The following is a 144179-nucleotide window of genomic DNA, read 5'->3' as shown; positions in this document are numbered from 1 at the left end:
CATGCTCAGCAATGTTAGAAAGACATGCTCGGACAATCTGATACAAGAAATGGACTGAAAAGTCATGTGTGTATAAACAGGCAGTATAAAGAGAGATTTATTACTTCTTATAAATTCACAGTGAAATTAAAAAGCTTAATTATTTCAGCAGGAATTTTGAGAGGCATCTTTTCCCACTGAACATATGAAAAAGTTTCAAAGCATTTTGCAGCAATAAAATATCTGTGACCCAATTTGCATAATGCAGAATAAAAAACGAGAGTTGTTATTGCAGCAAAAAGCACCAAAGTGGTAGGAATCCTTCTTCCATCTTCCATCTATAAATGGACCACTGTGTGTGCGGTAGACCTTCAAAAACGGGTCCTTTAAAAGTCTTCAGTGAGTGAGGATATGAAGAAGGGAATTCCGTAGGACCCAAAACACCGCTGAAAAGAATGTATAAAGGTACATGATAGATCAAAGGCCCAAGGAAGAGGTGCACCAAGAGTCACTAATGGAAAGATAATGGCTTTTAGGAGACTGTGAGGAAAACAAAAGAGGCAGAATGAATTTTAAGGACAAAAACATGCTTGAGAAAAATATGATGCAAACTCGTTATCTGAAAGCAGTGAAGTGTAATATTTCTAAGATGCTTCTTTCATTGTATTTTGTGTGCTGCTAATGGAGAAAGGTGGAAGGACATATTCTCAAGGGTTTAATGGCTTAGTTTTAAAAGGTCTTGACTGTGTCTGCAAACTGAACAAACAGCTCATTCACAGTGCATTAAAAAAAAACATCTTTTGAAGAAGACCAAGATCACATCTGATATATGCAGTAAATATTCTCGCTTCTTGAATTATTTGAGGTAGATTATATTAAACTGATATAAAATTTTAAAAGAATCTGTTCCAAAGAATGTATAGAACATTGACATATGGTAATACACTAATTAGAGAAAAAAATAGGCGACACCCACTTCTGTAAGTTTTGAAGCTTAAATCGTGCAAAAAATTAACTAGATTGAACTGACAGTGAAAACTCTTGGACTTTATGTCTTTATCATTCTTTCAGCCTGATTCCCTAGTGCCCAGACAATTTTATGCATATAAAGCAGCCACGTTTGTAGGAATATTCACTTTTAGAAAAGTTCCATTTAGCAGAGAAAATGTAAGGTGCTCAGAATAAATATAAATATCTGCAAGTATTTTCTCAGAGAACTTTTTGACTAACCCATGGTCTTAATCAGCTGAAAATGGGTTTTGAAAATATAACTTCATGTAGATACCTTGCAAATTAACATTTTAATGCCAAAAATTAATTAATTATGCAGTAACACAGTGATTCTCAAAGGGGAACGTAATTCTTGGCTGGGGAAGTGGGAGCATATCATTTTCTTTGTGGACTTTTCAAAATGCAGCCCTACTCACGCCCTCAGCCTCGTGATGGAATTCTGTTATAGCTCTCCAAAGTGGCATTCCCCACTGTAGGGGGTTGAATGGTGGCCCCCTAAAGCCTATGCCCATGTTCTAATTCCCACAACTGGTAGAGCTTACCTTATTTGGTAAAAGGATCTTTCCAGATGTACTTAAGGACCTTAAGATGAAGATACCATCCTACATGAGCTGAGTGAGCCTTAAATCCAATAACAAGTGTTCTTATAAGAGATGCAAATGGGATTTTGAAGAGACAGAGGAGGAGACAGTGCAGGTACACGGAGGAGAAGGTCATGTGAAGATAGACACAGAGTTTGTAGTACATCCTCTACAAGCCAAAGAACCCAGAAATACTGATGGTCACCAGAAACGGAGAAGCAAAGAATGGATTCTCCTCTAGAGCTCTGGAGCTCTGGAGCAAGCACAGCCCTCCTGGAATCAAACTTCTGTCCCCCAGAACTGTGAGAGAGTAAGTCTCTGTTGTTTGAAGTCACCAAGTCTGTAGGACTTGGTTACGGCAAGCTTCCAACACCCCCCTTCCCTTCTTATGAGAACTTGGGGCCTTGGTAAGTCACTGTTATTGGAGAGACTGGATTATTTCTCTCAAGTGCATTTGGAGCATGGAGCAAGAATAAACCCAACAGGAGTGTAACTCTCTATTCAACCCAATCTTTGTCAAAGGTGAGATTCTACCACCAACCCAAGTGAAAGTCAAAGAATAAAGCCTCAGATTTGGCTGGCAATATACATGATAGCTGCTTGTGGGAGTTATCTTATATTTAGTGTCATTCAAAACCTGTGCAAAGCTGGGTTGAGGAAGCAATATGAATGAGATAGTTGGAGAGCAAGCTGTCCCACTTTTCCTCTGCATGAAGGTAGCCAATGTAAAGACCTATTTGGACAAAGAAGTTGGTGTAGGTAAGCGAAGTAGAATTGTGCTGCATTAGAGTGCTCAGTAGTAGGCACTGGGCGAATGGAGAGTACCTGCCAGTCAAATAGGGCAAATGGCACTCCCCAGCCAGTCATGGCTATGGTGGAACTCAAACCCAGTGTCGCTAGAGTGACTCCCTTCACAGAAGTACCTGAAATTCCGGACTTTTATGTTAAACTTACCTAATTTTTATGTTAGCAATTAATTTAAAAATAGGCATGGATGAGAACCAATATGGTAGAGAAACCGAACCATAGCTCTGGGTTGGAGTTGCCCATAAGTTGCAAGTGTGTGAGCTCTGCTTAGGTACCCTAAACTCGATTAAACTATACAGCCAGACATATAGCGTATAAAGGTGTTGGCTGGGGTGGTATTATATTTGCTTCCTGCCTAATGACCCAGAAAATTGCCTTTTCCAATTCATTGTTTTGTTTAATGCAATGAGACAAATGGAGCGATATTATTAAAAACAGAATGAAACTCATCCCTGTGTTTATTTTAAAGATATTATGTGATACAATGTGCTCTATAAGACCAACAAGAGAAATGTCTTTTATGTCTTATTATCAGAAATCACTGTGCTTTCATGGGGCAAAGAGTTTGCTTTCATAACCACATTGACTCTGTTTGCCTTTTGTAATTAGATGACAGAAAGCTCAGAACTAAGTGTGTACTAACACTTCTGGAATGATTCTTCTTTACTTGCTTTCCATTTATTTCAGCATAATTCACATTCTTACTCATTTTTATTCAATTTATCTATCTATATGTACTGCACTCTTGATAAGACGAATTGCACCCATTTCAGAACAGAGGGAAAGAGAAATTGTGATGTATATTTTCAAATAGATTTTAACTATTTACACTCTGCTTCCTTCTAAGGAGCAAGCTGTTTTTGCTTGTTTGTTTGTTTTGTGTTTTTGATATGTTAAGTGAGGTAAAGGGTGGGGGAATTTTTATAAGTTCTAAGTTCTGGACTTATAGAAGGTAGAATCAAACTCAAAATTGTTAGATAAGGAAGAGTAAGGAGAGAGAGAGACGATAGCTGATACTCAAGGACTCAAATTCTAAAAGCCAAAATTCTAAAATCCACCTGGAAAACAAATTCTGAGAAAGATATCCAAAAATCAACACCTGAAGATGAATTTACTTTGGATGCATTAAACCGATAAAATGATAAAACCAGAATAGAACTTTAAAGTCATTGCTTTTATTCAGCTCAGAAAGTTAAAGAAAAGACTAGAATCCATAAAAAAGAAAAAAATATGAATCAAAAAATGTACGGGGTCAGACCGTTCAGCCATGAGGGTGCTGTGAGACACTCTGGGGTTCCATTCCCCACATAATCTTTGAGCAACTATCAAAAACTCTCAAAGTCATTGTCCTCAGAGTTCCAAGAAAGAGTTCAAGGATGGCAGGAACTGGGAGAGCCCTGAATCAAGAAACACACAACTCAAAATGGCAGGAAGATCTCACGGTGCCCTTGCTACTCCCTGCCCCACTCCATCCTGGCTTGGTGTGGAGGCAGCAGAGCTCTCCTCATGGGTTCCTCATCCCATTCCAGAGAGAAAAGTGTAACCCCTGTGCACGTGCTGGTGTGTGCGTGCATGTCTGGGCCAAAACCACCTGGAAAAAAAAAAAGAACAAACTTGGACGACTCATACTTACTAATTTTAAAACTTATTGCACACCTAAAATGATCAAAACAGCATGGTACTAGCACAAGGACAGACACATGGGCCAATGGAATTGAATTGAGAGTCCAGAAATGAACCCTCACATCAATGGCCAAGTTCTTTTTGACAAGGATACCAAATCCACATGGGAAAGAATAGTCTCTTCAATGAATTGTGCTGGGAGAACTGGATATCCATATGTTGAAGAATGAAAATAGACCCTTACCTCATGTTATATTCAAAATGTAACTGAAAATGGATCCAAGACCTAAATATAATAACCAAACATATAAACCCCCTAGAAGAAAACAGAGACGAATATCTTCAGGATCGTGTGTTAGGCAATGGATTCTTAGACATTACATAAAAAGTCAGAGCAACAAAAGAAAAAAAAAACCCAAATAAATGGGACCGCCTCAAAGTTAAAACCATTAGTGCATCAAGTGACTTTATTAAGAAAGTAAAAAGACAACCTACAAAATGGGAGAAAATATGTGTTTCCACCACAGATCTGATAAGGGTTTAAAATCCAGAATATGTAAAGAACTCCTACAATGCAACAACAAAAAGACAAACACAATTTAAAAATGGGCATAGGATTTGAATAGACATTTCTCCAAAAAAGATATAAAAATAGCCAATAAACACATGAAAAGATGTTCAACATCATTAGCCATTATGGAAATGCAAATCAAAACCACAATGAGATACCATTTAATACACACTGAATGACTACTATTTACAAAAATGGAAATTAAGTGTTGGAGGGGATGATGAGAAATAGACACCCTCATACATTGTTAGTGAGAATGTAAAATAGTGCAGCTGCAGTGGAAAACAGTTTGGTGTTCCTCAGAAAGTTAAGTATAGAACAAAACACCAAACTCGTTCTATGAGACAAAACATCATACTTTTTGTCAACAACAATAAATGCCAGAAGGTAATTCAAAGTATCCCAATGGCTGTAACAAAATAAAAGTAAATCTAGAATTTACTGTTATGTAGTAAATCTAGATTTTTCTATGAAACATCTAAATCATTATTCAAGAGTAAGGGAAAACTAGCATTTTCAGAGATACAAAGTCTACCCCCTGCCCCCTCACTGAAAGAAACATTCAATTATGTGGTCAGAAAGAAAAAATGGGGGGACAGAGGGAAAAAATAAGATAAAAAGTGTGATAAGAATAAAAATTCATTATAATAAGGAAGTTGACAATATTGGTGGCGGGGATACTCGGGAGTGTTTAAAAAAAGTAGAAGTTTTACATTATTTGTCAGGAGGAGAGAATTACCAAATAATTTAGATCATAATTTGGGTATGCTAAGGGTAATCACTGGATTACTGAAAGCTTCCAAGTAAGTGGGGGTGAAGTGTGGATGAAGGGAATTTTAAACGTTTTTTTTTTTTAATAATCTAAAGGAGTACAGAAAAGAAGAAAAATGAAAAAAAAAAACAATAAATCTTATGTGCATACAATAGAATCATAAAACAATACGGTAGAAATAAATCTGACTATACCAATGATTACAATTTGATAAAGGTATGTAAAAGCTACTCCAGACTTGATCTAACATACGTATGTAAGTATAGTATACATTCTAAAAGTACAGAATGGGTTTCCGTCAAGCCCATATAAAATGGTTTTCAACTGTATACCTTGCAAAAAAAAAAGGGTCAACAAAATTTTAAACATGCAATATTATAAAAGCCCTGTGTCTGACCACAACACTTTTAATTAGAAATAAGCAAAGAAAATTATATACTAATGATTTTTTTAAAGCATGATCCAGAGTAACTCAAAGGTTAAAGAATAAATACAAAGAGAAAGATTAAAATATCTAAACCTGAAAGACAATGTGAGTTATTACACCCAAACTCATGGCATGGACTTCAAGAAGCATTTTGATGTAAATGTATGGGCTTATTGCCTATAATTAAATTTGAATGAATGAAAGTAAGTGAATTAATTGTGCAACTCAGGAAACTCAGGAAGAAAAATAATATAAAGCATAAAAAAAAAATCAAAGGGATAAGCACCCTTTACCCTTCTCCTCCAAAAACTATTCCAGCATGCTTGAGTAAGAGAAAAACAGAAAAGGCATCTTCAATGAATTCTGGACGAAGACACCCCGACTTTGTCATCATGCTGAAAATGGCCAGTGAAGACTGTTTGGCATGTCTGAGTCACATACATACACAAATATACATACAAACATGCATAAATATTAACAAACAAACAAATATGTATTTGTCGAAATTGGTTACCTCTCCAATAGTCCTTTCAACCACCCTTCTAACTTGCTGATGGAGCTGCCTCCCACCTTATCAAAGCTGAGAAATGCCAAATGATCTTCTTTCACAAGCTCCCTTGCAGTTAGATCATGGCCATGTTAGCCAATACTGCCCAAGAGGATCTGAAGGACATCTCTGCAGGACTTCTAAGTAGCCTTTTCTTCTCTGATATGAAGATAAAGAGAGGTATTTGGGAAAAAGGTATTTGGGAGAAACTACCATATCTATTGCTTTTAGATACAGTTATATGAGCACATGATGTTTGAAGCTTGACAGCCATTTTGCTGTCCACGACTATACAAGTTTCTAGGCAAACACGCTAAAAACAGCAGAGTCAGAGAAATTTTGAAAGTTCTAGGACCCTGATGGCATTTTTTGAGGCAAAGAACTCAGCATCCCTGTAACTATCTACCTCCTTATAATATATAGCAACAAATGTCCATATTATTTTATCCATTTTAATGAGTTTTTTTTTCACTTACAGCCAAAGTCACCCTCACTTACACAGTTGTTACCTTTTTATATTATATTTATTTTCTTTCGCTCCTCAGTCAACATAAAATCCAAGATTGATTTTCAACCCACACGTGGGGCATGGTGAGACTGCACCTAAACAATGTTTCTCTCAGAATAAAGCACACCCTAAGTAATATTTCTTTCTGTGAGACAGAAAACTAAATTTATGCTGAGTTGATTTATTTGACTCCAATTCCTGATTTTGGAATCTTCTGTATATCTGATTACTTGATTACTTGATCATGTTTTTTCGTGATGCTGAGTGTGATGCCTATGGAAACAAACCACTCTTTGGGTAGATTAAAAAAGATGTCTCATATTTTCCAGCAGTGTGACCCATGCTTTTCTTTGGATCATCTAATTGAATTTCCACAGCAACCCCACATAGTTGGAAAAATCTCCATGTTAATAATGAGAAACTGGGAATTTAAAGAAGTTAATTAGGAGATCTCAACAGAGCATTATATGAGAACTTGCCAACATAGATCCACCTCCAACACAATCGGCAGCAATAACATCTTCTGCCCGCATTGCTTGGTTTCTGGAAAACAAAAGACACCCTTAACTACCCAGAAAATTCAGCAGAAGTCATGGGGCTGGCTGTAATGTAATGCAAAAGCAGCATTAGTTCAATATGGCATTCTTGTGCTCATAAAAAACAATGATTGAAAAATTGTTTACTTAGAGTGTCATGTTGATCCTATTGCCAGATGGTCTAATCCACATATGAGTTGTGTTTCTTTTTTCTTTTCTACTTACACTTGACTTTTTCCTTGAAAAACTATTAAAAAGTCCCAAATATCTTTTCTCATTAAGTAAAGTGTTGCACATGGCAATCAGAATAGGGCAGAGGGTATCTTTCTTAGAAAACTGAGACTGACACCAATGTGGATGGTGAGTGACAGGCCACTCTGGGAGGACACTCCTTTGAAGCAAATTTCCAGCAATCAGAGCAGACAAATGTGAAAGACCAGCCACATGTGGAAGAAAACGCCAACATTGTGTAATTACAGTCCTCTAAGCCCACTGATCTGTATATAATAAAAATATTCTCTTACCTGCATCTTGACAAAACTGTTTTTGCAGAATTATCTGTCCATGTCTAGCTGTTCTTTTTGCTAAAGAAATGCTACTCTTAATGAGTTGAACTATGCCCATTTGAAGTCACTGATTTCCATCTCTTTCTGATTCATTATTTTCAACAGCCATGCAACCTTGCTTGACCTCACAAAACTGTGGGTTTCCTGCTTTGTTCTTTATTTCATTTCATCATTCTTTCTTCTATGTACTTGTAGTTCAAAGTTGATGAATCAGTCCTATGTGAAAAATCATTGATTTGACCGTTCTTTGAAGAGCTAGAGGAAGCTGGAGATAATTTGCCTAATGGATAGCCTGCATTTGAACCGAACTAAAACTTTGGTTGGTTTTGAATGGCCTTTACCCGTGGGTAGGAAAATTTGAGCTCAACCCACCTATCTGCCCAAGTGCAGGCTTTCACATATAGAGGATAACATGGATAAATAACTTCTCAATTTCTGCTAATTGAACAATATGTCATGACCACAAATCCAGCAATTGCAGCATTATACATTTTGTTATAGTTTGCCATCATATATTGACAGACTAATCTGTTCAGAAATATTTTTCCTTTCTGGAAATGGGTCAAGAAAGAGCAGTACAAGGCAAATATCTCACTATTCATGATGCATGTTGGGGAGTTAGGATGAGATTTTTTTGAATATCATAGTGGAGATACATTTATCAAGAATAATTTCAATTCACTCCAATCATTATGAATTTATTTTATTTTTGTTAATTATATGAACTGTAAAGCTCATGCTATGGGCTATTATTCACCAAGGCTTGCCATTTGCACTTGGAAGATTTGAAAATATACTTTTATATAAAGTTGACTCAATTTGAAGAAAACATTTTCAGCTAAGAAAGATCCCTCAGACATAGACACATCTGAAAGCTGTACCAAATCTGGAAAACAAAGTGAAAAGTTTGAAAAATGGAAGCCACAAAGGAAAATATTTGTTCTGTGGACTAAGAATGAGTTTGGGAAAGTTTGCCTAGTGACAGAAAAGGGAAGTAGAGGCAAAAGGGACATTATTCTGAGATCATGATTGCAGGCTGCAAATCCAGAGAAGATGAAGCAAAATGAAAGGCAGAATTAATAGGAGGGTCCAAGGCCCTGCAGGAATACACAGGTAGGCAGATTTGGATTGGTCATTTCTTGGGAGGGACATCCCATCATATCAAAGGAAAGAATGCTGGGCCCTTTCCCAAATAGAACTGGTATTGACAATGTACCCATTCATCTTACACCTCAGAATTGTGCATAGCTCCTGATTCATGAGAAATCTAATGTCTTGCCCAGTTCTTATCAATCAGCTGATAAAAAGCAATGAACTTGGAAAAAATCGAAAGGCCGCTTATGGGAAAGTTAAATCCATCCATATTATCATATGCCTTCATGACAATAAAACCAGACTATCTTAGTATGCAATGATAATCATAATTTTAAAATACCTTATATTTGTCTAGTAATTAAGGGTTTACAAATAAGTTTCATATTTCTTTGGGCACAGACTCACTGTCATGATATTATACAGTAAGCAGGCTTGATCAGAGACAAGCCAGGAAACAACAATCTTGATTTTTAAAAATTCCTGCATTCCCACTCAGGTGATCGCAAGGATCTGAGCTGCTCAAACATTTAGTTTTTGTTAGAAACTCATGTGCTTTCCAACTGACCTTTTATGTATGCCCACCCTTTCCTCTGGTGTCACCTCTGGTGTGTCCCACCACATTTGGCTGCAGTTTCTTCAACTCCTGTTGCTTGTTCTGCTATTCTCCTATGTACCCCTGTTGTTTCTTTTTTGTCCTTCTTTCTTCCTCATGATAACCCTATTCTGTAACAACCAAGCTACAATCGTAGACAAACCGAATATCCCTAGCAAGTAAAATGCTATAATCAAATATATATATATATATAGACAGAGAGAGAAAGAGAGCGAGAGAGAGCTATATGATTTTTTTGAGTTTTTAAAGGATTCTCCTGTGCTATTTTATATTATATTATCCCAACATCCCAGAAAGATAGATATTCTCATTTTGCTGGTCAAGATGGTGAAACCAAAAGATCTGAGTCAATTTGCTCATGGGGGCACAATTAACCATTAAGGAAGAACTGTGTAGGACTTGAAGTCTGCTGAATCTTGTTAGTGTTTGATCTGATATTAAATGGTCAAATATGTATAAAGTACCCTAACAATTACCACTACTTCATGCTATGTAGATAATACTTTATTGCATAGTGAAACAGAAAATACACAAATGCCAACATATGAATACACGTATGCACACCTTTATTAGGACTAATTCATACAAAGAAAAAAGGGAGGAGCCTTGACAGGAAAACAAAGAAAGAAAAACTGATCTTCTTGATTTTGTATACAATGATGATTGTCATAGCTGCCAAATCACAAGAATCTAAGCAAAAGGTAAAACAAGGGAAGGATTGAGTCAATCATTTTATGACTCTTAGTATGTCCATTGCATCTGTTTTTTCTTGAGGTTAACAGGGTAGATTGAGAAACACCAGTTGGTATTAGTAGAATGAGTATATGTATTTTATATGTATTCATATATGTGTGTGTAATTCATAATTCATCAATATTAATTTTTATTTATTCATTCAATAATATTAATTGAGCATCTATTATATGTAAGTCATTGTGCTTGACAATGTAGGGGATCCACTCTCCAGCCTCAAAGAACTCTCCAGACAGTAGAGAAGATAAAATATGCTTGCAGACAGATACAATGCAATGCAGGATGAAATAATCACTGAAACAGAAGTACAGAATGCTTTGAGGCTTCAGGGGAAGAGTGATTTTTTTTTCTTTTACCAGGAAGAATTACTGACATTATGGATGGCTGGAAATTTACATTCTTTTTCAAATTTCTTATTTGCAGATGAGATCATTATGAATTTAGCATAAATTTTACATGATGAAAAGACTGAGGTTTGAAAACTTGGAGAGTTTTGCACCATCCAAGGTAAATTGAGTCTGAGAATAGCCATTTCCTTGATGAGGAACCTGGTGGCACATCTTACAGTAAACCATGCTCTCTTCTTACAGTGAAATGCCATTACGATTCCTGTGAAATGGATGTTCTCGAGAGGTAATTGCAAATTTCCTTCCCAAGCTGAAATTTAGGAATAACCAAGCAGGCCTTGAAATCAAAAGCACCAGTTGGCTCTGGGTCCCTAAGCAAATTTTTTCCAGAAGTAAATAATTGTTACAGGCTGAAATGACATTCATCCGAGGCAAAATGGTCCTTCTGTGGCCCAGTGGGGTGCTAATGGTCAGATGGTATAGCCTTAACTTGCTGAGATGTAGAGCACTGCACTGACTCTTGCCCATTCTATTTGAAACACTTAGCTTTTCAACAGGGAGTGCTCAGAAGGAGATGAAAATTGCTCTGGCATCAAAATGAAAACAAAGAGAAAAAATGGAAACAAAATTGGTGAGCATCATTTTCTAAAGCTGAGGCTTATTTCTTCATCATTGCTAAATTCTCGGAAATTCATTTTTGAAAATTTCCATAGTAAGATACTGGGCTCCTTCCTGCACAATGGTGAGTTTAATGACCATTGATCAACAGCAATAATGAATAACGAAAGTGTTTCAAAATGCAGATAGAATAAAAAAATAACAAAAAATAAAAAAAGACCCACCCAGAGCAAAATAGCACCACTGGTTCAAAAGTGACTCCTCTGTATCCATCAAAACAAGGGTCATGAAAATGTGTTGCACTGTTATGGAGTCCTAGCCCCAAGTGGCATGGCTAATGAAATACAGTCTCTCTAGGAAGTAGAACATCTGTGAGTTACAATGTCTCAGCCTAAAAGCCAAAGATCCTCCATAGAAAGGATCAGTTGCCTCCTGGAAGTAGAACAAACAAATGAGGATGGTCACCCTCAAGGAAAGAAGTGATCTTCTCTTTTTATTACTGTTCAACTGTGGCTGTGTTTCACCATTGTTGATACTGATAGCCAATGAATCACCAAGAAGAGTGTGTAGCTCACCATGTATGTTGCTTCCTTTTTTTCCCAACTTTTCTTTAAGTGGGACCCCACAAGGGCAAAATTACTCCCTAGTGCAACAGCTTTATCAGTGTAGGAAAATTGATATCTGCAAGTCTGTCAGATAGTGAGTAAGCGTAATAACAGCAAATATTCATTACGCACTGTTAGAGTGATTCCTACGCTGAGGAACTTCGGATGGAAGAAACGATGATTTATTGACAACTGATCACATGCCAGATACAATGCTAGGCATTTTTATAGATGACTTATTATTCGGTATTATTTATTCTTTCAAAAAACTCTATAAGGTGGTGATTAGCCCTATTTTGTAAGGAGGAAAATAAGATTTAGAGAAGCTATGTGTTGGGGACGATTAAGGTAGCATGTATAAAATCCACCCTCAGCGATGCCGGAGATATGCAACATGGCAGCTGGGGCTGATGCAATAGCGGCTTAAGTTGCCCTCAGCCTTCTACGGAAGTGATAGCCGTTCGCGCCTAAGATTCGCGCCTAGAGGGCTAGCTTTACAATCTGCCTTCTACCCCGGCAACAGTAGCCACCAATCCTGTGCTAGCCTTACATCTGCCATCCGCCCTAGTAACAGCAGCAGCCAATCCTAGACCGCCACCCGCCCTTGCTAGCCACTCCCCCTCTCTCCTAGAGTATATATGCTCTGCCCCCTCAATAAAGATTTGCAGCTTGATCAGAATCTTTATCTTGCTGTCATTCCTCGTGTCTCTTGTCCCATACCATTCCTCCCTCACAGGACTCGGAGCCTCAGTTGAACGTCCCGTCGGCCGGGACAGCTATGTGCTTGTCTATGGACACATAGTTGATAAATGATGGCCCTTAGATCTGTTACAATCTTAAAGCCTTTCTGCTATCTGGGAAGTGGTTGACTGGTGCAGACTTGGCTTAAGTTCTTTTGTTGCCAGCACTCATGTTTGCTGCCCATTACCCCAGCCTGGTTGTCTGTCTAGATAGTCTGTTGATTCTGTGAGCTACATCGAATCCTTCTAAAAAATTCGCATTCTGCTTTAGTTATCTAGAGTCAGTATCTATTGTTTGCACTCAAGAACTCTGCCTGGTTAAGGGTACAAAATGCTAGAGAGTCATTAAAGAAGAAGGACTAAGGTGATTGCCTTGGGGGTGGTAGAAAGGGCCAGCAGTTTCATGAAGGAGGGCTAGGTTTGAACTGGTAAGAAGGATGGACTAATGGTATAAGGGACAGCAGTCTCAGACAAGGAAAATAGCCCAGGCCTAGGTACAGAAGCAGGAAACACATGACGAGCTGTGAAACACTGATACAGTTTCCGAATCATTATAATTACATCTACTGATTTCCTGTTGTCTTTTTAATCGAACTTCAGTGTTAAGTCTCTGTTCAGATGAGCAGCAGTGTTGCTCAGTCTAATTTCTCTATCTCCATTTTCCATGGAGTTGAATTTGTTGTAAGCCATCTTTCGTCTGTTACCTCATCTCAGAAGTGATTGAGGTGGTCATGTGTGCAGCTAAATGAACTTGGTGAGATTTTTCTATGCACGTATTTTGTTGCTGTACTTAAAGACCTCTAAAAATGGGGAATTTTGAAGCAAAGATAAGTTTAAAATTCTGTTCAAAGATGTTGGAGGGACCTAGCCAAAAGCTAGTACGATACTGAATAAGGAAATTAAGGAAATATCTTTGAAAAGGAGAGAGAAGAAAAAGATAAGAGTGAAAGAAAGAAAAGCAGTATCATGCTGCTTTTATTTAGAGAAAGAAATGGTCAAAATAAATACATTAGACTTTCAAGTCATGCACCTTGATATATTAAGCAGTTCTTTCCAGCTTTCTAGGAAAGATAAGTTTGTTCAGGAAGCAAAATGCATTTCTGAAGAACATGTGCACAGAGCAACTGATGGTCCATCAGGACATAATGATGTGAAAAATGCATTCTTTATCACATCTTTTTTATCAAAAAATAAATTAAAAGAAAAATATTCACTTAGCCTGATAAAATAGTCTACCAAATAGCATCTGCACATATTTCCTTTTGCATCATGCCAAAGACAGGAAAGAGGGAGAAGGAAACATTTTAAATAGGATCAGAAATATATTTGGGGCATAATCAAAGACCCAATATTTGAATATAATAGGTTCTGCAGTAACATTTCTTTCCACTGAATTACGATTTCAGGTTTTCAGCCTGAAGCTTCAAATCTTCCTGGGGTGAGCTTGCAAAATGGAATCTGGGGCAAACGTATGGAAATCACAGCCTTCACTCAGCACAGCCTGCATAGCTCATCTTGCAACAGTGATTTCTGACTTCAGCTAACCCAAAGAGACCACCATATGGAGTGAATGTGTGATTCGAGGGCTGCTTCCTTTTCTTAGAGTCATACTGAAAAGCTGTCACCAAGGTGAGAAGCAGCAGTGGACGGGGGAGACCCGCAGGGCATTTTGTTAAGAATAGCAAAGTCCCACGACGATCCAAAGATTTGCATAGTTAGGAATCAAGCTGAGGAAGCAATATTAATCAAAATAATATCAGAAAGTCAGAAAGCACAAGAGAGGCACTTCCAGATTCCTACAAATAGTCAAACACCAAGATACTGATCAAAATTGTATGCTCCTTATGTGCACAATTCAGTGTTGTATCTTTATTCATTTAATCATGCAGCCTTATTTGGATGCTTCTTTTATCCTTAGTACTGTACTTCCCAGGTGAAACAAAGAGAGGGTAAGACATGTCTGCATTCCTTGCCCTTAGTGTTTACCCTGAAGAGAAAAAAAAGGGCATACATTAGAAGAACTATAATGCAAGGAATATTTAATGTATGGGTTTTAAATTAAGTCCACTCTGTTCCCTACTGCTTTTTAGATATGTTTAGAGGTCAGAAACACAGCAAAAGATAATTCATGTTTCAACTTTTCAATTTGTGCATTAAATGCCTATTTAATACCATGTGAGATTATCACGACTTGACCAGAATTTCTCAAACTTACTATGCTTAAGTGTCGCTTGGGATCTTTGTTAAAAATGCATATCCAGAAGCTCTAGATGCACACTTGACTCAGGAATCTCCCAGTTGAACAAGGACTCCAGGTGGTTCCAATGTAGGCCAACCTCCATCATACTTCGGAAGACTCCAGAAACTAAGGATTTGTCTCCAATTCGTTTAACACCCATGCCTCACACCAAGCTTTCCATACTACATAAGTTTAATTAATATGTGTATAAGTGATGGGAACAGCTATCATTTCTTATGTGCCAGGGTTAGTGCTCAGAATGTGAAAGCTGATAAACTATTAGACTAGGTAAGTTTTAATATATAATGCCTGGCACCTAGGAGACACTCTGTAAAAAGATACATTCAACATATATTTGTTGATTACTGTTTCAGTTTGCTAGAACTGCTGGAATGCAAAATACCAGAAATTGATTGGCTTTCACAATGGAGGGTTATTAGTTCACAAATTTACAGTTCTAAGGCCAGGAAAATGTCCCAGTTAAGACATCAATAGGACGACACCTTCTGTGAGGAAAGGCTGATGGCATCTGGGGTTCCTCTGTCACATGGGAAGGCACGTGGTCAGAGTCTTTCAGGCCTCTCCCAGGTTTATCTTCTGGTTTCTGTTGCTTTCTCCAAAATGTCTCTGGACTTCTGTCTTAGCTTCTCTCTCTCAGCTCCTGTGCATCGTTGCTTGCTTCTCCCATGGTGTTTCTCTCTAAGCCTATGGGCGTCTTCTCTTAGGTTCTCTCCTGATTCTGGTTTCAATGGCTGTCTCCAAAATGTCTCTGGGCATTTCTGTCTAAGCATCTCTGGGTTCTCACCTAGCTTCTCCAGGGCAAACTCTGGGCTTCATCTCTTAGCTTAGCATCTCCAAACATCTTTCTGCCTGCATCTCCAAGTGTCTGGGTCTATATTGGCTCTGAGCTCTCTTTCTCCCTGCACTCCCTTAAGGACTCCAGTAAACTAATTAAGACCCACCTTGAATGAATGGGGTCACATGTCCACAGAAACAACCTAATCAAAAAACCCCACCCACAATAGGTCTGCCCCCACAAGAGTAGATTAAAAGAACAGAGCCTTTCATGGGAGTTCATAACAGATTCAAACCAGCACAATTACTTGCTAGGTACCAGGCATCATGCCAAAAAAAAATGAAACTAAAGTTTGAAAGTGGTGTGACAGAAGGGAGCATCATATGCTATTGGAACACATAGGAGAGAGATGCCTATCAAGTGCCCACTCCAAGACTCCTCCGAGAGACCTCCCCTTTCCCATAGCCAGAACTTCTACTAGGCCCTTCCCTTTGCCAACGTCTTCAGCTTCACCGTCAAGTTAGTTGGTTCCTGAGCAGACATCTGCTTCACCGTCAAGTTAGTTGGTTCCTGAGCAGACATCTGATCCAAAGGAAATCCATTCACAGACTTCCAGAAACCTGTGGTTTTAAATGAAAAAATGGGGTAGGAGCCTCAATTCCTCTGGTAGAACTTTGGAATTGAACACTCAGTGAATGAACCTGGAAGCTATGGCCTAGAGTTAAGTTATGACAATATACAAGAGATGTGGAAGCAGTGAGACAGAAGAAGGGACTGGCCAGAGTGCAGGAAAGCATGAGTCAAGGTGCACTAAGAACAGACGGGCAGACCATATGGGTTCTGGGGGCTGGAAGCAGAGAGGCAGAGAGAAGCCTGCTCACAGCCTCCTAGACGGCCAGGAGGTACAGCAGTTCTTCATTTCCCCTCCTGAGATCCCCTGAGACTGTCTCCTTTAAACCCTTCCCTTCATCATGTTTTTTTTCATTTAAGTTTGTTTGATTAGGCTATTATTTCTTACAGAGAAAGGATCTCTACCATACAAAAAAATGGGTGACAGTAAATAGGAGAATCAGAGAACACCTCATAGAAGATGTCATATTTACTTGAATTTTATGCAATGGGAGAGCATTGGGCAAAATAAAGAATGAAAACGACATTCCAAGATGGATGGACGCCATACAGCCAGTGCGTAAGTTTCGAGTATAAGATGGGTGGAGGGTTGGAGTCATGTTGCAATATATGCCCATAAGCCAAGGACTTAGACTTTTTCATTTAGGCCCTAGAAAGCCATTTGAGATTACTAATCAGGGCAGTCTCACAGCCAATTTTGCATTTTGAATGAATCATTCTGAATGAATCATACTGAATGGCCTGTACAAATGGATCAAAGAGCAACAACTTAGAGCAAAACGGTCAGTAGTGGGGCCCCCGCAATAACCTAAGCCTGGAATGAAGATTTGTTCTAGGCTGCTGGCATGGGGGGTTTTGAAAGGACACATGGAAGACAATGCATTTAGAAGGTAGAATTGGCAGAGCTCAGATAACCCATGGTAGTATTTTGAGAATTTCTCAAAGACACTCCCAAGTTTAGTCCTCTGATTGCCAGTTTCACACATGCCAGTTGACATGTGTATCATTATCTTACCATGGCTCTCCTGAAAGGGGAACAAAATGCAGAATCGATGTCATAAACACAACTCTCTGGGCCACAGAGGCTAAGAAGGTGGAACAGATTTACAGCAATCTTGACAATCGACGATGCCCAGCTTTCTTCCTGCTCATTACCTCTAGTAAGGCCCCCTTGGGTTGGCCCAGAAAACATAAGTAGGATAACTAGGCCCCTGACTAAAATCCCTCTGTGGCTGTTCCTAGACAGCCAAACAGCTCTTGCTTTGACATTTTTGTTCACTGGGATTCAACTCGGGCCATAGATAATCTGCTCGCTTGCTTCAGGAGCCCCACAGCCTAGTTCTCCACTGCAAATCAACAGGTATCTCTCTTTACAGGACTTGTCAGTGCTACAGCTTGCCTGGTGTGCTGGCAGAGATGCTGTGAGGGTTCATTAGATGATGGATGTAAAGTATTGAGGTCCTACCTTGTATATCATGACTAATCATTTCATTTCCTTCTTGTCTCTGGCCTGATAACATCTGCCTTGCCCTTTCTATCCCAAATATTCCGGCCGCAGTCTCACCCAGTCCCCAGCCTGATGCATTACAGATCCCACCATCCGGACCCCTCTCGCTTCCCATAGGGCACTTACCGCCAAATTCTCAACGCATGTCAGTGAGGTTCTACCAGCCAAACAAAAGGACCTGAGGGATCTGACGCTAGGTAGCCTGCCTGTCCACCTTTTCAGAGATCCAGTCTGTCACATTTTAATAACTCAACACTCTCTTGCCTTTATTCTCTTCAACAAGCATTTATGGAGACCTGCTTTGTGTCAGCCACTACATTAGGAACTGAAAATAAAAAGAATAAATAAAACAGCTCTATACATCCAGAAGTTTATCATCTAATTGACGACATGTAAATGAAACCAACTAAGTAGGAAAAAGTAAAATTTAAATAATTGCTAAATAGAATGAAAAAATCATAAGAGACACTAGAGAGTGGAGTAAATAATTCTAATTAGCAAATTGCGAGAAGACTCTTTTTTTTTTAAACCAGTTATGCTGGGGTATGATTTACACATAGTAAAAACATTTTAAGTAAACAGTTCAGTAAGTTTTTTTGTCTTTTTTATTAGGGAAATTGCAGATTTACAGAAAAATCATACAGAAAATAGAATTCCTATATGCCCTCCCTCCCACACACAGTTTTCCCTACTAATAGCATTTGGCATTAGGGTGGTACCTTAGTTACAATTGATGAAACGATATTATCATGATTACACTATCACTTACAGTCTGTAGCTTATATTAGGGTTCAGTGTTTGTGTTGTATTGTCCTACAATTTTTTAAGTTTTTATTCTAGTATCAGATATACAAACTAAAAGTTCCTGTTCACATTCAAATATATAATCCAGTGATATTAATCACATTCACAATATTCTGTTGCCATCACCACCATCTGCTATCAAAACTTTTCCATGGTCCAAAAAAGAAACTCTATACCAATTAAGCATTAACTCAACCAATAACTCATTTTTTGTGCATGTATCCCATGAGATAAAGGTTGAAGGTTATTTATTTTCATATGAATGCCCAATTTTTCCAGCCCCATTTCTTGAATAGTCCATCCATTCTTCATTCCCTTTACCCTTTTGTTGAAAATAATTAGCCATTTATGAGTGGATCTATTTTTGTACTCTCCTTTTTGTTTCATTGCAATCTATAACTATTCTTACTCCAATACTGTCTTGATTATGGTAGCTTTACAGTAAATACTGAATTTAAATAGTTTAAGTCTTCCATCTTTAATTTTTAGTAGCAATATTTTGTAGTTTTCAGGATACAGATTTGCATAGTGTGTTGGTTCATTTAGCCCTAAATAACTCATTTTTTATTCTATTGTAAATATTTTTTTTCATTTCAACTTCTAATTATTCATTGCTAGTGCACAGAAATAATTTTTTCTATATTGTTCTTCTATCCTGTGACATTGCTAAACTCACTTTTTTGTTCTAGTAGCTTTTTGGTAGGTTCCTTAGAATGTTCTATATAGATAATCATGTTGTCTGTGAGTAAAGGCAGTTTTAATTTGTCCTTTCTAATCTATACAAATGACTTCAAAAGATACGTCTTAACATTTCTCTAGTTTCCAAAGCAGAATGCTGTTCAATCATCCTTTACAAACTTTTTCAGTGCTTAGAAAATCCTGACTGTGCAGAAGCATGAACATATTCATGGAGAACTGTTCCCCACAGTAGGGCACATAACACAGTGTTGAATCAAAGTGATGAGAAAATGCATGCCTTGTTCCTGTTTTTAAAAAGAAAGTATTCAGTCTTAAATATACTTAAGTCATTAAGAGCGATGTTAGCTATAGGTATTTTGGCCAATGCCCTTTATCAAATTGAGGATGTTTCCTTCTATTATTAGTTCCCTACTATTACTAGTACTTTTTGTTGCTCAACCTTTGAAGAATAGCTTCAGGAGGAGACCAGTCTAACCAAACCATGACATCTTAGAAGGTGGGAAAACCTGTTGGCTAAAGGAGAGGTAAATACCTTGAATTAATTGGGTAAGTCAAACTGGGGAAAAGAGAGATCCATCTTTGCGAGCACCTCTTCCGGTAGATGTCAAGCATGTTTTTTAAGTTCTAACCCTCAAGGGACTTGCATTTTGCTGGAAACCAAAGGACATATGCACAAATAAATAAATAATTTCAAATATAAGCAATTTTATAAAATAAAAGAAACCAGGAAAATATAAAAGAAACTATCTGGCCTGGATATCAATGGGCAGGAGTGAAAATTCCCACTCTAGATAGGATGTCTCAGTGGAAAGTAGCTAGCCATGAAAAGATGGAGGGTGGTGGTGGTGGGTGAGGTACATAAAGCACTGAAGGAAAAGGGGACAACATTTGTCAAGTTTGCAATACCTGAAAAATAGAAAGTCCAATGTGAATGGAGCATAGTAAACAAGAGAAAAAGTGGCAGGAGATGAACTCAGAATTAGGCAGGCTCCACATCAAAGTCTAGCCTTGTAGCCCAGATTTCATTTAAGAGCAAATGACATAAAAAGAATATTTTTTTATATTTGATGGAGAAGCTTATAACTCTTTTAGAAAACATCATTGCTTCCCAAAAAATAACTATTTATGTATATGGGCATTTATTTTCATGAGTTCAATATTTAACCATGATTGCAAACATTAATATAATGTTAATTAATATAATATTTACTATGTTCCAGCACTTTATATACTATGCAAGCACTTTACATATGTGTCTGTATGTATAACATATACAATCCAAATGCAGGAGCATTTTTCCTATATATAATAACATCTGTGATCATGTATAATATATATAAATATATGTATAAAATATAAATTATCTCTTTATATATTTTTTCACTGTGTAGAGTCATATATTTTCTGCAAAACTTGAGTTTGGACTATTGTCATACAAAACATTTATTGTTAGGTTCAACTGTAAAGATAAAGGAGATGAACTCAGGCATGTTTTGCTTATATGCCCCTTCAGTTCTCAGACAACGAAACTGCTCATGAGGACGGTCTCTGGTCCTTGGATAGTATGAGGCTCCTTAACAAGGAAATAAAAGCCGCTAACAGTCGGCCTGATGGTGATGCTTAACTGGGTTCCAATGAGATCTATAAAACAAATTTTAAAAGAATGTAAAACAACTGGGGTATCTCTAGATTGCAGAGAGAAAAAAACTGTATATGCCTTTATAGTTCTTCGCATTTGCAGTGTCTCTGTGCACATTTGATTACGCAGTGCAGGCAAGTTAAAAATGTATATTCTGAGGAAGAACTTGCTCTTGCCAAAGAATAAATAAGAACAAATCTGTGATTCCACAAAACCCTGTGGGTCTGATATTCTCCAGTGGATTCAGAGAGTTCTCAAGTGGGCCTCAAAGCTTCAAAACTTTGTCCCTCCAGGAGCACTGGGGTGGGCAAATCATCATGGCTGACTTTTATTGTTACCTCACATTCTGAAGCTATTTGAGTGCACTTCAGATGAAGCTGAGCTACAGACAGTCTACCTGTAAATATTATGAACATGTCCTGGAAAAGCAGTCAAGTTCACTCATTAACGTTCATTCATAGTACTCATATTTACTGACAGTCTATTTGTACCACATACATTTATATGCATTAAAAATATACTGTATTAGCAGAATAGTAGTTATCCTTCTTTTCCTGTAACATAGAAAACAGGGAAACACAATCAAAGAAGTAATTATAATAAAAAACACACAACCTTATAGGAGGTGAAGTAGTAAGTGCTGTGATCATACATACCCATTGTACTTAACCCTGTCTAGGGGAAGTCAGAAAGAGATTTCATGGTAACTGATATTTGAATTGAGCCCTGAAAGAACAGTAAAATATTAGCAAGGTAAGAGTAAAGGAAAAAGGCTCCAGATAAGTACAAATGCAATATAATGGAAGTCAAGGGTATAGGTTTTGGAAAAATACAAATATCTAGAGCTTTGAATTTGGAATTTGGGGAGGATAGGAGGAAAGATGAAGATGGAATGAGGGAAGTCACTTGGGTTTAGTTTTAATATGGCAAAACTTATCAAGTTTAAACAATAGTAGAATGGAGGCATAGAGAGGGCAAGGTTGAAGATACAAAATAAAGAGGTATAATGAGGAAAATATAGTGACAAAGAGGCAGGACAGAGGGGATCCAGAGGCAGGCAGAGACATTGGCTTTATGTATGTGGAAGAATGCCTTGCCATATACAGTAGAGGATGAAGCAAAGTTTAGTTTGAATGCCTTTAAGTTGTAGAATTTTTGTAAGAATTTGAGGGGGTTCACATGTGCTTACTTTTCTTTGTGATAAATGATATGAGGTCATCTGGTGACAGATGGGGAGAGGGCAGGTAAAGTGGAGAGGGTTAAACATGTGAGGAGAAAGGAGAATACTTCAAATAGCCCAGCTGGAAAATTGGAAACAGATTTGACAATGGATATGAATGGAGTGTGTTGAGCAGAGCTGCTTGTGCCGTGAGGGTTGGGGTACATAAATGTATACAGGGCCCCTCTACGTGGCTGTGAAACGATCTTCAGCAGCTCACAATGCCCTGGTGCAGACATGGAGAAGAAAGCCAGTTAGAGTGCTCCTGTTTTATATCTTCCTGGGCATGTGGAACAGGACAAAGATGAAATATTGATTATATTGATAAGAGAGCTATTGAGAGATAAGTCAGGGAACTAAGCTATAGAAAGATTGAATATAGGATGAAACTGGTTCATAGAGAGAAATAGTCTATGGACTGGAATTTCATATAAAAATTGAAGAACTATTAAATTAAGGAGACTCCTTTAGAACTCATTGCATCAGTAGTTCTTTAATGACTTTCAACATAATGTATTTGTATCTTTATCTGGAATTTCTTGTTATTTTTAGCAGGAGCATTAATATACCACAAGCAACTCCATCCTACCCCAGAGAACTCAGATCTTTCTGTTTTGTTACTTACGGCAAATGTGAAACCCTTTAACAAATGACAACGCACTCCCTTTTCTTCAACACAATCTAAACCATTTAATCTCCCTGAATATTCACTGTAATAACTAGCAAGACTTATTTCAAAATATTGGGGTTAAAATAGGTTACATCTTAGTATTTCAATAAATTGCTCAAGCTCCAAACAGCCGATTTTAGTGGGACATCTATTTCTTCTCTTTTTTCTCATTCTAATCTTTCAAATTATAATATTGATTGAATCCATGGAGAAAGATGTTGTGCTAGTTTGGATATATTGTGTCCCCCAAAAAGAGCCATGATCTTTTAACCTAATCTCATTGGGTAGAAACTTTTGATTGTTTCCATGGAGATGTGACTCAACCAAATGTAGGTAAGAACTTTAGTTATATTATTTCCATGGAGGTGTTACCTCACCCATTCATTATGGGTCTTAATTAAATTACTGGAGTCCTGCAAGAGCTCACAGACAGCAGGAGCTCAGTACTGCAGCTGAGAGAGACTTTTGGAGAGATGCTTGGGAGCTGACTGCTTGGGAGATGCTAGCCCAGAGTTTGCTCTGGAGTGCAAGTCCAGAGACACAAGTCCACAGTCATTTCAGAAAAAGCCATTTTGAAACCAGACCCCAGAAGCAAAGGATCAGTAGATGCCAGCCATGTGCCTTCCCAGCCAGCAGAGGTTTTCCAGACGCCATGGGCCATTCTTCAGTGAAGGTATACATGTGTTAATGCCTTAATTTGGACATTTTCATGCCCTTTGGACTGTAAATTTGTAACCAAATAGACCCCCTTTATGAAAACCAATCCGTTTCTGGTATTTTGCATAATGGCAGCATTTGCAAACCGGAACAGATATGCTCTTAAGTGTCAGGTGAGGGAAACCTGGAGAATGTGATCCATCTCTAGCTAACCACAGGTTGCATCTGCTCCTGCCTTGTCACTGCAGTATGCTATGGTTACAGGCTAGCTCTGCATATCCTGATGTATTGCTGATCACTCTTGCAGTGGTGCCTAAAGGTCAAGCTTGCTATAAAGACCACACAAATTTTTCAAGGGAAGATGGTCTCACTGCAGTGTAACCCCAGGTCAATTGATCTCCCTGTTGTATTTCCCAAAGTTAATTATTTTAATTTATATTTAATTGTTTAACTCTCACATAGTATAGCAAAATAGAAAAAAATTACTTAAGACTTCTGGCTCCAGCTACATAATATTCCAGAACCAGGCTGCCTCCCAAGACACTCCTGCAACAAATATTGAGAGTAGTTCACATGCCCAGGTTCCTTCCTTAACTAAGAGTACATTTCTCCTGTGAGCTAATGGTTGGTTCTCAACATCTGGAGCAAGAAGTCTTGGGAAGTGTTCCAGTTTGCTGAAGTTGTTGTCATGCAAAACACCAGAAATGGATTGGCCTTTATAATGGGGGTTTATTTGGTTACAAAGTTACAGTCTTAAGGCCATAAAGTGTCCAAGGTAAGGCATCAACAATCGGGCACCTTCACTGGAGAAAAACCATTGGCATCTGGAAAACCTCTGTTAGCTGAGAAGGCACATGACTGGTAACTGTTTGCTCTCAGGTTGCATTTCAAAATGGTATTCTCCAAAGTGTTGCTCTTGGGGTGTTTTGTCCTCTCTTAGCTGCAGCTGCTCTTCAAAATGTTACTCTCAGTTGCTCTCCTTCTGGGCCTGTGTGGCTCTTTTCAAAGTACTCCAGTGATCCAATAAAGACCCATTTGAGGGGCAACCCTTCCATGGAAATAATCCAACGAAAGGTCTCACCCACAGTTGATTGAGTCACATCTCCATGAAAACATTGAACCAAATGGTTCCAACCTAATCAACACTAATTCATCTGTCCCCACAAGATTTTTGCATCAAAGATAATGGCATTTTGAGGAACATAATAGATCCAAAGTGGCACAGAAAGCAACATCATTCTGTAACATCAAGATAAATATTTTTTTTTAAAACTTAACAACATTTGGATTTGTTTAGGAATTAAAAGAGATAACATAGGGAAATATACAGCATATAACAGATATTCAATAAACTTTAGTGCCTCCTCAATTTGTTTTTGTTTGTTTCTTTTTTCTTGTTGTTCCAATAGTCCCGGCCATTAAAATAGGTATTTTGCATTTTTTTTTTACTACCTGTAACAGACATCATGAGGTCCTCCTGTATACATGTGTATAGGATGCACGATAATACATTAGACACTGAATTTAAGAAGATGTATACAACGTGGTGTTTGCACTAAAGGGTCTTGCAATCTAGTTGTGGAAGTTCTTGTTTACAAGCAGATTACAATACAAGATAGAATCTAACAGCTACAGCCAAGAGGGACACTTTGAATAATGCACAGGAGCTGAGAGAGGAGCTGCAACTTACAGAGACATTTTGGAGACAGCCTTTGAAAGCAGACTTTTGCTCCAAGAAGCTAAAAGAGGACAAACACACCCCAAGAGCAACTAAGAGTGACATTTTTGAGAAGCTGCAGCCTAGAGAGGAACATCCTGGAAGAAAGCTCTTTTGAAACCAGAACTCCAGAGCAGATGCCATCCGTGTGCCTTCCCAACTAACAGGTTTTCCGAATGCCATTGGCCATCCTCCAGTGAAGATACCCAATTGTTGATGCATTACCTTGGACGCTTTATGGCCTTAAGACTGTGTAACCAAATAAAACCCCTTTTATAAAAGCCAAAAAAAAAAAAAAAAAAAGATAGAACCTAACATGTTTTCTGTTCAAAAATGGTCTATAAATCAAGTTGCTTCAAGTTTTTGGCCAACCTACTCATGGGTAGTAATTCCTATGACAATTATTCCTATTATTTGTAATTACTGTTACAAATTCAGACTTTGCAATAAATAATGCTTTCTTCTGTACTGGCTCCTAAGAAGACAACAATGAAATCTGTAGTCCATTTCTAGCAATTGAATAAGAAGTGTATGTAAGAATATATATTTTTTCTTAACTAACTCTGATCATATTTTCAACTTTTTACCTCTCCCTTAATCAAATTCTTTATATATTACTTCTTAACATGTAATACATTTGAAACCATGTTTAGTCATGTTATTTCTTTATGTGTTTTGAAAATAATTGAGAGAATTTCATAAATACAGTTCTCTGTATGAATTGGCAAAACAGTAATCTTTCTCTATATCCATTTTTTGAACAAATGTGATTAGATGAAAAGATTTCTAAAAACTCATCCACCAATCCAGCTTGACATTCTGTGCCATTCAATAAAATGTATTAGAACTGCTACTAATGTGAACTGAGGTAAAACCAGGATGCAACCAAATGTATTTGCTCCAAAAAACTATTCAGAATAGATTCTATTATTCTGACATTACCTGGCTTGCAAGATAAAGTATGTTAAGGAAGTGATGGAAAATGGTGGAGTCAAAATCGTTCAAAGAAGTTTGCATTAGAAACATAGATGTCAAAACAGGTTAATGCATTAAAAAAAAAAAACAAAACAGCTAAGATATACTCAAGGTAAACAATTAATAAATAGAAGTGCCATTGTTTCAGTCACAATTTTTAAGAAGGGATTTATAAAGTCAATAAACAAGATTATTTAGTTTCTTGCAAGAGTATTTAAAATATTTTGGAGAATTATCCCTTTAAATATTAACTTTAAAGACCAGATATTTGCATCACTATACTTAACTTTCTCTAAATAGTAGAAATAGTTTATTTAAAAATGATCTAACATAATACAAATTAGTGCAGAATAAGATGAAAAGAGTTGTGGTAAAAACCAACCACTTTCCCCTCTCTTCCAGAAGGGTTGGGCCAAAGCAACAAATAAATCCCGCATATCTAAGTGGCTTAACAAAATCACGGTTCACATTTTACTCATGCAACACTGCAATGCAGGTATTTGGCAAGTTGCCTTCCATGTGATGGTTTAAGTTCCCAGATTCCTTTTGCACTGTGGTTCTGCTAACCCAAGACCTCAGAGGCGGGGAAAGAGACCGTGAAGGCAAACCTACTTTGTAGGTAACTAGGGAGAGAAGACACAGACAAAGTGTGAAAGGAAAGGGAGGAGACATGAAAGGATTATTAAAATTCAGAATAAAGGAGAAATCAAGCAGGTAAATTAGAAATCAGGATGATAAGATAAAACACTTATAGTAAATCTAAGATGCCATGTATGGGATCTGCGCATGTTTTGTGCACCATTAAGAAAGAAAAGTGCTACCAAAAGTAAGGGGACTTTTTAAGAACATCAGTTGTAAGAAACATGGCATTTCAGAGCTTTTAAAATGTGAAAAAAGTATAGTACTTATTTTTGAATAGATGAAATATGGTAAAAGAGATCTGGAGAAGTTCTGCCTTCCTTGTTTGGTCATCTGACAGAGTAAGGGATTCAGTAAATTATATAGTCCTAAGAGTCTCTAATTATTGCAGAGACTGAGACTGAAACTTAATCTGCTGTGACCCCGATTATATCTTCCTTTAAAGTTTTTGTTGTTGTTATTATTTATGTTTTTATTTGGTCAGCTTGTTGGTTTGGTCTATAAATGTATAGTAAATTTTTCTATTTTGTGCCAACAACTTCTAATCTAAAAGCTTTCTATAAGCATTTTCTAATCCCTAAATAGAGGAATTTTAAATCCACCCAGTTATTTTCTCTCCCTTGGGTAAAAGCAAGGAATACAATAGCTTTATATAGCAAATCTATGCCCTTTCTTTTAAATAAAGCCTATAATTAAGCACTCTTTTAGAATTTACCATGATAAATAAATGTAAATTTCTTAATCATTTTTATATAAGTGCTTAATTCTTGGCTTTTTAGTATGGGGAACATTAGGCTTGACTTTTCAATTCAGTTTAATTTTTAGTTAGTGCATGATTAGAGAAAGAGGAAAACGGAAATCTTATTGTCGGGAGAAGTTTAGGGGACTGCAATATAGAACATTGTTGCTGTTATTACTGCTGCTATTAAAATCTAAATGAATGAGCTATCAATCAATAAACACATTTTTCTGAATATATACATGATGAATAGGAACTCATTATAACTGTACAGGCTACAGGGGTCAAAATCATTACAATCCTGTGTCCTCAGGAGATAGATAGAAATTTCTTGATGATATAACAAATGCTTAGAAATTCAGCATTCTATTTTGTTGCCAAAGTATGTTGTTATTACTCAGATTAATCAGATCTTAGCACATTATAACAATATTAGTCATTATCCGAGTACATTATCATAATAAACATAGTGCTATATAAATCTTTTAGGATGCAATTTCAGTGTCAGAAAATTTCAGGATTGGAAGGCATTTAAAAACATCTGATAAAGTACAATCCTCCACCCAGTGCTTCAATCACTCTCGCCTTGTTTGGGCTCTGAGTTTATTTAGCCACTGCTTGATTACTTTCAGAAAATAGGAACTCCCTATTTCTAAAAGCAGCTTGTTCTATTGCTGAATAATTTTAATCATTAGGAAAATCATTCTATCTTCCTCCTTATGTTTCCCATCCATTGGAATCATACATACCTCCTAACACTATAATAAATATGAAGTAAGACTATACTTCTACAGGGCTTTGAAGAGCCCTGGGGACAAAATAAATGATTAATAAATGTCATCTTTTATAATTTCAATTTTCCTTCTATCCAACTTTCATCTAGGTAAATTCTATTTGCCTTTAGGATTTTGCTTCATAGGTACGTCCTTCCAGAAGTCCTTTCAGACTCCTGATACTGGAATGGTTATGTTCCCATTCCTTGGGATTGTTATAGCATGCTTTACCTCCTACCATCAACTCATATGTTTTCATTTTATCCCACTTTCTACTCTAAGTTTCCTGAGGACAAGGACTTTATCCTATTTCCTGCAGTTTTTCCAGGTCCTAGTCCATTATTTGACACTTGGTGGATGGTAAATATACTTTTAAAGAAAATGAATGAATGAATGAATGAATAAAAGAGTGATTAACTTTTATAGATAAATGATGTGGTGGTTTGAAGCTATATATATCCCAGAAAACCATCTTATTAAATCTAATCCCTTCCTTTGGGTGTGAATCCATTGCAAGCAGGATCTTTTGGTGAGGTTACTTCAGTTAAGGTGTTGACCCACCTCAAACAGGATGGGTCTCCATTCTAATATATGACAATGAAATTCAGATATATAGGGAGAACTCCATGGAAGTAAGAAGCTGAAATCAAGGAAACCTGGAAGAGAAGGGAGAGACCTGTAGGTGCCACCATGTGCCTTGCCATGTGACAGAGGAGCCAAGGATCGCCAGCAGCCGGTCTTTGGGAAGAAAGCATCTCCTTGATGATGCCTTGATTTGGACATTTTCCTGGTCTTAAAACCGTGAGCGAATAATTCCCATTTGTTTAACCTGATCCACTTCCTGGTATTTGCTTTGAGCAGCCTAGGAAACTAAAATATCAGATAAAGCAGTGACCATTATACATATACAGAGAGGGCAACTTAATAATAACTATATGACATAAACTATAACTTATTAGTGTTAGGACCTTAATTAAGGTCTCGTATGTCAGTATATCAGCAGATAAATGTGAGATCATTTTTAAGTAAGTTAGGCAAAATTCAAGATTATAGAAACATCCAGTGGTTGGGAGGAATGTAGTAAGCAAAGTCAGGTTCCTCAGTCCCTTGGTATCGCTATGATCTAAAATGGCCCTTTATATACCTCCCTAGAGAATTTGATTTTTCTGGAACAATCGGTTCTTTTGCCATCCCCAAATGAATATTTACAATTTCATTTTACAGATCTTTTTTCCAGATCCAGTGTTTTCCTGGGTTTGTGCATATCGTTTAATAATTTCCCCTTCAGAAAAACACAATGGATCTAGGGATACACTAAGAAGGTTTTTGACTTTTATAACAAACAAAGGTCTTTTGCATTTGTCTGTGATGATCTTGACAAGACAAGGACTTGATAAAACAAGAGAATTTGTTTTATATTCATCTAGAATAAGACAGTTTGTAAGCTCATATTAAACTCCCACACTATCTATAACATTTCCATGCTCTATATTTAAGTGTTTGATATCATCTGAAATAAACTGAATGTTTTTCAATCTCCATAGCTGCTTCTCCTGTCAGAATCTCACACATATTTTTCTTTCTTGTAGAGATTCCAGTGAGCAATACTTTTATTTTTATTTTTTAATTTTTTACTTTGGCTATTATTTATATTTTTATTATTCCGGGATATTCATTTTTAAAAAAGATATGAACAAACTAGCTTAAGTAAAGGGTGAAGTGAAGGTAACTGTCACATGGAATCAGAAGAATCCCATGGAATGAATTTCTCTGTGAACTCTTAAGATTACAAGATCTTTTATGGATGTTCTGCAATATCTTTGTTTTCTCTCTCTGTAGCTTAGCTTCTCCTCAGGGCTCTTTGTTCTTGCTTTCCATAATAATTGCTTATATATGTCTTGGAGTTGCCATGGCACTGACTCTGACTCCTAACTCTGCTTCATATGAAAACTCCAGTGCTCAGAACCATCTGATTCTGTCTTTTTTGTCACTTGGTTTATATCGACAGAGAAAATCTGTGTTGGATTTATACTGTGCTCTCTCCAGAATGGTGGGGTCACATGGTCCAGACAAGAACAAACCTATGCCCAGGTCTTCTTAGTAGTCACACCCCACACATACTCTGCTGTCCTGATATATCTTTGGGTTTTATGAAAAGCTACCAGGCAAGAACACTCTATTATTAAATTCCTTAATAAGCACCCCACTGAAAACTGTGGGTCCTTGAATGATCAGTTCTGCTATCCAGTTAAAATGTTTTAATGTTATTTAAATGATTTTTTAATGATATTTAAAAAAATTATAGGGAGTTGAATAGTCTCTAAGAGATGATTTTTATATGTGTGAAGCATTAGCTCTCTAATTCGTCCTTTTTGATGCATGGCCCGATTTGATATTAGATTCCCATGTTACCTTTTTCATATATAAAACAAATATTGGACAATATTATATTTGAAGTTATATATTTACATTTGACGTTCATTAAAATACAAAGTAACACACATTTATCTGGTTGTCTGAATCTCATCTAAAACTCACACATATCCATTCTGAGAAAAACATTATGTGCCCTAATGTAGTTCTTCATTTTTTAAAACTAGCATTCATTTCATGTGATGAACACACTGATCATAAATACTTGTATATGGAGACTAAATTATTGCCATTATTTTATTTAATTGCATTTTCCTCTTTCAGGTGTCAATTCAAAAGGAAGCTATATACTTTAAGACTACAATAAACTACTGACACATGGGGGAGAGTAATGTGTATTCTTTTCCCTGCTAAATGACACATATACTGATTGGTAATCTATCAATTTTTATTAGAGTTGGTATCTATATTATTAAATAAAGTAGCTTGGGTTTATTAGAATATTCGTGGTACTGTTTCCACTCTTGTTTTACAGAAAGTTGACTCTAGAGTCTCCTAAATGTGTCTATTCATCCACTTCTGACCCACACAATGCCTGCCACTCCCTATTCTTGTCCCTCCTCTTTGGAAAACTTTCTAAGCTTTCCAATTATTTCTACAGAGCCATTTCTCAAGTTCATGATAGCTTTTTCAGCAGTCCTTTATTTTCTGGTTGAAACCCAGGAATTTATTTTCTTCTAATATTTTAAATTAAAACTATATTCCCTCCACCCCCGAGGAATGGTTTGACAACTACAGGACAAGAGAGACCTACATGTCTCTGGCATATACCCACCCAGAGCACACATTGCTAATTGCAAAGGGCACTGTTTCTAGAAGGACCCAGATAGAGGTTCAAAGTCCTTCTCAGTACTGTGCTTTTGCCATCAGCTGGCTAGAATCAGCAATGGAGATGAAACTGATTTTACAATTCTTGTTTTAGTTTTTTTTAAATTTCTTTTTCTACCAAGCCTTTGTTCAGAATAGGATTCATCTCCATAACTCACCCCTCTCTTACCCTTGAAGACAGGCTCATAGGCAGCTAACTCCAGATGCTGTAGCACAGAGACATTGGACGAAAAACTGAAAACAACTCTAGAAGAAACTGCTTCTGGGTAATGCAGTATGTGTTCCCTGGAGATATTCTTTTCCATACCTAAAAACAGAGCAGTCTATAAAAATCTTTCTCATGGAAAATTCCACCATGGGAAGGCTTTTGCAGAAATAGTTCCATCCATTCCATGGATTTTGCAAAGAAACAAACAATAGGAGCAAAAAGCCAGAACATGACACATACAATCTCAGAGCTCTGAGAGTTATTATAAAACACTTCTATATTTTACACTTTGAATGCTGAGTAACTACAAAGACCGACAACACTTTATTAATATAAGGAAGCATTATGCAAGCAGGTCAGCCTGGTGTAAAGAAGCATATAGTGCAGGAAGGAGACACCAAAACAAGATGATCAACAGAGCTGGGAACCAGAATTGTGAAAGGCACACATTCTCCTGCTATATCCTAAATAAAAGCACTACCGATTTCCCAGACAGGAAGGATGGGTAGCTAACAGAAGACCACACAGTAATGATAACTTTGATTGACACATCATGTAATTATATCACCAGCCAATGTCTTAAGAGCTTTGTAAATATTAACTCATTTAACATTCACAACAACTTTATGGAGTAGATGCTATGATTTTCCTCAATTTTTAAATGAGGGAGCATCACTGTGCTTTGGCACAGTGAAGTTATATTCATGCTGCCTTCTATCAGTCATTTGCAGTTTGGTAAAATTTTTAAAATGTTCTTGTTTTTCATCTTAGCAAATTGTTAACAATTTATTCCATAATGGAGGTAAAAATCCCTTGCTGGAACTCTGATAAAATACCAAGAATAAGAATCATTCAAAATAAAATCATATTTCAAAATTGAGTATTCGGTCAATCCATCACAAGGAAATAATATGCATTTGTTTATATATTTCCTTGAATATTTATATACAAAGCAAAATTTATACATATAAATGTTTATAAAATCACTAAAATAACGAAAAATTGTAAACAGTAAAATGTCCAATAATTGAGGAATGTTAAATAAATTATATTATAAACAGAATGTTATGCAGCTGTTAAATTTTCCTTGGTTTCAATTTGGTCTGCCCAGGTATGTGTGTGTGTCTGGGTGTGTGTATAGGTGTTTGTTGTTTGCTTTGTTTTTCATTTTTTGTATGTATCCTGATTGATGCTCTCTGTGCTTCTTACTCTGTGGTTTGGTGTCTTTCATTAATTTTGGAAAATTTTTGGCAATTTGTTCTTCAAATATTCTTCTTCCCATATGGGCTGGTTTGGATATATTATGTACCCCGAAAGCCATGTTCTTTAATGCAATCTTGAGGGCAGACATTAATCTTTTGATTGAGTGTTTCCATGGGTGAGATCTTTGATTAAATTATTTCTATGGTGATATGGGCCCCACTCATTCAGGGTGGGTCTTAATTAAATCACTGGAGTCCTATAAGAAAGCATCTGAGAGGAACAGTTTGGAGAGAAGCTGAGAGCTGACACTGATGCTGACACGTGGAGATTCTTGGAGACATTTGGAGATGCTAGCCCAGAGTTTGCTCCAGAGAAGCTAAGAGAAACAAGCCCAGAGACATTTTGGAGAAGGCCATTTTGAAACCAGAACCCTGGAGCAGATGCGAGCCACATGCCTTCCCGGCTGACAGAGGTTTTCAGGACACCATCCGCCATTCTTCAGTGGAGGTATCCTCTTGTTGATGCTTAATTTGGATGTTTTCATGGCCTTTGGACTGAAATTTGTAACCTAATAAACCCCTTTTACAAAAGACATTCCATTTCTGGTATTTTGCATAATAGCAGTTCTAGCAAACCAGAACAGATTTTGGTACCAGGAGGGGGTGCTGCTGAGTTTGCAAATACCAAACATGTTGGAATGGCTTTATAAATGGATAAGGGGAAGATTCTGGAAAAATTGTGAGAGGCTTGATAGAAAAAGGCCTAGATTGCTGTTGGCTAGAAATTGATGGTCTAGAAAACTCTGGCCTTCCAGAAAGTGAAAACCCAGTGGCTACAGCCCCATGTTATGATTGAAAAAACCTGGAACCAGCCAGCGAATTCAGTACAAGCTAGGATTGGAGATAGAACGATTGCCAGTCTTGACTGGAGGGGACAGAGAAGGGACAAATTGAAGGAAAAATTTCTGCAAAGACAGAACCATGGAAGTTGAGGTCTGGAGTCAAGAAATCTCAGGCAAGGAAAGCAGAGCAACCTGCACGTGGAAAGGGTGAGTTTGCCTGAAAGACAGAGGGCAGGCCTTCTGCTTCAATGCTCAGGAGGAGTGCTGCTGCCCCAGGCCTCAGAGAGGGTGGAGAGCATTCCCTGGGGATTGGGGAGAGCCTGGCCACCACCCCACTGTTCAGAGAGGGGAGAGCCTTTGCCCCAGAGAGGCAGAGTCCAGGTGCCACCCCTAGGTTTGAGGAGGGTGGGGCTGAGAAGAAAGTGATCTCCCCAATGGGTGGATATGTTGGAGCACTCACCCGAGCATTTGAAGAGAGCACGGCTGCCTTGTAAGCCTTTGGAAAGTGTGGGACTGCCGCTCTCTCAAGCCCCAAGGATAAAACGTCATTTAATAAAAGACTCAGACTTGGAAATATAATGGAGTTTGCCCTCCAGGTTTTTAGAATTGTTTCAGTCTTGTGAACCCTGTTTTCCTCCCAATTTCTCCCTATGAAAATGGGAATGTTTATCCTATGACTTTCCTTTCCTTATATATTGCAAGCAGATAACTTGTTCTAAGTTTACAGGTCCACAGCCAGAGAAGAATGCTGCCTTAGGACAAACCATGCCAGTAACTGATTTTGATACAGCTTTGTACTTATCTGTATTGTGATGGAATGAATGTATTTTTGCATTTGGAAAGTACATGCCTCTCTGGGATTCAGGGGGTGGAATGTGCTGGTTTGGATATATTATGTCCCCCAGAGGAGCCATGATCTTTTAACCCAATCTTTTTGTGTGGATACTTTTGATTGTTTGCATGAAGATGAGACTCAATCATCTGTTGGTAACAACTCCAACTAAATTATTTCCATGGAGGTGTGGATCCCACCCATTCAGGGTGGGTCTCAATTAGTTCACTAGAGTATTTAAGAGAGATGCTAAGAGCCAACAGAGATCCAGATGCTTGCTGATGCTTGGAGACACTTGGAGATGCAGACAGAAGGATGTTTGGAGATGCTAAACTAAGAGATGAAGCCCAGAGTTTGTCCCAGAGAAGCGAAGGCCAGAGACATTTTGGAGGGGGCCATTCTGAAACACAGTCCAGGAGCAAAAGACCAGCAGATGCCAGCCACGTGCCTTCCCAGCTAACAGAGGTTTTCTGGACACCATTGGCCATCCTCCAGTGAAGGTACCTGATTGTTGATGCATTACCTTGGACACTTTATGGCCTTAAGACTGTAACTGTGCAACCAAATAAATCCCCTTTATAAAAGCTGATCCATTTCTGGTATTTTGCATAATGGCAGCATTAGCAAACTGGAACACCATATGAGCCTGTCAAAGATATTCTTATCTGTTATGGAGTTTTTCCTTTCTAGCATTTCCATTTGGTTCTTTCCAATAGTTTCAATGTCTCTGCTGAAATACCCATATAATTTTGCTTGTTAACCAACTCTTCTGTTAGAGCCTTTAACATCATAATCCTAGTTATTTTAAATACCTTGTCAAATAGCTAGCATCTATGTCACATCTGAACCTGGTTCTGGGAATTGCTATAACTCTTGGAAGTGTGTTGTTTTATTCTTGCTTTTTGATATGCCTTATAATATTTTGTTGAAAGTTGGGCATGACAGGTAAGACAATAGAGACTGAGGTTAATAGTTTTAATGCCTGGAAATGAGTACAACTTTTCTTCTGCTACATCTTTAGTGCAGGGAGAGAGGCTTGCATCCCTCTTGTTAGGAGTTGGGCTGAGTTCATGTCTTTAAATTCCAGTAAAGGTATCTCGTGTCGAGGGTGCAGGAAGGCTCACCAGAGCAGTGTCTGTGTGATTGTGTTTTAGTACTTTCATTGCTGTGCCTCTCAGAAGGCCTCTGGGTATTTTATTCCTCTCCTGTCTTCACAGCAGTATACCGCTAACACTCTTTATTCAAAATTCTTAGTTCATTAGAGGGTTGGAGGCAGTTTCAGATCTTCGCAGAAGCATGTGCCCTGTCTCTGGATTTTAGGAGGTGTGATCATCTCAATTCAGTTCTCCAGTCAGTCCCTTTCCTGCTCAGCCCTTCATCCTGCCAGTCCCCAAGAGTGGATCCTTTCTTCTCCTTGGTCCCCTTTGCAGAACCCAGCTGCTGGGAGTGGTCACCATGGTCCTAAGGCCAATGATTTGGCCTTCTCCCTAACCCCCAGCCCCACATCCCTGCACACACAAATGAAGGATTTTTATTCTTTATTGGAGATAGAGAGGAAGGATCCTAGGGAAGTTTCTTGACCCTCCCCCTGGCAGATGTTCCCCTCCCTGAGAACTGAGCCAAAATAAGACCCCTCCAAAGCCATTTCATATCATTTATATGAGCATCCAGCTATGTTCATGGTTCATAAATAAAGAGCCTGCAAAGCGCTCAGACACCCACCCCATCCCGCCTCCCCATGCCCTTCTCTCTCACACACACTGGTTTCTGTGGCCCCCAGAGGGTGCTTTCTGCCCTGCCCATGCCCTCTGCCTTCAATGATTTCTCAGAGATTCTAGTGAACTCTCCATACAGATGTCACATCTCCTCTCTCCCTACAGGCATTGACCAGTCTTAGCTTTTAGACCATTTGCTATGTGGATTCAGCTCTCTCAAGGGTTTAAAAAACCAAAATCATGAATTGACTTTAGCTTTCTTTTTTTGTTGTAAGAGTGGGAATAAAGCCCTTTCCAACTCTCTGTATCCTGAGTTAGAAGCCAGCAGGCCAGCTGCCAAATTTTTATTTATAAAGTATTTGAAAATAACAAAGCAATGTTTATATCATAAAGTTAAGTAACAATTAATTGTAGTGGTAATTCTAAAAAGCGAGATCCAAAATGATAAACATTTTTCGTTGGAGGAAAAATCCCCTATCCACAGGAAATATCCCCAAATTTCCAACCTACATGAGATCAGGTGTGAATGTTTCTTTCTTTGAATCTTCTATTTTTCCTCTTATACGTAATTACTACCCATAACTTATTTCTTAACATAATTCCTCAGATTATGAGAGAGTCTAAAAAAACATGTTTCTTCACCTTCAGCACTTTTAATATCTCTGAACTTAGAACATCCTCATTCAGTTTGAAACCTGAATGGCCAGTGTTTTGCCTCTTGCTGCTTTAGCCTAATCTATCTATGAAAAGATAAAAGCAGATGGGGAACCAGCTACTTCACTCAGGCAAGAATGGGACTTCAGGGACATTAGAACGTTGGCTTCAATTTTGGGTGTAACCCATTTCATTCAATTGTCTTTCTCTGTCATAGACCAAAAGAGCTCACGGGTGTCCTGTGAAGTAGCTGCTGCTTTCCTGAACTATCTTAGTGGCATGTAAAGTCTAGAAAGTATAGTTCCATTCATGCATTTATTCAGTCTATCAAACATTAGCTGAGACCTGTGCTTTGTGCTGGAGTTATGACAGAAAGGCACGGTTCCACTCTCAGAGAGTTTGCAGCTTAATGAATTAAAGAGCACGTTTATACAAACTGGTAGCCACAAGTACACGGGACAGTGGTGGAATTCAGGAGAGAGAGATCTACTCTGCCTGCAGGGGTAAAGGGGGACAATCTGGAGGGTCTCACCCATGGGGAGAGAGAAATAGGGTCTTGACCTCATGCTGAAAGAAGAAAGGCATTCCAAGCAATACAAGCAGTATAAGAAAAGGAAAGGAGGCAAGGTAGTAAATGCTGTAATTGGGATAAGTACAAAGAGCTACCAGAATACAGAGAAGGAAGAAATTAACCGTGATAGGTTTAGGAAAGTTGAGGAATATGTTATAAGTAAAAGACACAATAATCTTTGGGTGAGAAAGTTGACTACTATTCAAAATACTATTATGGTAATTCAAATACTTGGGCATAAAAGCATGATGCCAATTGTGATATAATTAAATATGGATATGTTAGTGTAAAAGTTCATATACACAGAATGTACTGTACACTTTCAAAGGAAAAAAGATGGGAGAAAATGAAGCCAGAGCTTCTTGTGATGTTTTAGAAACACCTTAGTGTTTCCATAGATAAATACACATGTTAAAGCAGCATGGGAGGTGAGACACTGCAGAAAATTCCTGACTATTAGCCAGATTATGACAGTTGTTTGACAAACTCCAGGAAGGTATGATTTTAAAGGAATCCAGAAGCTTCCAACATGGTTATCATTTGTGCGCAAACATTTGATAGGATTAAATCCTTCTGGAACCATTTTATCAGACTTTAGGAGCAGTGCTTGATTTTCACCAATTACCAGTTTTGATTCTGGGCCCCAACTGTAGCATGTTGCCTAACAACTTGAGTTTCTGCTAGGAAGGTTTAGCAGAAGCTTAAATTATTAAGGGCTATAGGTTTTACAGGGGCTTATTATTGCATTTTGTTAAAGCTTGACAGCTCACAGAGGTAAAGGAGAGGTGTATGCAGGTGGATGATTGCTAAGCAGTCTGGTTTGCTCATGTTGATCACGGTTTCTTCTACCTCAACAAATGCATGTTGAAATAAAGGTTTTACGTAAGCAACCGTAATAGTCTGCGTGAATTTTCTGTTTGGTAACATAAAAGCATACTTTTAATTTTCCTTTTGTTAATAAATTCTTAAGTGTTCTCTTCTATGAGGAAAAGCACTTTTATTTCTCCAAAGGCTGTTGAAACAGAGGATGACTATGCAGACTCGGCAGTTAAACACTTATTGTGGAGCAGGGGAAAGAGTTTGGGAATGATGCCAAAAACCATAGGCAAACTACTGAGGGTCACTGAGGGGAGGACATGGCTTTGCGATCCCGCCTCCAACTTTCCATGACACTGTGACATACAAGAAATCTAGGTCCTGCTTCTTAAAAAATAATTACTTACAGTGGGCCTTGGGACAAAACACCTGTGTTTAATTTCTTGGCCAGCCACTAGCTAGCTCAGGGGTTCTCAACTCTGTCTCCGCAGAGAATCAACTGGGGAGCTTTGAAAACTCTCAATACCCACTCAGCACCCCAGTCTAATTGTATCAGGATTTGTTGGGGGAAGGACCTAGGGATCAGTTTTGTTAATGCTTCTCAAGTGATTACAATATATACCCAAGTTTGAAACCACTGTATTGGAGTAATGCCATTGATAAGTAATTTCATCTGTTCCAACCCATGCTTTTCTATCTTATAAAATGGAACATTTTAGATATTCCCAAAGATCCCTTCCAACTCAAAGGCATTCTGTATCGAAGAAGGGGGAATTAGTCAGAAATTTCTAAGATCATCCTCAGTAGAAAAAGTCTGTTTTATGACTCCATGAAAGGACTGATAACAGATAAATGAGCTCTCCCATAGATGTGTCCCTAACCCCTTTGATATTTCCAGAAGGTAGAGTTTTGCCTCATGCTGAGACTTCCATTTTGACAGCAATAAAAGAGCAGAAAAAGCACCAACACTTTGCTAATTCACCTGCCAATATTCTTTCCACCAGGCCAAGTCCCACTCATCATCCTAGCTTCCAGGGGTTGAAGCCAGGGAAGGAGGCAGGTCCTAGAAAAACCGGCTTAGCTGCAGGAGGGGTTTAGAGAAAAGTTCATGACAGTGGCTGCTGAAGCTGATCTAGGGAGAGCCCAGCACAGAAAGGTCAGTCTGAGCAATATTGAGGTAGAGCAAAGAAGGCTGTTTTAGTTTGCTAATGCTGCAGAATGCAAAACACCAGAGATGGACAGGCTTTTATAAAAAGGGGGTTTATTTGGCTACACAGTTACAGTCTTAAGGCCACAAAGCATCCAAGGTAACACCTCAGCAATCGGGTACCTTCACCAGAGGATGGCCAATGGCTTCCGGAAAACCTCTGTTAGCTGGGAAGGCAGCTGGCTTCTGCTCCAAAGCTCCGGCCTCAAAACAGCTTTCTCCCAGGACGTTCCTCTCTAGCAAGCTTGCTCCTCTTCAAACATCACTCCCAGCTGCACTCCGTTTTCCTCTCCTTGAGCCAGCTCATTTATATGGCTCCACTGATTAAGGCCCACCCCAAATGGGTGGGGCCACGCCTCCATGGGAGTATCCCACCAGAGTCACCACCCACAGCTGGGTGGGGCACATTCCAAGCAAATCTAATCAGCACCAAAAGTCTGCCCCACAAGACTACATCAAAGATAATGGCGTTTGGGGTACAAAATGCATTCAAACCAGCACAAAGGCTTACATAGGCTGCAAGGAAAAATCTGTAAACAAAACACACATTATCAAGGCCATGAAGCCAGAGATTAAATGAATACTAGTCGGCAAGAAATAGGTCACGTCAGAGTCAGGATCAAACACAGATCAACAGACACAGCAGAGCCAAGGGTGACTTATTGGCTCAATCTAAGAAAACATTTCAGGGACCACAACTTTCCCAATTGTGAGTGGTTTGGTACACTCTTGCCAGAATAATGTCAGGGGTTTGAAACAACAGATTTCCTTCCATAGGGACATCCCCAGCCATCAGTTGGCTATTTCATCCCCAGGCTCAAAGCACTTATTGACCATCCCAGTCACTTGGAAATCAACTGTTAAGGCCCATTTTTCATATTGTGCCTTTACCCTTGTATCTTTGCAATCCCTCTTTGAAGTCTGATTCATCTTCCATTTTATATAGCATTAAGCACAAATTAGAAGCTCTTGATAAATATGTTTCTTCCAATGTAACATTAAATTTGGGGAAAGCATTCTAACTGGTGGGCAGTCTAAGGAGAGATGAGTATCCAAATACAATGGAAGAAAATTTTTAAAATGGGGTTAAGGCAGGGCTGGATTAGCAGCCTCTCTTTTTGACTTACATGATGCCCTGTGTATATTACAGTTTACTCTTGATGTTTATGGTCCGTTGCCTCCTGTACTCTATAGGCTTTTAGAGGGCAGGTACTAGGCATTCTTCTTTTTTAAATCAGCTATATATTATGCTTTGGAGAAGATTGGGATAATTAAAACAGGAATGTCATCAAATGTAAAGATTTAATTTTCCAAAATAGGTTCTTTGATATCATTTAGAGACCACAATTGTAAAAGTCCAACTTTTTTATACCAAGAGCCAGGTGTGTGAAAGAGAAAAGGGTTGTTTTGATTTTCGAGTCTTCCTCTAAAATACCATATCCAGAACCTGGGGGTGTAAAGCATATGCCTATACCATACCATACTATGTAAAAATATAGGCTGTTGCTATAAGAGAAGTTTTCCACCTCTGGAAAATTAATGAAATCATCAACCACCTGGTGGAGGAAGGTAGATTAGAGAGGATGAAACTTAAAAGCCATGAGTCTCTCGTAAACACTTACCAGAGCCCTGACCTCCTCCTCTTCAGTAGAAGGCCTGAATAGAGGATGAGAGCAAGACAAATGAAATCCTAGATAATGTGGAAATCCCACAGCAGAAAGGCATTGGGTAGCTTTCCAAGGTGTAACCAAAGAGACTTTAATTCTGACAGAAACTTTTATCTCCATCCAACGTGGCACTTGAACAATAGATTCGCAGTGACTGGCTGAGGAGCTAATAAGGAAATTTGATCTGACAGCAGCTTCACAGAATCCATACAAACTTGTGTTGTGTGGGAAAGTTGGTGAATTCCACCCACTCACATCCCCCTTCTGTACAGTAATGACTGAAAGCTGGCCAGTAGTCTCAGGGAAGCAATGTGGTCCCAGTGAGAAAGTTGCATAACTTATGGATTCTTTGATTCTGTGAGGATCTGGAGTGGGGGTGGGGGCTGTGGAGGGGACAACACAGTGAGGAGAAGCCAGTCAGCTCTACAGTGAGAACAGAATCCACCATCGAAAAGGGAACTCAAGGCTGGGCATTGAACATGAGCTCGTCAAACCCTCATCTGCAGTCAAGATGATACCTGAGGCCCTTCAATGCAAGGAGAAGGCAAGGACTTTGACCAAATAATTTCCAATATAGAGAAAATTAAATTCTAAACTGTGCCCTGGAATTGACAAGTTGAATATCCTCTTATAAGCAGAAATGGAGCTGTTGCTCATGGGCTACTTAATTTTGTTGATGGAGAAACAAAGTAAGTTATATTTTTTAAACCTCTGAGTTTTGTGGATTATTGTTACTGAAAGTTCATAATCAGTTACCTTTTGCAATCCCTGTCTTTAGCCTTCTACCTGGTATTCTGTCAGCGCTAAAGTCTCCACTGGGCATCTTCTCTGCATTAGGCAGACACTGTACCAGGTCCTTAGGGTACAAGCTGTGAAGGCAGCAGGCTCAGATTCTGATTTTATGAAGCCTAGAGCCCAGTGAGGAAGTGAATTTACCACTGAGATGAGTACTATAAAGGGGAAATAAAAGATACTAATGGAAAATAAAGCAGGGAGACATCACTCTATCCGGGGAGTTAGGGAAGTCCTCCTTGAGGAGATGATCTTTAGATTGAGACCTGGTAAAGCCAGGCAAAAAAGAGAGCAAAAGAGTGTTCGGGGCAATGGGAATTGTCCAGAGTTTTTGAGTTTTGCATCACACACAAGAAGTCAACATCATCCTGATCTCAGCTAGAGAAGGGATTATGGATAACACACAAATCAAAGCCTCAAGACAAGGGAATGGATCATGAAGCCTTCAAATTCATACCGTAGTATGGTATCTGCTAACAGAGTCTGGTCTATGGTACTTAGAAGATAAAATTGTGTCATTTTAACCACTTCCCAGATGTTTTTTACTAAATGCTTTTGGAAAATTTGTTAAAGAAAGTCAACATATTTGCAGGATTTAAAGCAAACTTTTTCTGTAAATGGCTAGATGGTAAATATTTTTGGCTTTGCGGGTCATAAGAGCTGTGTTACAGCTATGCATCCCTGCCATTGTAGCCCCAAACCAACCAGAGATAATATTTAAGTGAATGGGTGGGCTATGTTCCAAAAAAACTTTACTTACAAAATCAGGTGTCACTGGGCCAGATTGGGCCCTCTACCATCATTTGTCAACCCCCGTAAAATCCATTCCTGGACTAAACTGGAGAAGCAGAGAGCTTTGGTTCTAGCCTGCATTATGTTATTTTGCAGAACTATTTTAACCATTAGCTAGAGACATCGCCACTGGGCCACATTACTGGATGCTGTAGGAAACATCATTGCAGACTGAAGCTACATTGGCTGGATGGCATGGCCAAGCCTGGGTTCCAAGGAGGCAAGAAAACAAGTACCTGACATTTTCAGACATGATCGTGGGAGCTGGGCTCTGTTTGATGAGGCAATTGCACTCATCAGGATAGGCTTAAACACATACTTATGTCTCCTTATGCTAATTGTCCCGTTCTTTTGCAGGGCCCTGTCCAACATCATCACCAGTTTTACTCTTGGAGTCTGGGTGATGCAACAACAACTACTGAGAACAGTGCTGGTTACCATAGCAGAAGAAAAGTGTGGCAAAGCATAAAACCAATCTCAAAACTTTTTCACAGAAATGATGTGCATTACTTCCCCTCATGTTTTATTTGCCACAGCAAGTCAGATATACTAAATTTTAATGGTTTGGGGAATGCAAACTTATCGTAAGTCCAGAGACAGAAAGAGAGACCAAATATTTCTGAACAGTACTAACGCTACCACAGCAAAATCAGCCTCTGCCTTAAGAGGCCTTAAGAGGCCTTAAGAGGCTTGTCCAGAGAAGACAAGCTGAAAGGCAAGGACAGACAAAAGGCTGGTGAAGTAATGGCTGTTTATTCCCAGTGGGAAGTGGTGGCAGGCCACAGCAGGAGGGCATCCAGCACGGTCTTTTGAAGTCTTCAACCTGGTTATTAATTGAGATTCTCATGAATTCCTATCTGGGTGAAATCCTAAGTTATCAAATAGTGTTCCCACTTGTTAAGTTCAAGAGAGTCCTTCTTGGGCCTCTGAGCTACCCAGAGGGCCCACAGAAGCCAGGAAACATGTTATTGTCCAGGAAGGCACTTTTCCTAATAAAATAGCTTGGAAACTTCCAAAAGCATGCAGAGGTAAACAGGAAGTGTTAACCAAGCACTTGCATACTGAAAAGAGTTTAACTTCTTTATACCTTTTTTTTTTTTTTTTTTGAGCACACTGACAGCTCAATCATTTTCTTCTGTTTACTTCTCTCCTCATTTGTGGCCATGCCAGAGCCCTTTCTTTCTTCTGACTGGGCAGGAGGCCTGGCTGCCATCACGGGGACAGCTGGCTGCACATCCCCCTCAATGGGCTAGGTAACTCAGATCTATCTGGTTGCTTCATGCTTCAGTAACTAATCCAGAATGAGCACCACTGGTAAAAACACCAGTTGTTAAAGATGAAACAGAGACAGGAGCAGGTGGGCTGTGTGGGCTGAGATGTTACACCTACAAAATCTGCAGAGAAAAAGAACTTTACTGTGCAGTTCACTGCACTTTAAAACACACACACAGACATGCATCTACCCAGAGCCAAAAACAAAGAATGAATGAGCCAGAAAGCAAGAAGCATCCAGAGCACAGAGGCAGAGCATTCCCCTGGGCTCTGCTTTGAGAAATGCCAATATGCAAAAATCTGAAATACTTATTTGTGAGACCTTTGCTATATCTCTATAAGCTTCTGGGGGATGGAGACCATGAGTTTTTTCATCTCAGTGTTTCTGAGCCCAGCACATTGCCACTGGGTGTGCAAAACGCGTTGAATCGAGAAGAAAAAGAGAGAGAAAAAGCAAGGAGGGAAGGAGATTTATTTCTTCCTTTCATAAAAGGATTCACTGTGAGGTTCCTTTAAATAGTGAGCTTCTGGGGGCACTCAGATGACTGTTCAGAGACTGTTAATTAGCTGACACATGGGCCAAACTCAGAAGACATTACAAAAATAGTTTGTAATTCGATAGCACTTTTATACTTGCTATTTCATTTGATTCTCAAGTCTCCCCTTATATCAGCTACAAGATAAAAAGGTCTTTCTACGACTGGTTTTGTTTACCCTTCCTAATATCAATAATGGCTGATAAAATATCTCAGGATTTATCCCAACAATGAATTGGATAGTTTGACTCAATTTACAAAAATTCACTCATTCTTTTCTTTATTCATTACTTTGAAAAATATGTATTAAGGGTGTATCCTGTGCCAGATCCTGTGTTAGGGGCCCATTTTGGTTTATAACTTACAACGTTTGGTATACTGTATACTGGTATACAGTAACAAATAGGTAAGCTGAAATTACAGCTTCACTCTTTATCTTTGTGATTATAAGCAAATTACTTTATCTTTTTGTCATTAACTTTCTCATAGGTAAAGCAGGGATGATGAAAGATAAGAAAATACCCAACAATTGCCAGGCACAAGGGAGGTCCCAGATAAAGAAAATTTTGTTTTCATTTACTAATTCATACATTAGGGCCACATTAACCAATAAATAAGCTTATTTCCTCTTGCTAACTATAAAATAACTTTTATAGGTATCAGAAATTCATAGATAAAATATCTTTTCTTTTTTCTTCTTCAACCAACTTAAAACTAGTTCAAGGAGAACAACTCATACCAAATTGCGTGGTAAATTATAAGCTCCAGAAGAGCTTCTCAGAGTAGGTGAGAAGACGTGTTCTCTCTGGATCACGGAAAAATATTCTTAGAAAATGTATGCCATGATACACTTGAAGAATGGGGAAGGTTCATGAAGACAGAGAGGAAGATATAAAGCATTCAGATAAAGGACCAGATATGAACAAAGTTCTATCAGTCAGACATTAATAGGCAGACACACACCTGTTCTCAATTCCTACAGTAGATTTCCACTGTTTCATTCATTGATCAACATTCTCATACAATGAATGCTTATTGATAATCTTGTATATAAACCAGCCTTGGGTTATATGAAGATGGAGATGAAGAATATCCAATAACATTCTCACTCCTCAATAAGAACATTTTTCCTAGTCTTTGCAGAGGGACCTCCTTCAGTGTTTATCCATACAATAGATTTAGAGAATAGTTCAAGGCCAAAACATAGGGGCCTCCCTTATCCTTTTTGTGCATGCAACTTGTCTTGAGCAAGTGCATGTGTCCTTATAATTTCCGCTGTCTACAGGGCAATGAATGTTCCCTCTTCCCTAGGAAACAGTTTCCTCACTGTCTTGGGCACTGCACTGTATGTCTTATAGCCAACAATCCTTTGCCCCTGGTAGCCATGACTTGGCTTGTCTCCCACAGTGCTCTGTAGGAGGGCTCTGTGAGCTGCCTTTACACACAGGGCAAGTTCTGGGACAGTGAGCCTGTGGCGAGTGTCCTGGTTCAGTCCCTCATACCGCCACCAGACAGACTGGGTCAGACATATATGCTATCAGGATGTGCATGAGGGTTACTCTGCTCCTTCCAGAACCCAGACCAGGGATCCACACTGGAAGCATGGGCTGGCTCTGCACCACCCAGGGGCAAGTCGGGGGAGGGGCTGGCCAGGGTGCAGCCAGATCCTACCACTCTTAAGTTTATTAGTTTCCTGGTTTAGTGCTCACATTGTTACAACAATCTTTTAACTATTTTCTGGGGTTTTGAAAAAGATGTTTCTGCCATTTCTTGCTAGTTGTTCAAAGCTTCTGTTGGGGTGAGAGCCCTGAAGTTTCTCACTCTACCGTGTTGTTGGGGAGGGGCCATTCATTTGATTTTTGACAACGGTGCCAAGATATTTCAATGGAGCAAGGATACTCTTTTACAAAAAGGATATTGGAATCTTCATAAGCAAAATGATGAACTTGACCCATACCTTGTACCTTATGTATACAAATAAATAAATAAAAATAATAAATAATGACCTAGATATAAAATATAAGCCTATACACCTTTTAGACAAAAATGTAGGAGACAATATTTGTGTCCATATGTTAGGCAAAGAATTCTTAGATATAACACCAAAGAATGACATCAAAAGAAAATACTGATAAATTAGACTTTAACAAATTAGAAATAATTTGCTTTGTGAAAGTATATTAAAAGAAAGAAAGAGTATTAAGAGAATGAAAGACAGATTGGGGGGAAATATTTGCAAATCACATAGCTGATAAAGGACTAATATCCAGAATATATAAATATCTCTCAAAACTTAATAAGGAAACAAACAACTCAGAACAAATGTGGGCAAAAATTTGAAAAGACACTTCATCAAAGAAGAAATACAGATGAAAAAGAAACATGTAAAGAGATATTCAACATCACTAATCAATAAGAAATGTAAATTACACCAAGGAGAAACCCCTGTACATGTATTAAAATGACTTAAAAAAATAAAACTAATAATGGCAAACCATACCAAGTGTTGTCAAGGAAGTGGGAGACTTGAAATTTGTAAAACTTGCTTATGTGAAAGCAAAATTGTAGGCATATTTTGGAAAATAGCTCAGCAGGGTTTTTGTTGTTGTTGTTTTTAAGAAAGCTAGGGATATACTTCACACTTGCCACATAGTGCAGTAATTTCACTTCTAGATATTTCCCCAAGAGAAATGAAAATTTATATTCATGCAAAAACCTGCATGTGAATGCTGACAGTAGCTTCATTTATAATTGACAAGAAGTGGGTAGAAAAGCAAATATCTTTCTACTAGTAAATGCATAAAGAACCACAGTACATCCATATAACAGATTACTACTCAGCAATAAAAAGGGATGAATCTCAAAAGCATTTTGCTAAATGAATGAAGTGAAAAGGCAAAAATGGATGGATGGAGAACAACTCAGTCAGTGGTTCTAAGGTTTGGACGTGGGGGAAGGAGTTAATTACAAAAGCCCAGCATGAGGGGAATTTGGGGGAGGGTATAGAATTTTTCTGTACCTTGAGTGCGTTCATTTATCTGTCAAAACTTACAGAAACATATACGACAGAGAGTGAATTTTATTGCATGTAAATTTTAAAATAAATAAGTAAAAACATCTTGTGCATTCATTCATGCATTCAACTCCTCCATACTTCATGTGTAGATCAATAATATTCTCTTATCAGTTCACACCTAGTAGAGGAGCTCATGGTCTAGTTTCACTAGTAAAGCCCCCAAAAAGGAACTCAACAGAGATTCTGGGAAGGCTTATGTGAATTTTACCAGGAGATTTATTAAAGTACGCAAGTATTTATTGAAGGTTGTCTCCACACTCCAGGCCACTGGTATGTCATTTTCTTAATTTCCAGCTTCACAGTTGAGGAGTAAAGCCTTTTTTGCTTCATGTGGAATCTCTGACTTTAAGTAATTAATAATGTTTGGCCTTTAGTTATGATTTCACAAGTTATGAATTCTTTATTTTATGAACGTGACTTTTCTTTGAAACCAAGTGTATTTTCCCTTTGTGTTGGCTTAAAAAAAAAAAGAAGACAGTTAATGGCACTAGCACAAGTGGTACATATTATTAAGTATGATTTTCATGTTTTCAGAATATTTTACCCTTCTATACTTGAAAGGATATCTTCTGTAATGAAAATTTTCTTCTGTAATACAATTCTGGCTTTTCTCATCCCAGAACACAAATTAAATTATACATCTGCCATATTAAAAAAAAATCCAAGCTTTCCACAACTCTTCCTTCTGAAGAAGATTAAATATATATATATATCTGCATGCATCCTCTATGATTTAAAATTTTATGGTGTAAAGCAAGACATCTGTGATGGTTGGGTCCTTACGTCAACTTGGCCAGTTGACCAAGCTGACGGTGCCCCTCTGTCTGGTCAAGCAAGCACTGGCCTACCTGTGCTGCGAGACATTTCATTGACTTAAATCATCAGTACTTTAATTGCATCTATGGCTGATGACATCTGCCATTGGCTAAGAGGGGTGTCTTCTGTAATGAGAGATATTTAATCTAATCAGTTGAAGGCTTTTAAGGGGGAGGTGATAGCTTCAGCAATAAGAAGAGAGAATTTCATCTCTTCTTCAGCCAGCCAGCTTCTCCTGGGAAATTCATTGAAGACCTTCATTGGAGTTCCCAGCTTGCAGCCTGAACTATGGAATTTGGACTCATGCATCCTCCAGTTGCATGAGACACCTTGTATAAAACCTCATACTATTTACAAATGAAGCCTGTTGGTTCTGTTTCCCTAGAGAACCCTGTCTAATACAACATCAAAGAAATAAAGTTAATCCTCGCCCAACTTATGTCTAACCCAAAGTTTCTAGTAAATGAATGATTGTATTGTGAAAATATAAGGAAGCCTTTCTAATACATTGGGCTAAATCTTTTCACGATCAATGCTAATTAAAAATAATGTACTCATATCTCACTTTACCTGTGATTGGTAGCACAAAGCCCTGCTATAGAACTTGTCTCATTGTATTAACAGGAATCATTAGTCTACTTTATGGCTCACTTTCTGGTTTAAATGGTTCTAGGCCTAACTATACGATGTCAATAGCAAAGATAAACAGTGAAGAGCAGTCTGTCTACAGTTTGATTCCTTGTAGATATGGCACGGGTTGGCTCAGAATAGCTTTTCAACCCATACAAATAATATCAATACCCACTGGGAGTCCACCTCAGCAAAATCCTGCAGAGTGCTGCTGAGGATCAACAGAACTAGGAGATCCCTTCCTTTCTATGACCTTGTGTCTTAAACACACTGAACACTAATCAGGTAAGGGTTTAAAGATGCTTGAGACTAAATAGATGCATGACTAAGCATGACAGGATAAGCAACCAAAGCTTTGCCTATTTATTTGAATTACTGGAAGATTCCCATGCTCACATATTAAACATTGACAGGTCAAGTCCTCTTTTCTCTCATCTCAAGGCCCATTTTTCTTCTTATGCTTTTCTTCTATATAATAATATTTTAACCAGAAAATTTAATTAAGTGTTTATAAAATAAAGTAATGAAATTAAGAAGCATATAAACATGATTTGTCCTAGCATCCAGATTAACCTACTGTTAAAGTTTTCTGTGCTGTTTTATGGAACATATTTAGAAATATTTTGAAACCAGGAGAGATAAATGACAAACATTTTCTAAGTAGTCAAATACTACGTTGCAGTACTGACTTTTGAATGAGAAGAGAGGGAAAATATCTCCCCTGGAAGAATAAGGAGAGTATTAGAAACACATGGGATTTTTTTTCAAACTATTTACACAACCAGTCCAGAGATTCCAATGTGTTCCCAAGACAGTCTTATTTTATGTAGTACTTGGGCCATGCTCTACAAGGGGACATTATTATTTCTGATCATCAAATATTTCTACTTCCAGGGAAGAAGCCAATCCAAAATCCCACTGATGTTGACCTAAGCCAGCTTTGGCACACTGACTATGAGTAGGCATGGCTTATCCCATGCCCAAGTACACACTTTTAGAGGCATTGCAAGTTTTTGCCAGCTTCTTGAGCTCTTGCCCTCTACTATGCCATGAAAACAACATGCTCCAGATAATGGCTTCACCTGCAACTTGGTACAGGCTGCATTAAACACAAGCTCCAGCCTGGAGACAAGCCCAGTGTAGCCAAACAGAGCCCAAGAAAGCCACACAGTCAACTTGTAGACCTATGAGTGAAAATAAATATTTTGTCAGACAGTGACATTTCAGGGTTTTTTATTACTGCAGTAAAAGCTGACTAATACAACTAGTACCTTTTCCATTGTGAAATAAATGCCAAAGACCTAAATCCTTAGCTCCTCTGTGGTTTATTTAAGCCTAGTGAACATGCAGTTTTTGACAAGTGATCCTGTTCTCTGAGTGGAATAGATTGCAAATGGCTCTTAAATATCAATTAGATTTATTTTGACATTCATTCACACACTCTTCTTACTAGAACTTTGTTTCTCTAACCGCACACACACAGATATATTAGAATGCTATCGTCATGGCACTGTTCCTGTATCAAATCACCAAGTCTGAAGATGCCAAAATATGGCTGCTCACCAAAGTCACTTGGGGAAATGTTAAAAATGGCAAATCCCTAGGCTGGGACCACCTAAGCCTATGGATTCAGAACCTCTGGTTTGGGGGTTTGTATAATCTGCCCAAGTGCTTCTTACCCAGCCAGTTGGGCATAGTCCAGGAACCAGCTCAACCACTTCATTTTATAGATTAAAAAACAGAGGCCCAGAGAGGACATAAGGTAATAAATTGGAAAAGGGCAACTAGAAAGATGTGCTATGAAAACTCAGAGGCATGGCCAATGGTCTAATGTCCCAGCAGAAGGCAAATACAATTCTGTGACGATGGACATTAAAACCCAGCAAATAAATAGTTTTCTCAAGAAAATTTCGTATTACATTTAAATACTCTAGCACTAATCACATTGTTTCATTAGTTCACTTGCTCTTTTGCTCCTTCAACATGTATGAAATCAATAGAAGCAAACAGAATGTAAATGAATATCAAATGAATGAATGGATGGGCAGATGAATACATGGATATAATCTATTCACCAAATAGTGCTATTAGAGTAGCCTTTTGTTGTTGTTTTTAAACCCAGATCTTGTAAAGGTAAAGCTTTAATCACATGGAAAATGTGCTTTTAAAACACATTTCACCAACTGTATTAGTTGGGGTTCTCTAGGGAAACAGAATCAACAAGAGATGTCTATAAATATAAGATTTTATAAGTGTCTCACGTAACTGTGGGTATGCATGGGTCCAAATTCTGTAGGGCAGGCAGCAAACTGGCAACTCCAATGAAGATGTTTGATAAACTCCTCAGGCAGCGAACTGGCAACTTCAATGAACGTGTTCGATGAACTCCTCAGGAAACACTTCACTGGCCAGCCAAAGAAGAAGTGAAGGTCCTCTATCTGTCTTGCTTAAAAGTCTTCAACTGATTGGATTAAATCCAGCTGACTGAATTCTCTCATTGCAGAAGACATGCCCTTCATTGATGTCATCAGTCACAGCTGCAGCCAATTGACTGATGATTTAATAAACCAGCCTTTGGTTTACTAACCAGCCACAAATGTCCTTGCAGTAACGGTTAGGCCAGTGCTTGCTTGACCAGACACCCAGGTACTATCACCGGGCCAAGTTGACATATGAACCTAACCATCACACCATCCCAAAGAATAAATGAGATTTTGCTCTTCCAATTTATGGATGCTTTAATGTGAGGGTATATAAGTAATAGTGGTGTGTGCAAACACCTGCTCCACACAAATCTTTGTTTCCTCTAAATATTATTTTTCAATCAATGTGTCAGCCAGAAATCTGTTGAATGAAGCTCTAATCTTTTGGTTACTGTGGCCTCAAGCAAGTTACTTAGCCTCTCTGAGCCTTAGTTTCCTTATCTATAACATATAGATAAAGACTACATTATTGGTTTAGTCATGTTAAGAAAAACAGGAAAAGTGTATCCAAAATCCAGCAGTACATAAATAAATAGCCCAGGAGAAGGTCTGGCATATGGAAGGTGATCACCATATGCGTTTACAAGATCCCTTTCCTTTGCCCAACTGTCACTGCTTACCTTGCTATTCTGTAAAACAGACATCTAAGATGTACTCAATAAATAGCTATTGACATCACCTTAGCACTGACTTCCTGAAGCGATGCTACTTGTAGTACATATCTGTACCCAGTCCCTTTGACCCCTGAAAAACTCTCACTGAGGCTATTCTACATTTCACCTAGAGTATTTTCTTCCCAGGTGAAGAAAAAAAAAAAAAAGTAATTTTCACTCACCCATATGGATTTTATTACTAAGTGACAAACACTAAAGACTTTCATGTGGGTGTTTCTGTGAGAAACTTTCTCAAGCCGAACAAATGTTAATGCAAAACCTATGGCACCCCACATGACCTGGCACCTTCCCAAGCCATGCACCTGCACAATTACACCCAAGCTCTCCTGAACATTATTCCTGAGCAGCTTGATTTGCTGTGTGTGTGTATGTGTGTGTGAGTGCACGCACGCACCCTGGTGCGCATGTCTTTTAACCCCCACTCCAAACATTTAAGGCATCCTGTTTCCAACATTGTTCTGTAGAGCTCGCTGGAGCTAATGGGATCTGGCCCCCAGGAGGCACGGAGGGAGGGATCCGCGCTGAGGCAGGAGCGGACGAGTTCCAGAGAAGCCACCAGGCCAGGCCAGCAGCCACCTGTCTCGCCTGAAGGGCAGCGCAAGACGCTGCTCAAGGAGTGCTGTGCCAACAGCTGCTTGTGCGCAGCGCGCTCCGAGGCTCCCGCTGCTCCGGGGCATCAAGGCAGGACAGGCTAGAACCTGCCATCTCCCAGCCTACACACACACACACACACACACACACACACACACACACACACACACACACACACACACTCACCGCTACTTCCCCCACTCCTCACGCTCCAAGCATCAAACAAGGGCCTGATCTCCTTTGTCCAAATCAGGGCAGGGCTCAAGTCTGTAGGTACTTCCCACGCAATTCTTTTTGTTTGCTTGCTTTTTGCCAGGAGTGTTAAGGACCCATCAAAGCCAGAAAATAAATGCTGCTTATTTCTGTTCCCTTGGAAAGATTTCCTCTGGGCAAGAAGTTAGGAGAGAGGAGAGGGAGAGTTAAAATATGCACTTAATATAGAAACCTTATAAAAACATTCCGCAAACTGTCAGATTGCTCCTACGAGATGAATAGCTTTCCAAATGTCTGGAGAGTAGAGTCGAAAATCTTTAAATTGGCATTCAAGGTCTCATAATCTGCCTCCAAGCAGCTTTCTTTGTATCCCCGTTCTCCTCACACCACTCCAAACTAATGTACATTCTAAATCTGCCATGTAACTTATTTTCTACATGGAAGGACTCACTTCCACTTTTGCATTTAGTGGACTCATAGGCATACTTCAAAGTCCAGTTTAGATGTCAACTGCCTCGGTGGAAGCAGTTTTCTCCTTCACACCCTCCCCTGTCCCCATGGTGGTCAGGAGTGATAGCCTCTAGCATATTCTGAGCAGTTTGTTAGGTTCTCTGTATATCCCTCTTCATAACAATGGCCCTACAAAGAGATATTTTACTTATCACTTTTATCTTGCCTTTGAGGAAAATGAGGTTCAGAGAGGTTTGTTGAATTGTAAAGCCATCTCACTTCTGAGTGGCAAAACCTGACTTTGAACTTAAACATGTCTGATTTCAAAAAACAGCTCTCTCCACCCCATGCCACTTTCGTTACTCCCATAGAGCTTGAAACACTTACATGGTAATTTTAGTTATTCATTTATGACATCTTTTTCTGTATTTCCCACAGATGCCCTGGACTTGGGCTTCTTGGTAACAGGGTGTATGCATTCTTCATCCCTTTCTCATGCTCCATGTTGACCAAATATGTGATAATTCTTGTAATACCTGAGACCTACTCTTCTCTGTCACCAACAATAAGAAGGCCTTACACTTGGAAAGCCTTTTCAGGACTATAAAGTGCTTTCACATTTAATCTTAAAGTGGTTCTATGAGATAGAAAGAGAAAATAGTATTTGCAGGCAACAGCATTTGCATTTTACAGATGAGGAAACTGAGGTTCAGAGTGGTTGACTTGCCCAAGCTAACAATGCCAGGAAATGTCAGAGAAAAGACTAAAACACTGATGTACTGTTCCAATCTGGTCTTATTGCACCTCTATTCAAATTGCCTCCTTGAGAGGCTTAGTGTACAGTTTTCACTTATGAAACCTATTGGAACATGCCCAATGCTGTGTTCTGAGTGGAGGCCACAGTGTTATTTACCGCAAAGAACATGAGATAATTTCTGCATTTCCTGTTCCAGGTTGTGTTCATCCCAGCACTATCTTTTCAGTAAAATGTGCGCTTCCTGGGTCTGTCTTTGGCTTAGAAGTCGTGTGTGCAATGTAGTTTCATTCATGATTTTTCTGAAATAAATGAGTGTCTCTTCTAGTTTGCTAAGCTGCTCAAAGCAGATACCGTGAAATGTGTTGGCTTTTAAAATGGGAATTTATTAGCTTATGAGTTTATAGTTCTGAGGCTGTGAAAAGGTCCAAATCAAGGCATCTTCAAGATGATACCTTCTTTCTGAAGAAAGGCTGCCAGCCATCCTGGACTCCTCTGTCACATGGCAGGACACATGACAGTGTCTGCTAGTCCTTCCTTCTCTTTCGGGTTTCATTGCTTTCATCTTTGTGCTCCCGTGGCTTTGTCTCTTTTTGTCTTAATTTCATTCTCTTATAAAAGACTCTAGTAAGAGGATTATGGCACATCTTAACTTAAGATCCTACCCACCAAAAGCTCCTACTTATGATGGGTCCATACCCATAGGAATGGATTAACTTTAAGAGCATACTTTTCTGAGGTACTTACAGCTTTAACCCAATACAGTGCTGTTTCGATTTGCTAAAGCTGCCAGAATGCAATGTACCAGAAATGGGTTGGCTTTCAACAGTAGGGATTTATTAAGTTACAAGTTACAATTCTAAGACTGTGAAAACAGCCAAGTTAAGGCATCAACAAGAGAATACCTTCTCTGAAGAAAGGCTGCTGGCATCCAGGGTTCCTCTGTCAGATAGCAAGTCACATGGCTGGCATCTGCTGGTCCTTCACTCCTAGGTTTTGTTCTTTCAGCTTCTGATTCCAGTGACTTTCTCTCTGAGCATCTGTGGGTTCTCTCTTAGCATCTCCAGGACATTTCTCTCTCTAAGCTCTCTCCAATTGTCTCTGCCTTTTATTCTCTCATAAAGGACTCCAGTAAAGGATTAAGACCCACCTTGAATGGGCTGGGTCACATCTCCATTGAAACAACCTAATCAAAATTCCCACCCACAATAGGTCTGCACCCACAGGGATAGATTTAAAGAACAGGGCTTTTCTGGGAGTACATAATAGCTTCAAACTTGCACAAGTCCCTTAACCCTTTCTTTTTCCAATATCGAGCACTGATGTATGATTTCAATATAGAAACAAAAGGTTCAGAAGAATTCCAGACTTTGAGAACTTCTTAACTAGACTCAATCCTATTAGCCAAGTTGCTGACATTTTTCACAATGATGGCTTGGAAATTTTCTTACTCAATGGTGGCACTAATTATATTGAGAGACATTTTGATGTCTGCTGCTTTCTGATTCTGAGACTGGGCCTGTGAGGCAGGCAGCCATCCCTGACCCCATGCCTTTTTGCATTAAGTTGCTTTCATCGAGGGATATGTCACAGGAAAGGGGAAAAACCCCTTTCTTCTGAGGGGAAAACCAGAGTGTGAGCATGTGAGTGAGGTCTGTACAACTGTTGGGATGTTTTGCAGGGTGAGAAAATGGAAAGGCCCTGAACAAGCCAAGCTGCAAAAAGGCTCAGGGGCTGTCGAGGGACTTCTCAAGAAGAGAATCTCTCCTGAACAAAGCTTAGAAAAAAAGACTCAGCTCAGAACTCGTGTGTGCTGCAAGGAGAGAAAGATTGAGTCTGTGTAAAGCAAAATGAGCTGCTAGATGGGGGATTCCAGGAAATTGGACCCAGGACCCCCTTTTTCAGGGCTTACTCCTGGAAAGTGGGAGCCCTTGACTCAGCTACTTCCTATGAAGGGTGAGCACATGTTTCAAAGGAGTAACGGCAGCCACGTTCCCAAGTGGTCACAGTTCAAAAGAAGCAAAATGGAGCAAACAGGTGTTGTCCAGAGCTGTGCCCATTTATAACCCATTGTATTTAACACAATAAACCAGGGGTCAACCTGGGCCATGGGGCCAAATCCGGTCTGCTACCAATTTTATAGATAAAATTTTATCAATTTGTAAATTTGCACTCTTAATCGTGTTCTCAAGCCTTTTCCAGAGGATCAAAGGTCTATTAGTAGAGTGACTTTGCTCCCAAGAAAAAGGAAATAATCAGATTTTCAGGGATTATTGGACACTGGTTTGAATGACAGTAATTCCAGGAGACCCAAAATGTCACTGTGGTCCACCAGACAGAGTAGGGGCTTATGGAAATCAGGTTATAGATGGAATTTTAGCTCAGATCCATCTCACAGTGGGTCCAGGGGGCCCCCAAACCCATTCTGTGGTTGTTTTCCCAGTTCCAGAATGCATAGTTTGAGAAGACATACTCAGCAACTGGCAGAACCCCTCAATGTTTAAAACAAACAAACATATTTTGCTTAGTCTTGAAAAGTATAAAAAATTATTTCCCACTCTACATCCTCCTTTCACTAGTATAAAAACCTAGTAATTCTCTTCTTCAGACCATGAATAGCATGTCTTTTTTTTAAATATTTTAAATTGTTTCTATGTTTGGTTTAAAAAGTAAACAATAATAGTACTGATTTAAAAAATCAGAGTATCATATCAATGCCTGAAACATGGCATATCATGGAGTTGGAAGAAGACAGTACAACTTAAATTTCTGACTTCATTTGAGAGGAACAGCAAAATTATCAGGGAGCTTAGAAAAATAGACAATGATTGCCTTGGTTTTTCTTAAATGCAAAATTGCAGTTGGGACAAATATAATATACGTACCTACAAAATATATTTAATACAATAAGCCAGGTGTCAGCCCTGACCATTGAGCCAAATCTAGCCTGCTTCCCGGTTTCTGTAAATAAAGTTTTATTGTCACACAGCCACACCCATTGGTTTATGAACTGTGTCAGACTGCTTTCACACTACAACAGCAGGGACAAGTGGTCGAGTGGTTTTGATAGAGCCCACATAGCTATAAAGCTGAAATAATTATTATCAGAACCTTGGCAGGAAAAGTTTGCCAACACCTGCAAAAATCCATCTAATTGTTTTGAGTCATTCATAGATGTATCCAGCTACTTTATGAGATAGTGAGTTGCCTGTCATTAGCGGTATTCAAAATTGGACGACTATCAGCAAAGAATGCTAAAATTTGGATTCCTGCATCAGCAAGGAAGCTGGGTGGTCTCTAAATAGAAGATCTCAGGTCCTTAATCTTCTCAGCCATGTTATTAAGCATTTCATTCTATTGTCCTGAGAGATTGGATATACAAATATTCAATACTCAGGAAATTCTGACCCACTATCAGTAGTACCCAGACCAGGAAGTTCTGGCCCATTACCTGCAGCAATCAGTCCAGAAAGCTGACTGCTATCTACAGCAACCATCCCAGAAGTCAAACCACAATCCCTGTAATTTTAGGCCTAAAATAGCCAGAACTTGATCAGTAATTGTGCAGGTTTGAATGTATTATGTCCCCCAGAAAAAGCCATATAATTTGATGCAATCTTGTGGGGCAGACATTTTAGTGCTGATTAGATTGGAATTCTTTGAATGTTTCCATGGAGATGTGCCCCACCCAACTGTAGGTGATAACTCTGATGAGATACTTTCCATGGAGGCGTGGCCCCTCCCATTCAGTGTGGGCCTTGATTACTGGAGCACTATATAAGCTCAGACAGAAGGAGCGAGCTTGCTACAGCCAAGAGGGACACTTTGAAGAACGTACCTAAACTGAGAGAGGAGCTTCAGCTTGCAGAGACGTTTTGGAGACAGCCTTTGAAAACAGACTTTTGCTCCAGAGAAGCTAAGAGAGGACAAATGCCCCAAGAGCAACTGAGAGTGACATTTTGGAGAGAAGCTGAAGCCTAGAGAGGAACGTCCTGGGAGAAAGCCATTTTGAAACCAGAACTCTGGAGCAGACGCCAGCCACGTGCCTTCCCAGCTAACAGAGGTTTTCCGGACACCATTGGCCATCCTCCAGCGAAGGTACCCGATTGCTGATGGGTTACCTTGGACACTTTATGGTCTTAAGACTGTAACTGTGTAACCAAATAAACCCTCTTTTATAAAAGCCGATCCATTTCTGGTGTTTTGCATTCCAGCAGCATTAGCAAACTAGGACAGTAACCAACAACTTCCCTAATTTTTGCCTCCTCTTCCAATTTAGGACCAACCAGAGGAAGCCAAATATGCTCCTCTAACCATCACCTAAAATGCCCCACTTCAGGCTAGCCCACCTCCATCTTAACCATGCCAACAGCCTCCAGTCAGAGTATACCAGAAGTCCTTCCTTTTCTCCACTATGAAAGCTTTCCTGACCCCTCACTCTGCTTTCCAGTCTCTGTCAAACACAAGTGATGGTGGCTGACCCCCTTGCTAAAGCCAGCTCTGAATTAAAAGACTTCATTTCTACTCATTTTGGGTGTTCTTCATTTATTTCCACAGTCTCCAAAGGTGTAATTTTAATATAGTGTCCCCTTAATGATCTCCTACTTGTTAGTCCAAGTTGCAGATTTGAGGTTCAGGAAAAAAATGGTCACCATATCATTTATATGCATGTGATAAATTTGTGTTACATAGTAGGATAGTTTATCTTCCTAAGTGAATTTCTAATTGTCCATTAAACTAGAAACATTTGCATACTGAGGCATCTGAACTCAAACACAACCAGAATTTATTGGGTTAGGAGCTGAGTAACATGAGAGTCCATTTCATAATATTTTCATTATTTCATAAATCAAAAACAATTCTATAGATTGGGGGAAAGATTGAGGCTCAGAGAGTTCAGAAAATTTCTCCAAGTTACCCAGCAGTAAATGGCATAGCTCTGGCACTGGAACTCAGGTCTGGGTTTCCAGCAACCACACGGCCCATCCATTCCAGTAACTTTCCGCGGCTTGTCCAGCCTGACTCCTTAACTAATTATACTCAAGGATTCCACTTCATCAACCCAGCAATGCCCTAGTGCTTCTTAGACACAAAGACAGAGCACTTGAAGGACTTGAACATTAATCAAGGGCCTCATGCCATCCTCTTCCTGACACTGAGCTCGAGACCCCTGCAGCTGACAGCGAGCATGAGTGGCTTGATAGAAAACCTGCGCCGACTGCGGTCACAGTTGGCTCTGCCAAGCAGAGAGAGACACCAGCCCTAGTTTCATGGGAGCGATGATTTTTGAAAAGAACCTTGTTTGAAGAGAAACAAAGGACATTTAACAGCCTGCTTTCTTGATCCTAATCTGTCACAAAGAAGGCACATTATAAAAACATTAGCACTCAACCAAGGCTCTAGCAATCCCTGAATGGATGGTGGGGAAAGGACCATAATTTATCAGAACCTGGGACCACAGTAGATCACAGGGAATTCTCTGCAGTCCTGAAGTGGGCCCACGGCTTTGTGCACATGAGGAACGGAGCTCAGCATCGCTCCATGCATGCAAGTCCTCTCTGTGTCAGGGTGGGTTACGGGCCTGGCTTGGGCACAGGGTCTGGGCTCAAGATTATGCTTCCAAAGTGAGCAGATGGTGCAACCCATGCTCCATGCGAGAGAGAGATCACGCCCAGCTAGCATGAGCATTTTGACAGAGCACCAAATAACGCATTTATCAATCCTGACATGGTATCTGACAGGGGCTGCCTGCTGGCCCCCCACCTCAATCACAGCATGGTGAAACCTTCCCAATTATTGAGGTCACAGATGTCAAAGCTTCCCTAGCACATATTCCAAAATGTCAAAATCACCCTCTGCCTCTCTTTCTTTGTTTCTCTGAAATAAAATCTTAAGCTCTCATCACATGTCTAAAAGTACAATTGGAGCTTTGGTTCTTTTCTGGAAAGATGAGTGGTACTCAACTTTGACTTAGGTTGGTATGAATCTCTGATTCTTTCTACTATGATATTTTGGGTCCTTTTCCTAACTTCTTTTCTGGTGAAAAAGTTCCTATTAAAAAAATAAATAAAATTGAATGGAATGGAATGGAATGGAATGGAATGGAATGGAATGAAAGAAGGAAGGAAGGAAGGACGGAAGGAAGGAAGGAAGGAAGCGGGGAAAGAACTCTGGACTTGGAATTAGAAAAGCAGATCCTATTTGCTGCTATCCCACTAACTTAATAAGCCTTGGTTTTTTGAGCTTTAAAATTGAAAAAGCAGACACTGATAAATCTATATCACAGATATAGAGGGAGGGTCAAAAGCATCTCACAAAACATGAAATAAGCTTTACCATGAAAAATTTTAATTCATTAATAATAAATAAAAATATTCTACTAATTGTTTTTTTGAACTAGATTAATTTGATCTTCTTTTTCCGTGCCCTCCCTCAAGAGGTGGATCAGTGGGTGTGAGCCCTAGGAGCAGTTAAGGTGGAGGATGGGTTAAGCAAGGGTCAGATAACATGGAGAGTTCTGTGAATACGTCCAGGCATGATGGAAAGAACATGCAGGAGGGAGGGGAGCAGAAGAGAGGCAGAAGCAGAGAAAGATAAAGCATATATCAAAGACAAGGGAAGAAAATTTAGGAGTAGCAGTAGATTGAGATGCAATGTCTGTAGCCCAAAAGTGTGGAGAGAATAGAAAGGAGAGCAAAATACCGATGAACTAAAAGCATTCTGACACATGATGAAACTAAATCTGTAAATACTGGTCATGGGGCAGAACATGTTTTTATATGAAGCCTGGCCTGTGCTGTCAAGATGGAAGTTCTGTGCCAGACCAGACACCTCGAGGCATAACTTACTGTATTTCTCCTAGCACAAGCTTTGTTTACACTAATGCAAGTTAGTAATCATTTGTGCTGCCTCCTCCTTATCACCTAAGTAAACTTTAACGGTCAAGTTTCTTTCTTTCTTTTTTAATTTTTTTTTTTTTTTCCTGAGGAGGTGCTATTTAAAGAACTTGAGTTATAATTCTTTTCATGGAAACTTTTCACTGGAGCTCCATCTAAGAAATACTGCCTGGTTGAGTGTCTCTCCTCCTGACCCTGATCATACTCAGATGGGAGGAACTATTTTTGTTAATTCACACCTTATGAATGTATAAATAAAAAAGAACAAAGAGAAATATCTTCCAAACTCCCACTACCCAGAGATAGTCACTGCTAATATTTTGATAAATATTCTTCCGATATCTCTAAACACACATACATGTTCTTCACGCACACACACATAATTGCACACACACACACTCTCTCTCATACACACTCATGCCTATTCGAGGTATTACCTAACTTCTTCCGTTTACTGCTAAGCTTCCTAAATCAAGACTCTTTATTCATTGCTTCCACGTCTTCACTTTTGATTACTCTCCTGTTCAAGGGTACTCAGGTAACCATTCTCAGTTTGGATGAAACGGCTCTCTGCAAAGCTCATCAATGAGTCACCAAGGGCAGATCCAAAGGGCTCTTTCAGTCCTTAGCTAACTCAACTTTACCCCCTTATTGGGGTTCTGCTGGTCTTTGCATATCTCCTTCTGTGATGGTTAGGTTCATGTGTCAACTTGGCCAGGTAACGGTACCCAGGGGTCTGGTCAAGCAAAAACTGGCCTAACCGTTACTGCAAGGATGTTTGTGGCTGCTTAATGAACCAGAAGGCTGGTTTGTTAAATCCTCAGTCAACTGGCTGCAGCTGTGACTGATGATGTCAACGAAGGGTGTGTCTTCCACAATGAGAGAATGCAGTTGGCTGGATTTAATCCAATCAGTTGAAGACTTTTAAGTGAGACAGATAGAGGACCTTCACTTCTTCTTCAGCTGATCAGCAAAGTGTTTCCTGAGGAGTTTGTCGAAGTTGCTAGTTCATTTCCTCAGGAGTTCATTGAACACACTCAGTTCACTGCCTGAGTTCATCGAACATCTTCATTGGAGTTGCCAGTTTGCTGCCTGCCCTACGGAATTTGGACTCGTGCATAACCACAGTTGCGTGAGACACTTTTATAAATCTTTTATTTATTGGTATCTCTTGTTGATTCTGTTTCCCTAGAGAACCCTAACTAATACACCTTCTCTATTCTGGATTAACTCTCCTTTCTCTCAAGTTTCTTTTTCTTGGGAATCTGCCCTCACCACTCTTCTCCTATAGTCATGCTGTGTGCTCTCCCTGGGGAATCACATACAGAGCCATGGTTTCCATTACATACATGTATGTATGTATAAATACACTTGTATTTATGTATGAATGTATGTATGTATAATGTGTGTATGCATATGCATACACAAACACACACACACATAATGAGGACTTCTAAATCTACATTTCTGGTCTATATTTTTCCTTGAGATTCAACATGGAATACAAGGCAGAGACTACTTCTAACTTTTTTATCACTGTGTCAGTGATGTTTAGCACAAGTCTACTGTATAATAATTATTTAAATATTTGTGGAAGGATGGGAGGGAGGGAGGAAGCAAAGAAGGAAGGAAAGACAATTACATGAAATGACTTTTTGAAGGACTCCACCCAGATTTCTCACAGAAATCACAAACTTGATGTATTCATGTCTGAATGCCTTTTGCCCATATACCACCATCATTTCTCCCTCCCTCTCTCTCTCTCTCACACACACACACATAAACATGCATACACACCACCACCACCATCACTATTACCACATTCTTCTTCCTCCAATAGTCTCTGTCTAATTAAATGCACGTCAGCTCACCCAGTGTTCCAGATCATAAATCTGGTAGTATCCGTTTACTCACAATCTCTCTCACATCAGCAGATTGGTAATCAGTTCCTAACAATTTCTTTCTGTTGTAATCCCTCCATCCCCTCAGCCACTACCCAAATTCAGTCCCTCATCACCTTTCTCCTTGATTCCTCTCCATCTGTCATCATTCTCATCTCCACCCAGGCTCAGTAAATCTCCCAGTGCTGCCAAAGTCAGCATTCTAAGAGTCAGCTCTGCTCATCTCACTCCCCTGCTTAAAACTTTTTCAGTGGCTCTAAATTGCCTAGGAAAGAAAGCACAACATTTCCAACACAGCTGCAGGAGTTGTCTGGACCAGGCCTGATACAGTGGCCGCATCTCTATTTGTAGCCCTCACTTTGTATTGAGTGCTTCAGCCATAAAAAAACGTCATTAGTTTCATATCCCTACGGCTTTCCCTGGATCCTCTTTTCTAGAAATATCCTTCCCTATCCTTGCACCTGCCTGCTCAGCACCCCCACCACAATCTCGCACATTGTTATCTGTGGTAGACAAAGTAATGGCTCCTAAGATGCTCATATCTTAATGTTGCCTAACATGGCAAAAGGGATTTCACAGATGTGATTAAGTGAAAGATCTTGAGATGGGGAGGCAGATTATCCTGAATCATCTTGGTGTGCACAGTATAATCATAAGGGTCCTTACAACAAGGAAAGAGGATACGTGACAGTAGACCCACCAGAGGTTAGTGTGATGGGTTTTGAAGATGGAGAAAGGGCCCACAAGCCAAGGAATGTGGCAGCCTTGAGAAACTGGAAAAAGCGAGGAAACACATTTTCCTCTAGAGCTTGCAGGAGGAGATGGTTCTGTTGACACACTGATTTTTGCCCAATGAGACTCATTTTAGGATGAATGACCTCCAGAACCATAAGATAACAAATCTGTATTGTATTAATCCACTAAGTTTGTAGCAATTTGTTACAGCAGGAATACGGAATTAATTCAGAGCCCTTTCTCACAATGGGAGGGTGGTAACTGTCCTCCCCTAGACAAGCTCCTAGATGACTAATTTCAGGATGTCCCACCTGCAATACAGACCCCAGTACAAATAATGTGACCTCTGGCTCTCATCACAATAGCTATCATACTTCATTTACTTGCTTAAAAGCCTGCCTTCTTTACTATATTGGAAATTTCTTGAGCACTGGAGACAGCGTTTTATTTTTCTTTGGCTCTTCAACATGACAAATACTTAGGGGCTCTATAGATATTTATTGAGAGAGCAAATGAATTGATGCACACAATGTATATATCAGAAGTTCCAGTAGGTATATTCATGACAGATTGATTTTAGAAATGAGTAAATAATTGATAGAGGTAGTATTGATACAGGAAAAAAAATGACCATAATTTTAAAATAATGAATAAAGAAATAGAATGCAGTTAAACAGCTGAACTCCAGATCTAGTTCTGCTCACAAACTACCTGAGAGAACTTGAGAAAACCGCTGCTCCCCGAGTCAATTTGTTTTAATGTAAAGGTATTAGATTGTATAATTTCAGAGGTTACTTTCAGCGTTAAAAAAATCAATTATTATCAGAGAAAAATCATGAGTAGAGTTGAAAGAACAGGGCTATTTAAGAAAAAAAGTGGGATAAGCATAAGGAAATTTTAATAATTGTAATCTGTTTCTTAAATTCAGTTTTATTGAGATATATTCACATACCATACAATCATCCGCAGTATACAATCGACTGTCCACAGTATAATCATATAGTTGTGCATTCATCACCCCAATCAATTTTTGAACATTTTCCTTACTCCAAAAATAATAAAAATAAGAATAAAAATTAAATTAAAAAAGAACACCCAAAGCTTTCCATCCCCCCCCATCCCACCCTGTTTTTCATTTAGTTTTTGTCCCCATTTTTTCTACTCATCTGTTCATACATTGGATAAAGGGATTGTGAGCCACAAGGTTTTCACAATCACATGGTCATACCATGTAATCTACATAGTTATTCAATCATCTTCAAGAATCAAGACAACTGGGTTACATTTCCATGGTTTCAGGAATTTCCTTCTAGTTATTCCAGTACACTAAAAACTAAAAAGGGATATCTATATAGCACATAAGAATGCCTTCCAGAGTGACCTCTTGACTCCATTTGAAATCTCTCAGCCGCTGAAACTATTTTGTTTCATTTCAAGCCCTGCCTCCTCGCTGCCAGACAGATTCCTCCCAGTTCCTTTTATACCTGCTCTTGTTTTATCTGTGCTTGGAGCTTTTATTCAGTAGTCCAAAGTTGTTAATCAATTCTGCAATTGGGGCCAGGTTGAGCCCCCCCCCCCGCCCCCCGCCCGCTTGCTCCCAGAACAGATTGTTTCTTTTTCCCTTGGGGAACCAGCTCCAAGACAGTCTGCCTGGGGTGGGGGTGGGGATGGGGGGCTCCAGTCCCCAGGCCAGGGAGACTTACAGGTCTTCACTGTGATCTCAGCCATTCTACCTGTTCCAGACTGTTGTACAATGCATGACTGGTCTGTAATCTTCTTAATACACATAGACTTCACCATTGTTAGAGAATTCAGAAGGGTGGTGTGGTGAAGTCAGACAGAAGACAAGATGTCAAAATTATTCCCACCAAATCCTGGTGATACAAACATGGAGAAATGGTTTCCCTTCTCTGGATCTCAGATTCCCACCCATATAATGAGGAAATGAATCCTCATTTCCTACATAAAACACCTAACATGGTACTTGGCATCAGGTAAAAAATCAATACGTATTTCTTCTTTTCTTCTTATCTCTTTAATGCATTAATAACACCTTCCTAGCCTAAACCATTCTGTAGATTTAATTTTTTTACATACATTTTCCCATAATATCTACATAATAAATTAGCAGGTGTTCTGATTTGAATATATTATGTACCCTGTAAAAGGCCATGTTCTTTTAATCCACTCTTTTGGGGGCAGACCTACTGTGTGTAGCACCTTGATTAGGGTGTTTCTGTGGAGATGTGAACCCCCCCATTCAAGGTGGGTTTTAATCCTTTAAGAGAGCTCACAGAGAGAAGGAGCTCAGGAAAGTTGAGAGAGACATTGTGAAGAGAAGCTAAGATATGTAATCCATAGTTTGTCTCCAGGAGAAGCTAAGAGAGAAGCTAAGAGAGACAGAATCCCAGAGACATTTTGGAGAAAGCCACGGAAACCAGAAGCTAAACCCGGGAGAGGCCCAGCAGACTCTGGCCATGTGCCTTCTCATGTGACAGAGGAACCCCAGGTGCCATCAGCATTTCTTCAGAGAAGACATCATCCTGTTGATGCCTTAATTGAGACATTTTCATGGCCTTACAACTATAAATCTGTGAACTCATAAACCCCATTGTAAAAGCCAATCCATTTCTGGTATATTGCATTTTGGCAGCTTTCGCAAACCAAAACAGCAGGGAAGGTCTTATCTCAGCTTCTGAATGAAACACCCCATTATTTGCCAAGAGGTTACTGGCCCACATTGCTTGGATAGTTAGGGATAGCATTCAATTCTCAATGTTTAAGTCAATACTCGCAAATAAATAGGCAGTTCCAGAGACTGCTTATGTACAAAGGCAAACCGACCTTTGCAACTCTACATGGGTGGGGTGCAGATGGGGAAATTGACAGGGTCCCCACATGAAGAAAATTCCAGGGGGTGCCTCTGAAACCAGCAGGATTTGGAGTGTGTGGAGGGTTTCAGGCCCAGATACTCTGAGACCCAGTGCAGTGTGGACTCTCCAAGCAAACATCGCAGGATGGCCACGTGAATGCTTTCCAGATTATTTTGCTAGATGCTTCCTATTTTGTTGCTTGGTATTAAATCTATGATTTTATTTACATGGCCTCTTTCATCTAAACATTCCAAGGAGCTAGATAAAATCGATGCATCAAAGTCATCTTCCTGAGCAGTCATTTTGCCTTTATTTGGTGTCATGTAGGATCCGTATCCCAATACTAACAGATATTAAGAAGCATAGCTTGTTTTAAGCAAATCTGAAGTTAGTTTTAGGAAGGGGCAGATTAATCACATGACAAATATAGTCTTAAATTTGCAGAAATAATTCATCAAGTAATTTATTTAAACATCATTCTTGTTTTTAAAACAAAATTATATTTTTATTTATGTGTAACTTGACTACAAATTAACTTCTTTAAATGAGAAATTCCAAATTTTAGATATGAAAATAATTTTCAAGTTAGCTAGGTCAACCCTTGATTTTACATTTAAGGAAACTGAAGCACATGAGATTAAATGTCTTTTCAAAGGTTTCATAGCTATTGGCCAAGCCAGAAATACTGCCACTACTTATTAAATTAACAATTGGCATTTTTATCAAGCAGCAAAAGTCACAGAGCACTTTCATATATATTTATTAATTCAATTGGAACAGGAGTGCAAGGGCTCATTTTTGGGCATCACATCTCACAGAATCTTCTCTGGACCCTAGTTCTAATCAGATTTTCCTCAGCCATGTTCCATGGCTCTGCATATAATTTGATCCTTGCAGCTACCAAACTTATCAAATAGATCTGAACATGTCTATTTCTCCCACACATATCTGTGAAAGTATTGAAAGAAAGAACTTTATTCCTTTTTACATCCTTAATCTCACAGTAGATGCTTAATAATATTGGTTGAAGCAAACTAACTTTTATTTACAGAAATACTACTGGAGAACGGGCATCACAGTCACTCATTGTTTACCCCAGCCTTACACGTGAAGCAATGAAAATACTGCATCAAGAGCACTTATAAGGACTGTGTACATAGAAGCACTGAAAAGGCCCTATCAATCATATCAGCAAATTATACTAGGAATGCTATTTATTATGGTATTTGCAAAGAATGCAAAAAAAAAAAAAAAAGATATATATTGCAGTGTAGTGATTACAATTACATTGATTAAAGTCAGAATTTTGGGAAAAAAATTTAATCAGAGTTTGCCCACTGAGAACATCCTAGTCTCGTGCCTTGGATTTCAATCTTCTACATCATTCAGATGGGCATTGCAAAAAGAACTTCATCACGTCTGACTGTCAATTGCCAAGTCAACCATCTTTACTTTCCTAAAGAAAGTGCGGACTCTTGGCAGCATTTAATCACTGCAAACCTTCACAGCTTTCCCCATGACTGGTTTCCTGCTGCAAATTTCAGCAGATTGGACACACAATGTGTCACTATCTTTAAAAGTTCATGCTGAACATTTTGCTCAGTTGGAAAAGATTAAGCGTCCTGAGCCAGGCAGGGCTTTCAGCATCTGTTCAGGTAAACAATGGTATTAGTGCCCCTTCAAGGTGTACCCTGCTGGGAGAGGATGACCCCAATCCCTTTCTGTCCACTTCACTGAAAACAGTTAAAAAACTGAGCCATATACCATCTCTGAATGGCAAGTTCTCTATATTGCAATGCTTCTTTACAATATCCCCAGCGGCCCATGCAAAACAAACAGAAACCTGTTTGTATGACATCTGCAAAAGGAAATCTCCCATTCTACTTTTGAGGTAGATTTTGTCTGAATGTGTATAATATAAATGCAATAACTTGAAAAACGGAATGCAATTTGGCAAATCAGCTGGTTATTTTTCATCTTGTCAAATTATTGGTTCAACTGGTGTTTTCACTGGAAATGCCTAGATTGAGTAGTGTTTTTCTTTATGTGGAAGCCACATGGAAGCATAAATTCAAGATGAATGCCTCACCTCCAAGCAGCCTTTACATAAAAGCCCTGGGATGGCTTTCCACCTGATGAAATTCTACATACCTCAAGGTTGTGCTCAGCATCAGCTTTTTCCAACGAGCGTCCCCCAATCCCACAAATTAGAAATGTTTCGTTCCTTTTGCTTCTGCAGTCCATTTGCTGCGCTTCTGATAACAGCCTTTATCTCATTCTGTGCTGTATTATAAAAGTTGCATGTGTTTTTCACTCTTCTGTTGTAGAAAACATGTCGTATTTATTATATAATGGATGCCCAATAATTATTTATGGCACTGAAGGTCACAATGCTAAATAGTAATAATAAGAGTGAAAAGAGTTGTTTTGATTACCTAAGAAAAGCAAGTTGCTCTGGGCTCTTTTCTAAAAGTTTTGATCTATTCCCCGCCTCTGCTTGGTTCATGCATCTTGGTCAGCAAAATGTAGGTGCTGGGCCCCCATCTGTCCAGTCTCAAGGAACAGGGAGAGTTGGAAACTCCGACAGGAGGGATGTTCACCAGCTGTGCCGGGTGGCTGCCCGCGGAGGCCGAGATCACGAGTTTCTACTTTGGGGCAAACCACTGAGGGCAATGTGGAGGCAGATGCCATATTTTCAGGACATAGATTGCCTTAGTTTGGGGTGATTGCTAACTAGAAAAGGAAGAAGTGGACGTGACAGCCGTGAGTGACTGGGGCATGGGACACTGGCTATAAACAATTTTCAGCCAATTATCAAGGACAATGATATTTTTGAAATACCTCCTTATGCTTTTTCTCCATTTTAAATCCAAGGTTCTTCCTTCTAGTCCTTTACCTTAGTTTGCTAGGACTGCCCTAACAAAATGCCACAAACTGGGTGGCTTAAGGTGACAGAAATGTGTCATCTCGCAGTTCTGGGAGCTAGAATCCCTAAATCAAGGGGGTCAGAAGAACTGTGCTTTTTCTGAAGACTGTTGCATGCCTTTCTCCGGAATTCTGGAGGTGACTCTGCCTCAGTTGTGACACGGCATTCTCCTTTTTGTCTGTCTTTCTGTGTCCAAATTTTCTCACTTTATAAGGACACCAGTTGTATTGGATTAGCTCCCATCCTCCTTCAGTATGAACTCACTGTAACTTCTCCGATTTCATCTGTAATGATGCTATTTTCAAATAAGGTTGCATTCCGAGGTCCTGGAAATTAGGATTTCAACATTTCTTTTAGGGAGATGCAATTCAATCCACAACACCCTTCTGCCATCAATTAGCCAGGGAAAGCTAGTTCTAGCTCTATTACAAGATTGTTGCGTTAGCTCATGTAACTTTCGCACTCTGACCCTCCCTGCCCTCTGTCCCAATGAAGCAGATGGTCCAGAGGTCCGATAAGGAAATGTTCATATTTTCCAACCATAGGGCAACTTTAATTAGTAGGGTTCAACATCCTGAATCTCAGTGATACCACTCCACTGTCTTCCTTCTCCCACTCAGTGACCAGACAAAGAGAACTGAAGTGTTTTCATTTACATTTCAGAAACAAAACTATAATGTCCCTCCAATGTAAAATAAAACAGTGCTTCCTGTTCATGTGGCTGGCCTTTCTGAAGACATTATCAAGGTAGGGAGAGAGATGTCAACCAACTTCAGGGTCTTCAGAGTTTGGATTTGACATTTCTCAAATCTTTTTCTTTAAATGTAACCATTGTTTTGAAAGGGCATTTTAATTTTAAAAACCTTCCCCTGACCCTTCCTGCCTTTTTTTCCCCTTATGGTAAGTCTTAGCTAACAACTCTCTTTAGTCTCAGACAGCAAATAAAAAAGCCAAAGGACATTGGAGGATACCACATAGTCAGAGCTTGAGGTTCAAAAGTTAGCACATCGGTTGAGTTTTAAAAGGATCAAATGAAAATGACTGAAACTGGGCCCCTTTATCTTATCCTAAGCCTTCGTCTCTGAGTCCCATCTACTTGTCACTGCTCTACTGTACTTTAAGCCAATGAGAGATGGTTTGTTATCCAGAATTTTTAAAGGAAAGCAAAAGAAATTCCACGTACATTTTTGGTTTATTGGTTGTTTATGTGTTTGTATTGCTTTAAAACATGATTTCAAATAATAAAATAAATGTACCTTCTTAAAATATTTGTATATTAGTAATAAACTTTTGACCTCACAGTAAAATTCCCTATGAAATAAAACTAATAAAATAATAAATGTACCTTCTTAAAATATTAGTATATTACTAGTGAACTTTTCAGCCTCACAGGTTAAAATTCCCAATACTTGGTCTACTCTTCAGGTCCCTCTACACCCCCATCTCCAGAGGAAAGTTGCATTGAAATCTGGTGTTTCTCTTTACTGACTACTTTTTTTTTATTTGGGGATACATCCATATATAACGCCCTTTGAGAATATATAACATTGATGTCTTGGTCTTTTTTAACTGAAATGTTATCATACTATAATCATCATTCTGTGCTTTCTTTTTTTCATTCAGCATTAATATTTTGAGAACACTCTGTATTGATATAAAAAGACATAGTCCTGTCCCAGTGGGGTGCCAGAGCTGGCTTGCACCCTCCAGTGAGAGCCTACTGTGGGCAACTTTTCCCAACTCCACATTCAGTGATTTCTTGGTAGGCTGATATTGGCCATGGTAATAATATTCAATATTCACACCATTGAAATTGGCAAAGACTCCACATCGGGCCATAGGGGCCTTTTTTATTTCTTCCCAAAGAACTGATTGTATAACATTTGCCAGCATAGCACTGGGTTCCATTTCATCGTATATGGCAATTCATCATATTAATCATGAATCTTCTATTCATAAGCAATTAGATTATATTCCACGGTTATTACTATAAAAATGCTTCAATACAATGTGTGCACATTTCTTCTTCTATATATAGAATATTTCTGAAGGGTAAGATGCCTGGAGGTGGGATTCCTGAATAATAGGGTATGCACATTTTGAATTTTAGTAGATAAGACCACTACTTTTTTTTAATTCAATTTTATTGAGATATTGTCACAAACCATACAATCATCCACAGTGTACAATCAATTGTTCACAGTACCATTATATAGTTGTACATTCATCACCACAATCAATTTTTGAACATTTTCTTTACCACATGCAAAAAAAGAATAAGAATAAAACTTAGAGTAAAAAAGAACACCCAAAACCTTCCATACCCCCCATCCCTCCCTACTATTCATTTACTTTTTGTCCTCATTTTTTTACTCATCTGTCCATACAGTTGAAAAAGGGAGTGGGAGCCACAAAGTTTTCACAATCACACAAGACCACTACTTTTTAATCAATAGAAGTTGCATTATATTAATTATATATTGCCTTCTAAACATCTCTACATGGATAACTCAATGGCTAGGTAAAAGCCAACATTTTTAAAACTACCTGTCATTCCTTCTCCTTGTTTTCTTTTTCTGCTCTTCTGCCATTTCTGTATTCTCTACCTCTCTTCTGGGACAAATGTCAACACAGTCACTGAAGTAGGAAACCTGGACATCAACCTAAGTTCTCTCTCTCTTGCATTCATTCCGTCTCCAATAATCATTTCCTGCTGATTCTATGACAGAAGTGAACCTCTCATTCATTCCCTTCTGTCCATAAACCCTGGTACTCATATATTTTAGTCTCTGATGATTTTTCATCTGGACTTATGTAATAACTAATCTATCCCCTCTGGTCCTTTCTCCATTTCCTCACTAGAATCATCTTTTTATAACACAGAAGCAATCATGTAGTTCTTGTTTTCAAAAAACTCAGATTGTACCCTGTAGCCTATTGCATTAAGGCCAAACTGCCTAGCAGGATTTAAGCAAGTCTGCTGCATTCTACCCCAGACCTATGTACACAGCCTGTACCCCAAGACTAAGTTGTTTTCTTCCATGTCTCCACGCATTTTCATTTTCTCTCTTCCTCTGGGCTCCCAGAGTGCCTTTGCATATCTCTATTTGTTTTACAGAAAGTTAGAAATATGGAAGATACACTGATGAGAAGAGCTGAAAGCTTGAATGAGGTTGAGCAGTGGGGCTGGTGATAAGGGAATAGATTCAAGCAATATTGCAGGCTTAAAAATGCTTATAATTTGATAACTAACTTACACACAGAGGTGTAAAAAGGGATGAAGAGTTTAATATAATGACAAGTTCTCTTGCTTGGAAAACTGGGGTGGATAATGTTGCCAAATGGAACAAAGAAATCCAAGAGAAGACCTAAATAATTCTGCAGTCATTATTCTTTTTTCTGTCTTCCTTGACCTACCACAGTTGTGAATTTCAAAAAGTGCTAGGAAATTCCTGCTCAACTAATAAGGAAAGACATAAGAAGAAAAGGAATGATAAACCTATATACTTCATCTGCCTTTGCTACTTAGCTTCTTTTAGTCTAAATCACACAGCCCTTGTGTTCTGGCTTTTAGAACTGGTGCAACACCCATCTGTTCAGTCAATCACGGAGCAGATGGGAGTGGGAGGATAAGGAAGTGTATGACCACAATCTTGGATAATAATAAATATTTAAATGTGTATTTGTTCTTTGTAATGGATTTAGAACCTGAATGATGAACACACTTAAAAAATCAATAACAACAAAAATAATGAGATGCCTTCGAAACAATTGTGGACTACGTATGCATTTGAGTTCATTATAAATGCAGCAATTGGGGGACAGTAAGTCTTTAGGGCTTGCACATGGGTCCCCTTTCCTAGAAAAATGTAAAACTCTCCTTGATCTGTGAGAGGGCACACTGTGGGGTCTGGACCTCTGCGATTCTCTTGAGAACGAGAATAAAAATATTTGTAAGCCAGGAGGATTCTTAGAGAATGCCCTGTCCATATCCTTCATACTGCAGGTGAGAAAAGTGAAATCCAGAGAGATGGATGACAAGCCACCTTGTTGATGGGGACCCCGACTTGGAACCCCAGCCTCCAGATCCCCTATTCTCCTTCTCAAAGGGGAGCTGAAAAGGAAATGAAAGCACCTGGGGAGAACACTTCAAAGGATATAGGTTAAAGGAGGACAGGAAACATTTTAAGCATTTAAAGAACCACATGCAAGCTTTTAACAATGATTTTAGGAGCTGAGGGATCTGAATAAATATTGTGTGTTGTTCATATTATGTTGTGAAATACAAAAACGGAGCTGCTTTTGTTTTATTAAACTGTACCAATGATGCTTCTTAAGTGCATTCCTCTGTTTTGCTGAGGGCGAGCCGCTATAAAATCTGGCTCTGCAAACTAAATGGATGATTACAGAAAGCACAATCTCTTCTAAGTTCCAGCTCTGCTGCAATGCAAAGTCCTTAATTAGAGGGAGAAACTCACTTCTTCTTTGATACTCTAGTTTCTGGAGGAACTATAAGAACCAAGAAGATCAAAAAACAGAATATTTGCCCATGGGTCATTAGAGAATAGCTATGGGACTCATTCTGTTTGCACAGATACAGGAGCAAGATGTATCGTACACTAATTTTTTTCTTCCACAATAAAAACTGTACATAGTAAAAATAGCTCAGGTGGTATAAGGGGTATAAGGAGTTGAAAAATGTCTTTCTTTTGTCCCTGACCCTCATTTTCTAATTCTCCCCTGAGATAACCTGTTACCAGTTTCTATGCATGTGTAACTACCACGTTTCCATGAATGCATCTCCCTCTAAAATACACAAATGCACTCACACATACACAAACACAAATTGCACAGAAACTTCCAAGACACTCCTCTTCTGACATTTATAACGGCCATTCGGAGAAAAAACATCAGACACTCTTTCAGTGAAAAATGCATTATCTTGCAGCAATCCTACCATAGACTTTATCAAAATATTTGATTTTTTATTAAACAGCAGACTGGTTAACAGGCTGTTAAAATATGTCATATTTATTTTACCTCAGATCAACACCCTGAATTCCATAAAGCAGTCGGATCATAGGGGGTTTTAAACATTTTGCATCAAACTTACCCAAGTCTGTTTTTTTATTCTCTCTCTCTCTTCTTTAGTAGTCATTGTATTATCATAAGTCCATAATCAGGCATGCCACCCTAACTGGTGACTTTGGGTAAGGACCATGACTTCTTGAAAACGATTTCCTCTTCTGTGAAAGAGGTTTATTACTGTTAGCACATGGATTAAGATTAAAATAGAGCATGTCCCATGAGATAACTCATGTAAAGTATGCAGTAAGTAGTATTTAGTATTTCCATTCTGGCAAGTCTTTGATAAATGACAATCTCCCAATTTTGGCCTTTTATATCCCTACCCCTCAAAAGGCACAGTGGCTGATGATCTTTTAATCCATGCTGCCCCTTATTTGCTGCAAAGTACACGATATCTGGCAGCTGACCTGAAATTTCATACAGTATGGATTATATTTTGAAATAAAGTACAACCCTGTTGGAGCATGTTTCAGATACAGCATCATAATTAAAATCAGGCTCTGCCCCAAAGTCAGCCATGTTAAAGAATATCCATCTATAGCCATTGTAAAAGAATTATTATTCTAGGATTACCAAAGCATTTTGCCATTTAGTCATTCTGAGTAGAATTCATTCCTCAATGAAGTGCTGACAAAACAGGTAAGTGCAGCTGGAAAAACAAATAGCATGATTAATATCACTGCAGAGAGGGAAAGAGAGAGAGAGAGAACTGTTTACCATATCTGAGTAATGTACAGAAATGTTAAAGTTATTGGAATTTCAAAACCATTATGGAGGTACAAAATGCTAAAAATATAAATATGAAAACAAGCCTTTAGCATATATACCACATTTAGCATCACCTGTGAGATGCATTTTGCCTCCCTTGATCTTCACCTGAGAGAAGACAGGATGGGGAGGACCTGCAGATACAGGTGGAGCTTATAGGGACATCCTAGAAAACAACCACAGTGAGTAGAGGGTGACTTCTTGAACATTTGCCCCCTAGACCTATCACTCTCCTTGCAGTAAGCTTCATCATCAAAGTGTAGCTGTGGGATCTCCTAATAATCTCCTTCATCCTTACCTATTAGGTATATTAAGAAAGCCCCATTATCTGTCTACTGGAACAAGGAGAGTCACATAGATATGTGGTCTTTTGGGTTGAAAGCAAGATACACAGCATGAGGCAACTAAACCCCTATGAATTCAAAATCCCGGGGCTCCCCTTTCAGCTTGGGAGGCTCAAGGACCTTTTAGAGCCACACAGGAAAGAGAAGCATATTGTCTATATCGCCTCCCAGGTTCTGCAAGGTGTCTGGATGCTTGGCCTCCCTTGGAGCATCTTCTGATGATTTTGCTATGAGCTGCTCCCACCCACAAACACCAATGACAACCGGAGCCGGGAGCAGAGGCAGCTCTGGGTGGCCCAGTGAAATGTCTGTAACCTGGCCAGTAAGCTTTGCCCCTGTGCCTGTTCTCACCCCTGATAAGCTTGCAAACCAAGGCGGGGGAGCTCAGACACTTCCACAAACTGCAGCTGTATGTGAAGACACCCGGATGCTCAGAGGCAGGGATCTCTCTGCCACACGCCACGTCCTTTGTCCTTTGTCCTTTTCCTTTTCTTGTAAATGTAGGCTTTCCTAGCAAGCTTCTTACTGCTCATTCTAGTCTACACCCGAGGAGAAAATCTGGCACCCTGAGGAAATCGGTAACAGCAAGAAGACTGTTCAATGACCCTAATTTTACAACTCTGCTTGCTGCTCTACAGTTTCCTTATTGTGACTATTTTTGACAATTTTTAAAACTATCTAATGGGATATGAAGTCTATGACAGGGTTACACATTTTTTCTGTTGTATCTCTCAAATGAGTTAAAAATAAACTCAAATTATATCAGTTATTATTGTTTATTCTCTCTCTCCCAGATCCTTTGGAATTTCTCTAGACTAGAGAAAAATTAAGGTTTGACGCTGCCCCCTAAGGCAATTAAGAACTGTCACTGGCAAGGATTTTGCTCATTTTTTTTCCACTGGTGCCCTCACCTTTGCCTTACCACCCTCCCCTGGCCTTCACACACACACACACACACACACACACACACACACACACACACACACACACATACACACAACAGTTGTTGGACAGTGACTGTCCAAATCCGTGAAACGGGCTTTAAGTCTGAGGGTCTCTGAGTGCCCTGTGGTGTCTCCATGGCCTTACAGTATCCTAGAACTGCCAAAATGTCAGAAACCCGTCAGAAAATTAGGCACAAATATCAGGACAGAAAGAGTCAACTCTGCCAACAAGGTCTGGACTCAGCTTTCCTTTTATTCTTGTTCTCCCAGGTTCCCAAATGAAGCGGCTCTCCCCTCTCCTTTGATAGGGCTCCTCACCTCACTGGCTCTCCTGAAAATCTCTCTTTCTCTTTCATTCCCTCTCCTGGCCCTCGTACCCTGCCCCCTGCCCCAGGCCTTTTTCTCTTAACATGAATTCAGTTCAACTGCTGCTTAAAAATAGGCCTGATTGTCACATTGTTTCTGCCAGTTGGAGTGAATGTCACTGAGTGTCACAGAGCCCTTGGCTACAGCTTGTGGATTGACTGCAGAGAGAAACTGGGTCAAAAGTGGAACTAAAACAAGACGAAAACTTCTGGAGTTCCTCTCATGACTTCACCCAGATTTCTGCTGACAGAGAAAGCATTGATTTTTCTTGCCATTGTCTTCTTTGTCATTAATTCCTTTTCATAACTTTTTAAATCACCATCTGTTCTCATCTTGGGAATTTAAGTAACATGAGTGCAATTTTCTGATTTTTCCTCAATTATAGATAAGCCATATATGAGAAGCTTGGGTTAAATGCCAGGTGTTTAAAATGAGGTAAAAGGAATTATGAATTATGCAAAAATGATTTGACAGACTCTTTAGGGCTTTTCATCTGTTGCTGCATATTAATCCAGCAAAAGTTTATTGACCATCTCTGCTATTTGCCAGGCTTGGTTCTATGTTCTGGGGCCACAGGGATGAATGATGGACACACTGTCCCTGACCTCAAGGAGTTTAGCATAATGCAGGATATAAGCGAATCGATTGATCAGTATGATACAGTGGAGTAGGTTCTAGATCAGAGATAAGCATTGAGAGTAGGTAGGTAGACAGCAAAGGTATCAAGTACAGACCAAGGTCTGGGAAATGCAGACTTTGGGGAATTTCTGTATTAAAGGGAGTTTTTGTTTTATTATATTAGTTGGGAAATGCAGTTTTAACAAGTGAAATTATCTCCTCTAACCCATTCCTCTTCCAACCCTCCCCATCCTCTACAATTCCTTTTCCAAACCTCTTTCTTCATAGATTGCGCCCATTCATAGAAAATCCTGTTATCAAGGAAAATTACAGTTTGCTTGTTAAGAGAACCTAGGCTCTGCCCCTGTTATCCTCAACTTTGGGAGCTTTGAGCAATATCCTCAACTTTTCTTGGTCTTCCATCTTTCTCTACGGAAAGATCACACTCGATGACCTAAGAACCTTCCAGGTGTGGCATTCGATGTGTCTACAAATCTAACTATGAGTCAATCGCTGGCTGACAGTGCCACTTTGATCAAGTCCCTCAACTTCCTCCCTAGCCTTCATTTCTTTCTCTATAAAATGAAGGGACTAGGCTAGTTAACATTTGGGTTCCTTTAAATACCAAAATGCCAGTATGTCTATGTTTCTGTGTACTACTTAAAGTTCTTCTCAATTTGTTAATATAAGTGGAAATGCTGTTTCCTAATATCAACTGTGTGCCAGCAACAGCTAGGTCCTAATAAATGACATTTCAGTAAACTAAAGCATCATTATCGTAAATAATATTGATGGCTGTTTTGTTTCCTAGCTGCTAGAACAAATACCATATAATGGGTTGGCTTAAACAACAGGAATTTATTAGCTCACTCTTTTGAGGCTAGGAGAAGTCCAAAATCAAGGGTCAGCAAAGTGATGTTTTCTCTCCAAAGACTGTAGGATTCTGGAGCTGGCTGCAGGCAATCTTCAGTCCTTGGCTTTTCTGTCCTATGGCAATGCACATGGCAGCATCTTCTTCTTTCTTCTCTAAGTTCCCCAGACTTCCAGCTTATGGCTGCTCCCCATGGCTTCTCCATCTATGTCCAATTTCCTTTGCTTATAAGGACTTAAGCCATATTGTATTAAGACCCACCTTCATTCAGTTTGGGCACGTTTGAACTTGTAACATCTTCGAAGGCCCTATGGGTCACACCCAAGGACCAGGGTTTGGGATTTGAACATGCCTTTTGGGGGGACACGATTCAGACACCAACAGTCCACCCTCTGGACCCCAAAATGACATGCTCTTACCTCATGTGAAATACATTTATTTCATCACAACATCCCAAAAGCCTTAAGTCATTTCAGCAACAATGCTAAAGGCTCATCAAAACCAGTTATGGGTGTGGTCCATCCTGAAGTAAAATGCCTCTCCCCATCTGTGGACCTGGAAACCTAGAAAACAAAGTTAATCTGCTTTCAATTGACAATGGAGGGGCAGACATAGGATAAACACTCCCAAACCAGAAGGGAGAATTAGGAGGAAAACGGGTCACCGGTCCCAAACAAGTCTGAAACCCAGCAGGGCAAACTCCAGTAGATCCTAAAGTCTGAGGGCCATCTGAGACTTGATTCCTTGTTCTCGAGGCCTGATGGAGGGGCAACCTCACCCTTCCAAGTGCTTGCTCAGTGGCCATGCTCTCCCAGAGCACTGCAGTGTAGGCTCCACCCTCTCTGAGCCTCATAATGGAGGCCAGGCTCATCAGGAATGCTGGAGCACAGGCCCCAGCATCCCCAAGCACTGGCACGGTGGCACTCTCCCTGAATAAGGGGGTGCAAGGCCCACCAACTCCTAGCACTGGGGTGGATGGCCTGACATTTCTAAGTACAAGAGTGGACCCACCTTTTCCACACACATGGGTGGGTTTGTTCTCTGGCCGAAGTAGATATTTCAGTCCAGACTTTTGCTTCCTTGGTTCTGCCCTTAAAGTCATTCTTCCTTTAATTTGTCTCTTCTCTGTCTCTTTCAGTCTAGGTTGGCAGTGGATCTGCCCATAACAATTTTTAAAAAATTTTGACACCTTTGCAAGCAGTTCAAATGGATGCCAACCCTCAGACAAGACAACTTTCCTTCTTGGATAACTGCTTTTCCAACCCTCATTTATACTGAAATGGCTGGCTGGGTCCATGTTAAGCTACCCCTTCTTTAGTAAAGGGTTGTTCAGTTAAACTCTCACTTGGAATCTTGGTCTCTGGAAATGCACTTTCCAGAAGCTCAGGGAGGTCACGATTGATCAGAGCATGCTCTCTTGATAGGCTGAGAGTTTGTCAAATTACTAATCACTGCTCTCCTTGTGCATAGCAGTTCAATCCTCAGTTTATCTCCTCCCTCTCTCATTTCACTATAAGCTGCAAGGAGAAACTAGCTGCATCTTCCACACTTAGCTTGGAAATCTCCTCAGCTAAATATCCAAGTTCATCACTTTCAAGTTCTGCCTTCCATCCAACGTCAGAACTCAATTTTGCCAATTTCTCTGCCATTTATAACAAGGAGTGCCTTTCTTCCAGTTTCCCATAACACTTTCATCATTTCCTTCTAAGGCCTTGCTGGAGGTAAATTTAATGTCCACATTTCTATCAACATTCTTTTCAAAGCAATCTAGGCTTTTTCTACATAGCACCTCAAAATTCTTCTGGCCACTACCCAATTCCAAAGCCTTTTGCACATTTTTAGGTATTTGTCCTAGCAGCACCCTACTTTCCAGTAACAAAAACTGTTTTGGTTTCCCAGCTGCTGTTACCATACAATGGGTTGGCTTAACCACAGCAATTTATTGGCTCATGGTTTCTGAGGCTAGAATGTCTGCTTCCTCCCAGACTTGGTGTCTTCTGGTTGGTACAATCTTGGAGTTCCTTGTTTGTTTGTTTGTTTGTTTGTCATTTGGCACTGCACATAGGAGTATCTTCTCCTGTTTCTTCTGGGTTCTGTTGACTTCCACATTGTGGCTGCTCCCCCTTGCTTTTCCTCCCCCTGGCACTTTCCTCTGCTTATGAGGACATCAGCCACAGTGGATTTAGACCCACCTTCATTCAGTTCTAGCTCATCCTATCTAATAGCATCTTCACAGTTCCTATTTACAAAGGGCTTCATACCCACAGGACCAGGAGGTGGGTTTTGAACATGACTTTTGTGGGGGACATGATTCAATTCCCCAAAAATGGCCCTTCTATAAGTGTCTCCAACATAATGATTAGATTATGGTTAGAAATGTCTCCAAATGATTAAAAATGACTCCAAACTAACGCTATAGGGCATCTTATGTCACATACACACACACACACGTACACACCCTATTAATACATTAGTTACAGTAAACTACTTGAAGGTTTTTGAATTCATTACATATCTATCCTGTGACTTATTCAGGTGCCTCTACATTAGATGGTATCCTCCATCACCCACTCCAGTCTACCTGGAAAATGTCTACTTCAAAATACAGTTTGACAACATAATTACATGGAACCTAGAAAAGGGAATGAGATCCTGTTATTCAGCACAAGTTAATGTAATATCCTGATACATTCCAGAGTATTTGGGGCAGAAAATAAAGAAGTATATGCAAAGTCCCCTTGAGGGACTGGTGAATAATGCGGAAATATTAAACTTTTCCACCTGGGGAAATCCAGATATCCTCTCAAGCATTAGGGACTACCACTTGAATAAGCCAAGTCCCCAATCTTGAGGCTTGCCCTTATAAAACTTATTCCTGCAAAGGAGAAGCTAAGCCTACTTATAATTATGCCTAAGAATCACCCCCAGAGAACCTGTTTTGCTGCTCAGATTTGGCCTCACTCTCTAAGCCAACTTGGCAGGTAAACTCACTACTCTCCCCCTACTACATGGGACATCAATCCCAGGGTGTAAATCTTCCTGGCAATGTGGAACATGATTCCCAGGGATGAACGTGGCCCTGGCATCATGGAATTAAGGAAGACTTCTTGATCAAAAGGGGAAAAAGAAATAGAACAAAATAAAGTTTCAGTGGCTGAGATATTTCCAATGGAGTTGAGAGGTCATTCTAGAGGTTATTCTTATGCACTATATAGATATTCTTTTTTAGTTTCAAGTGTACTAGAATAGATAGAAGGAGATACCTAAGATTGTTGAACTGTAATCCAGTAGCCCTGATTCTTGATAATGATTGTGTAAGTATACAGCTTTTATGGAATGACTATTTGATTGTGAAACCCTGTGACTGACACTCACTTTATCGAGGGTATGGGCAGATGAGTGATAAAATGAAGACAAAAAAATAGTATAAGTAAATAATAGGGTGTTTAAGGGGTATGGGATTTTGGATGTTCTTTTCTATTTTTACTTTCACTATTTTTTTGGAGTAATGAAAAGTTTCTAAAATTGATTGTGGTAATGAATTCACAATATATGATAACACTGTGAGCCATTGATTGTATTCTTTGGATGATATATATGGTGTGTGAATATATCACAATAAAATTGTATTGAAAAAAAAAGAAGTCAACATACAGAAGAAGTTTGGGCATTGAGCAAATTTGGAGTCAACTTCTAGATGTCCCTGTTAGAAGCAGTAGGACTTCTGTTTCTTTTTTATTGTATTTGTTTTCCTAAGCTTTTGTTTCAAAAATTTTCAAACGTACAGAGTTGAAAGAAAAGTACAACAAATGATTTAGATCAAACATCAGCAAATAGCAACCCACAGCCTGCTTTGATACACCGTCTGTGCTAAGAATGGCTTTTACAGTTTTAAGTGATTGGAAAAAAAATTTAAAAAAAAAAGAATGTTTCAAATGCATGGAAATTATGTGAAATTCATATATCAATGTCCATAAATAAAGTTTGCCCATTTGTATTAAAAAATATGGTTTGAACATTTCATTTGTGGAGCATTATCTGCTCTTTGTAAGTAAATTTAACCGACTCTTCCTTGGCAACCTCTTATACTATTTACCTGTCATATTTAACTGAAATTTACAAACATGAAATTTATACTGGTCCACTGGATTATAAATCCCTCAGCAAGACAGAAATTTTATTGTACTTAATTTCATAACACCAGTGCCTAGAAAAGTGCTATCCTGGGTAAATTCCTAATAGTACCCTTTATTTAAAACATTTACTGAGCACCCATATTACATGAGGTGCTATGTTAGGCATGTGTGTGTGTGCCTGTGTATGTGTGTGTTTTGTGGGGAAGACCAGGACATCAGGGGAGCTCTGTGAAGGTAATAACAAAACCCCTGACCTCATGAAGCTCACAATCAAGTAAGTGACATAAGTAATAGATATTACTCAAGTATCTATTTTTCTCCTGCAGGAAATCTTAAGAAACAGCTGAAGATATTTATATATTTGAAAGGAAATGTCTGTGTCTTATTTCAAGGCCCATTTTTAGTATTCTGTTCTCAAATTCTTTAGGTTGGATTGTTAATTTTGCCTCTTCTATGAAAATAATGTTTGACACATGAAAACAACCTTCTTTTAACATCTCTTATTCCACCAATGGCTCTTGTCATCAAGGGTTTGGGGTTGCATTCATTAACATATTTGAGATATTTTCCTAATAAACTGCTCTTTCCATTTCTGATTTCCCTACCTTGAAATAGATGCCACACACAGGCTCTGCCTTTTGTGTATCTAGTTCTCATAAGGTCACATCTCTTCTCTTAAGTGGGAACATTGAAGCACACTATTGCCAAGAGCTTTCCATCACTAGAATCCCACATACCTAATTTAAATTCAATTTGACAAACACTTCCTGAGCACCTACTCTGTGCATCCAATTGTAGACATTCTGGACTGGATTCCAAGATAAACAGAAGGGTGCCCCGTCGCAGGCTGTGGGAAACAAATGTTCTCTGGAGGAAACAAGTGCCTTCCCAGAGAAGCAGAACTTGCCTTATGGATGAGTGGAAGGAAGAGTGTTGTTTGGTTTTTTTCTGACCTGAAAATTGGATCAGGTTATACGTTTAAATTGGATCTTAAAGAACAAGTAGAGGAAGGCACAGGCAGGACAGGAAATGGGATTAACAAGTCACAGGATTAGCATGAGTAAAATAATACAGTAATTTATAACATTGTCCTTCTGGTCATGAATATAACTATGAACCTTCATTTTAATGGAGAAATTCCTACCTTCTAAGTTCTTTTGTTGAGTTTCAAGAAGACTGAATGCCTATTTTTTCCCTTTCTACAAGTCTTACATCTCACCTAAGGTCTTCATGCCTTTTTCTTTTTCTTTTTTTTTTTATTTTTGTTGCCAGTCCAGAACCTTCTTCTCTCCTCCAGCAACGATAGCATCTGTTCTGAAACATGCATTAGAAGAAATGCAATTCTCAGTGCTTTCTGAGAACTCACAAGGGTTAACACCCAGAAGCTACTAGTATCAGGAGTTAACAATCCCAAATCCCAGGCTACAGACAGCTCCTTCTCCTCACTCCCACCCAAAGTAGGATCCCTTCTGCAGTACCTGTCTGCAAATATTTGATAACATTGCTACTCAGCTAAGTCCTTTGTTTGGAAGAGAAGCTGAACAGATTCTTTGCCATGAGCAGCACAGTAAAGCCAATTGAGCCTTAGCTATTGTGGGACTCAGTGACTCGAGAAATTGTAAAGCAACTGGATCTCAAGGAGAATCTTCCAAACAAATGGTGTCCTGAAACACCTTCTTACATAACAATACCCCACAATAAGTGGTCTAAAAATATTAACAGTGTAAATAACAGGCAATAAAGTGCAAAAGAATATGCATTTTCAGATGGAATTCAGAAATACACCCTTCTTGGAAAGCAGATGTTATTGTTTTGGTATTGCTAGGCGTATTTTAGCCGCACTGTGTACTGTACTATAAATATTGAGAATATCATGCTTGATTCAAGGTGAGAAAGGCTCATGTTGAAGGTAACAACATTTGGGAAAGCATGAAAAGAGTTTAGAGACAATGGGGGAACAAACGCAGTAAAGGACTCAGAATTAAAATGACCCCAAAATAAGTCTCTTTGACATGGTGACGAGGAGAGTAAAAGGCAAGACAAAGCTCTGTATTGCCCATAGCAGGTGCACAATTAAAGCTCACAAATAATTGGTTGACTGGAGGATTTGAAATCTAGATATCCTTCACTGTTGGGTGTGAAGATGCAAAGAAAAGTGACAGTGTAAAGCGTTTTGCATACAATTAATGCCCCTAGGGTTTTTAACAATATTGATATTATAGGCATTAACACATAGCAAGAAAAGGAAGTTTCCTGTTTAAATGTGTTCAGAGTTAGAGGTGATATAGCTAAAGGAGTAACCAAGTAACCTCCCTGGAAGATCTGCTGTATCATTGTTCTAAACACTATTATCTATTCAGAAAGTAATTTAAAATGTCATGCCACCTGACCAGGTTAGTGAGTTGACTTCAAAAAGAATCATCTGGTCCATTTTGAAATAGTTCCTCAAAGATCATTCCTCAGATATCTGCAGCATTCCTTATTTTTTTTTTAACTTTATCAAAAAATTTAAAAAAATAACAATCAACAACAATAAAAAAAAAAACCCACAACATTTCAAACAAAACCAAGCAAAGGATTAAGAAAAGCAAATAACCTAAAATAACTACTTTGCTTCCAACATGTTCCTACCATACCCCAAGAAGATTAACAAACCATAACCAAAGGAAAAAGAAAAGCAAATAATCTAAAATAACTGCATTGCTTCCAACACTCAGCATGCCTTTTAACATTATAAAATTCCTTGCTCAGGATCTGAAAATGTGTTTTTATATTGGACCTTACTTTCTTTTCTTCCTTTTAAGTGACCTTAATTCCTATTTAGTCTCAGTAAAGCTATGGAACTGTTGTTTAACATTATCCTTCTAGAAATAAATTCTAATACTCTGAGTGTATACTAACCCTTGGTCTATTATTGTGCTTTGAACCCTTTATTTGGACTGTCCTCAACTTTTACAGGCATCTCCAAAAAGTCTCCCAACCACTGTCAGCCCCTCCTTTGCCAGCCAAGTGAGTCCAGCAGAGAAGAAAACAACTCTCTTTGAACCGGGTCCAAGGCTATCCTGGGTAAGGATACAGGCAGTTGACCTTCTCAGCAAAGCAGATAATTTCAGATGGATTATCCTAGCAGATCCCTAAGGACATAGAAGTGGGTTGCTCACAGGGAACTGGACCTCAGTTTTATCACTTGGCATAGAAAAATCGACTCTGATCCGGTCAACGCGCCCTTCCTAAAAAAGTGAGCTGCATTCACCTCTTCACATCAAAAGCCTCCATGCCAGGAGACTGATGATGCGCAATCCCTGATGCCTGGGAGCCTTATCATTACGTGTTCATAGGCAGAGTAACTAGAGAAAGCCACACCAAATCAAATGTGTTAAAATTGCATATAATTGCTGGATTTTGATTTTATTTAAAAATTAGTTTCAAAATCCAAGTTTATACATTTTTTTTAGTTCTACTTTAATTTGTAAGAAAGATTTTGCGTTTTTTTTTTTTTTTTTGGCTGGCTTGTATTCAACCAGTGATCTCAGAAATCCAAAATTCATTGAGTATTCTGATGTGCTTTGAGGACCCTTCTTTCTCCATGGAATTGGCAAGTTAGCTCTTCTTTTCTGCAGGAGGGGCCATCATGTTTGTTTGTTAGGGTGGAGGCAGTTAGTACGTGTAGTGGTTGAGAGCTCAGCTTTTATAGACCAACTTAGCTTCAAACTTTTGCTCTTCTACTTACCAGTTGGTGATCTCTGACAAATCAGGTAACCTCTCCGAACCTGTTTCACCATCTATAAATTGGAGATAATTGTAAAAATGATGGCCATTATATATTATCACTGCCCCTATTTTATTTTGCTTTGTTTATGACTATAAACTTCAATAACATTTCATAATTCAACATCATTTATAAACTTAGATTATGCTCTCCCTTCTCATAAGGCAAATTACTAGTAAAAATTGTTTTCATCATTCCATCTCTGCTCCCTGCTCCTTGAGCTGATCCCTTCAGTGATGTCACCACTAAATATTTGGGAAGTTTAATGCACATTTTTCCACCCACTGAAGAGTATGAGAAGTAAAAGAAAGTCAAAACTTTCCTTTAATGTATATGGATATTGGCAATTGGTTATGATTATCTCAGGAGAGTTCATAAATCAAACAGATTTATCTCTATGCAATCACATGAATTTATGAATGTTGGGAAATAAAATATACTCTATCTGTTTTTAAATATAGACATAGAAACAAGGGTTTTTTTAATTCTTTGATTTGTCCTATTTTCAGTGTCCTCAAAAATATGCATTTAATACATCAATATCTCCTTTGGCTTGGGGAATTCAACTAAATCCCAAATGTTTTCATAAAGACTAGCCAATGTTATACTAAAAATGTAATCATTTCCATGAGTACCTTAGTTCTCTGGAAGCTTCGTTGTAAAGCTGTCCTCAGGCTTTATGGGTAGCATTTTTTAAAATACTTGAAAATATTCAGAAAGTTATGCAGAATAGTAAAATTTGGTGGAGAGGGCTACTTAGTATCCCCAACAAGACATTCCATTGAATAGAGGTCCAATGTTACATCTTTGTCAAAGGCAGGTAAGATTCCCAAGGCTCCAGAAGAGAATAGGCATGAAAGATGTCATGCTTGCAATTCACTGGAAAATATCTCTTTTTTTATTCTTCACTGCCATTCATCAGGAATTTTTCAATTCTAGATGGAATTCTTATGTTTCAAAGATTAATGAGCATAACTCACTACATGTTGACTTTATTGATGAAGTCCAAATAAAACAAGGAGCTAGTGCCAATATTAAGTGCCAATACAGATTTCCTTTAGGAAAACTCTTCCTTTCTTAGATCTTTAGAAATTAAACCGAGGGAAAAAACCTCTTAAGGCAAAGAAATGCCAAATTTGAGGAAAATACCAAACTAAAATTATCCCATTTTGAGATGTTTAGAAACAATCAGTTTCCCTTTGTTTTCAATCAACATACCAATTCAAAATCCTTTCCCTCTACCTAGGAGGGCTGAGAGCAAGTAAAGAGCAGAGTAAGTTTTCTTTACGCTCTTTGGATGTTGCCTCGCCACTGACATTTGCAATTTAGTGCTGCCTCTTGGTCCCCAACTGGTCCTGGAAGTCCAGATCATCCTGGAGGCCAAGAACCCCTTCTGCCCTCTGATTTTGGCACAACAGTGTCCACTTCACTCAGATGTGTGCCTCCCAGCAGCTCTCCATGCCTCGGGGCCTGCCGACTGGCACGCTGCAATATGCTCTACCTGGGGCTACACCTCAGACCATATGGACGTTCAGCTGCTGCTCCATACAGGGGCCTGCCTGCAGAAAGGCAAGGACCAGATGGAGCAGACGATACCTGAGTTAGACCGTCTGACTAGACGCTGCTGGGGACTTGGTGTGCAGAAAATGGCAAACTATAAACATTTAAATAATAACACCATAACACATGCTGATTCTTTTCCACCAGGAAAGAAAAAAAAAATAACTTTCTGGGTAAGATAAACCTGAAGAATACTAAGGAGTAGGAATGAACTTATTATTTTTTAACAAAGCTTAGAGTTAAATGATTAAAACCAAATATGGATCTAAAAAATGGTTCAAAAGGTGTGCAGGGGGTAGTAGAAAGTGTATGTGGAAGGGAGTTGGGAGTCATAGATTTGTGTGATAAATTGCCATGTGAGCTTACGCAAGTCACTTAATCCTACCTGTGCCTCAGTTTCCCCATTGATTATACAAAAGCAGTGGCCGATGCCATGCAAAGTGTCAATTAAGATAAGGAGCTTGTGCCAGGATATTAATCAATGCATGAAGAATCATCAATAAACTCTGGTTACAAACAACACAAAACAAAACATTTCAGCTGAAATAAGCAGTATCCCCAGGAATGTAGTTGATAGACGAATTCCTTATCTCATTGCAGGTAGGACACAAATGGTTCACAGCCTGGCAATGATTTATGGACCAGGCCCAAGCAGTGGATACTTTGACTATCCACTGGACTAGCAGTAGCCTATCACTTTAAATTTTCAAGACTTACACTCTCAGATTGAGACTTTGGTGTCATATCTAAGAAATCACTACCAAATCCAAGCTTATGAATGCTCCTCTATGCTTTCTTATAGGATTTCTATGATTGTAGCTCTTATGTTTAAATCCTTGACCATTTAGTTATTTTTTTATACATGGTGTAAGGTAGGGGCCTAACTTCAATCTTTTGCATGTGGATATCCAGTTTTCCTAACACCGTTTGTTGAAAAGACAACTCTTTCCATCAATGTACTTGGTCCCCTTATCAAAATCAGTTGGCTATAGAGGGGTGAGTTTATTTATGAACTCTCAATTCTATTCCATTGGTCTATGTATCTGTCATTATGCCAATAACACACTGCTTTGATTACAGTGGCTTTGTAATAAGCTTTGAAATTGGGAAGTGTGAGACCTCCAACTTCTTCTTCCTTTGCAATATTGATTTGGCTATTCACAGCCTTTGCAGTTCCATATGAATTTGAGGATTAGCTTTTCCATTTCTGCAAAAAGGCTACCTGGCATTTTGAGAGATATTGTGTTGAATCTGTAGATACTTTTGAATAATATTAATATTCTAATAATATTAGTTCTTCCTACCCATTAAAATGGGAATCTTACCATTTAATTATATCTTCTTTTACTACATTCAGCAATGTATTACAGTTTTCAGTGTACAAGTCCTTCATCTCCTTAATTAAATTTATTCTTAGGTATTTTATTATTTTATGAGCTATTGTGAATGGGGATTATTTTTAAAATTCTATTCCAGAATATTCTTTGGTATTTGTGCGGGTTTATTTTGTAGCCTATAACTATGCTGAATTTATTTATCAATTCTAGGAGTTTTCTTGTGGATTCCTTGGGATCTTCTATATAAAGGCTCTGCATATCTATGTTTTACTTCCTCCTTTATGATTTGGATGCCTTTTATCTCTTTGTCTTGCCTTATTGCTCTGACAAGGGCTTGCAGAACAATATCAAAGAGCAGTGGTGAAAGCAGGCAACCTTGTCTGGTTCCAGATCTTAGAGGGAAAGCTTCTGGTCTTTCACTGTTGAATATGATTTTACCTCTGGGTTTTTATGTATGACCTTTGTCCTGTTTTGGAAGTTGCCTTTTATTCCTATTTTTCTCAGTATTTTTATCATGAAAGTGTGTTGGATTTTGTCTTTTCTGCATAAATTTAGATGATCATGTGTGTGTTTTTTTTCTATTCATTCCATTAATATGGTGTGCTACATTGACATCTTTTATGTTGAACAATGTTTGCATTCCTGAGATAAATCCCACTTGGTTATGGTGTGTAATTCTTTTAATACGCTGTTAGATTTGATGTTGTAGTATTTTATTGAGTATCTTTGAATAAGAGATATTGATCTATAGTTTAATTTTTGTGGTATATTTATGTGGCTTTGGTATTAGGGTAATGTTGGCTTCATAAAATGAGATAGCTAGAGTTTTCCTTCTCTTCAAGCTTTTGAAAAAGTTTGAGAAGGACAGGTGTTAAATTCTACTTTGAAAGTTTGAGAGAATTCACCAGTGAAGCTGTCTGGTCCTGGGTTTTTTTTTTCTTGGGAGGTTTTTGATGATCTTTTATTTTCCTTGGCTGCACAAGCAATAGGTCAGGCTAAAAAATGGGAATTTATTTGCTCATGGTTTTGAGGATAAAAGAGAGCCCAAATCAAGTTGTCATCAAGGTGATGCTTTCTTCTAGAAGACTGTGGCTTTCTGGGGCTGGCTGCCAGCGAACCTTGGCTCCTCTGTCACATGGCAAGGAACATGGCAGTGACTTCTGGTATCTCCCCTCTCTTCTGGCTTCTGTGAATGTCCAGTGTCTTGCTTCCTGTAACTTTCTCTCTGTCTTTCTGAATTTTACTCTGCTTATAAAAGACTCCACTAATCATATTAGGACCTATCTTGAACGAGGTGGGTCACATCATAACTGAAAGAACTTTATCAACAGTTCTTACTTGCAATGGATTTATACCCACAGAAATGGATTAAATTTAAGAAAAAGTTTTTCTGGGGTACATACAGCTTCATATGCAGAATACATTCATTCCATCACAATATCCCAAAAGTCTTAAGTCATTTTAGAAACAATGCTTAGTACAAAGTTTCATCAAAACCAGGTATTGGTGTGGTCCCTCCTGGAGCACAATGCCCCTCTGTCTGTGGACCTGTTAAACCTAGAGAAGAAGTTATCTGCTTCTGATATACAATGGAGAGACAGGCATAGAATAAATATTCCCATTCCCCATAGAGAGCCATTGGAAGAAAAACAGGAGTCATGGATCCCAAACAATTCTGAAACCCAGCAGGGCATACTCCATTAGATTTCAAGGTCAGTGTTTTAGTTTTCTAGGCTGCTGAGAGCAGATACTATGAAATGGGTAGGCTTAACAATGGGAGTTTATTAGCTTACAGTTTTGAGGCTGAGATAAATGTCCAATTCAAGGTGATGTTTTATTTCCAAAGACTGGCTGCCTGTGCAGTGATGCTTGACTTCTCTGCCACATGGCAAAGCACATGGTGGCATCTGATGATCTGTCCTTTTCCTTCTGGGCTTTCAGCTTCTTGCTCCCATGGTGCTCTCTCTCTCTTTTTTTCTCTCTCTCTCTCTCCCTCTCCCACTCTGTATTCATTCTTTATAAAGGACTCCAGTAAGAGGACCAAGACTCATTCTGAATGAGGTGATTCATATCTTAAGTGAAGTAGCCTTGTCAAAAGATCCTACTTACAATGGGTCCACACCACAGAAATGGATTATGTTTAAGAAGTGATTTTCTGGGATACATACAACTTCAACCCACCACTGATGGAGAATCATCTATGAAATGATATTTTGTCCTCCAGTCATGAAGAAGTGGCAGCCCCACTCCTTTCAAGTGGTCGCAGAGCAGCCATGTTCTCCCCAAACACTGGGGTGAAGTCTCCACCTTCTCTAAGCATGGCAGCCAGACTCTCTGGAATGCCTGGGAAACAGGCTCACCCTCTCTGAGCACTGGGGTGACAGCACTCTTCCTGAACCATGGGCAGAAGGCCCACTCTCTCCAAGCATCAGGGCAGATCCCACCTCCCAGACACATGGGGGGGCTGGCTTCACTCTTTTGACCTCAGAAGGTCCAGACCTCAGTTTCCATGATTCTCCCCTGGAAATGATTTTTCCTTCAATTTGTCCCTCTCTGTCATTTTTCATCCAGGCTGGCAATGGTTCCATCATAAAAATTATACAAAAAAATCTTACTGGTTTTGCATGTAGTTCACAGGGGTCCAAACCAACAGACAAAAGAACTTTCCACAGAGCCTTCATGGGTAACTGCATTTCCAACTCTGACTTGCATAGAGATTGCTGACTGGCTCCATGTTCAGTTACACCCTCACATAGTGCCCTCTTCTCTGGGGACTCCCTTTCCAGAAACTCAGAATTTTCTATCAATTTCTGGTATTTTTGTGCCCAGGAGTTCAATTCTCAGCTTATCTCTTTCCTCTCATATTTTGCTATGCGCTGCAAGGTGACACCAGGCTGCACTTTCCACATGTAGCTTGGAAATCTCCTCAGCTAAATGTCCAAGTTCATCACTCTCAAGTTCCGCCTTCCATCTGACATCAGTGCTCAATTTTGCCAAGTTCCCTGCCACTTTAAAACAAGGACTGCCTTTGCTCCAGTTTCCCATAACACATCCATCATTCCCATCTAAGACCTCATTGGAAGTACCTTTAGCATCCATATTGCTACCAAGAGTCTTTTCAAAGCAATCTAGACCTTTTCTACCAAGCACCTTACAATTCTTCCAACTACTACCCATTACCCAATTTCAAAGCCATTTCCACAGTTTTGGTATTTGCAATAGCAGCACCCCACTCTCCTGGTATCAAAATCTGTTTTAGCTTCTTAAGCTGCTAGAGCAAATACCATGAAATGGATCATGTTATACAATGGAATTGTATTTGCTCATGGTTGTGAGGCTAAAAGAAAGTCAAATTCAAGGTATCATCAAGGTGATGCTTGTTTCCTGAAGGCCAGTGTTCTGGGGCTGGCTGCTGGTGTTCCTGGGCCCCTCTGTCACATGGCAGGGCACACGGTGGCCTCTCCTTGTCTCTTCCTTCTCTCCCAGGTTGTGTCAATGTCCACCCTCTTGCTTCCTGTGGCTTTCTCTTTGTCTGAATTTCATTCTCTTATAAAGGAGCCCAGTAATAGGATTAATACACATTCTGATTGAGGTGGGCCACAACTTAGCTGCAGGAACCTTATCAAAAGGGCCTACTTACGATGGGTTCACACCCACAGGATTGGATTAAATTTAAGAACATGTTATTCTGGGCTACATACAACTCCAAACCACCACACTGATTTAATCTCTTTACCTGTTATATATAGATCTTTTCATATCTATTTCTACTTGAGTTCAATTTGGGTAAATTGTGTGTTTCTAGGAATTTGTCCATTTCCTATAAATTATTTAATTTGTTGGTGTACAATTGTTCATAGTATTCTCTTATAATTCCTTTAATTTCTGTAAGATCAGTTATAATGCACCCTCTCTTTCACTTTGGATTTTAGTTATTTCCATCTTCTCCCTTTTTTCTTTGTTAACATAGCAAAAGGTTTGTCAATTTTATCAACCTATTCAAAGAACCAACTTTGAATTTATTGATTCTCCCAATTGTTTTCCTATTCTTTATTTTGCCATTCATTTTAACAAGTAATTGGGATTGCAATGAAAATGAAAGAAAATTGCTATTACCAGAAGTGAATAGCTACCTGAAGACCAGAGAGACAGGCTCAGAAGCTTTTGCTGCTGTAGTCTTTATTGTGCCTGGGATTACTGGGATGGCATTTTCATGCCCACACACCAATGGGAGACAAGGTCCTGGGTCCATTAGAGGAGGAGGTTTGGAAGTGATATCCCTGCATAAAGCCAGAACTCCCCAAAATGCTCCTAATTCAGAGGAACGGAAACTAATAAAATCTGCCCAAAAGCCTAGGAAGAAAAAGATTATCTTCCCCCTCAGTGGAAAAACAATTGTTTTCCATTAGAAACTCTCTTTAGAAAATGAACCAGGCACTTTATCTGGATTTGGACTCCAAAAGTACGCTTCCCACATTAGGAAGGAAAGCTCAAACTATAAATTAATGTTTTAAAGTAGGATAATGTAGTCTAGGATGGTGATACCCTTGGCAAAAACAAATGTGAAACCATTCACAAAAACTTATCTCATCGGATTCCCATGGGAGCTTAAAGGCGGGGACCAAACACTACCAAATATTGGAACACTTTTATAAATCTTATATTCATAGATATCTCTCAATTTTGACAAGCAAAATTACAAAAATGGGAAAATTCTACCAAGCATATAAGGCAGCAAGCCCATCAAAAAGAAGCATTAGCATTTCACAGATTTAAAATAATAGAACAATGTGATGAAGTTCATGAACTATGTATATTTAAAATGATTAAAATGATAAAAGAAGGTTTAAAAAATACCTGGAGAGAAGGAGACCATTTGCAAAATATATAAGCAAACTTGGGAAAAGAACCAAAAAGAATATCTAGTAGTGACAAATATAATTAAAAATCAAACGTGCCACTTCCAGGCAGATTTCAGCCTTGAGTTAGAATTTTACTGTGTCCCATGGGAAGTCGTGCACCAGGCTCCACTCAGAAAGGATGAGGCTCACCTGTATCTTCTGCTCCGCCAGCCACTCTCCGAGGCGGGGAGAGGACACGGCATCCCCGACACACCCACTCACTCAGCTGTCTCATTTGTCACCAAGGCTCTCCACAAGTTCACCAACATGGAGTGTGTCTGTTTTTAGGCTGTGAAGGGGAAAATGGGAATTATTATCTTTAAAAGTAAGGCCCTACCAGGTAGAAAGGAAAGGATGCAGCCGAGTGGAAAGGACCCAGAACTGGGAGTCTCGGTGATGAGTGAGGTCTCGGGGACCCCAGAGCCCACTAGGGCACCAGGAACTCTAAAGAAATAAAAAGTAAACTGAGATTTGTAAGCTTTCGACATAATACCTGGGAAATGTCTTGAGATGTAAACTCCTCATCCTTTGGGTGGTGGGATTTTTGTTTTCTCTGAATAAATCTGTTCTTTGAAGTTCAAAAAAAAAAAAAAAGTAAGTTGAAATAAGTAGGAAACTCCCTGACTTTCTCCTCCTTCCACTCACTCAGGTGAATGTGGAAATAGTAAGACAGTGGCTCAACAACAGGGAGTAGAGGAACACAAGAGCAGATGTGGGGCCACACTCAGGAATGGCCAAAGATAATCTAGCAACATGTAGACAGGGCAAAATCAAATATAATCATGTGACCTTATTTTACAATCTCAGGTAAATGAAGCTCCTGCTTGATGCTTATATGGAGACTAGCCCATATAAGTGTTTGAATGATTAGGTTCATGTGTCAACTTGGCCAGGTGATGGTACCCAGCTGTCTGGTCAAGCAAGACCTGGCCTAACTGTTACTGCAAGGACATTTGTGGCTGGTTAATAAACCAGAAAGCTGGTTTATTAAATCATCAGTCAATTGGCTGCAGCTGTGACTGATTACATCAATGAAGGGTGTGTCCTCCACAATAAGAAAATTCGATCAGCTGGGTTTAATCCAATCAGTTTAACACTTTTAAGTGAGACAATAGGGGACCTTCACTTCTTCTTTGGCTAACTAGCGAAGTGTTTCCTGAAGAGTTCATCAAAGTTGCCAGTTGTTTCCTGAGGAATTCATCAAACATCTTCATTGGAGTTGCCAGTTTGCTGCCTGTCCTATGGAATTTGGACTCATGCATCCCCACAGTTGAGTGAGACACTTTTATACATCTTATATTCATAGATATCTCTCATTGATTCTGTTTCCCTAGAGAACCCTAAGTAATACAGCATTTAAAAAAAATAAAATTAAATTAATGGATGGTTTAAATAGCAAATCGAATACAACTTAAGAGGGTATTAGTGAACTTCAAAAATTACCCATACAGCAGTGAACTGCAATGGTTAATAGAGGAGATAATAGAGGAAAATGGAGGAGCCCAATATGTGGTTAATGCAAACTCAAGAGAAAGAGAACAGAGCAGCTGTTGGAGAGGAAATAATAAATAGACATTTCCAAAACTCATCCAGAATTCATGAAAGATGGGATTCCTCAGTTTGAGAAAGAAAATTGAGTTCCAAGCAGGATAAACAAAACAGCCCTTTACCTTATTTATACATTACTGCCCATTTTTGCAGTACTTACTTTTGAAAGATAATTTACTTTATGGGTGATAAAATGCCTGGTTCAATATTCAAAAGGTGTAAATAAGTAATCACGAAAAATTAAACTTCTTCCACCCCTGCCCATCCTTTTCTATCCCTGTTCATTTTTTACCATTTGTGGTTGTTTAGAGAAATATGTACCCCAGAAAAACATGTTCCTAAACTTAATCCATTCCTGTGCATGCAAACCCATTGTAAGTAGGCCCTTTTGATGAGATTCCTTCAGTTAAGGTGTGGACCCACTCTATCAGGATATATCTGAGTCCTATTCCTGGAGTTGTTTATAAGCAGAGTGAAATTCAGACAGACAAGAGAGAAAATCACACAGGACCAGCCAGAAGCTGAACTTCAATGAAACCAGAAGAGAATGAAGAAGCCAGGAGAGGCCGCCATGTGCATTGCCATGTGACAGAGGACCCAAGGACCAAGAATCACTGGCAGCCAGCCCCAGAATGCCAGTCTTTGGAGAGAAAGCATCGCCTTGATGATGTCTTGGTCTGGACATTTTCCAGCTTCAAAACCATGAGCTAAGAAATTCCTAGTGTTTAACCCAACCCATTACATGCTATTTGCTAGAGCAACCAAGAAAACTAAAACACCATTTTTGCTAGTTTCTTGCACACCCTTCCAGAATTATTCTATGAATATACAAGTATGTACATTTATATCATGTATATAGATGCTTATTTTATACAGTATAATTATTATAATATCCATATTGTTCCAGTTGAGGGCTTATAAAATTATTCTTAATGGCTACATAGCTTTCTATTAGTTAGATGGATAATAATCTATTTCTTATTAAAGTTACTAATGGCCTATTGGACAGTCAAGTTGTTTCCAGAAATTTTATTATAAACAATGGTACCATAAATATTCTTGTACAGATATCATTTCACATAATTATTACCTATAGGATAAATTTGTAAAGATGGAATTGGTAGGTGAGAGATGGATGCACTTTTAAAAATATTGATAGATAATCTTTTTATTATCTTGTACAATCTTTTTCTATTTCTTATAGATGTTTACTGAAACTTTAGGCATATTTTCTTAGATTTCAACTGGAACAATTTGGATATTATAATAATTATATTTCAAAGGTCTGGATATTAATCAACTTTCCATTTTTTAAAAAACATTAGATGAAGAAAACAAAACCAATTCTCCATGTGATTTCCACATGTTGTAGAAGGGGCACTTCCAAATCTGGGTTCATAGCTTGGTACAGCCAATAGAAGTCACACTGAACCAGGCTGAGAAGGAAGAAAGGTTTATTTATGCCAGTGGGAGACAGGGGAAGCTTTCCCAAATCTGCCTCCCTGAAATGTTTCTTCAGTTGGTTTTTATGCAGGTTCAGAGACAAAGAGAGATAATCATTTAATTAACATGCAACAAGAGTGATAGACAAAAAGCTTATCTGTATCTGGGAGGTTTGGGGTAATCTCCAATTCTTTAATTGGCTAAAACCATTAGAGCTGGACAAAGAGAGTTAATCATTTTAGTTAACATGTAACAAAGGTTTGGAGAATTTCAGTAATTTAGTTATTTCCTATTTCCTTTAGGAACTAGGTGACACCTGTGAAAGGTGTAAATTTTACATTTACATATTGTTGCAGACTACCTCTTGCTCTTTTGTGAGACTAAAGGTTTTCACCCGCTGCCTACTTCCTGTTTTAAGATTACATTTAAAAGCTGCCTTAGGTTACATTTTAAGGTTAATTTACAAATTCCTGTTTGCTTACAGTTTTCAGGTTGTATTTTAAAAGTCACTGCTAAATGTCATATATTTTATTTACATTGGTGACAATATTTAATATTTTAGTTCTTTTGCTCAAAGGCTGTTGAGTGACTCAGAACAAAAACAAATACAATTGTGATTTGCAGAATTTTTCCTCCTCCTCCTCCTCAAAAAAAAAAAAAAGAAATTCTTCAAGATCTAGATTTAAACCTATGTTCTCAGTTCTAACTATTCTGACCTCCATTTCTCAAGTCAAAATTTATCATCTTTTCTCTTTATTTGCTCAGTCCCTATACTTACCAAAGTTAAGCTTTCTTGAGGCTGAGACCATGTCTGTCTTATCTTAGTGCTTAGTTAGCTGAGTGTCTAAAGCTATGGCAGAAGCTCAGTAAATTATTACATTAAACTGAAAAAAGAATATAGGTGTATGGCAGTTCTAAGTTTAAACCATGCAATATTCTAAATTTGGTGAAAAACAAGAAAATAATAATCCAAAACAAACTTAGGACAATACAATTTTTGTTTTAACATTTTTGACGCTTCTAGTGTGCAAGATGACCGCTCAAACTGAAACAAGTTTTGGCGAGAGAGTAATATTTTTATATATGATCATCAAATTCTCCCCTTATAAACTTCTGGCATGAAAAATCATAGAAATCACTTTGGAAGTTTCTAGAACTAAATTCTAAACAGATTTTCTAACAGAAATTCTAAAAACACAGGGTCTGTGGTCTCAAGATATTCCAATTTACCTGGTATGTTCTGTAGAGTGGGTTTGTTCTGAAGACAGATTATAAAGCAGATTCCCTGGGATTGGAACAGAAGCACCCATGGGCCCAATTACCTATTTGTGACAACACTGAATTTCCTAGAACTCCTGGAGAATTTGCATTTGGAATCAACAAAGATAAAACAAAGGATAAAAAGTAACAACATGCTGAGTGTTTTATGGAATTTGATTAAAATACTGCATACCCTAATTGTGATGAAAGGCTGGGCCTCGGGGACCTCAGTGCTTGTGTCCTGATAGCCCCTGTGTATGTTCCAGGAGTGAAATCATGTATCTGGCCAGCAAGTAAGCAGTTCTCACCTAGCAACTTTATCTCCTGTGTCTGCAAGTCACTCAATACTGAGGCTCTGCACAAGGCTCTGAGCCTAATGTCTTCTCAATCTATACAAAGCAAGAGTGAAAACAGCAGCTTCAGCAGGCTCACTTGTGGCTCTGCTAATAACAAGCATCCACATTAACAAAGGTCATTATGTTATCGTATCGTCTCAAAAGATGCAAATTCACTCTGACATTCAAGAATCGTCCAAATAATTAAGATTTTCAATCTTAAAATGTCCAGATAGTAGCATTGCATTTTTATATGTACGAGGTGTATCTTTTTGATGCAATGAGTCCCTTGTGCCATGAAAGTTTTCTATGTCTTAATTTAAAAAAGCAAAACCTTGCCTAGGCTTTATTTGATCCAGCTAGAAGGAGTAATTAATTAGGTCCATAATTTAGGTCCATAGAATATTGTTGTGTTTAATCCCCAATAAAATGCAATTTTCAGGGAAAACTATTCGATTAGCAAGAACAAGATAGTTTTTGTCAGCATGGTCATTTAAGTTGCCTTTAAAGTTACCTGATGTGTACACTTAAAAAAAAAAAATGCTTCTCAATTAACATTGTATTTCCTCAAATGGTTCATTCCATAAATAGAGCTTCAGGCCATACATTTGTATTTCATCTGTTGACAAGATTCTAGTTTATTATAAAGCAAATGAATTTCTTCCAAAACCCTCTCTTTATCAAACACAAATATATTACCTCTTAAAGTAATTACCCCAAGTGGTTGCTTTATACAGCCTCGCAAATCACAAATTTCCAGGCAGATAAATCACTTTGCATTTGGTTTCAACAAAGATAAAACACACTTTTTAAAAAAAGGTGCTGACTAAGAACTTTGTGGGATTTTCTTAAATACTTCATACTTTAATTAAAATATATATTGATATGTTTCATATCCCTGAGAACAGCAGTATGGTAATTAGTTCTTAACAATTCGAATCTGTGCCTTTTCATGGTGCATTTTGCAATTCCACCCTACATTTTTTTTTTTCTGCCTCTCATCAGTAATCAGCACTTTTTGAAGTTTATGTGTATGTACATAATTTGATTTTCTCCCCTGGCAGGCTGTTGCATAGACTGAATTCAGAGATTAAAAGTACATATACTTAGAATCAAGGAAAGCAGAATATATGTTTTTGCTGTTCTACAATGATGAGCCCTATACATTAATCAAGGTAGCAGCCTTCAAGCAAAGCATCGCAGTTTCTCCTGCTCAAAGAAAGTAATGGCAATTCTTTAATCAGCATTTCAATGCCACCCTAAGGAACTGGGGAGAAAACAAGGGGCCTGTGGTCTCTTGCCACAAATAGCTTTAATTTTACCACAGAAAGGGATCCTCTTTGGTTCCCAATTCTAAAGCCTCGGATCAACTTACTGTAATTTGTATTCCATGATGGTAATGACACTTATTCTTGCATTCTTAATCAGTTCTATATTGGGTTTTCTTGTTTGTTTTGTTTTTTCTTTCTTCCTTTCTTTCTTTTTAATGCAACTGTAGCTTTAAATGCAGTCTCTAGAATCTGTCTTAATGTCTTAATAAAAAATCACCCGTTGTGTTGATATCCAGGTTGTTGGCTGGGCATTGTTTGTGCTTTCCTTGATTTAACTATGGTGAAGTGCACCTGGATTAGGCTGGCATTAGAATGATTGTGATCTGATTGGACATTCGAGACTGGGAACAGGTTTCACGGAATTATAGAATTTGATAATAATGGAAATGGCTTAACCTGATAGTTATTTATCTCCAGTCCCCTTGGTTTACAGATGAGGAGACGGAGGCCTGGAGGTAAAGAGAATAGACGAAATTTATCCAGCTGATTGGTTAACAAAGCCAAAACGGAAACGGAATTCTCTTGATCACTAAAACTGGGTGATTTCTAATATGGCGCAAATCCAAGAGATTTATATATGCCTTTGAACACATTCTGACTATTTTTTCCAGCAAATTTAACTCCCTGATTTTGACTTTGTAGGGGGAGCAAGATTTGTGGCATTTTAATGGGGATATACTTTTAATGGGGTTAAACAAAGGAGGAACTGTTTATGTGCCCCAGTGTCTCTTTGGATCAGGTTACTTACTCTACACCAGATATAATGTGATACGCACAATTTCCCCAGTTCAATAGGGAGAATGTCAATGGACTGCCAATGGAATGTCAATGGACTGATTTGGAAAATAAGTGGTATCAATGTCTGGGAGGAATATTATCTGTGACCGAATTGGAAGGGCACCAGTATATCTTGCATTAGTATGGGACTTTTCTGGTCCCACAAAGAGGATTTATAGCCAACATTTCCTTTCATCCTTACTTTAATAATGATGATGTTGAAGATGATATCGACGATGATGTGTATGAAATTAGAAAACTGGAAAATGTATGTGGATGGGACATCCTTATACCCACATTCTCACATTTCTATGAAAGAAGATATGTTCACCTCTCAGATAATTGCTGGAATGGGAACTTCTACCCACCTCTGTCTCCATCCATTATCAGTGCTTGCCAAAGGAAAATTGAGGAGCTCTGATGTCCAACTGATAAGAACAGTGTGGCCTCACTGTCACCAGACCCCATTTCTCCAAAGTGTGCTGTTAAGATGATGAGAGCGCCTATCGTACATGGTCCAGAGGTCCTTCTCTTGCTTCCTGGAAGAACTGCCTATGCTCAGTCAGCCTCTGTTATGGGTCCCGAGGAGTAGACTAGTGCCAAGATTGGGTACCCAAGATCTGCCTTCAAACTGCCTGGGCTCTTACTGCGTGCTGCTCCGTACTATGTCTGTGACCTTGCAAAATGTACATGAACTCTCAGTTCCTCAATAGGATCAGCTACAGATGAAGATGACAGTAATAGTAACTACCACATACGGTTGCTTCAGTTTACATAAGACGATACTTCAGAAATACTTAGAACTAATGAATGGCATCAATAACACTTTAGAGACAGTGTAACTACTTACACCTGCCTGCACTGTGAGTTGATATCATTTGGATCTCCCTACCTCAGTCTACCTGCTGGAGATCTGATTGGATAAAGAGAGCTCCTCTTTTAAAATGTAAGTTATCCCTTACAAGGTTAAATCTGGTGGGAATCCTGGTGAATTCATGAGTTTATGTGAGCAGCCACCTTCCGGATTTGGCCTAGTAGACAAGCTGCAGCCTGCCCTTGAGTTCCCCCCGCCCATCGAGTGGTGCCAAGATGGCGCCCACATCCTGCTTCCGGCTTCTGATGTATGTAACCACCCGCTGTATTCACCAATCATGCTTGTGTGCGTGGCGTTAGCCCATTGGATACACGCAAGGTTTATAAGAAAGTTCCCGGGCAAAGCTCGGAGAGACAGCCCACAAGGAGCCGTACCTGACGGCCGCATCGAGGTTGTTCTCCCCCGAGGTGTCTCGCCCCGGGTGGAACCTGTAAAGATGATGATTGCCTAGTCCCATTAAAAGTTTATCTGCTTTACCACCGCGAGTCCTGAGTGATCACAAGTGCTCCGGGTAAGACGTTGTCCGCACCCTCTCTCCCCTTATCTCTCTGGTCCCCATCGCCGGCCGACCGAGGACTCGAGGCGGGGCGGAGAAGCGCCGGACAAGTTTAGGTTGTCTTTTTAAATCTAATGCCTTCTTGAACCTTGGTAGAGTGAGGGTTAATTTGGGCAGTGGAGAAATTTGGGGAATAGGCACTTACCTCCTAGAGCAGTCTTTGCGAGCTCTAGTATTCATTTACATCCCTGGAGGCCCTTCTTAAAGCACACAATCTGATTTAGTGATTTAGTAGCACTGGGGCAGGGCCTAGATACTGGATTTCCAGCAAGCTCATGGGAGATGCACATGCTGTTGAGAAGTCCTGGAGAAAGCCGAGGACTGGACACTGACCGAGAATGAAGATAAAATTCCCAATGTTGACCAGGCTCTGTAGACCCTGGGATTGCAGAAATCAGTCCCTATTCTCCAAAGCAGCTATACTTCTAGATTTAAGTCCTGAACTCAAAAAAATAAAAATAAATAAATAAAAATAAAAAGTCTTCTGAAATCCCAATTTCTTTACCAAAGATGACTGATGTATATTTCACTGATTCAAGGAATTTGGACTGATATAAATTAGGAAGTGGCAGTTATTTTCATTTATAATCAAATTCCGTTTGTTCTTAATGGAGGGAATGATTCTAACCCATCATCTTTGGAAATCCTACTCAGATCACTCTCCAACCCAGCCTTGCTTTTCTAGGCAAAGGAAGGCGAAAACACATAATCATAACCTGCCCATTAATAAAAGTATCATCTCTTGAGGAATAATTTACTGCAAATATGTTATTATGTGACCCATTTTTGAAAGGATTCACATACAGTGTAACTTTGTCTCCTGGTTCAAAGTTCAGTCATTATAATTTCCATATAAACCAAAATCTTATTAATAGTACTCTCATTTTACAATTGAGGAAAGAGGCACAGAAAAGTTAATTGATTTACCTAAGGTCACACAACAATTTAGTAACAGAATCAAGGCGAATACCTGGGACTGTGAACTTCCCATCTAACTTTTTGTCAATGCTGCTGTAACAAATAACTCAACATCTTCCAAACCGACCAATTCAAGCATTCACTATCTGTTGTTGTTTTGTTTTTTTTTAAATCCCTTTCATGTATATTCCAAGAAGGTACATGCCAAATTACTATTGTATTTTTTTTTCTGAGGAAACACAGAAAGGGAAATCAAGTGAAAAGGGAAACCAAAGGAGAACTAGAAAAATGAAATAATTAACCCCCTTCTCATCAAAAGTATACCTCTAATTAGAGAATAGAAGGAATCCCTGGTATCTGGAGAATCTCCTTTCTTTGTTTTGCCTTCAGACAGATTTGAAAGAAATAAAAATACTTATTTAATGATTATTTGTGATAGTTAAAGACTTAATATAAAAGGCAGTATGCATCAAACATAATAATTAAAGCATCATTGTCCGATACTATAGAAAAACACCTTCCTGTTGACCTAAATTCTTATGATCTTTGCTTTTCTTTATTTCTCTCTATATCTGTTTAGATACCCAGGCATTAACAAAGTATGACCAGTTTGCTTGTTTGTTTGTTTGTTTGTTTTGTGATCCCCTATCTCCTGCTATAAATTTAACCACTATCAACGCAAGAAACAGGCCCTTTTTATCCAGTTTTGTCTTCTGCCAAGATGGAGAGCATCTTGTTACCAGTCTCTATGCAAATGCTTAAAATAGCTACTATTTCCCCTTGGTCTGAAGTTGACAAAGTCACCATCATCATTCTGTATGTTTCTATTTAATTTATAGGACTACTTTCTTAATTTAATGATCATTTTTCCTTCTTTCTGAACTCTCCTCAGCGCACCCTCCCCCCATCATACTTCGATTGATGGGGTAGAAAATCGGCCCTCATTCTCTTGAAAGGGACTGAGAAGTGGATGAACTGGGATAAACTGAAGTAAATAAACTGATTAAAGAAATGGGAGTAATCACTTCCTGGCTGACAGTCTTTGAAACATTGCTGTGATATCATTCCTGTGAAAGAGAACTCCTAAAACACAATGCAGAGTGTCATTTAAGTAGATGACTATCAGAAAACTGTGGCCTATCTTATCCCATTTTGTTCTATCCTTATTTATGTATAAGCCTTATCTGCTCTGGGAAACCTCAAATAAACCAAAAGCAACTTGAAAGCAAGGAAGTAATCAACTTATGTGTAGTTAGTATCTGTCATATCACAGACAGGACTGAGGTCCTAAATCCTATTTAGCTAAAATGAGAATCTGTACCTATAAAATACTTTTTTATTGAATCTAAAAACTTTATGTCAATCTTGAATAATAAAAATAATTGCTAATGAACAGTACTCTCTATGTGCTAAGCGTGAAGCAAATTATTTTGAAAACTTAATATCATTTAATATTTTAACTGGAGGCATAGAAAGTTTAAGTAACTTGCTCAAAATCGCATAGTTACTATAAGGCAGAGCTGAAACTATGACTAGTTTTTGTATGCTTGACTTCAGAACTTGGGTTCTTAAAGAAGTAGGCTCTGGGAATGAAACTTTTATGCACAATAAATAAAGTTATATAATTTATAACCCAGATCACAGGTCCTGGCATCCCTGATCAGTGTTTTCAGATAAATGCTGATAACTGTAAGCTAGAAAATCTTGTTATTAGCTGGCCTTGAGCAACTTCTGGAGCTGCTGAAGACAACACTGTAGATTTCAGATAAGATGGTGAAGTGAGAAGACAGGAAACTCTACCCAACACCCACAACCATTCGAAATACATAGTAACTGGATTATCTTTTCTAATTTTTCCAAATGTTAAGGTCAAAGCAAGACAGAAATATTTTCAGATAACAAAGATAAAAATGAAATACATAGCCATGTCAATGAGTGGGATTTGAAGCTATGAAACCCATGAGGGTATAAATCTCAAATGTGTCTTATGAACTGGATTATAATGCCAGAACTGAGAGAGATCAAGTCTCAAGACCCTCAAGGAAAGTAGACCTGGAAACCTTGCGTATAACTAGCTGTGGTACCATTCATAAACTGGGACTGGAAAAATAAATCAGTCATGGGACACTGATAGAATCAGAGACATCCTGAAAAAAGTCTGAAACTGCATGAAAATATATGCAAACAAAAATTGAGAAAAAAACAAATAAAATAATTAAAAACTGGTTTGAAACTGCCCCATAATGGTGTCTCCAAAAGGCAGAGCACTTGCGGAGAGAAATTCCTGTGGAAATTTCTCCTGCTGAAAATGAGTTTACAAATAAAAACTTTAAAGAAAAAATCCCACTGCTAAGAAAAGACAACAGACATAACAAGTGATATGATTTATACTGAAATAATTGGAGACAATAGAAAGATCTAATAAAAAGTTAAGTATGTTTAACTTATTCAAAAGAAGCAATAGGTATGTAAATAAAGAATGTGATATGTAAAAAAACTATTAAAATATTTTCTCATCAAGAATGGAAAAAAAGCAAGAAATAAACGTGTTTGCTAATATATTATAAATATATATTTGGTTTGAACAAGGAGGGAAGTTGAAGCATGCTGAGATATTAACATTGTATAAGAGGAAAAGAGATATTTGTTGGTTCTAGACTTTAGTAGAAAGTATCAATATACATTTTTTAAATGTTAGGATAGCCACTAACTACTAGGGGAAAAAAAGGGTATCTTCAAAACAAAAGTGAATTAAATTTAAGAGATGATATCACATGAAAAAGAAAAATATCTTTCTTTAACTCTGTAACCATACCTTTCACATTGCTATTTAGATGGTTAGCAAAAGTTTCTCAATCTCTGGAGTCATAAGAAGTTTCCAGAAGCAATCAATCTTCTGAACATAATTGCTAATCCAAGCTCTTTAGATCAAGCTGATGAGACCACGGAATTAGGAGCTTCAACTCAAGATCTTTAGAAAAAGATCTTCCAGATGGCAGAGTCACATCTTGATATACTCTCCTTAATCTGCCTTCTTTTAACTTTTCGCCTATTTCCTTCCACTTTGATAATTTACTGCCATAAATTGCTAATTTAGTTCTCGCACCATGATCTTAATGCTGATATATTCTTTCACAATATATGTATCACTTTGTGTTTCTTGAAGGAGAACTATATTAGGTGAACTTGGGTGGGATCAAAGAAAAACTAGAATTTGGATTTGGCAAGACTGTATCCTCATCCATTAGATTTCTTTATAAGCAGGGTAAAAGTATTACAAGGCCTTGTGCAAGGTAATAATGAAAACTTTTACATTATTTCTTCTACAATGAGATTTATTCCTTTCTTTACACATAATTTCAGCAGATTCTTTGGAAGGTTGAGTAAAGATTTGATGGGCTCAATCCCAATAATCCTTCAACTTCCATAGAATTTTGGCTCATTAGGAGTCTGGTATCTTGATGAACTCTTCAAGTTTGGGTATGATTTAAGCACAAGAATACTGATAAATCTATGTCCAAATTTGAATTCAGGAATTTCAAGGAACGTAATATGCTTTAAAATGAGCATTCAGTCTAGCAATTCTATTCACTAACCAAGACCTCCCAATTAAGTTGGATGACGGGTATCACAAAGGAGCAAAACATGCTTCTCCATTAAAGGAGCCCAGATAACAATGATTGACTGAGTGGTAGAGAATATCTGATGCTACTAGAAATGCCTGCTACTTGGGCCACTCATGGACTCTGAGGAAAAGGACCCAGTGGTAGGATTTATTGTTAAAAGTTGAGCACTGGTATCTGTCAGCAAACAGTGAATTAACCCTAACAGTTAATGATAATTCTTCTTCCGAGTTTCTGAGTTAAAGAGTTAGAACTTAGAAGCCAAATTCTCCCTCAGAACCCCCTTTAATGATGTTGTTTTTGAGTCTGAATTTCTTTTAGAAGATTTTTCATACCAATGAAAAAGAAAGATCATTAAGTGTTAGGACTAGTCCTGCCTTTATGCTCTGAGGCACTTCTAAGATGGTCATCTTAGTTGTATTGAAAGTTCCCAAATTATCTTTACTGAAATTATTGTTGATGAAATGTTGCCATTTTATGATTGTACCATTTTATGTGCAAAAATTGGAGCTATAAGAGGTAAAAGTGGAAACAGTAGGCAACATGGCTAAAATGCAGTCTAGGAGTAAGTTCACCACCTGAGTGCTGACGTCATTTTGAATCTCGTGTCTCATGTCAACTGACCAGAACTGGGTCATTTCTGATGACAGTCTTGACAATATACATTCTTTAGCAGAGGTAGTTTTGGAGATTTTGTCTTTTAAATTAATTCTCAGGGATGCAAAGACAGGATTGAGTTAAAATTGACATCATACGTTTTTTGGATAGTGACCCGAAGCAAAGTTTGCCCAAAAAAGGGAGCAGTCTGACCAGACCTTAACCTTCTCAGTCTCTTGGGCTCAGTTTTGTTTGGGGACCTATTGGGACTCTCTCTGTTGACTGTCCCCTGTTATACATCAATGTTGTTGAGAATATGGGACAATAGAAAGTGAGGTCAGAGGAGCACAATTTCACCAAGAAATTTTAGGAAAACAATTTTAATCAGAACAACAAACACTTCATTTGGGTAAGATCTAGTATTCCCAGGAGAAAACAAAGCTTGCTGCTTAGAGGCTTCAATAACCTAAGAGCAGAGATGCAGCTTGTGGCTCACCTCTCTGCTCTGGTCCAAAAACCTCAAGTGGAAGATACACAAGGGGCTTTGAATGATAGAGTGGTCTTGATCAAGGGCCCTGGTGCATAACCTGATGGGGGCAAGGGGGTGGTATCACAGCTGAATTTTGGTAAATGCTCCAAAATTATGGAAAGCCCTGTCCTCAAATAAAGAAACCTGTTATGATATAAACAAACTTAGTTTTATTGACTTACTGCAGTGAGGGAGAACATTACATAGACAATTCAGAAATGCTATTTCATTAGGGGAAGTGAGTGAGCAGATTTTATTGCTTATAGGTTGGGCACAGAAGTTCTTAAGGTAGGGTATCAGGAGTGGAAGTCTTTGGATTGATCAATTTCTTGAGGCAAGGGTCAATGTAAGCAAGTTGAGATGCTGAAAGAAGTACAAGTACAAGACATGAAATTGTACTTGCATCACTGATGGGAGAGGTGGTTGTTCCAGTTCTCAACCTCAGGTATTGGAGCAAACCTCAGGAGATTCTCAGGAGGGCAGCCATTCTTCTATGGGTCCTCATAGTCATTCTGTATTTTAAGGATTATTGGCGGAGGCTTTGTGTTTTGTAAACATTCACATATCCCACAGTGCTTAGCACAGTGCTGGGCCAGAGAAGGAACTCAGCAAGTGTTTCTGAGAGATGGATTGCTTGCAGCTATCACTGACCATGCCCTCTTTGGAATCAGATTCAGAACCTATTCCTTGAATGGGGTGGCTTTTGGCCTTCTCTCCAATCTGCCTGTTCCCTGGAGAGCTCCCTTCCTCCTGACTGCCTTGTCTGTAGTTAGTTAAGTGGGGAAGACCCTACTGTTTCTGCTCCCATTGCTTCCACTTCCCTTGTGTGCAGGTAATGCATTGCCTCCCCAGCTGTCACCACACATGCTCCCTATCTTTATTTCAGCTCCAATTCCCACCAGTCACAGTGCAATTTTTTTTTCCCCAACTGCTACTGATACTTATCTCAGGAAAACACACAGTTGCTTCAGTAAAGAAATCATTGTATTTTACAGCCAGAGCAGCCATTTTTCAGCACAGGTGCATTTAATAAATGAGAGTCACATATTCTAAAAATGAACCAAACTCTCCCTTTTGATCTGAAATGAACAAACCATGTGTGCTGGTTTGAGTCTGTTAGGTACCCCAGAAGGGCCATGTCCCTTTAACCCAATTTTGTGGAGGAAGACCTATTGTTGGGTGGGACCTTTGGATTAGATTGTTTCCATGGAGATGTGACCCAGCCCATTCAATGTGGCTCTTAATCCCCTTGCTGGAGTCCTTTATGAGAGGATAAAAGACAGATGAAACTGAGAGAGCTCAGAGAAGCTAAGAGAGAAATGCCCAGAGACATGTGGACAGAGAGAGCCATTTTCAAACCATAGCCCAGGAGAGAAGGACCAGTAGATGTCGCCATGTGCCTTCCCATGTGACAGAGGAACCCTAGATTCTAGCAGCATTTCCTCAGCATTAATTTGGACATTTTCATGGCCTTAGAATTGTAACTTGTAACTTAATAAATCTCCATTGTTTAAAGCCAACCCATTTCTGGTATATTGCATTCCCGCAGCCTTAGCAAACTGAAACACCATGCTTCCAGTTAGGGCCAGTAAGTCTCTTCTCTGCTAATTAGTAGAATGTATTGACTTTGTTCTGGGATATAAAACACATAGCCTGGTAGGGATGGGAAAGCATGCAAAATCACAGTCTAAAAAGATGACCCAGTTGTAGTGCTGACCTCAAAGGGTTATATTCAATCCAATACCAGTACACTGAGTCCCAAGGGGTAAGATAAGTTCACAGCAGTCTTCATTATTCAAGGGAAACCCTATAATGAGTGGGGAGTCAGCCAAAGTTATCCAAGTGACAGGTGGCACCTGTACAGTCTTTAATATCTAGCACTGAATCTAACAAATAATATGTAGGCAGTTAAATCCTTCTGGATTGAGGACAGGCAAGCAGATACAAGTCCCAAAGAGAAAAGCTTATCAGAGAAAGTCAGAGCATCGTTGATTGAAAAAAGGAAGCTGGGTAACAGGGCAAGCACTGGGGTGTGCCAATAAAGCACACCCAGGCATAGTTTAGCATAAAGACTGGGTAGATAGCATGAGACTAGAGGCAGGTTGTGACTCAATTAGAAGTTGGGTGTGCACGGCATCCCTCAGGTTTAAGGCATTAACATTGATTCTAGAACCTCCCTCCCAGTCAGACTAAGATTGCTAATGCTTTATCTGCTTGGTCAGGAATGGCTGAGCACAAGGTGCCATGGAGCCTCCAGGTACTAGGTGAATAAAGATAGCCTGGGCTAAGGAAGGCAAGGATTGACATTATAGTGTTACCATCCTTCCCTAAAGTAGCTGTGATGATCTAAAGCTGTATGTACCCCAGAAAAACACATGTTCTCAAATTTAATCCATTCCTGAGGGTATGAACCCATTGGAGTAGGACATTTTGATGAAGCTACTTGAGTTAAGGTGTGTCTCACCTCAATTAGGATGGGTTTTAATCCTATTATTGGAGTCCTTTATAAGAGAATGAAATTCAGACAAAGAGAGAGAAAGCCAGGGAAGTAAAAAGCTGAAATCAAGGGAACCCAGGAGAGAGGGGAGAGACCAGCAGACACTGCCATGTGCCTTGCCATGTGGCAGAGGAGCCATGATCGCTGGTGATCAGCCCCAGAATGACAGTTTTGAGAAAAAAGCATCGCCTTGAGTTTGCCTTCCTTTGGACATTTTCCTGGCCTCTCAACCATGAGCAAAGAAATTCCATTGTTTAACCTGACTCATTTCATGGTATTTGCTTTGAGTAGCTTAGGAAATCAAAATGGCAGCTCAACCAGAACATGACAGAGAGATCACTGTTTCAACTTAAGGACCTTGCTATTTTTCAGTTTCACCATCCCATGCACAATGGCAACATTTACCCACTAACAAATACCATATTAGGTGCCCACTCCTCATCATTGGACTTACATTTGTCCTAGGGGAGTGTGTCTATGTGCCTATGGGCAATTGGCTAGGCACTGAGCAAAGGCTTGGACAGTTGGCAGTTTCTTTAAGCAGTCAGTGAATGTGGTTCCTGCTCAGCCAGGTCTTCTCCAGGGCCCACAGGCTGATCCCTGGCATAGGCTTTGTGGACATACACTGGCAGCTTCTGGTGCTGGTTAACCCTGTATTGACAGTAGGAAGGCGTCGATTACTGTAAGTCTCTTTCACACTTAGACACAACGTCCAAAGGTCCAGTTACGAGCTATTCAGGAAAAGTAGGACTTCCCTCTTCTGTGATAACTTCTTCAAGGACAGATGGAGACTTCTAGGACTTCATTTGGTCATTATTTTCCCTTGTTTCTATTTCCCCACCACATTCCCATTTTTTTCCCCTCTGGGGTATGCCCCACATCCTCTTTATTTTATTTCCCCCCTTAAGCCATTTATCATCCCTTGCTCTGCTTTTACACAAGAGACCTCAATGGTTCATTTTAAACCCAGAGCTCCAATCATTTACCACTATAAACTTGATCTCTCTTCTTCTAAGACAGAGAATGTTTAATTTTCCAATAGCCCCTGTAAGTCTAGAGAAGCATTTCATTCTGCAGTCTTCCAGTGTCTTCTGGAAGTAAGGAGACATATTTCATTCCATCTTTATAATGAAGTAAATGGAACAAAAAAAAACAAAAAGGAAAATCATCAGGAGACATACTGAAATAGCCTGTCATTTTCACATCCAGATGCAGGCTCATTTACCATCTGCTATTGGCTCAACACTATTCTAGATGGATCACTTGCCTTCAGAGTTTATAATCTAGCAAGGAAATGGCAACAAAGACTTTATAGGCTATATAGATTTACAATGCTACATTTGATGTACAGCTGATTAGTATTTAATGAGCTTGACAAAAAGAGAGAGAACTGTGGGCATTTCATGGAAGTGGCAGAATATGAGTTAGGCTTTGAAGTTCAGAAACATTTGGCTAGTAGAAAGAGAGGATGAGGAAATTTAGGTAATAAGAGTCTCAGGAGATTTTAGCTTATAAGAGGGACAAAAGAAATATCGCCTGCAGAGAGTAGAGCTGCAGGTTGGAGAAATTAAAGTGTGTTTGATTATGTAGGGAGAGAACTTTTTAGGACTCTGGGACAAGGAAGAAAAGTTTAGACTTGGAGCACAGTAAACACTTAGACAGTGAAGGTTTGGGAGCAGATATGAGGGGAAGGACTGGTGTTGGGGAGAAGGCAAGCGAGGAAGCTATTGCAGTATCCTGGTATAAGGGCTGGGATGGAGCTCAGTGGATTCTTAAAGGTACATGCTCTACAAGCATTGCTCCTCCAGAATAGTATTTCTTAAGATTTTAATATCAAACTAAATCATATTCAGAAGCTCGTTTTCCATTAAATAGATAAAAAACAGAGTCTGCCTGATGAAGTAGGGGTAGAAGTCAACGACCATATTGATTTAATCCCTGACTCCAACCATGTGGCCCCATGGCAGCACTCAAACATATCCTTGGTGCTCCATAGACTTACTAAGAGCTGAAGAACAATGCATTGTGAGCCATTCTATTCAGTGGATTAATCTAGGAGATAATAAAAGATTGGCTACAGATCATACAATACTACTAACGGGGATACATTGTTGGAATAGGAAGGATCTTGCAAAAGAGAGGCATAAGAGATGAAAGGAAATGGGTAACTTGTTGCAGGTATGTTCCTGTGAACATAAAGCCAGGCAATTAACATGGAAATTGTAGCTCCACACAGCAGCAAAACAAATCCAAGGAAAGGTGTGAAGATGAATAAACAAAGAACTGGAATAAAAGTACACCCTAATGAACCGCTCTCAGCCTGGATTCCTGCAGCACCTTTCCGATTGGCCCTCCTAACCTACTCTTACCTTTTTCTACCTGTCCCTCTCCTTCTCCCCCGCCCCGTCCTCCTCTCCTTCCCTCACACACTCACTTTTACTTTCTCTGCTTTAGCCCTACTGCCCCTGCTTCAGATTCTCTATGGCTTTCTCTCTGTCTCTCTCTTACTAAGGGTTTCACACATGTTAATCCTTTCATCTGAAGCATTGCCACCCTTCTTTATCTAACTGATTCCTAATTATCCTTTGTCGTGGTTTGCTAATGCTGCTGGAATGCAAAACACCAGAGATGGATTGGCTTTTATAAAAGGGGGTTTATTTGGTTACAAAGTTACAGTCTTAAGACCATAAAGTGTCCAAGGTAAGGCATCAAGAAAGGGTACCTTCACTAAAGGATGGCTGATGACATCCAAAAACCTCTGTTAGCTGGGAAGGCACATGGCTGGAGTCTGCTCCAGAGTTCTGGTTTCAGGACATTCCTCTCTCAGCTCCTGTGCATTCTTCAAAGTGTCCCTCATGGCTGTAGCTAGCTTGCTCCTGTCTGAGCTTTTATAGGGCTCCAGTGAACTAATCAAGGCCCATGCTGAATGGGCAGGGCCACATGTCCATGGGAATTATCTAATCAGATTCATCACCTACAGTTGGACGGGTTGCATCTCCATGGAAACACTCAAAGAATTACAATCTAATCAACACTAATACATTTTGCCCACACAAGAGTGCATCAAAGATAATGGCATTTTGGGGTACATAATACATTCAAACCAGCACATCCTTCCTGTCACAATTTTATTGCTACACCTCAATGAGACCTTCTCTGAACCCTAGATCAGTAAATTTCCCTGTTATTTGCTCCCATAGAACCTCATACTTCTCTTTCTAACTTTGGACAAACTTGAAAATGTGTGTGTCTCTTTTCCCTTGACAAATTAAAGTGCCGTAGATCCAAGGATCTTGTTTGTCAATATCAGCCTTGAGCTCCAGCTTGCAGTGTTCTGCTTGGCATGTAGCAAGCCCCCGGTAAATATTTGTGGAAAGAAGGAAGGAAGGAAGAAAGGAGGGGAGGGAGGGAGGACATACATGAAATACTTCAAATGAGCTTCTTTCACCATGGGGCTATAATCATCCTAAAAAAAAAAAAAAAAAATGAGAACAGCTATTCATTTTTATTAAATAAGCAGCAATTTTCTGGAATTGATGATGTACAAAAAATTCCCAGTAAAGTAAAAGTAACTTTGAAAAGTTAGTGATGGCTTAACACCCAGAAGATTTAATTCTTTCATGAAAAGAAGCCTGGGCACAGGCAGTCCAGGGTTGATATGACGGCTCCTCAAAGTCTGCAAGTACCCAGGGGCCCCAGCCACTGCTTTGCCATCACTAAGGGGTAGTCCTTCTCCTTGTGCTCCAAGTAGCACATTTACATATGGAATATGGGATGGAAAAAGGAGAAACGGGCTTGTCCCCTCCATCTTAGGGTATGTTCGATTCCTGTATTTCTAGAAATAAGAGGGTTATAACCTCTATTATTTACTCTATCAAAGTAATTCTTTTGTCAGACGTATTTCTTATGTTTGTGGGGGGATGCTTGCAAATGAGATGGGTGTGGATACGTGTCAAACATAGCCTGCATTTATAGCTCATTGTTAGAAGCTGGTAACATGGCCACAATGAGCTGAAAGAGAGACTGGGAAATATATATATATGTTTCAGCTCACACATAAGAAAATTAGGAATTCTATTATTATGAAACACGGGAAAACAGAGATGTGGTTTTTCTGCCACAGTAACAACTTCTTATACCAATAACTTTGTGATGCTTTTTCTGCAAGCCTATAATAAAGACAATTTAGGGTGTTAAAATTGACATCACTCTCAATTGCTATGCTACAAGAAGCAAAACAAAGCAAAACCTAAAAATGAAAAGAGCACAATAAACAACATAATGGTGAATAAAAACCTGACATACCGAATCGTGCAAAAATAGGAAATGTTTTTCTTCAAAACCTACACTCACCCACAAACACACCTCCTTCAAATTTAGTAGCATTTCAACAAAAACAAAGTAGTGCTTTGCTGAGACTGTTAAGTCAATATACATTGTGCCAGAAATCCAAAGAAGGAGCAGGGCTTTTGAGAAATGGCATTGCACGGTCAATTCAAAACATCCTAATCAATTGTGAATTCAAAACGAGGAATTTTTACCCAAGTATTGTCTGAGAGAAAAAGAAAACAGGTCATCGAGGCATCCGAGTGGTATTATTTTGTTCCTACGGCTCCTCTCTGAAGCTGGACTGACAGCTGCATGGACCGAGTCCTCTCACACATTAATGGGAATGGATGATGAAGGAGACACAGCTAGAGTGTCATATGTGCAGAACCACCGAGGCCAGAGGTCTGGGAGATGAAGTGTGATGGGGCCATCTGTCACTTGAGGCAAAGATGTTCTCCAACCTGAGGCTGTGCGAGGCACCCAGGTCTCCACCTGATGGTAGACAGCCTGTTTCTTTATTTAAAAGAAAAATAACCAGGGCTGGGTGCCAGAGTGCAGGCATTGGCTCCCCACTACCAACAGCAGGAAAGCTCATTAGCTTAATCTTCAAGCACTTGCAATTGGAAATGAGGCAGCTCCGGAGAGATCAGCGCAAAGCCCAGCTCACCTCTTTCAGCTCCACAGGATTCAGAAAAGGCAAGCAGAGGACCCTGCCATGGCCCTTCGAGGAATTTTTCCTTCAAATCCCACCCTTATTAGGACTTTACTCAGATGTCCCACTCCTGTAAACCCTTCACTGGTTATACTGGCTGCGGTGCTCTCTCTTCTTCCTCTGAACTCTATTTTACGATAGTTGTATAATTTTCATTTTATAGACACCCCATCCTGCCTTCCATCATTTTAATGATTTTACATGCATATCCCAGCTATATTGTTCAAATGTAGATATTTGTATAGTTTTTGCAAACCCCATAGAATATGTTTGGCATGTAGTAGGTTTTTGTTTCAGAAAGTTTTGTGTAAGGCTTAATGAACCAAACTATTTTATACCTGCCTTCTTCAATCCCAGTTCACACACACAAAAAAATCTTTTGGACCTCCAGCAAGCCAGGGGAGAATTTGCTCTCAGTAACAGCCCTGATCAACGACAGGACAGCTACGGTTCAGGATGTAACAGTCCCACCTGGAAATCTTTCTCTGGCTGGAGAATGGTCCAGGTTAGGATCTTTCTTAAGGTTTAATCAGGAATAGAGTTCCCAACACTGACTGTAAGTTGTTTACTATTATATTCTAGCAGTTTCTTTAATACTCCTGAGCCTGCCTCATCCACGGAGGTCCCTGAATCAATTTAACCAGCAAAGTTTTGACTTGGCTTCTGATCCTGTCACAGTGGTAAAACTATATACAGGTCATCTAAAGACCCTAATGGGCTCTCGCTCAGCAGCTCCATTGTGGCATCTAAATTCTATACAAAGTCTTGTTGCCTCCTATCGTAGTTTGTCAGGCTGCTTTGGCAAATGCCAAAAAATGGATTGGCTTAAACAATGGGGAGTTATTGGCTCATGATTTTGAGAAGCTAGAAGTCCAAAAACAAGGCATCAGGGAGGCCATGCTTTCTTCTGGGAGTGTGCAGCATTCTGCTGCTGGCTGTCAGCAACCCCTGGGGTTCCTTGGGTTGAATTCCTGCCTTCCATCACATGGTGATGTCCTCTCCTTTATCACGTCTGTGACTTTCCAGTTCTTTTTATATGGTCTCTAGTAATTTGAATTAAGACCCACCTTCAGCTGGGCCACATCACAACTAAACATAACATCACCAAAGTTCTTATTTACAGTGGGTTCACACTCAATGAAATGCATATTAAGATTGAGAACATGTCTATGCTGGAGTACAAAATTCAATCTACCACACTTCCCGAGCCTATATTCTTGGTGAGAAATGACATCACTTTCTACTGCAAAATTTTAGCAGACATAGACCTCACCATTAGCGTTAAGAAGATTTTGTAGCAAGGCTTTGGGGCTAAATTTGGGGGAAAATTAGGAGAAGGGGTAGCTGCCATTATAATGTACAGAAAAATATGGCCATGAAAAATGTAGTAGCCCCAGAAGACTTCAGTGGAATTCTTCCTTGCTGGGATTGTACAGCTTGGGATCTTGAGTTTCTGTCTGAACACACATGGCTATGTTGAAACTAAACATCAAACTGGCAAGATTTCTTGTTTCTTTTCAGTGAAATTGTATTGTTTATGTGTACAGGGAGATTTATGGTTTCTTGTGATTGGCCAACATGATGCTTTAGAGACACCCAGGCAGAGAGTGGTTTATTGATCGATATATATTGCAGTGGGCTTCTGAATACTCAAGCCCCTGGACTCACCAAGGGCTGTCTGTCCTGGAGCTTTCTGGTATCAAAATGCCCAAGACAGTTTTGAGCAAATAGGTGGGCTGGGGTGGGGGTTTGGGGGCAGGTCGCTTATCATTGGCTGCCATGGGGCTTTCCCTCTGTCAGCAAGTAAAATGGGTTGACACATGCTGAATGACAAATAAGAGAAATAAAAAAGAAATAGCCCACATTTATTGAGCACTTACTTTATGTCACCCATTACGCTAAACATTTAATACGTTATGCCATATACCCCTGGTAACTGTGGGTCATAGACACAATTTTTCATGTTATACAACTACTGAGAAGAAGGGCTGATAGTTGAACTCAGTTGTATGACCCCCAAAAACCTGTATTCATGAGTCCATCATACAGCCCAAGAGAAACATCCTTTAACCAGAGATTGGACAATCTTTTCTAGAGTCCGTTGTTCTATGAAGGGGAAGCAGCCAGAAGCTGCTTTCTTAGGGAAATTAACTCTAGTATTTAATACAGATGTGTTAGGCATCTAGTATTAGCAAAGACCTGGTATAGAAGGGAGCAGTATATAAAAATGCATATGGCATTGCCCTTTCTCTCAAAGGAGCTTAACAGTATGGGAGAAAAACTTTAGAGAGCATCCATTATTTGTCAACCCCTGGACTGTGGACTTATTTGTATCTGATTCACTCTTCATAACACACCCATGATGTAGATGTTATCTGGTTTAGATATGAAGAAACAAACTCAAAACATTGAACTCTATTTTATGGGCTCCTAAGTAAAGAATGGAACAGAGATTTGTATCTAGGGCTCCAGCCATTGCCTGTCATTCACTCTACCTCACATCCACACCGAAGAGAGGAAAAGAAGATGTGAGGGGAGAGGATTAGGCAGCCAGGAAAATCCTAAGGGTAAAAACATCTAATCTTTATCTTCCAGGGTAGACCCTGGTACTGATGATAGAAGAGTCACTTCTAAACCATACCTTGGGGTGGTGATTGCTCTCGGGGATTCTGATCCCGGTACAGTGGCTGGTTGGGAGACTGCCTATTTCCAGCTCACAAAGGAGTGTACAAAGCTCTCACTTTTCCCTTCTAAGGGAGGTAGTCACCACTGGCCAGTCCTTTGTAAGCAGGAAAACTCCCCACTCCATGACTGTCTACAGCCCCTACATCCTTCTGTGGAATGATGACCACATTCCTGCTTCTGAAAAAACTCCTAGCCAGCTAGCTTGAGTTGGTCCCTCTTTGAAAAAACAAATATAAACTTACCAGGAATCACTGTAACATCCTCTCAGTAGAGCATTATTTGAGAAACTATTATGCCAAATTCCGTCTGTCCCTTCCAATGATTTAGCACATTTGGATGGAATCTGTGATGGACTTTTCATAATCACACGTGTTTGTGCCCCATGCTACAGGTTTCAAAGCACTTTCATAGTTATCACCTCAATGGATTGTCAAAGACCTTAAGAAATAGGATGGTTAACTATTGTCCGATTTTACAGTTGAGGCAATAGAATGTTAGAGTGTTCCAGTGACTTGCTTAGTCAGTTAAAAACACAACAAGAGTTTATAGTCAGTTTTTCTGGCTTAAATCAAGAGGTCTTCTTTTTATTGTCCTCATACCAAATACCAGATCATAATGCTTTGTATAAATAAATGAAAATTAATAAATAAATGTTTGTGCATGTGTATATGTATCTATGTGTTAACATTGTTTTCCTCCCCATTGCATCATATTTTCTTGAACTTCAAGTTATTTCATTTCAACAAGTCTTCAATTTAAGCACAGAAGATGAATTAAGCAGGGGAGGAGGGAAAAAGGAAGCTCAGCCCTTCCCAGTCACTGGACATCCTCTCTGGTTTGCCTTCCTGTGTTGATTGGTGTTGGTATTCCATGTTTCTGATAGCTGGTGTTTCAGATTTCATGGCTACACATATGCCTGCTCCCACACCTTCTGCAACCTTGACTGATGACCGGATTTTTCCTCTTCCCTGTGTCCTCCACTGGCTCATCCCTTCCTCGTTAATGGACTGCAAACATGCCACCTCGTCCTCTTTGCTTTTCCCATTAGGTGCTGCCCTGTCCCCTGAACCAGCACTGCCTGAGAGTGACCCTGTATGCTGACACCTTCACAGAGTTGTTTGCAAAGGGGACTCCAAGCTGACGGGTAATGTTGTAGGTGACTTTCCATTGTGGGATGGTGATTGAATGGTGGTGAGACCGTGCCCTGCCTCTGCCCTTATTCTTTTTCAAGATTGCTTTGCTCCAAAGACAAGCCTGATCATTTAAGCCAGATTGGGCCCTAAACCTACCGGTGTAATTACTATATCCAGAATTTGCTTTTCTGGAGTAGACAGTGACTCTCATCAGACCCCGAGGGAGTGTGTGTGCCTCTGTGTGTACACATGTGAGTGTGTGAGATGCAGCTGGCGAGCGTTAAGTTCCCTTTGTAGAGAAGACCAGGATTCACAGGTATCAAAAGAACTTCAGGACTATAGGGCCACTAACAACAGGAATCTAGACAAAAGGATGTCAATTAGCGTTCACATTTTAGTGGGTTATATCACTTCTCCTGTATGGGTGAGATTTAGATAAAAATAGCAGGTGTTTTATATCTATTCAATCTTTAAATTAGTACATATAATGATGGACTCCAGAGATATCTAGAAAATTGTCAAGACGGGACTAGCAGGAAAGCTTTTGCATTTGAAATCAATGTAAAAATAAAAATCTTGGTAATCCGGGGACCTATGAAGAAAGTTGTTTCCATGTGGGGTACCCTAGCACCTGCCTCCCTCCATTCATCCTGCTCTCCCTTGTCATGACCCCCCAGTGAGGCCGCTGAAAATCCTTGTCCCTCTTCACAGCTCGACTTGGACCCTCCAGCCCTGCAAAGCCTCCCTTGCACACCCAGCTTCACAGAAGCCCTCTCTTCCTTCTTCATAGACTTTATTTTTCTACCATATTTTTTATTGTAAAATATATAACATCTATACATAGAAGTGATAACTTTCCAAGTGCAATTTAGCAAGTAGAGAGCAAATTTCAAAGAATATTATGGGTAACAGTTTCACAGTTTCAGTTATTTCCTTATTGTAAAATATAACATATATACAAAAAGGTAAAATCTTTCAAAGTATGCTTTAACAAATAATTATATAGGACATTTCCAAAGTCATTATGATTTACAGTACCATCATTTCAGTTATTACCTTATGGTGAAATATAACATATATATGAAAGTGATAGCTTTCAAATTTCAATTTAACAAGTAGCTGTAGAACAAATTTCAAAGGATGCTGTGTGTTACAGTTCCACCATTTCAGTTCTTTGGTTCTAGCTATTCTAATACCCTAGCAACTACAATAAAGAAAATTATATAAAGATTCAGTATTCCTAATCCTTTGTTAAATTCCTTGCTGTCTGTTGCTACCCCTTCCTCTAGTTTAATCACTTTCCACTGAGAAATATTTCATTATTTCTCTTGGTGGCTTAGTCAAGAGAAAGAAAAGCAGTCTTGGTGTGTGGTGGCTGATCAAATGGGACTAGAAAGAACAATCCAACAGTTGCAATCACTTACTTCTGTAAAGAAGAATGGCCTCTTTTAATAGTGATCCCTTCATCTCGAGGTGCCCTTGGACAGAAGAAATAGAGAAATGAATCCCAGAGCTGGGTCCAGAAGAAATCAATGTTATTCAGAGTAAAACCGATGCTGGGAGAGTATTGACCAGCCAGTGACAATTCAGGGTTATGGTCTTTTAACTACAGATGCAAAGACTTTGATAGATGCCTTGAATGATCAGAACTTCAAAGTAGTTAGAGTAGATGAATCACACTACATGAAATCCAGAAATGCCACCCGTGGCATTTTATTTCCATTAGTACAGAAAGCCACACGAGCCATTCTTTAACAGGAACTCCAGCTTTGGGAAGGCCCGAAGAGATTTTCATGCAAATTGAAGCTCCCTTGCCACAAAAATTTGGAACATGGACTGATTACGCCAAAAGATACTGTAATTCTCATATCAGATATTTTGGTAAAAGACCTCAGTGGGGTTGTAGAGGAGCATCAAATCTTGACTAGTTACATAACGAATAGAAGATTAAAGAATGAAGTTTTAACCCAGCTGCCCCCTAAAATCAGACAGTGTATTCCGTTTGATATTCCTTTAGCAGCAGCCAGGAAACTAAATACAAGTCTAGAAGAGGGGGAGAAATTAATAAGAACTACCAATTCAGATGCCACTGAGACTAGTAGCTACTGTTTACAAGTCATGGGGTTGATTACTCGCATATTTAAACTAACTGCTATTGCCTAGGCCAGTGCTGTAAAGGATTATATTAAGATGATGCTTCAGAATGATTCACTTAAATGTCTGGTTTTTGCTCACCATTTGAGAGTGATGCAAGCTTGCACAGAAGCAGTCATAGAAAACAAGACCTGGGTAGATAGAAATGCTCCATCTTCAGAAAGAATACATCTCGTTAATCAATTTCAAAAGGATCCTGATACTCGTGTGGCTATCCTAAGCATTCAGCTGCTGGTTAGGGTTTGACATTTACTGCTGCCACTCATGCTGTATTTGCTGAATTGTACTGGGACCCTGGACATATAAAACAGCAGAAGACCGTGGGCAACAAATTGGGCAGTGCAGCCCTGTGAATACTCACTACCTCATTGCAAACGGAATTCTAGACACCCTTATGTGGGGAATGTTGAATCACAAGGCTCAGGTTACAGGGAGCACCTGGGATGGTAGGAAGGAACAACTTCAGGTTGAGAAAAGTGATCAGGAAAAATGGGATTTCTTGAAATTTGCTGAAGCTTGGATACCACGTGAAAGTTCTGAAGAGCTCAAGAATGAAATTTTGTTCACTCACTTTAAAAAAGAAAAACAGCATGATATTCAATCACTCTTTTTAGCACAACCCAAGAAAAGACAGTTGGTGACCTTGTGATGAATCAAGAATATTCCCAGAGAAAAATACTGTAGAGGCATCAGATCCTACAAAAATAGCAGCAAGAGATATCACTGATTAGGAAAGTAATTTTGAACCTGAAGCTAAAGTAGTGAAGTTGGTCACCACCCATGGCTGCTGCGGTTCCCCAGATGAGAAACCATCCTCGTTCAGACAATCCAAACCTCCGCTCTTGGGCGGTGTCCGAGAGGCCAAGCCCTAGTCACCCACGCTGTCACTTCTTGGAACAGGCTGGCAGTGTGGTTTCTGCACCTTTATCAATGATTCAGTATTACCTTATTGTGGAATGTGTGAGAATCCTCAAGGCCTTGCTGATAGCCTCAACCATATCCAGGGTAAAAACAAAAATGGGAAGGATGATTTTCCAAAAGACACCTCCAAAATGTTGGAACTAGCTCTGATTGTGAAAAACAAGTCCTTGCACAGTCAGAACCTAAACCTTTGGCTGAGAGCAAGGAGAGCCATCAAAAATTGAAAGGGAAGATGGCCTCACACCCCAGCCAGGTAACGAGGGATTGAAGAGTTCTGACACTGTGCCAGTTACAATATCTTAATGCTTTGTGCAAGTGAGAATATTGGCCAGATTCGTCTCTATACTAAGGATGGGAAACAGATGAACTGTAACTTTATTCCTTTGGATATAAAATTAGACATCTGGGAGGGTTTATCAGCAAGCTTTCAGCTAAAACAAAATCACTCACTGATTTTGAGGTTTGCTCAAGAATGGGGTAGTCTAACCACCATGAAGCAAAGGCTTATCAGGAAAAGTTGGCACCTATTCCATAGCCCAGTTCTTGTTTTGGAAGAGATCACAAGGCTACAAACCAAACAAAATAGCACCAAGAAGTACATAACCAAGGAAGATGTTGCTATAGCCTCAATGGACAAGGTGACCATGACAGGGATCACATCCATCTGATCACATCCTAGACTTTAGAACTAGACAGAAATAGGTTCCAATTGTAGCTTCCCCACTTCTTAGCTGTGTGACCATGGGCAAGTTACTTATATTTCCTCAATTTCAGTTCAATCTGTAAAATGGAGGGATCAATACTCATCTTTTATAGGATTCTTCTGAGGACTAAATGAGAAAATGATGATAATAATAATGATACGTTTACTGGCTGCCTGGCACAGTTCTATTCAGTTTGCGTACATTATTTCAATTCATCCTCACAATAAACTCATGTGGTAAATCCCAAGTCTTTATAGGGTTTATCACAGAGTTTGGCACCTGGTAACCCCTCACCAATGCCAACTGTTGCATGTTATTAGACTGTATTTGTTTTTTAAAATACATGGCATAGATTTCTTAATTACCTCTATGTGTATGTACACATAGAGACCATGGACTTCTTCAAGGAGCATGTCTTAGATTTCTTAGTGGACCACACTGTGTAGGATGCTCCCAATGTCCAAGGATTGGCCACTGATTGACATAAAGCAAGACACTGTGCAGGGAAATGTCCAGGAAGAGTTTCTCAAGTGAGGCTTTATGGAAAAGACCTCTCTATCACTGAGGGGCATGCATTCATCTCATATCAGAACAATGGGGCTTGATCACTGGCTCTCCCAGATGCTAAATATTGCAAACTTTGAAAATCTACCTAACCTTTCTGAGCCAGTTTTCTATTTTGTCAAAGGGGATAATAATACTAGCCAAGCAATATTCTAGGGTGTTCTAATGGGGGGGGGGGTGGGGTGGATGGGGAGAGATGTTTAGTAAAGAGCCCTGCACCATATCTGGCATAGATGATCAATAATACTTGAATGCACTGAATCTAAATTCCTTGCCTCCTGATCCTCAGCCACAGAGTGATTACTTATCTGTACTAAGTCAAGATGCAAAAGGATGGATGAAAGAGAGCTCTATCCTGAAGAAGAGCATGTTCTGAAAGTGTGAGAGGGCCTGGCATGTAAGAGCTGGGCTGTGGATATATTCCCCTTGGCTGGAATACAGATTGCAAGGGAAAAATAGTGAGGAATGAAGCTGGGCCACTGTGCAGGGCCTTGTCGGCGATGGAAAGGCACGTGGATTCCTAAGAGATAAGAGAGCTAGTGAGCATTCCTAATAAAACTAACATTTACTTTATTAAGAAAAAAAAAAAAAAAAAAAAAGAAAACATAGAAAGGGACTCCCATATGCTCATCTGTAAAATGGAGCTAAAATGTAGCCCCTAGTAGGATCATCTTGATGATTATTAAAAAGGGAGATAATGTACATAAAACATCTGGCACTGTCCCTACACGTGGCAAATGTCGAATCCAGTTGAGCTCCTAGGGAGGCCTGCCGTGTGCCAAGTCCTTGGAAAGCTTATCTCATCTAACCTTCCCAACTTTGGTAAAGAAGATATTTTTCAACCTCACTTCAAATGAGAAAATTGAGAAACAGAGAGGATAAGGATATTTTATTTTGGGTATTTTACTTTATCACAATCATACATGTCTTATCTACCTAAATAGACAATTAATTCCATAAGAAAAAAGGACCATGTTTTCCATGTCTGTTCTTCCTAAAATCCCACCACGGTGATCAGCACCTAGAGGTCACATCATTTCTTTAAATCATTCAAAACATAATAAATAAATAGAAATAAAATTACAACAGCAACAACAATGAACATTTAACGGTCCTTTATAAGGAGTAGAAACTTGAACAAGTTATGTTACATGTTGTTAAGGAGATGAAAATCACATAGTTAAATGCCAACTGATTTATATTAGATATCCCCACTTTGGGATTTGGGTTTAAAGATTTTTTTTGTGACTTTTCCTAATTGTAAAACAAATACCTACATATAATCAGTAATTCATGATCCGCATCAAACCTGTTATAACAGGCATTTGGATTTGTCTTCCCTTTTACCATTTGCATATGGGAAGATATTGGAATAAAAACAACAAAAAACTACAATAGTTTGATTACGTGTCATCAATCACATTTACATGTGTTTCTCTTCAGGAAAATTATTTGTTTATATACCAAGACATTAGACATGGTCTTATGCAGTCTGTACAGATTTTGAGTACATTTTCAGGGCAGTTAAATGCACTAATGTTATTGGCTTTAGAGATAAATAAGAAAACCAATTTCACTGCCCTTCTCTACCTTTTCTTAAGCAACAAAGAAATATGTGTAAGATTTATTTTATCTTAAGTCCCTTCTAGGAGCTTTCCCACTGCAGAAGAGTTGTATTAGTTGGGGCAAACTGACATTGATATTAGTAATCATCCTTTTATGAACTGCTACGGATGTTGTATTTGCAATCCTCTAAGCATCCACCCTCATCTGAGCTTATCAAGAACAGCTACTGTAGGGTCAGATTCAACAAACATGCTGATTCAAAGGCTTTTTGAAAATGTCATTATTTAAATAAAACCTTCTAAGTTTTAGTTGGAAGGTTTACTTATATTTTAGGTGGCAATTATCTTAATGCTATAGCTTCATCTTTTAGTTAAAATCTGATGCTCCACAAAGCCTGTTTTCCAGAAGCTGCTCGCCACCTTATCTCTTTGATGAGCAGGCTCTCGCACTATAGAATACAGAATTTTGGATGGAGTATATTTGATTTTCAAAAGGGAACGCTTGGAATACAGTTCATATCACAGAACAAAGAAGCAAAGTATTCTAAATTTAAGCAGCTACATTTTCTTACATAGAGCTCGGTGTTTAAATATTATTTATTCGTCAAGGGTTAGCTCATTTTGAGACACATTCAATGTTTTGCCTCTATATGTGATGCTGAAAGAATAAAATGTTAATAGATAAATCATAATTGACAAGCAGTTCTTGAGTGTATCACAGCCACAAAATTGACTTTTTTTCCCCAAAGCAGAAAAGCAGAGCTTATAATATTTTTATTCTTGGGATGCTATCTTAACTTTGGGGGGAAGGTTAAATTATTCTGAAAGCTATGAACCATCTACATATTTATTCTTTTTAAAGGTTCTGTGGTGTGTTAGCATCTGTATTGCCAGAAAACAAAATTTTCTTCAAAGTTATTCTTGGGCAGGCATAGGACTCAACCCATATGTCTCACAGTAAGTTGCAGCTCAAGGCTTTAATTTATGTGATTTGTTCCAAACTTGTCTGCTGTGTTATTTGGTTCAGTGTATGTGTGGTGCCACCTATTGGTGAATACTCTGAAAGTTCACTCTGCTTAATCTCAAGGTAACATGTTTAATATATTTCATAAAAAATCATGTTTTCTGAGGACCTTCAAGATTTCAGAACATATGGATGAAATTAAGCAAAAACTATTATTTTGATTAACTTTTTCTTCTCAAATAACTGAAAGGCTTTATTCTTCTGTGTAAATCCTTAGGCTGGGTGATTTAGTAGAGAAAGACAAAGAATTTTTTTTTTTTTTAATCTGCTCTAGACTTTATTTAAAATATTTCCCTTGGTTTTTCTTTTGGAGCCATCTCACAGGGAAATCAACGCTATGTCCATGCACCAGAGCTTAAGAAACTGAAAAACATCATGTTGCTCCAAGAAAAAATAATAACCTAACATAAAACAGTGAGAGACCGGCTTTACTGTTTTCTTCCACCATTATGTAGAGATTACGTACAATTTAAAGACCAAAAATTCCTTGTGGATAGAAGCAGAGGGAGAATTTCACAGCACGTTATTCTCATGCAATAAATGGCTTGCAGAAAACTGTCAAGCTTATGAAAGCCTAGAACTTTGACCTTTTCTTAAACCATACTGACCTTGCTATATTTTTTACTTCTTTTTATTCCCCCACATATAAATTAACTGGAAGCATCAAACTGCCCAAAAGCTTAAAATTTGTCCTTTTCGTAAATATTAGGGGAAATCAACAGAAGCAAAAATGCTATTTCAGGTGGAGTTAAATACCCCAATTCATATCTTCCTTTGCTTTGTTATAACAAAAAAATTTGAGGGTTGGAGGGAAGAGTGAAATTACTTTTAATATCTGTTAATCCATCTGCTCAAATGATGGTCATTTCTTCATTTTTTATTCTCAGTGTAACAAAGAGCAGTTGGGCAGCTATTGATGGCGAAACTCAGCAGTCAAATACCTTGTAAATTAGAAGCTGTGGTTGTAAAAACGGATCTGTATATCACGGGGAGTAGAGAGTGTGTCTGCCTTGTAAATTTAATTAAACAGCAGGTGCAAAATCAGGTCATATGGCTTTGATGTGCCCCGTGTGAGGATGACAACCAGACAATGATTCTAATATGAAGAAATTTGCATAAATTTGCATTGGATAGCAGAGAGCCCTGTAGCTCTCACCCACTTTCATATTTTATTTCTAGGAAGTTGAATAAGATTTGAATGAACGGTTTCTATTTAGATATTACAGAAAAATACAAGGAAAGCTTTGGAAGTAAAGCAGGCAATCATGTGGACCGAGAACTAAGATTTCCTTTTTCATGCTTTGAAATACAACAATCCTTGCTGGAAAATGGAGTGTGTATAGAAATGGAAGAAAATGGACCTAGGAAGGAAGAAGGAAAATACATGTTGTATTTCTTTCTTCCACCTTTCACAGATGAATGCATCCTGAATTGAGAATCACATCGATTCTTGGGGCTTTGTCCAGGAGAAGTCATACACAATTCTCTTGCTGCCATAGTCAGCATTATACATTATGAAATGATAAAGATTGGAAACAAGACTTTTTAGATGCAGCAATTAGCATTGTATAGAGAACATTTTTTTAAATAATGCGTTTCACTGCCTTACTGGGTAGATTGTATCTTCTATAATAGCAAACCAGAATGTTTACCATAAATACCATCTTTCCCACTCTTTGGGTATCAGAATATAGTAAATGAAACAATCACTGTCAGAGTTCAGCATTATCGTTAAGGTGCTGTGGGCAAAAACCTTGACAGGTATGGAGGGGAAATAAAATAGCTGAAGCCAGCGGATGAAGTTGAATAGAATTCATCTGGGAGACTGTGACACTTGCCAGTTCCTCCTTGTATCTATTTTTTTCAAACATTTTTAATAGGTTCCTAGCACCCCATGGAGAATTCTTTTGAACTCTTTACCCGTACCTCCTCTGCCTCTCAGGGTATGCACAAGGCTAATTGTCAACTTTTCAGTTCCCTTCTTTGGGGCGGAGCCCATGTTATCAAAGGCACCTGCCTTTGTGAATTCCATGATAAAATCCATCAATTTTCATGATAGTTCGGTGAGATATGATGCAAGAAGAAAAGATGTCACTTCAGATTTGGGGCACATTTAGTTTTACAATTATTTATTGAAATCGTTCTACCATACGGTCTATTTGGGATACCTCTGACAAGTCACATTTAAAACACACAATTCTTTACTTATGCATTTACTTATAAATTCTTTACATTATAATGTATCCTTTGTTCTAATTAATTTGCTAAAATGCAAAAGTATGGTAAGATACTTTAAAATACTATATGTAAAAAGCAGGAACATTTTCCTGTTATCTTTAAGGTCATTTTTTCAGATGCCCCACATGCTGTATTGTGATTGCTTGTTGAATTACCTGTCTTCTCCACTTGGTTGCAAACTCTAGAAGGGCAGCCAGGACTTCATTTTTGTCATCTTTAAACACTTATTATTTAATACAGCATCTGGCATATGGTAGAGGTTGATAAATATGGCTGACAAGCAAAACAGGGAAAAAATGAATAATGTGCATGTATATATGTGCATGTGTGCATATAGAGACATGTGTATATGAAAAGTCTGTGAATACGCAGCATGCCTCCAAGTGCTAAGAAAAGGGCAAAAGGTAAGTCCCCATGGTCCTTGTTTTTACAAGGTAAATGATCTGATTGTGTGCTGAGACACAGGTACATAGCCGAGGGGTCCACTGGCTTCTGACTCTGGAGACCAGTTTCTTTTAAGGAGAGAAGGAATGCAATGAGGCCCATCCCATGAGTTAGTGCTAATGAGCAGCTACTGTTTGGTAAGAGTTGAAAGGGTGGTTTCAGGGAAGGGTTTGAAGGGAGCTGCCTGTCTGTAATTCAGCTTGCTATTACCAAACCCTTTCCCAGGGCAGGCAGAAAAGCCAAAACCACTGGTTAGTTAGCACACACCAGTTATGTGGGGAACATTCAGATTTAATGACCCCTCCTTTTGAGAATACCTTGACCATAACAGGGCTGGTGGCATTTAGCTGCACACTGCACCACAGCTCTTTGTTTATTGTCTGCCTCTACTATGAAATTGTGAATACCCTCCACGGTACTCACACTGTACACTTTCAATGCCTAATACAATTCCTGGAATGGAATGCATGCATGGGATTTGTTGAATGAACATCTATCTAGAAGGGAATCAGCACAGGGATGGCTGAAAAATATTCTGTAGGTACGAGTTATCCAGCATGTATCCACAGAAGACTCCCTACACTAGGCCAGTGTTCTAGTTTGCTAATGCTGCCAGAATGCAAAACACCAGAGACGGATGGGCTTTTATAAAGGGGAGGTTATTTGGTTACACAGTTACAGTCTTAAGGCCATAAAGTGTCCAAGGTAACACATAAGCAATCGGGTACCTTCACTGGAGGATGGCCAATGGTGTCCAGAAAACCTCTTTTAGCTGGGAAGGCACGTGGCTGGCATCTGCTCCAAAGTTCTGGTTTCAAAATGGCTTTCTTCCAGGATGTACCTCTCCAGGCTGCAGTTCCTCAAAAATGTCATTCTTAGTTGCCTTGGGATATTTGTCCTCTTTTAGCTTCTCTGGAGCAAGAGTCTGCTTTCAACGGTCATCTTCAAACTGTCTCTCATCTGCAGCTCCTGTGCTTTCTTCAAAGTGTCCCTCTTGGCTATAGCTCCTCTTCAAAATGTCACTCACAGCTGCACTGAGTTCCTTAGGTTTGTGATCTCATTTATATGCCTCCACTAATCAAGGCCCACTCTGAATGGGTGGGGCCATGCCTCCATGGAAATTATCCAACTAGAGTCATCACCCACACAGTTGGGTGGGGCACATCTTCTTGGAAACACTTAAAGAATTCCAATCCAATCAGCACTAAAACGTCTGCCCCACAAGATTGCATCAAAGATAATGGCGTTTGAGGGACATAAGACATTCAAACTGGCACAGCCAGCTTATCTTTTCAGAATCAGAAAATGTGCCCCAAGCCTCATTGTATGACCTCCACTAAAGAGCATTTCCTTCATTAAGTGCTCTGTCTTGTATTTGTCATTGTACCACACACCTACATCCATTACACAGCCACATTGCATTTGTATTTCTGTCTGTCTCCACCAATGAATTGCCACGCTCTTGAGAGCACTGCCTGTGGATCATCATCTTGTAGCCTCAGCACCTAGTATGAAATCCAGCACTTAGTATGTGTTTAATAAATGTTGGTTGCATTGACTAAATAAATTGGAGTATGAATGATCCAATAAGCAGACATAACATATTGCTTTGCTTTTCATGAGAATCCTGAAGTCAGACAATCAGGACCTCACACCTGGTATGCAGTGTAGCTCAAAAGTATTGCAGGGGGTCAAATTCCTGAACATCTCAGACTTCAAAGACATTAGATGGGATCTCAGTTGGCAGAAACCCCAAGCTGGTAGCCTCTACCATGAGCAGTTCTCCTCTTTTCCCTGCAGGGTGCTATACACATATTAGTCTCTATGTGTACCATGGCCAATGGACAAGGTTGAAAAGTTCTGGAGGAAGTTTTTTCTCCTAAGAGCGTCAACTGCAAAGAAATGATATGAACTTCATGCTACTCCTTCCCAGAAGCAAAGTCTTTCTAGACAGCTGCTCTTACCACCACTTCATCCCCAGAAGACAAAGACATTCGATCTATTAAAACGACAATCTTTTCTGGTTACACAGAGGCCCTCTCCAATCAGTGAGCTGCTGCCTAGAGAAACAACTAACATCTTTCCCCAAGAAAGAAAAGAAGCATTGAAAATCCTAAAGAGCTTGGTCTAAAAAAAGTCGCTATCTTAGGAACATAATCTGATTCCTGAAGTTGAAACAAATACTATGGAACCTATACTGAATTTCTGGCAGCATGAAATAATTGTATAAATTTTGTATTACATAGGGTTTTCTCTTCTTGAAAGATGACTTTCCACACAGTTGAAACAACAAAATTAGCAAAAGGTCAAATAACCTTTTACTCCTCATGGTATCCGAAATCCTGAGCATATTGTACAATGCAGAGCAAGTTAGCCAATGGAGACATCGTCCAGTCTCAATTTTCTCACCTACCAAATAGAGGGAAGTTGTGAAGATTATAATATGAAAGAAAATTGTGAGAAAGCATCAGGAGTGCTCAATATAAACTTTATCTAAATATCTGTGGGAACCATCTGCCTAGAACACAGTAGGTGTTCTGAAGGAGTGAAGAAATGAATGAATGAATGAATGAATGAGTGAATGAGTTCATAGCCACTGGTGCACAGAGCATCTCTCTCGTCTTCTTTCCCTTTGTGGGGCAGTCCCTCTTGACCTTTACTTTTGATGGTGTAATTGAAGCCAAGCTGAGCCCTTCATCAAAATTTGCCTCAAGTCCCGATTTAAGGGCAGCCCACACAATTACAACAGGCCCCACAACACTTCCTAGGGTTCTCGTGAGACTGGGGCAGCATCTGGAAAGTACTGGAAAATGCTCACATCAAGGCCCTCTCTGTTGTGACAGTAGAGAAAACATATATTGCGTATCATGCCTATTGATGATAGCTGCAAAATTTCTCAACAGAGGCTCAGATGACTCTGAGAGTCTTTAGGGATACAGGTTTTAATAAGCTGAGAAGTCAGTGCATTTCTAGTGTAAAGGCAAGTTTTGAAAAAATGGTGTCTGATACTTTAAAGAATTTTGCTAGAATCTTGCTAAATTAATGCTACGCTCAGGCTTCCTTGCCAAATGCTTGGGTTGACAGCAGCATTTTTCAAGACAAGTCATGTTATACTATTGCCTTCACGTTCAATATTTCATTTTATTTTCTGCTTTTAACAGTCTCATAAGAAAGCAGACTCACCACGCAGGCTCATTTTATTCAAGGTAACTATTTTCCCTAACAAAATCCTTTTGTTTGTGGGAGTTATGTTTTGTTCCTCCCTCATCCCATAATTATTATAAACAAGTTTGTTTCAGGTGAAAATTATACAAGGACACCGTGGCCATTCCCTTCTGTCACTGCAATGTACAGCTTCTTTCACTAAAACACCATTTGCTGTTTTGAGATCTTTAAAATGAAAGTTATTCTACACAGTAATTTTTTCATAACTTTGGTCATAATTAGGATTTCAAAAGTGGTGCAGAAGCAGACTATTTTTTTATCACCAGTTTAATACATAATCAATGCTTTAACTCAACATATTTGGGAGGTAGGATAAATAGGGTTGCAAAGATGTTACAAATTGGGAAGACGTGTGGGTGGGAGTGAGAAGATGGGCTTTTCCGCTGCTCAGCCTCCAGTTCCCTTCTCCCACCCAGACAAGTTTCCCACACTGCCATCTTCTCTCTGTCACAGGCCCCAGGCACACAGGCCTGTGTTCCTCTTTTCATTGTTGTCCCCATCCTCTGCATCTCTAGAAGTCTCTTCTCTCACCCTGTCTAGCTACAGGGAGGACACTTTGCTTAGTTTCCTCCTTCCCCACTGATTCCAAAAACCAGTCCACAAGCCTGTTTTTGTTAAGAGCTTCTTAATTATGATGAGCAAAACCCGAGAAGGTTACAAAATAGTCAACGTGAGAAATGATAGCATGCATGTCCTCTTGAATCCTCTCCCTCTGTGGTGATCAGATCCTGACATCTGGATCCACCAACTGGAAACCTATGACCTCCCACCAGCTGCTTTCCTCTCCTTGTGGGTGGGACTCACCCACCTGCCCCCCCACCTTACTTTTCCATCAGGCCCCTACTTCCACCATGACGTAAATATGCTAACAAAATGAGAATAAGTTTTGCTCAAAACGGTCATTTGCACTGTCAAGTATCAGTGGTCCCAGCTCATAAAAGAGTGGCCTTGACAAGGAGGGGTGGAGTTGATGTGTCCTCATACGTACTTTTAGTGACATTATCAAATCATATAAACGACCATCGTTTCTAGCCTGTCATTGCTCCGGAAGACTATTTGATTGCAAACATCACACTTATGCTTGCACATTAATTGGGCTGTTTGGGAAAAGAAAATCTTCAGAGACTATTAAAAAATAGACAAAAATGTACTAAAGTTGTCTTAGGTTGAATTCTGCCAGAAGGTGACTCTGAAACAAGGGTATGACTACAAGTGATTGTTTTAAAAGGTAATCCCCAGAAACAACAGTAGATAAGTGAAGACGTGATACAGGGGAGGGAAGGAAGCAAAGAAAGGGGGTATCATCAAGCAGGGTACCATGGTGAGCTACTGGGGCTCAATCCCACAGGGAAACTCTCGGTTTCCTTTCCGTACCTTTTAGTACAAGTGAGGTTATAATGAAGGTAAAGAAGGCTCATTTTGCTATCCATATGTACTATTTAAGTGTCCCATAGATTGCAACATTGGAGCATTCAACACATTTCCAAGAATGCTTCTCCAAACTCATCAGGGGAAGACTCTGACAAGTGTGTACCAATTTATTTTCTTCCTCTCTCTTTCTTTTTCTTTCTTTCTCCCTTCCTTCTCTCCCTTCTTCCTTTTTTCCTTCCTTCTATTGTCTTTCTTTCTTCCTCCCATTTTTCCTTCCCTCCCTCCTTACCTCCTTCCTTCCCTACCTTCCTTTCATTCTTTCTTTAATATGGTCACTGTTCTATTGTATAGATTTTGGGAAAAAGGACTAATATTTATATTTTAAAAGACTATAGAACATTAAACATATATACTGTTTAAGATTAATTAATATTAAAAATTCTTTCTGTGTTTTTGCATGAACTGCTTTTCAGCTCATTAAATATATGCTCACTGTCAGTTACCCAAAATAATTGGACCATTATTTGATAATCATGGTTAATATTTGTTGAATAAATATAATCATATTATCATAGGCATGATTCCAAGTCCTGTTAAAGAACTAATTCATCCAATCACTTATAAGACCAGTACTACTACTACCTTCATTTAATAAGTGAGGAACTAAGGCAAGAAAAGGTCAAGTTCTGTCCAAGCTCCCAGAGCTGCTATGTGACAAAGCCTGGATCTCTACCCAGTTAGCTGATATCCAGAGCCCATGTTCTCAACCATTTTACTCTGGCTCCTAACTGATGACTAAGCTTCCTCATGGCCATCAATTATCGTAATCTGTTGTAGACACAAAGTCTTTGGAGGATGTAAGATTTGTTTTCAAGTGCCATGTGCTTTAGACAGTCACACTTCTTCACATCCACACCTGCTTTGTGGTGTCACTTTTCTTTTTCTTTCTGCCTCTTGCTGCCAGAATATCAGTGGACTTTCCATTTTATGGATTAAATATTTAGAGAGCCCAGTTGTATAGTTTTACATTAGACTAATGATTACCAATTTCATTTCACAAAGACTACCAAGCACAAAATTTATATTGACTGTTGGGAGATGGGAGATTCTCTGAAGACGTTTTCTTTTTTTTTTTCTTTTTTTTTTTTTTTACAACTAAGATCTTCAGTGCTAGAGAGGACAGGAGGCGGAAATCTGGGTAAGTTCTGAAATGTCACAGAGAAATGAAGGGTCTGAAAGTAGAATTTATGCAAAATTAATTTGAGCAGAGCACCAAGTTTAATGGACAATGGAAAAAATAAAACAGGAAGTCTATCCCGCTAGAAAATATGCCATAGAATAGAAGGAATTTATCACTCAGATTCATCATCGTATCCACTGTACTTAGAGGAGAACCTAGTACCTTTGTGCTCAAGAAATATTTTCATTAAACTTTTTATTTTAAAACAAGAATAGATTTACAGAAATATTTTGAAGACAGTACAAAGTTCCCATATATCCCTTGCACACAGTTTTCCCTATTATTAACATCTTATATTACTATGGCACATTTAATAGAATTAATCAATGAATACTGGTATATTGCCATTAACTAAAGACCATAAATTATTAAGATTGTCTTAGATTTTTCCTAATGTCCTTTTTCTATTCTGGGCTCCTATGCAGGATACCACAGTACATTCACTTATCATGTCTCCTTAGGCAACTCCTGGCTGTGTCATTTCTCAGACTTTCCTTGTTCTGATGACCTTGGCAGGTCTGTAGACATTTGTAGACTGCTCTGTTCTCAACTTGTATTTGGCTGATTTTTTTGGACATGATTAGGCTGGGATTCTATGTTCTGGGGAGGAAGACCAGCAGGTTAAAGTGACATTGTCATGACACCATTTAAAAGATAAGTATTATCAAGCTGACTTATTGCTGTTGATGTTCACCTTGATCACCTGGCCAAAGTAGTATTTGCCAGGTTTCACCACTTAGAATGAATCTTCCTCTTTTCCATGCAATGCTCTTTGTTAAGAAGTCACTATACATAACCCACACTTATAGTGGGAAGTTATGTTCTACTCCTTAGGGTGGAGCATCCATATAAATTATCTGGAATTGTTCTGCATAAGAGATTTACCTCTCCTTCCCCATTTATTTATTTATTCACATCAATGAGTTATTTGTTTCCATCAGTAAGGACTCTTGGATATTTATTTGACACTTCAGTTTGTAATCCAATACTCCTTTACTTGTTTTGTTCAAATTATCCCAGCTTTGGGCATTGCAAGCTCTTTCAGTTGGCTCCTGTGTCTCTTGGATGCCTCCATCACTTGAGGTGGTTAGGTTTTTGTGGTTTTTTTTTTTTTTTTTGTTTTTTGTTTTTTTTAAGCTCTCTCTTGCTTTGTGGTACTACAAGATGGTCCAGGATCATCTTATACAATTCCCACCCTAGTCCTAGAGTCAGGCATTTCTCCAAAAAGCCCTGGTTCCTACTTTTGGACAGTGTTATCAGAAACCAAGATCTGGGTCCTAGATGTGCTTGTTACTACTGAGTAGTCATTGCTTCTAGGCCCTCTTAGCCAACAGACCAAGAAAATATATGTGTATATACTAATCTGTGTATATATATATATAACTATGATATTTCAATACACAATCATCTATATTTTCAAGCAATATTTTTGAATAAAGGTTAAAAGGGGAAATTTGAAAAGTTAGCTAACAATAAATAAACAAATAGGTAGATAAGTAGGTAGGTAGGTAAGTAGATAGAAGATAGATAGATAGATAGATAGATAGATAGATAGATAGAGTAACCAAAAGGTGGATAAGCAACTCAACTTCTGAATGATACACTAAAATAACAAAGCTAAGAATATGGAATGAGATTTGAGAAAATGCTGATAATATTGAAAGACACAAATAGTTCAAAGTACTAAAGTGAATAGCAGAATTATACTCTACATGAGAAACCCAGCACTTGCCTAAAAACTGCCATGAACCTGAGTGTCTTAGAAGGGATAAGACATACCAGGACAATGAAGTCACTGTTCTGCTTAACTTGATTTAGTAAATTCCTTATGACTATGTGGGTTAACTGTAGGCTATGTTGCAAAGCAGATGTGCAAAAAGTGGAGACATTCCAGGAGACTGCAACTGCAGAGCAAAGATTTATGTGCAGGCACAAAGCATGAAGGAACGAACAAACCTCAGACAACAAATCCTTATTATAGAGAAGAAAAAATGTCCAGAGAAGTAAAGTGAATGTCTTATGTTGACAGAGCAAGTAAGGACCCAGCTAATCCTGGATCCCAGGTGAGCTGACCTCCATCCCCTCGGTTCTCTCGCTTACACTTCTCACCTCCTCATTTGGGGACAAAAGACACACGCGGAAACACAGTAAGCCCAGCATGACTCAAAGTTGCTATGTAGATTCTGCCTCATAAGAGATGAAGATCCACAATAATGACCAGAGACAGCCTCAGTGGCTTCCAACCCAGAAGAAGATGAGTAGAAAAACATGAAGAAGGGAAAATTTTGTTCAGAGAATAGACAAGATCACACAATAACTTCTAGTTAGCAGACATTGTGGCCACTTTGCACATGAGGATAACCAACGTGTGAGATCCCAAAAGACAAGCAGTTGGCCAAGCAGAGAACCTAATGGGGAAAAGGTAAGAAGTAAAGAAAGACGAACATCTGCCTTTTACAAAGGTGGTATTTTAAAAAGAAGTATATCTCTGTCTACAAAAGAGCATTCATAAGTAATTTGGTCTTTGCAGAAAAAGATTCCAGGAAAGTGTACTAGTGTTTGAAGAGGCAGGCAAATCCAGGCAGTAGAAGGTACAAGTTTCATGAAATTGTCATGTTTACTGCAAAGAACTTTAACCTAGTATCATGAAGATGGCCTCATCCTACATTTCTTAGAGTAAATTGGACCAGTAAGTATCTCTGCTTGATAAAAGTCTTGATTAAAGGAAGATTGCAGTAATGATGTCTTCCTCACAGCCTGATAAACCTTGAGAATCTGTGATAACAGAAAAGGCACATAAAGGGAAGATAAAATAGATATCTAGCTTCTGGTACAATTGGGGAAGTGATGTCTTTGGGGATGTTTAATTTGGCTCCTCCTATACATTATCAAAGTCTTGCATCGACAGCAAATTTCAGCATTCAACCCATCTATACCGCTTCTTGAAACCCATAGCAACACATCCTTTGACAGATGTGTCCCTTCCAACATGATTTTTTAAATATGGTATAATATTCAGCATCATACCTCTCAAGACTAAACAAGCTCTGAAGCAAAAAGAAATACCAAAGTGTGCAGTCACTCTCATCCAAATCAGCTACAAGGACACATGTGATTGATGAGCGAGCAGGGGCCTCTAACTAGATATCGAATCACAGCAGCGTGCCTGGAACAAACCCCGTCTGAAATCATAGCACTTCATTTTACACGGCTTCACACAGGGAGTCCTTTTCCATTTGGCAATAGCCAAGAGAATTCTGATCCAAGCTCCACGGCAAAGGGATGAGCCCCACTGTTAGGGGTAAGGAAAATATGTTTGCTGATCACCAGCTGTATTCCACTAAGTGCTTTACCCATAGTATTTTCCCAATCTTTCTAACAACCTTGAAAGGTATATATTATCCCCATTTTATAGGAGAAGAAACTGAGACTCAGAGAAGTGTAAATGGCAGAACTGGAATTCAGTTCCAGGTCTGTCTTCCCCAAAATTATGCTCTTTGCATATTACTCTGGTGCCTCCTATAAATTTTCTTGGATTTTTATTGTTTTTTGTAAAGGAAAGCAAATCACCAAATAGGAGGCAGCATGTGAGTGAAGAGAGAACCATTTGGGACTCAGAAAATCTCATTGCTAATTCTGTCTCCTTTATGACCTTTGGCAAGTCATCGATAGTTTCCATCTTCATTCCCCAATCTGTCAAACAAGGATGAAAGAATAAACCTTCTCTTCCAGCTTCAACATTCTAGATTTCCCGAAGAGTCAGTGCATGCATAAATGAATACAAATGAGCATTAATACCCCATAAATGATATTAACAACCTTTTTCTCTCAAAACAGAGGCCAAGGGAAAAAATGGGTATATTTGGGTTTCTATAATAGTATCAAAACTTTAATTAAAATGCTGCAGAATCCAGATATCTGCCCATACTTGCCTAACCTTCAGTCTCTGAACTGAAGTATCCTATTTTAAACTCAGGTTCAAACATTCTCCATACATCCAACATATCTCCTCATTGCCAAAGCCAGCTGCTGGATCTGGCATCAGTACTCATTTTAAATAGATTATCCTGAAATCTGAAAAAAAAAAAAAAAAAAATCTGAGTTCTTCTTTATTTTTAAGAAGACTCCTTTCACCACAATGATTTAAATCTTCAATTTAGAACTCAATTGATAGTAAAAGGACAGCTGGGGCCCCTGGTCCCTTGATGATTTAGATAAACCGGCCTCAAATGCCCAGTTTCATAGCCTGGGGGAAAAGCACAACTTCAAATCCTTTCCCACACTTTCTGTGAATCATTAAGAACAGAGTTTTCTAGAACTCCCCTGCCATTAGCCCTTGTTCCTGTGTATTTCTTTCTTCTTCCTCAGGTTGACCCAACAATAATTTTAACTCATTCCTGTTTGCATACACACCTGCACACAACACAGGAGTCACGTCTAGCTGCACACTCTTTCACTCCTTCTGAATGTCTCTGGTTCCTCTCTCATTTTTTTTTTTTTTTTTCAAATCTCTTTCAATCTCCTCTTCTGGTTTTTACTCCTCCTGCTCAGTGATCTCTTTAGAAGGATTCCAGTCTTAATGGAGTTAGGCCTACCCTCATTCAATTTGGCCTCGCTTTAACAACATCTGCAGAGAAGCCATTTGCAATTGGGTTCACACCCACTGGATGGCAAGTTAGAACTTGAACATGTCTTTAGTGGGGGACATGAGTCAATCTCCTACAACCCCGCAACCCTGCCCTGTATAGCAACTTTTCTGTCTTAACCACACTCTTGGTAACTCACAAGTTACTCCAGGTGATTTATTAAAATATTTCTTCCAAACAAACATCAATGATCTTTCTAAGAGGAATTCTGATGAATAAAATTAGGTCTAGAGAAGACTGATGGGGAAAAAATCTATCCTTTCCGATATTCAGAAAATGGTTAAAGTTGGGTCTCAGCAACTATTCTAGGATTTCATGTTATCACTGACCTAAAATGCCACTGACATTATGTACTACCCCCTTCCTCCTTCCCCCCTCACTCAAGCATCTCCAATGTCCTTTCTTGTCTGCTTCAGAGCACCTGTCAGAGTCCCAGCTGGGCTCATGGAACACTCAAACTGATCGTATGTAGAGATTTTGATAAAGAGCTATCCAGAAATTCACAAGGAAGGTTTAGGGAATTGAGGAGAGATGGTAAGTGCTGTGGGGAGGAATGGATTGTAGAACCCAAAAGCGATGCTTCTAGAAAGATGTACTGGTGGCAGGGGGCAAAAAGGGAATAAATACCTAACAACCTCCTTCCACTCGATCTCTTGCCAGTTTCTCCCACTGGCAATACCCATCCCTAAGGCAGCCCCTGGATGCGCCCATGTGAATCTCAAGAGATGAATCGGGATAGCCCACACATACATGAAGGCCAATTTCTTGATGACCTGATAATTAATGACTGGCTTGATTATGATTGGCTTGATGATTAATTCCTGCTCCCCATGTCTGACTTTACCACATCTTCTCCTTTCACGGCTGCTAATGCTCTGTATTCATGACCCCTATGCCCAAGTTCAACAAAAGTCCAAGTTCCATAAGACCTCCTGTTTGCAGTGGCTCTGACCATCTGCTGAGATGAAGCAGAGAGGAACGAATTCAAGATTTGTAATGAATATAAAACAATTTTTATACCTGTTAATGAGAATAAAATGAAATTCTTGCAACTATTATATCCTGTGTAAAAGTCTCAACTTAGCTTTCCTGCTTCTTGTCACTCTCATTAAATGCATCGTAACCTAGGCTACTGTATTTTTGGTATGTCAATAGCAAAAGTCATATATCAGCACCATTTTTTAAAATGTGGGAAAGGATACTATCAGTCCAGCCCCATAATTCAATATTTGTTTTCCTGTTTGGTTTTTTTCTTGAAAGCTTTCTTTCAATGCCTTTAATGATTTCCCCAATGTTTGCAGAATTAATCCAAACAATTTAGAGCCATTCAAGGGCCAACATGATGCAGCCAAAATATTAAGGTCTATTTTTTTTTCATTATTCTCATTCAATTATCTATACCTGTCAAGCTTACTGACCCTGTCCTTACTCAATCTGTGTCTTCCTTTTTCTTTTCTACCTAAATAATATTGTTTACTCTGTCAAATCTCTTCTCTTTTGTAAAACTCTCCAAGACCACAGCTGAAATTCAGTGTCCATTTTCCCTCATTAAATGCATTGTGCTGATGTTTATTTATCATTACTGCAATTATTATTATCAAAAGTTAACACTTGAACACTTACATGTGCCAAACACATGTAAGCTTACTGACCCTGTCCTTACTCAATCTGTGTCTTCCTTTTTCTTTTCTACCTAAATAATATTGTTTACTCTGTCAAATCTCTTCTCTTTTGTAAAACTCTCCAAGACCACAGCTGAAATTCAGTGTCCATTTTCCCTCATTAAATGCATTGTGCTGATGTTTATTTATCATTACTGCAATTATTATTATCAAAAGTTAACACTTGAACACTTACATGTGCCAAACACATAACAAATACTCAATGCGCATTTTGTCATTTAATGCTCAGGATAAAAAAAACAATGTGAAGTACTATTGTTCTTAATGTTATTATTTATTTTTATATGTGAGGGAAATTAGGTGCATAGAGAAAGTAAATAAATTACTCTAGGCCACACACCTAGCAAGGTTCAAAACCAGGACTCAAACTGAGACTGTCTTACTCTTAACTACTATTCTCTACTGTTTCTCTACATGACCTTTTTAATCATATTCCTCCTTGTTTATGTTACTAATTTATAAAATACTTTGTTGCATTTCTTATATCACAATACATTCTTACTTATGATATTTTAATTTAGATTTTCACATGTGTACATCGTGCATCTAATATGACTCTAAGGGTTGGGATCATGCTTTCTATACATTTGTGTCTGTTATATTGACCAACATAGAAACCTTCACACAAGAACATAGTACCTACTTTGTTTGAATGTTACCAATATGTTGATCATTTTGAAATTTCTGGGCTGAATGCTTTAGCAGGCACTCATCTCCAATTAATGAGAGAGAATAATGGAACAGAAAAATGTTACTGTCTTTTGGTCATATGAAAAATTTTCAGACATTAGGAAGAGTTAACCCTTTCTCATTCTTTAATGTGCCAGTTGGGGGATTTAAAGGGCAGAAATGCTAATGTGGCTGCTACCTTCAGGTGGTTTTCTGTCTGGTTCAGGAGCTAAGACGGGGTACAGACAACGACAATGACAAATGGAGTGTGATGGGAGTAATGCTGGCTGTCCAATCATGTTAATGAGAGCTGAGAAGGAGATACATGTTCAGTAGTTGAGATGGGGATCCAGGAAGGCTTCATGTAGCATGTGTCAGGGTGGTTGGGTCTCGAAGCTTCAGCAGGATTCAGGCAGGCACAGATAAGCACAAGCCACCACTCTCTTTTTACCCAATTTTAGTTAGCCTTCAGGTCTCTGCTTAGATGTTAGCTTCTCTGGCAATGTACTCCTTTTCCAATGAGGTAAGAAATCCAACTCTGCTCCTATATGTGTCTCTCCATTTTTATTCCACCACATCAAATTAGTCACTAATTTCAAATGGCATAATTTGAGATTTCTGATCGCCTTTAGTAGATGGGAAGCTACTTATGAAAAAGAACTCTCTTACTCATTGTTGCAATTATAACACCTATCATAATTCTGTAAATATTGGTGGAGTGAACACATGACAAATGAAACTACTTTGACAGAGGTAAGCACCAAGGCAGAAATAAGGTATCAGGACTCCAAGTCACTAATTGGCTGAAACATAGAACACATGGAAGGAAATGAGGAGAAATAAATTTGGAAATGCAGATGGGGCTATGTTGTTCAAGGCTTTGACTCATGAAACCAGAGAATTTCATGAGTGACGGTAAAGACAACCAAATAAAATAAGCTCTGCAGGTTGTCAGACCTGGCTCAAATCCTGGCACTGTACACAGAGAGGAGATAACTCACCTCTACGAGAATTTGTGTTAATCAGTAAAATGAGGAATGAAGAGAAAGACATCAACCAGACAATAATGAAGACACTGGTTGAAGACAGCAGCATAGGGAGGTGTGGAATTTAGTTAGTCCTCTAGAGCAACTAATAAATAGTCCAGAACAACTGTTGGGGGACATCTGTGACTGCATACAAATTGTACACCAGTCCAGAATGGGTGGACCAGCTGAGATCGCAGCATAGAACTATAAGTAAAGCTCCCCAAACTGCAGAGCTGTCACCCCTCCCACACCAGCATGGCAGGTGAGTTAGAACACTTTCCTGTGGGAAAAAGAAGCAGTCTTCTAGAAGTGAGGGAAAGTAACTCAACCAAGCTCCAACTGTGGTTTTAATTAACAAATCTGGACTACTGAATACAAGCTACAAGCACAGATAAACCCAGAGCAAGTAAGAAAGGAACTCTGAGGTCTCTCTTGGCAAAGAGGAGGCAAGACTGACAGAAAGTAATAATATTAAATAAATAAAAACAGAGTTTTTGGAGATGGCTGAGCTCAGAATACTGGAAAATAGCTGTGTCCCAATAAAGGGGACACAGAGAACCAGGTACCAACACTGGCTGACCAATGAAACTGGGGGCTGGGAACTGGATCTGAAAAGGGGATTTCTTTTTTCTTTTTTTCTCCCATTCTAAGTAGCTCATTAGAGAAAGCCTCAAGCATTTTCAATTGTCAGTGCCAACCCAGGCAAGGGTGGAGTTCAGGGAATAAGAGAGACAAAGGAAGAATTCAAGTGTAGAAGATAATTCCCTAAAGGGTGTATCTTCCCTAAGAAAAGGGGGTGGGGCCCAGCTCAAGTGGTAGAGCTCCCTCAGAGAATTCACACCCCAGGGCCTGGGGGAGTGGAACCAGAAACAACAAGCTTGGCTTATGACAACCTCAGCCCCTTGCTGGGACAAGGTCCACTGAGAATTAAAGGCAGCACATCTCTCCAGATCAGTGTGGAGCTGTGGGCTTTCAAGTACCACCTTCTGGTCAGGGTAGGAAAAGCACAGAGTCTATAGGCCTCACAGGAAAGTCTGACAACCTGCCAGGTCTCATTCTCAGGGAAAC

General features: G+C 39.0%; 1 pseudogene; it reads left to right on the top strand.

Moving 5' to 3' along the window:
- Window positions 1-52927: 52927 nt before the first annotated feature.
- On the top strand, window positions 52928-123390 carry LOC119516494 (annotated as a pseudogene).
- The last annotated feature ends 20789 nt before the right edge of the window (window positions 123391-144179 follow it).

The sequence above is a fragment of the Choloepus didactylus genome, chromosome 20 (genome assembly GCF_015220235.1).
Source record: "Choloepus didactylus isolate mChoDid1 chromosome 20, mChoDid1.pri, whole genome shotgun sequence".
NCBI lineage: Eukaryota > Metazoa > Chordata > Mammalia > Pilosa > Megalonychidae > Choloepus > Choloepus didactylus.
Note: the sequence above shows the minus strand (reverse complement) of the source record. Positions and strands in the feature narration are given on the sequence as shown.